General features: G+C 38.4%; 1 protein-coding gene across 7 annotated transcripts; it reads left to right on the forward strand.

Moving 5' to 3' along the window:
* The first annotated feature begins 27646 nt into the window (after window positions 1-27646).
* TOX3 (TOX high mobility group box family member 3) lies at window positions 27647-106765 on the forward strand. 7 transcript variants are annotated; one of them, XM_027879011.1, is made up of 8 exons: window positions 27647-27729; window positions 29700-29940; window positions 82015-82080; window positions 86014-86268; window positions 100500-100769; window positions 101893-102120; window positions 103452-103532; window positions 104891-106765. In XM_027879011.1, exons 2-8 carry the CDS (start codon window positions 29812-29814, stop codon window positions 105644-105646), a joined length of 1785 nt encoding a protein of 594 aa, XP_027734812.1. In that variant the 5' UTR covers window positions 27647-27729; window positions 29700-29811; the 3' UTR covers window positions 105647-106765. The 7 variants fall into 7 exon arrangements, with proteins under 7 accessions (XP_027734812.1, XP_027734813.1, XP_027734814.1 ...); XM_027879012.1 differs by lacking the exon at window positions 27647-27729 and having other exon boundaries at window positions 28922-29940; window positions 86017-86268; XM_027879013.1 differs by lacking the exons at window positions 27647-27729; window positions 29700-29940 and adding an exon at window positions 34075-34739.
* Window positions 106766-144179: the final 37414 nt, after the last annotated feature.

The raw sequence follows: 144179 nt of genomic DNA on the forward strand, positions 1-144179 counted from the left end.
TTCAAAACAAAATCTAATTAATCACAGAAGTGAGTAAAAGTGAATAATTAAATGGAGATGAAAGGTATAATTCACACAAATGCCTAATCGTTGTCAGATTATTACAATTTTTAAAATCTCTTATGTGTCTTAATTCACTTGTGAAAGTGGGAATACAGCTCCTCTATCACTTAAATAGTTTTGGAAATGTTATATACCAGTTCTTGTTGCTTCCACTGAATCTATTTTATGTGTTCATGTTGAATGGTTTATATGCAGCTGTCTGTAATAGAGCAGACTAGTCTGGTGCTGGCTAATTAAATGTTAGGCCAATGTTAAACTGGACCAACTGAAATGCTTGTCATTGCTTGAGAAGGGAGAAGAGAAGCTTTTACTGTGCTTTGCAGATGTATGCTTTATGATAAATGATATTCACATGATTTACATTAATTTATGAGAGACCAAATGTCTCTAGTGATGTCAGGATAATTACAGGGAAATATTTTATGGCTTGCCATGAGAAGAACTCTGTTTTCCTTTAGGATTGAGGCCTGGATACAAGAAGATAAATTACTCTGGTACCTGAATACATTTGATCAGATTCATTATATGTGGCTTTGCACTTCTTTGAATTCTGACGGAGTTTGCAAAATGGAAAGGGCAGCATTGTGTTTTGGGGTGCACTCAAATAAGCAAACCTTTTGAAATACAGAATTTTGTCTGCTTTGGGGGGTTATACGCTGACAGAACTAGAGCTGGCTAGTTTTGCTCAAAGGGGCATTTCTCCAATGGTGTGCTACCTTCATTTTCACTTCTGCCTTGGTGAAGGTTTTGAGACTCAAAATTGCATTATTGCTTGATTGCCCTGCAAGGAGATAATTCCAAGGAGGTTGGTACAAAGGGTAGACTAAAGAAGGCATATTCTCCTAGCAGATAGCAAAGCCCAGGCAGCTTTTACTCAGGGGATTGGAGGTTGGTGCCATATTAGATGGAAGAGGCCAAGGGATGGGGCAGAAACTGGAGTGGGATGTGCTCATGACCCAAATATTTCTGGGAAACCTTGCAGGGTTTCAAATGAGAGAGCAGATCCTGGAGCAAAGCAGGTCTTTGGAAAAGAGCAAGCACAAATTTTTGTCACCATTTCTACCTGCACTAGCGCTGCACAGGCCTTACCCCAAACTGCTCCGTGGTCAGATTTAGGCTGTATGCCAATGCCTTCTCAGTGACACCACACAAAGTGCTTTTGGGAAACTAATCTTGACAGAAGCTGCTTTTTGAAGTTCATGTAATAATTGGACCGTTTGCCAGCTTCCCTAAAGGTTTCTGTTTGCTGTTGCACTCAGGCACGCGGGGCTGGATGTACTATGGACAGTTTAATTTAGCATTAATTCTGCAGATGAGCAAAGAGGAATTGCAGCAATAAGGCAAAGAGACTAGCAGTTAGGCTAAATCAAAATAGAAATTCTGTGTATAGATTTTAAGAAGGGAAAACTATGGTCTTCAATGTGGAAATGGATGGAACGAAAGAATTAAGTGGCAAAATGAATCTCAGTGGGAAAGTCTGGCTCCATCTGATATCCGTATTGTTAATCCTAGATATTCTGAACTATCAATGGTAGTTTAAAAAGACAATATAACACCACCCTCACCCCCTTCTTAATGAAGTTATAAACATTGTTTTCCCTTTATTTCCTTTTAATTTATAAGTACAACTTAGGGAATGTTCCTATCACACTTTTCCATCTTTTTCCCCCCACAACAAATGAAGTTTAGAAGTACATTCTCTCTTTCGAAAGTAAGAAAACCAGTGTGTGCAGTGAGTAGAGTGCTCTTGTTTATGTTATATTTTTGAATCTTCCATGGCCCTGCAGGGGGATTTGGGTTAGTATTTTTCCTGCACCTACATGTTTTACAACGTATGTTTAAGAGCTGTGGGTGTGAGGTACCAGAGACCAATCGTGTCATAGGGTTATCCATATCCAGAAGGTTTTCTTCTGTGCCAAATTCCTGGTAGGTATATTTCCTGTTCTCTCATGTACACCAAGGAAACACAAGAAAAACTGGGTAGTTTTTACTCTCCTAATCCTTGGCATCGTTCCTCAAACAGTCTGTATATCTACTTGTATGATACATTGTTTCACATTTAACTGCTTTATATTGATATAATCGTTATCTTGGCTTTCAGTAGAAGTTTGTGTGAGTGCTCAACTTATTTGGAAACATTTTTCTTTATTTAATTTCGGTTCTAAAGTAATAAATTTGGCAAATGAAGTCCATGTTTTGTATTTCCTGATCAGTTCTTTTTGCTCTGCCCTGGAATATACACGTTCCCTCCCAATATATTTATGCTTTCCTTTCTGTAACCTGGGAAGAAATTTGGAACTATATCCATTTCTCCAAGTATTTTCTCTTAAGTTTTTTTTCTCAGAGTTGGTCTTTCTCTTAGTTTGCCTTAAATGCAACAATAAGCACTTCTCTTAAGAGAGTTTCAAAGAATACCAGCTATGATTCAGTAATATTAAATTTATTTTCCATTCCTCAGTCTTTTGAAACAGTAGAGAGTAATTTTTTCTGCTTCAACTTAAGTTTTTTTAGATTACAAGGGACATATTAAATATTTTGAGCCTGCTTCTTTAAATCACTGATATTACTGGGGAGGAGATGGCTTTGCTTCTAAAAAGCTTTTGTTTCACTCAAAGTGAAATTGCCTATAGCAATTTTAAATGTGAACTACAAACTAACAGAGTTTCTTCTTAGTAGCTGCTGTCTCTCCCAGTGTACAAGCTGTATTCTGAGATTTGAATATGTAAAATGACTAGGTCAGGCTGCCATGAGGATATAAAAATTATTGAAGTAAAATTTTGCCTGAAATTAAATTTGCAGAAAATCGAATATCTGTTGTTTAGTTCTAAGCAGATGTTGAAAAGGTTTTCCTGGAAGCCGTCCTTCTTGATAGTATGCCTTTTGATCTGAAGCCAAATAAGAAATCTGGATGTTAGTCTGGATCTGGAAATTTTCCTTAAATAAACATATTAGTTAAGTATGTAAATCTGCTTATCATCACTTAAGAAACGTTGCCAGAGTAAGAAACATCTGGAGCTCAATATCAGCTAACTTATTAATTCACAGTTTTAGTATGTTCCATCCAGAGTATTGTAGGATTCTGTTATCTCAATTGCTTAAGTCAGCTTTATCTAAAGGCAATTAGTTGTAAGTTCTGTTGTTTACATTGAGACTCCCATGAAACCCACAGAGTATGTTTTATAGGTCCAGTCACTTATTTTCCAGAGCTGTTCAGAAGCAGGCCAATACACATTGTGGTACAAGAAAATCAGAGCTAAAATAATCACAGCTTTGAAACACCAGTGCTTGCTTTCACAGGAGATTCTGGAAGTAATTGTTACTATTTAGCATTATGAACTACATGGTCTGGTTTCTTTATCTGAACTCATCACTGTCTAATTCCAAGAAATGGTTATTTGACCTGTTCCTGTTCCTGATAAGGACATAAGTACAGATATCAATACAGCTCTCTGCCATAAGCCTTCCTCAGTTTTATGACCAAATTTCTTCTTAAGCTCAACAAAGGTTTTCAACTTTTAAATCTATAGCAAATAATTTGTATTTTTTAGCATTTTCAAAACTGATGGATGCTGGATGTTTTTATAGTGTACTGCTGGCACAGATGATAGGTTTTCTTAACCCATGACATGTACCTTGCAGTTACTGAAGTAAGAATGGCTGAGCCTTTATATGTGAAAAGTTTAGTAAAATAAGGAAACACATTGTTGAAGAAATATCATTTATTTGTGATGAGAAATTAGTATAAATTTCTACATCACCTCCCTCCAACGTATTGAAACTATGAGTCAAAGCTGTAAAGCTGAACAAGCAAGCATGGAATTCACAATTTCACATAATTATTATGGAATCTGCCTAGTTTACATACTGTGTTTGGCCATGAAGTTAAGGTAACTCAAAAAAAGAGTGTACATAATTCTGAAAATCAGGTAGCAAGACTTATTTTAAGGTTGTAAATATCCCTTTGTTTCTTTTTTTTTTCTTTTTTCCAGTGCAATTTGATGATAATAGTATTATTGAAGTTAAATTTTGCAGACCTGCTGAAATTCAGAAAATAGACAAGCTCCAATTAATATCCTGAACAGATGCAGTCCATACTAGGAATTTGGTAACAGTCTAAGGTAGTTCAGGTTTGTGTACCTTAAAATTAAAGACTGTCTTAATTGCATGCTCCTGCAAGAGGATATTTATGTTTTGCCTTTAATCCATAGATGTCAGGCCCAAATCAAAGCATTCTGTGAATTAATTTTTCTCAAGTACAGTTCACTGCAGTCACAGTCCCTTAACTGTGGATCAAAAGTGTCGGTCTCGTGTCCTTGAGCAGATTATGTAACAGTTTATGATTGCATACTGCTTGATGTGGCATCTGCTGATGAATTTAAATGCAGCCTTGCACACAGACCATAATGATCAGCATTACTATTTTTAATAACTTGTTTGGATGTAATGACTTTGGAGGAAGGATTGCTTTTCTGCTGTTTATACTTGTTGTTGTGGAAGGAAATACTCATTCAGCTTGATTTCCTTGATGCTGCCATAAAATGAAAGCTACATAACAATATTAATAATAATTTGGAAATATAAGGCAGATGGGGCCTTTAATTTGTAAAGATTATTTTCTCTCTTGTTCTTGCTGCTACTCTGATTATAGAAAAGTATATTAGGGGGAAAAGAGTTAACCAGTTTTTGATAGATAAAAGGAAAAACTGAAATATCTTACTGTGAATCCATGAAAGTGTTTTGATACTACTGAGCAAAAAAGCTCACATGTATGAGCCTCTGTTACTGTTTAAATTATTATGTTTCAGTGTTTTAATAGGTGGAAGTTGCTTCACAATGTACCCACTGTGTGAGTTAAGCTGTTCCCAATACTTTTCCTAACTCAAATCAATTAAGAATATAGTGTACCATCAGTTCTTCCTCTAGAGAGTGTATTCATCAGAAGTGTCAATTTTTGGAAGGCAAAAAATTACTAGCACAGAGTTGAAAAAGTTGAAACATTGAAAGTATATTGATTTTTATTTTTATTATATCTGGTAATTATATGTGGTATACTCAGCATGTCATGTATCTACTTGTTTTGTGTCCTTACAATGAGTTGTATTTCTATATAATAGATTATAATTTTCTACTGGGAAAGATTAAAAAAGACAACATGGGCAATATAGTAATGTATATAAACAAAAATTAAAATAATGTTTCCACTCATTTATTTTTTAAAGGAATCTCAGTGTGGGAGTGAGAGAAACCTATCTCGTATTATTTTAAAATCTATTTCATGTACATTCACATACATTCACAGCATTGGAAAGAGCAGTGGAGTCAGAGTAATCCTCATACTGCCTTTCTTATATATAGGCCAAATATATTTAACAGGGAGCATTACTGCTATTTTCTGTTGTGATTTTATTTAATTAATGTTATTTCTCCTGTATACAGATGACAGGTTCTGGGCTGGGTTCATGATGCGTCTGTTGTGAATCCATCACCTGGGTGAGGTACAGCAGAACGCACAAGCTGAAACCTGTTTGTTGAACTGGATTACACCCATGTGTAGGCTCACTTGTGTCCCTGTTAGCTTGGACCCTCCCCTCTTTCTCTCGTGTTCCCTTTCTTTAGAAAAGTGAAGCAGCTCACCCAAATCGTAGGGGAAAGCTCCTAAGTATAATGTAAAGAAACATCTGAAAAGAAAGAAATATGGGATACAGTTAACAGGTTTTCATCTACTTTGAGTGAAAGACAAGAGCTGACGGGTGCTCTTCTTGCTTTTTTGTTCTTCTGGAAGAAGCACAACAAGAGAAGTGAGTCATTAGTGAGTTCCAGCAAAAATGCAGCTCAGTATTATGCTCTACTTGTGAAGCAGACTTACTGAAATGCGTACTCTTAGGAAAACTCCTTTTCATTGGCAGTGAAAGGTCTGAGAATACTTTTCCAGCCTCTAAATGATCGATTGTGTGTGTGTGTAAATGATCACCGATGTAGCTTTTAGGCTGAAAAGTTTTGACACAGGTGTGTTCAAATGGAGCACTCAAAAGACAAATAATCTTTAATGTCATTGGGTGTTACAGATTGTTATTTGCTGAATGAAAATAAAAACACTTTCTCTCATGAAGAACACAGAATTTCATCACATTCATATACCTCAAGCTGTTGAAAAGGAAGATATTTACTGGAATTCAGAAAGAATTTTCTTGAGTTCTTATGTGATAATAGGCCCTCTTACTCTGATGCATCACTCAGCAGGTGTCAGCCCTGAAAGTGTGGGCTGGAAATTTTCACATGGAGTTTACTCTGTTATATTATTATTTTCTAAGAACAATAAATAATGTTGTTTGTTGAATCCAAGGAAGAAATTTGTTATGACTGTAGAATATGATTCTGGAGAGGAACATTGTGTAGTAGAAAATAACCAGTGAATCATACTTTTCAAACGAAAAAACAGCATATAAAAAAGATCAAGGTTTATTATTCTGCACTTACTACCAGAGAAAAATGTAATGACAGATGCAATGTTAGCAAATTCATGGTTCACTTTTTCACAGCAGATGAATAACTGTCATTGATGGACTGGTCAGACAGACTAAAACAAAATAACATTTATCTTTTACAGATCAAGGATCCACCTGCTTTCTTTTTCAAGAAAAACATGAAAGCTGGAATCAAGTTTTATTGGAAGCAATGCACCCTCATTGTCAGTAACAGGAAAATGAGCAGTGGAGTGACAGAAGGTAAGCTCAATTTTCATATTTAATATTTTATTACTAAAAGGCATGGAATTTTTCTGAGTAATTCATACTTTTAAGAGCATGACTGAGCAAGACCCAGTGAGGAGGCCAAATGATTTTTCAAAATTTACTGTCTGGAACAAAATCATTTAGCTGCTCAGGATGTCTCAGAGTGTGTGCCACGGACTCAGCAACATGGAGAATAACCATGAGGTCCTCCTTCTGCCATCTTTTCTCTTTCTTGCTGGTTGGAATTTTTGTTATATCTAATGACCCCTTCTGTTTTTTTGAGGGGCATTCCTCAGTATGGTTGAAATATTCTTGAAAATCACAGGTTATCTTTGTACATTAGAGAACAGCCCATCAACATTGCTTGAAAAGGTCTTTTGTACATGTGCCTTCCCCTCCATCCCCTTAGCCCCACTAGGCTGGACCTTTTCAGTATAGTAAAATGTAGTAAAATGTTAGTGTAAGGATTTTTTATTTGTAGACTTCGGTTGTCTTTCCATCTCTCAATATTTTTGACATAAAAGGTACTGTGCCTACATAACATACTACTTTAATGCATTTGGAAACAAAGTAATTCCTAATAAATAGATCTGAGAGCTAGGTCTCTACTTTGGTTTCATTATAAAGGTTGAAAAAAAGATCTCTGAGTTTCTGCTGTGCAGACTAACACATCCTTATTCACATTGCTGTGTTTCTTTTATAATGCTAAATATAAATAGAGGATGGAGAACTGAATCCAGTGATAGCTCCAATGGGTACTCACTATATTTAACATAGGAAGAGGCAATAACTTAAAACTGTGTGATAAAGTTAGTGGGTTTATAAATACAATTTTATCAAAAAATTTCCAGTTCAAACAAGGACTTAGAGACCCCCACACACTTTATATAAATGTCTACTATTCTTCAAAAAAAAATTAGAGTGCTTCCAAAAATTACAGGGCAAGATTTTGCTTGATGCCACATTATCTAAAGTGCATGGCCTTTGAAATAAAGAAATCCTGTATATAAAATAATTTTCCAATGACAGCAGAATAAACAGTAAGCTAATTGTGTTAAATTTGCAACCTATTAAATTTGTGATAACATTATTTAAGCACTATGGTTCTCTACTGTACTTTTCTGATATAATTCTTTCTTTGTGGTAGGACCATGTCCTTTCAATGTATGATGTCCTATCCCTGAATAAACGGAGTTGAGTGATGACAAACACAGAAACATCTGGGAAATGAGAAGAGCAAAGCTGAGTGTCAGATAGCAATCAATGGATCACTTACAGCAATTATGCTTAGGAAATGAATTAGTTGGTATGATGTAATTTGCACATGATCAGGCTGGTGAAGGGACTCAACGCTGCTTCCCTTAGGCTGTTACGGAGATGTCTGTGCAGATTCTGTCCCAGAAATGCCACACATTCAGGAGAAGCTGTCAGCTCCCTGAGATGCCGCCCACTTCAGAGGAGACAGAGGAGGGCATATGCCCTGTGGCAGTGCCATCCATTAGGACAGTCTGTGTAAGCTACACTGTAAAGAAATGAGTGAACTGGAACAGAACGAAACATGAATTGTAAAGCAAAGAGAAGTTCTCCTGCCAGTCAGTTTAAGCTTCCTGGCTCAGTCCAGTCTCTACACCTCCCCACTGACACATAACTTACCCTGTTTTGCCAGGTCTGTCCTTTTCCATTTGTCCAACTTTACTTTTTTTGTCATTTGAACTTAGCCCCTTTTCTTTCTCTAAATTTTCTAATGTAATTAGTGGAGGGATTTTGCTCCTTTCCTTTTCACATCATATCAACTAATCCCTTGCCTATATTCCTCTTGCCTCAGTTGGGCTAAAGTTTCTCCTATGCAACAATTCAGCTTTATGCTCCCTCTTGTCTTAGCACTCCTCCCATTATTATTTATTAATGGATTGCACAACTCTCCACCAAGAGCCTTGACACATCTTAAAGACTTTCAATAATTAAGCCCCACAATGAGCCTATAAAGGAGGCAATTATATTATCTATTTACCAGATGGCTAACCAGGAACAGACAGAAGTTAGGTAAATTGCCCTGGGTTAAAAGTTGGGGAAAGGCAGCACTGGGAATAGAATCCAGTGTTAGTTGAGTTTCTTTGCCAAAAGCTTGTAGTACTACAAAGTGTGTATACCAGCTGTTGGAGAATCATTTTGCTGGCCCAGAATTGTCCTGCTCTATCTAAGAGCTTAAGATCTATTATTGAGTGCGTTTTCAAACTCAGTCCTTGCCCTTTTCTTTCTTAAGGGGACAACAGAAACATCTGAACTTGTAAACTTAAAATAAAAGTCTGCTGATGTTTTCATGTCTCCTCTGTAGCAGGTCTGTAACTTGGAGAGGTCTGTGCATAGCTGGATTTTTTTTAATATCACGGTAAGTGTATTAACAGCAAAACTCTTTCAAGAAGAGAAAATCACTGTCTGTCTGTCTGTCAATCTATCTGTCTTTCATAGTGTGAACCAGTCAGCCTGTCCAGAGCATCAAAAATCCATGCTAGATTTGTTATCTGTGTGACCAACCATCTGGACTACATACTGAATTCTGTGTCACCATTAAACAGATGAATCACACTTTGTAAATAGTGACTTTAAGGTCTTTTTGCTAGAGCTACTTGCTTGGTGAGGCTGGCAAATTCTTAAACAGTCCCTGTAAATTTAAGTCTTGAGGTCCATGTTCATCCTATTATTGTGTGTATGATCATCTTTGATAACTAGAATATTGAACAGAATAAACTTGTAGGCTATTCCAGATACAGGAAACATTGACATGGTGCTCTAACTATTTTCATGAAATATTTTAGGATCATTTTAAGTCTCTGGCTGGGCACAGTGTTACAGTGCAAACTCACATTCATTTCATGATCAACTGATACACTGATCTTGATATCTCATTTTAGAGTAGACATGCTTAATTTTCATGCTGGGAATTAATCTATGAAGGATAATTCTTATGACAGACAAAAGTACTAATTCGCTTCTGCAAAAGCTGCCTGCTGAAGTGTTATCACTTCTATAAGGTGGATCCCATCACCTGTGGAGGGAGAGCTGGTTTGCAAAATTTTGTCATTAAGTTGTAAACAGGAAGAAATGCCTTTTGGCCATTTTGCCTTGAACCGATGGATTTTATGCCATTTTACCTATGGATTCCTGGCAGCTTTCCAGTGTGAACTTTGAGGGCAGCAGTCTCCCAGCACATGGTATCCTCAGCACATTTCCAGATCTTCAGGAATGTGTGTATTCCAGAGTCCAAGGTGATGCCTTGCAGTAAGAGTAGTTGCACTCTCTTAGATAAACTCAGTGGAATTGCAGAAGATCTTTAGGGGCCATTTGAGATTTTGTCAAGAGGAAGATTAAATGCTGAAATCTAGATTGCCTTTCTACTTTGTGGAGGAAAAAAAGCCCATCCATATGAAATTGTGCTCATTACTGAGGAAAATAAATTCTTGTCTGTCAAGCAAATGGCCAGGTTTTAGAAGTGGTTAGACTTGCACATCAATTACAAGGGAAAAACAACACCTGTGTACACTAATTATTTTTTTAATGGAAAGTTTTCAGATATAGGGTCAAATTCTCCACTTGCATCAATGTATGCCACAGAAATGTCATTCTTGTCCGTGGAGTAACTACTGATTTACAGTGGTAGGTGTTAGAGTAAATCAGGTGAATGGTATATTATGGTGCACAACAGAATGTTGTCATGATAAATGACATATTTAACTTTTAAATATATACTTTATTTATTCTTAAATGATCGATGTTCCTTTAAATACTGTTTGAGTTAAATTGAGTGCAGTTTTGTTTCGTCTTTGTCTCATGTTTGTTGACTTTTACTCTCCTTATTACTGTCAAAAACATTTTGATGCTATAAATAAGAGCATGGATTAAATATATTCTTTGTGACAAGCAACGTGCAGTGTATTCACTTCTTTCTTCTAGAAGATAGATTATCCTTTTCATTATTTTGATTCTGCACTCTTCCATTATTCTGAAGATCAGTAGAAGTACACTGAGACCCAGTTATGGAAAAATGATGTGGTGTGTGTGTGTATATATATATATATATATATTCTCCTTGTGACAGATATATGCTTGCACCTGAAAATATCCATAGTTAAACTAAAATTTTAAGGAAGTTGCAGAATTTGTGCTTTTGTTTTTATTTACTAGAGGGGTTCTGTATGATGCTGTGATACAAGAGCTCGTGTTGTGAGATTGCATATGATTCATAGGTTAAATCAATTAGGCTGAAAGTATTTCCTCTGGCCAAAGAGTTAGAAGTACAAAGGGTCAAAACTGAGGTCATCAGGTCATGGTCTGTAGCTCCCTGCGCCCAGGTGCTTGAGTAGTGTCCTAATTCCCACCACTGCCAAGCATCCTGCAACGTGTCTGATGTTCCGGTAGGTATGTTTATGATGATGTAAATATGGTCAAATCTCTTACAGGGATAAGTTGAGAGAAGCTGTGTCTGTTTGTACTATAGGAAAATGTCACCAATGGTGTGCATCGTCCCCACTGCACAGGGAGACGGATGCTTTTTGCAAGTCTGACCTTGTCGCTCCCTGTGGTGTGCAGTTCAGTAGGAATTCACGTAAGTACAACCAAGATACACACAGGAGGAAACATCAAGGGCAGTTACATATACAGTTTAGGTGCAGACAGAAGACATTGTATGTACCAAATACCACATTAAGCCAGTGATCTGCAGGCAGGAGAAAGACATAAAGTGTTTTTCCCTGTGTAACTGTCCTAGGGCTCACAAAGCCCAGTGACTGTGAAGTCTAGTCTCATCTCAGGCAATTCTATTTTATATTTGTCTTCATTATTGAGCACGCTTCATATTCTCTTCCTCGGCTCACTGCAGTTTCATTGCTTCATTTTATGTATCAGGAAGCTGGACAAAGCTCAAGTGGCAGCAGAATTTAGACTTTTATTAAGTCAGATAGAAATCATCTCACTCAGTAATCTGGAAAGATGGTGAGAAGTCATGGGTTTGGCAGGATGGTCTTTTTTAATTACTGTGGATTTCTGATCTACATTTCCCTGTACTTTAGCATATTGTTGTGAACTTCCAATGTGAGTGTCAAACTCCCCTCTAGTGGTTGCTGTACACAGAGAATAAACATTGATTTAGCTTGATGACAAGTATTTAACTATGGGCTGAAAAAGATGACAATTCATGTGAGAATCTGATGGTTTGTACATAGCAAAATTTATTTATTTGTCTTTCTTCCTCTTTTAATGATTTAGTTACTTCACATGTTGAAATACTGTAATTAAAACATGACTCATTGTCAAAGCAAACAAACAAACACAAACAAAAAGAATTATGGCATTGCACTGTGCAAAATGCGAATGTGCCACCTATTGGTGACGGCTCTGCACTTCTTGAGCGCTCTCTAACAGGTCAGCAGCAATGTCACCACGAACAATGTCATTTGTCCCACACGACACAATAGAGCTCCACACAGCTCTGTGCTTCCTTGTATTAATGCAGTACTGGTGCTGCAATAATATAAAAGCAAGAATTGAGCAATAAGTGTGAAATAAAGAACTGAGTGTTAAAAATGTGCAAAGAATAGAGTGACTCATTAAGTGTCATTATGATTAAAGAGTTCCATTTCTTGCTAACAGAGTTCTCAGCAGCAGATTGTGAAACCAGAAATATACTCCACAAGGCAGAAGTTTTTTGCTATGTGTGAAGAGGAAAGATATGGTGAACTTGTATGTTTCTCAGCCATCTGAGCTGTAAATTTGCACCTCTACAATCCTTTCAGAGAATCTGTTAATAACTTTTTGGAAGCTATTTTGCTTGAATATTATAAGGCAGTAAGATTGGACCCTGCCTGCACAGGGTCCAAGCACGGAAAGGAAAAAGCCTCGGGACATCTGACACTGGAAACTCTGTTGTGAAAGTTTTGTTTCCCAGTTTTCAAAAGGAGCCTTCATTCATCCTTTATGCATATTCAGAATTATATTTCTGTTGATTATATGTTTTACAAAGGTAGCTCTGCTCTTCTGCAACTGCCAGTAATTACGCCTGCACCTGCAGAAGTGGCGATCATATTTTAAATCTTTAGTTCTTCTAGTTTAATTTTTCTTATAGTTTATATAGAAGTTACCAAGTTTCCTGCTCCCCAGGATAGTATTCATGGTACAGTACCACCTCTACTTCATTTAATTTAGTAAAAAAGAAAATTAATTTAATGCTACTTGTTTCCTCAGCCTAAAAAAAGCAAAAGGGTTATTAAATAAAAATTTTTGAAATGTGATTTTACTCATAATCTTGCTGCTCCCTCCTGGCTTAGCTTTGGTGCTGGTTTGGGGTGGTTTTTTTGTATGTTCATATTTTTTTTTTTTTTTTAAATTCTTTTTTTTGGTTGGTTGGTGGGTTTTGGGTTTCTTTTGTGAGTGGCTCAGCTTAGCGAAAGGACAGAGTCAACCCTGACTGGCTGCAATAAGCTAAGCACTGGTGTGTGACATTAAATGTACACACTAGAATGTAAGATGTCAATGAAAACAAAACCAGTTCTGGATAGATAAGGTAATAATGATAGCTAGCATACAGCAAGCACAATTAAAGTATACCACAGTATAATATTTGACTAATCAGCTAAAAATATTGGTTTTCCTTAAACTTGAGATTTTTCAGAATCACAAAACAACCCAACAGCCTAGATAAATCTTGGAATGAAGAATCAAAAAAGCACGTTTGAAAATACAAGGTATGTTGTTACACCCATAAAGATTGTAAAGCAATAGCTGTGTCGGGTCCTCTTAAAAATAATACGCTTTCATCTTATGTCTTAATGTAAGACCGTCTTTTACAGCAGATGTTCTGGGAGTGCTCCCTCCCTTACGCAATGGCACAAGCATACCAATGCTCCTAGAGAGGTTTACCTTTCAGAACTGACAAGTGTTAAAAGAAAAGGGGGGTGTGAACAGGTTTATAATCTACATCACAGATATGTGGGAAAGGGTTTTAAAATATACTGTGTCAGGAAGAGGAGAAAAATCAAACACATTAAATAAAATCTATATAAATAGTAACAGTGAAGTCATACAATGATCTTTAGCAAAATAAGCCCCACTAAAGCAGGCCACTAGCAGTGAGAGCCTGCTATTTCTTATGGGATGCAGTGATAAAGAAATTACATACTTATTTGAGAGGAACATAAATAAAGATTAATAGGTTAATGAGTTATTTTCCTTTCATTACTATACTATTGTACTTTATTATAATTGCTTTGCACTCATTTAATTAAATTTGAACTAGGGCCAACACAAGATAATTTGTTTTCCCTGTACTAAACAATGAGTATGCAGATTGGAAGTACTGAAGCAGTAATCAGCCCTCTGTTTGCAACACTTTTCTACTCTGAGTAGACATTATAATTGATAATTTGATTGTTGCAGCACTCCGTGCAATATATTTTAAAGCAACATTAACATAATGGAAATTATGTTGTGTGCCTAATCCGAGCTTTTCAGTGTGTAAGTATACGAATCCCATTCTGTTATGAATTAGGGCACTATCCACCAAACATGCATACAACCTTTACACGCCTCATTTTGGAATAGAGCTATCTGCTTCTAGTCTCAGTTCAATGTCTTCCCTTTCAAGTTATATATCTTAAGTTGTACACAAAATGAGCTAAAATAGCTAAGCTAAGCATTTCAGTGAAACCTGATTTGTTCTGACATAAACCTGTCATTAAATTGAAGAGGTTTTGTTTTGTTCCTTTACAACTTTTGCATTGTTTCAAAGGAAGGTGTTTATCCAGTCCATTAGAATTTATCTTTCCATTGTCTCTTTCGAGCTTCTGAGAACCCTAGTAGCAAAAACATGATGTGACTCAGATGTCAAGGTAGGACTTTTCAATGCCTGTAATGTAAATAGGAGTTACTTCAGGCTCTTTTTCAAAATTTCTATATATACTGGACTTATTTAAGAAACAGAGTATATTTTTTCCTCATGTTCTACTAGAATGAGAAGAAATGCTGAGTTTGTTTGATCTCTTCTGTGCCCCAATCCCATGCCCACTATGCAGGTTTAACATGTTGCTTCCTATTGCCCCCTGTCCCTGCTGAGGAACTGGCCTCTGCATGTCCTGACTGAAGGAAGCCCTGAAGATGGTGGGACAGTCCTGAGCAGTTGTGCACAACTTCAGCAGTTGCCAAGGTTACCTTGTCTTTCAAGTCTGGGCCATGAGAACGAAGCGGAAAACCAAAGTGAAGAGAGTGATAGCTTATAAAACTCTGCCAACTTTAACTTTATTTGTTTTCTGACAAAATAAGAGTGGCTTCGCTAGCGTAAATATTTGAGTCACCTCATTTAATATTTGCCTATTTACTTTATGGCCTGAAGTGTCCCTGTACTAGAAAGGTGAGTTGTGGGTTTGCAAAATAAGTTTAGCCTGTTTGCGAAAAGTGTTGTAGACGAGAGTGTTTCACTTACTGCTTTTTATAACTGAAATTGCAAAGTCCCCTAAGATCTTTTTTATGCAAGGAATCCTACTGAAGAATAATCATGATTTATTATTTTAGAGAAGTCATGATGAGGCGAAATGTGCCTGTTGGTCTGGTTGGAGAGTGTGGAGTGGAGTCTGCTAGTGAGAGTGGAGTGGTCCAGGTTGCCTGTACAGACTTCTTTTGTTCTGCACCAGGCTTCCAGAGGAAGCATTTGAAGGAGAAAGGGAGCCTGACTGACAGGCTTGACTTAATTTTTTTTTTGGTTCTGGTGTGTCATTCCTTTTTCTTTTGATGACAATTATTTAACATCATTATAAAACCTAATATGGTAGGAGAGATGCCACTCCTTAAGCTGGGAGAAAATCAGAAGCAGTACAGGAGAAATGAATGGTGTTACATGTATTTAAAAAGGTGTCAGAGAGTGCTCCCTGCATTGCCACCCAGCTCTAAAAATCCCTGATCCTCTGAGAGATTCCCTCTGTCCATCACCATAGTCTGAGACTACATGCTCCACTTTGATTCTTTTGGGATTTCTGCAGTTTTCCAGCCATGTAATAGGCACTTGTGGAATCCTGCCCCAGATAGTTTCCCTCTTTACATACTGAGTTTTCGCTAATTTTGGTCCTCAAGATGTATTTAAAGTCCAGAAATAACGAGGTGGACTTTGTGTCAGTAAAAGGAGATGGAGGTGTCTGGCAGTGGTGTGTTGGGAAAGAGCTGGGAAGCCAAACTTACAGAAACTTCTCTAAGGTGGAGGAGAGCTCCTCTCATCTTCACTCAAAGCCTGTAGGCAGGTTTCTTTCCCACAGATAGTAGCACAAAGCACAGGAGCTTTTTGTAACTTATCTACTGTGAGGCCTAACCAAAGTCTCCTGAGTCTTAATAAAGGTTGCAGTCATCCCCAGTGTGGTTCAGTTTTGCAATAAAGGTTGGTGCATTTCAATAACTTTTGAGTTTTCCAGGGACAGCCTTTGCCTGAGCAAGGAGATGTGGGATCCATGAAAGACAGAGCATCATTTAGTGTTCGTATCAAGGAGTGGTGGGATTTTTCCACACCACCTTAGAGTCTGTTATGGTGGATTACGCCTTCAGAAAAACTAATTTATAATGTCTCAAGTAGAAAGTGGATCATAAGAGCTCTCTCTTTTTGTACAAAGCCACTGCTGTCAGCCCACAAGGCAAATCCAGGGGGGTTTCTGTTTTCCATTTACCTTACTTTTCAATTGATTGGTCAGTGGTGTGTATCCTTTTTCAGTTTCTTTATTCCCTCTCTTTCAGACTTGGAATATCGTTGCCTGAAATCCTGAGGGTAACATTATAGATTTCTTTTTATTTCACACAGAGACCTTTAAACACACAACATACCTGAATTGCCCCTCCATCTGGCTTTAACTCAGTCTGGGTGTGTAAGCCAAATCACAGACTGAATGCCATAATATTGCTTTTTTGCACAATTTAAAAATGGGAACAATCCTTTTCATAAGTGTGCATAATAAATATAGCATGACTAGAGATGTAAGAATGGTAGAATATCTTGATATGAGGTGTTATAACCAAGCAAGGTTTATAATGAAATCAAAAAGTGCACGAAGAAAGAAAAGCTCTGAAAAGCATGAGGGGATCATGGAAAGGTACGGATGGAAAATATAATAGGAGATTTTCAAAGCAGAAATGTTGTAGCTAGAGAATTACACCTGCCATCCAGTGTGGATATTTATTTGGGATAAATAAAATAGCAGTTGAGACTGTTGAAATGCATATATCAGTCATCTCTAAGATAAAGCTGGTGGGGAAGATTGAAAGATTACAGAACAAAGGGGAAAGTGTAAGTAAAAGGAAAAAAATAAGTTTGTGCAAAGGCTAAGATAAATAAGATGTTTTTGGAATATACAAGAAATGAGGTCACCTGAGAATGCAGTAGACTTTGAGACATTGCAAAGGTAACCTACCTTTGGTTGAGAAAAATATATTTTTTAGATGCTAAATGTTTTGACTCAGTTTTCTCAATGAAGATAAGGATAATACAAAGAAGAGACACAGGAACAGAAAAAGAATAAGGAATTAATATAGGCTCTGAATACTGACAAAATCCAGGGCTTTAACAATCAACTCAGATTTATGTGAGAAGTTGAAACACTCAGGAGGAGACATGAAGATGCTGACCATAGTCCTAGACTGTTAGTTCTTGGCAGATTTTAAGTCCTGACAGATGTTTGGCATAGTCTGTGGTTACAGAATATTTTTGCACGTAGCAGTTTCCTTTATCCTTGTGTACTACGTGCTTTTTTTTTTCTAGTTTGCTTTAGAGAGAAGGGCACTGAAATGAGACCAAGCTGAGGATGATGTGGGGGAGCAGGGATGAGGCCACATCCTCATTCTATTTGAGTTAGGGTATTTAATGGTAAATTTAACAAGTAGAGCAGAAGAGGAGAAAGAATCTGCCAAAGCAACTTCTCATAGTGCTTTACTAGTGCTTGTGTCCATCATATCATACATAATCTAGCCCTATTATATATATAATATATATATATAATCCTCTATTATGCAGTAAGAAAAACTAGATATATGGAATTTCTGTACAGGCAATTTTGGGTTGTATATACTTAAGTGTATATATATATATATATATATATGTATTCTATTCTTCTATTCATCATCATCCCATATAGCTTCACATGTTAGGTATATGTAAATCCTCCCTAGAAGGATAAAAAAAAGATATACAATGACATCTTTTGATGGAAGAAGGGGTAATTATCAGAAGCTGACATAAAAATCTGAAAAAACACGATGAAACAGTATTTAGGATACTAGAGAAGGCCATGAGCTTACAGTCAAGTAAAGAATGTATAACATGCTTTAAATAAAAAAAGAAAAAATCAGAGCAAAGTATGAAATGGTGTGAAATGCAAATATAGAGGCTTCATGTAGTCTGATACTGGTAGGAGATGACACCATCATGGTAATGCTCAAAAGACTAGTCTCTGGTTTTAGTTACTTTTAAAAAAAGTTTTTGTACAATCAGAAAAGGTTCAAAACAGATGCTAGTATGGTACAAAAGCAGAGAGACCTTAGTTATTTGTTAAAGTTAGAGAAAGCAGGTTTGTAGAAGAGAAGAGATTAAGAGGTCATCTCATTGAATCAGAGATAATTCCGAAGGGAATAGGCAGGATAAATGCTACCAGGTTAGTTGAACTCTTTTGAGATGCAAGAACAAAGGGGCATGAACTAAGAGAAATCAATGGCAGCCATATTTATTTGGAATTTCTTACACAAATCGGGAGCAATTGCATATATAAAATATTTCACTAATGACAGCAAGAGGAAGAAATAATTGAAACAATAATTTAAAGGGTTAGTGTATCTAAGGTTTTAAAAGTGTAGACATTTAACATTAGCATTTACAGAGAACTGTTTTCTTTGCAAATAATTATACACAGCTCTATTGGAATAAAAGTAGGCAGAAAATCTTTGAAATAGAACTTTTTATGTAGAGGTGGTTATAACTCTGGTTATTGGGAATTTTCGTAGAGTTATTCTCCAGCAGCATAAGTAAGTTGTGTTGGGAAAGAGGGAGTAAAAATTACGTCACTAACTATATTTTTGTATCTACCATTTATCCTGTTTGAAAACATGTATGGCAGAAGCGATTGTGTCATCAGAGGAGTTATTTGATTTTTGGTTCAGGTTCTTTTAAATTAATTTAGGTTTACATATGTGTAGAGGAGCACAAAAATGCACATCACACATACACACACATAAATATATATATAAATGGTATCATAACCCATAAATTTGTCTGCTGTACACCTGAAGAAAAATTGTGAGAGCACTTCAGGGGTGGGTGCTTCCCAAGAGCCTCCCTGTTTAACCAGGAGCTTATGCCTCAGCCATGGTCCTCTTCTGTGACACAGCACTTAATGGAAAAGTGTTAACTGAAATGTGAGGTAGAAGGGACACGAGAATTTTTTTGCCAGCGACAAATAAACTCCTGTTCAAATGGCAAAAGGGAGAATTCTGTCTGTACACAGAATAACACATGCTGTGTTTCTTGTTATACTTAGGAGTCACTCAAAAGCTCAGATGGGGCTTGTAGAATCCTGCCTGGAAATGGGAACCTTTCTGCCAGGGTGATGATGGATATTCAGATCCCCTCTGTGAAAGAGAAAACTTAATCTCCAATAGCTGAAGCTCAGGTATGATGCAAGACCACTTCTGTTCATCCAAAGGTGACCGCCTCCATAGAAACTGTCAGCAGAGGTCCCTATGGTCTGCTGAAACCTGCATCTTCCACTTGATTGCAAGGATATGAAGACGGGCACAAATGTAAGTTAATAGTAAATGATGAAGCACACTGAAGAGTGGAGAGTGGTGTATGATTGTGGAGATGACTGAATATTGAATTGCTGTACATTGAAGCAGTTAGGAACATTGATTACTGTGGATTTTAAATATTAGTGGGGGAATATCCACTATCCAGGACATGTGCTTTAGGATGTGAGCTTGAGAAATTTAAATATATGTGCATAACCCTAAAAAACACCTATAGACTCAGAATCAATATCCCAAAACTTGCCTAGATTGTGTTTTGCTTCATTAACCTCATAGAAAAGATAGGATTTTCCCTTCCCTTTCTCAGGCAAAGTGGCTTCCAAATCAGTTTAAATCCTGGTAATCCAGCCCGAAGAGTGAAATATTCCTGAAAAGAGGGAGGTACGCTGTCTGAAGTACAGATCTATGCCAGGGCTGCCGCTCTTACAGGCACATCCAGGCTGGCTTTAAATGAGGTTGCTCAGCAGTGATGTAGCCGCAGCAGCAGAGCTGCACAGGGCACGCTGTTTACCCAGTTTTTCAGCCATGGAACAACATTCACATCAGTGAATGCAGTGGAGACATACCCAGAATAAGAATGTGATTTATTCTTTCCATGTGAGAAGCAGCTATATGTTCAACAAAGGCTTTCCTTAGACTAATGGCCAAAGTAGGCCCCAGTGCAGCTCCTCTATAGACCGAGAAGAAAGGATTGTTTGTTGAGGCTCAACTGTCCCCAAAAACCAGTCTGCTGAGTGGATTCCATCATGTATGAGTTCTCTGCTCACTTCATTGTCACGGGTGTTTCCGCAAGCCTGCCATGCACGGCATAACTGGGGAATTTACTACAGCAATTGCTGATGGAGCAAATAATTCCAAGTCATGTCACAGCTTGGAAAGAACAGATGACTACTATAAACCAGCTTAATATATCTAAGATATTGTTTAACGTGGAATACAGAATAACGTGATTTTTCTATAGACCCTCTCATTCTCAAGGAATGGTAAAGCATTTAGTGAAGGAATAAGTTAGAGTTGTGGTTGTTCAGTCCAGAGCAATGGCTGGTTTAGTCTTTCAATGCAAAATCATTATGTGCTCAGCAGTAGCTCACAGAGCCATCGCCAGTAAGAGCTGTCGTGCTGAGACAGGAACACTGGTCCTGACACTCTCTTTGTCCCCTCAAACTGTTTGTGGTATTGCTTGCTCTCTCCTCAGATGGATACCAGAGGAAGAAAGAAGGAAACTTGTTAATTCTAAGGCTTTCCCCAGTACCAGTGACAATAACTTTGACCATGTGGTGCCTCTAATTGTGAATTGCCAGGGCTGCAGTTGGTTGAGCCCTGGCTTGTGTGTAGGAACTCTGTTCTCCACAACTATTTTCTTGGTCAGTGTGTGCCTGTTGTATTCTTGGGAAACAAATAGGTGCTCTTGAGCTTCACTGTGAGTAGCTACCCTTCCTGAACAGTAGAAACAGCTAAGGAGGAAAAGTACACCATTTGCTTTCCAGGGAGACTTGATTGCAGTTGAATTTCAGAGCCAGTTATGCATGCACTTCATGTAAACTAATGCTCCTGAAAATTGCTGGTTTCAAACACGGTTTATAATATCACTCATATCAGGCCTTTTGAAATACGGTTTTAATTCGCATATCTCTAGCACTGAATCTTGAATGTAATGCTGCTGTGTTCTTTGCCTTTCTTAGTATTCAGTTTAGGCTGCCATTATGGAAAAGTAAGACCACTCTTCCAAGCAGTGAGGTTTGTGATGCAGAGCAAATGGTTATGCTTTCACAACCAGCTTTCATGTTTGAACTGCACTTTAGCATGGTTTTGGTGCTTGCACAATTTGCAGTAAACTTGACTTTAATTGTAAGGTGGAAGTCATTGCTCTAAAATAAAGGTGATCAGCTGAAGAAAGCAATGTAAGTCTGGGGAGCTTGCAGAAGAAGGGGAAAAATGCATGTATTTATTTGTCTTAGGTAAAGCTTGGTTTTAAATCACATGACAAAGCAGAGACCAGTGCAAAAGGGACTAAAACTGCTGAGCCAGAAGATCACATTGCTCATGGGACATCGATTATTTTTCTCTGTTCTGGTGCCCCTAAATAGCCCATGTCAGTTTTCCATTAGTGGTGGAAATTTAGAAATTAGTTGGACTAGCATTACTTGTCTTTTATTTGCAAATAATACCAAGGTGGTGTTGAAATAAGGCTTTTAACCTTTGAGAACCATATGGCCTGAAAACAAGGGAAATAGTTTTTGTCCTGTGCTGTTGTCATCAGGGACACTCAAATCGCTCTCCTTAGTCTGCAGCAGACAGTATAGTTTTTATAATACTCTGGGAACCTGAACCACAGTGTGGTTAAACAAAGCCTAGCAAAGCTTGCTGAGCAGATGCACAGCATTGGATGGTGCAGGCGGTGTGGCTTCTCTCTGCACTGCACATCCTGACTTTAGCTCTGTGGCAAATGAGGCAGAACTCCATGAGCAGTGTATCCCTGTTTGGGCACTTTGGCTTTATAGTAACAGCATGCTGCAGGTAGGGAAATGCTGGGTTTCTGATGGAGGTGGCTGGAGGCAGAGTTGGATTCCAGAATGCCCTGCAGTTTCTCTCAGTGTGCAGCTCTCAGCATGGACTGGTGCCTTGATGAGATTACGACTTGGGTTTTGTCACATGCTTGATACACCGTGCAGGCACTGCCAGTGTGCAACTGGCAGGACACAAAGGTGCCATGGCCTCGTGGGCAGAAACAGTTGGAATATGGTAGCAAAATGCAAAAAATCTGGGAAGATCTGAGGAAGATTCCTCAAGGGACAGGAAATGGTTTATGGAAGTCACTAGCTATCTACAGTAACTGCTTTGGAGCTGCTGGGGTCCCAGTCTCTTATTAATGAAGAGCACTGTGTGCTTTCTTTCAGTGTCAGTTTTCTGGTAATTATTTAAATGCAAATAATAAGGAAAAAAAAGTAAGATTGTCTATTCCAATTTTTCTAGTATTTCCACTCATTGATTCTTCAGGCAGCTCACAGGTGTCTCAGAGCTTTGTCTTGAATATGTAACAATAGAATATTTGCAATACTATTTTCCTCATTTAAGATATTATATACCGAGGTTGTAATAAAGCAAATGGGGGGGAGCAAGTAGACTTTTCCTGAGAGTCCTGAATTTGCTTTGCCTAGAAGGATAGGCTTTTTAAGCTGAATTATCACAAATCCTTCAATGAGTGAGTTTTAGGACAAATATTAAACTGCGAATTTTAAGTTATTTGTTGAAGAATATTCATCTAGATTTTATTCTGAATAGATAAAAATGAGATTTTGCAGAAGATGATCAATTATTTCCACTTATCCCTCACAAAGAAGATGAACGACACACACTGAAGTCAGTAAGGGCTGACAAAAGAAACCAGTGTAAGCATTTTACAGTAGATATTCACATAAATACTCACAAATTATAGAACAATATGGTTTCATACTCAGAGCATGGGACATGCCAATGGATCCTCAGCTTTGTTCTCCCTGTTGCAGCATGTTCATGCACAGCACAGGTCTACAGCCCCTCTCCAGCCTGGATATTTGGTGGTCCACACGTGGAGCCCCAGAGCAGGACAGATATTGTGACTTCATGCTCCACAAATGCAGAATTTCTTTTGGTTAGACTCAGCTCTCAGAACCTGTTTGTCATGCAGGTTTTCTCAGATGTGGCTTGTCATACAGGGCCTCACAGAGCAGTGTTTAGACATGTGAGTGCTCTGGTTTCAATCCGTGTGGACAAATGCAGATTGATTGAGAAGACAATACCCTGAAGGCCTCTGATTCAATCAAGCACTTCAGCATATCCCTACCTTCATCCATGTGGAGTATTTAGTTTTTAATGATGCACACATTTGGACAAAACCAAAAGCTGTTCATGAGACTTCATAAGCAGAAGGAGAGGCTGTGTTGGTCAGCTGGAAATTTTTAATTCAGGTCATCCTTTTACTGCAAAAGTATGGAAGCAGGAGCGAGTCACTGAGAACTTAAGTTGCTCCATTGCACACAGAATGTGGACGAAGGGTGAGAGGGCGGGGAGAAGAGCTGCTGCCCCCTCGTGCTCCTGATCCCCAATACGCTGCAGGGATGGATCCCAGACCTTCCATGTGGTGGGAATGGGGCTGCATTCGCTCCTCCAGCTGCTGCTCCAGCCCAGGTGCTCCCTCCTGTGTACACAGCCCCTCTCCGTGACTGCCACCCCTCCACTGCCCCAAGCAGTGGTGGCCCTTTGTGTCCCTGGGGCTGTGCCTGTTGCCCCGCGGGCACTGCAGGTAGAGCTGCCCCATCCCCTGTCCCCACTCAACGTGCTCTGGGCGGGAGAGAAACTTGCAGAGCTGAGGCTGTGATTGCTGTGAAGGAAGGGCGCTGCAGTCCCTCAGCAGCTGGATAAATGTTATTAAAAGTGAGAGAAGGGGAAAAAAAGCCCACAAAAACAAGTTTTGGAAAAATCCTTGTCAAACAATACCTGTTGTGGGAACTGCTTTCAGTAAGATGCAGATGCGTTACCCTTTAGTTTTTGCAACGGTTCTGAGCTGCTTCATTAATAACAGACTTGTTTGGGAGAGTGACAAGATGGGAACCAGCACTGTAATTACACACTACTCTTTTTGTGAGGACTGCCACAAAAACAAGTGTGTTCTCATTTCCTCCAAAGGCAAGCAGGGAAACAAATTTCTAACACCTTGACCTATGTTACAGGTGGATGCTGTTCCAGAATGACATGAATCAATTAAAAGTGAAAATGTAACCCATAGAAACATTATTCAGTAGGCTTCATACAAAAGAAGGCATTTCTACTTGCCTAATTAAAGGATAATGAAAAAAAAATTGTATATTTTTGGTAATACTTGTGGAAGTACATTGCTTTTTTCTCAGAAGTCAGATAATCATAGCACAAACAATTAACAAAAGAAAAATGTTTCCTTTTCCTGAAGTTGGCTAATTAAAAACTTTCTCCCTCATCAATTCACTGAACATCGAAGGAGACATTCCATGGCTTTTTAGTACCTGGAATGCCATATTTATTTTTCAGTTGAAAAACTGCATTGTAGTGAACTGCCACGAACACAGCTTACCTGGACTCTTTAAATAAAGCAGTGATAATCTTTATCATTGCTCTCTTGACTTTGTTTCAACATTCTTTTTAATGCAAATTTCCTAATCTAACTTGTAAAACATTTAGTATTTAGAATATACTCCTTTAAGATCCATCAAAAGAGGCAAAGCTGCATAACAATGCCTGGTGCTGGAGCATTGTGAGCCTGCTACAAAGGAATGAGGTGATTCTTTCTTTCAGGTCAGGAGGTCAGGCTTCACTGCATTAATTTTGCTGAGTCTCTTTGTTATTTATAACAAACAAGGTCATTTATTTTCATTTCCTTGTTTCTAATTGCATGCATCTCCTTTGGAGTATGAACTCGGTAAACAGGTGGCTGAAATGCTGGGGAAAATGCTTGAAGCTGTTCCAGAAAAAGGGCATGTCCCACACTGGTAAAGCAATTTGATGAGTTAGAGACTTAGTCAGAGCAGGATGTGCACCTGCTTGAAAGCAAACACACTTCTCTTTGGCACACACAGATACACACATATTAAAAGAGATTATTTCACTCTGAATGGTGGGTTGATATTTGATCAAATTTAACACTGTATATTTTGAATAAAGCCTCGGTGTATATTAGTGAAATACCATCTCTTTTCAGCTGCTTTTGATTTTTTTTTCAACTTCTCTTTGAGTATTACCAATGAATGATATTTCTTCACTAGCTGAGCCTACAAAAAGAGTATGTCTCTGGAGGAGAACTTTATCAGGGAATCTTTATGATGAAAACTACCTCTGTGCACTGAAAAAAAAAAAAAAAAAAAGGATAATGAAAAGCTAGGATGTTTGACTGACAAGGAATAAACCAGATCTTACATTTTTTATTCTGAAACGAATTCCCACAAATTAAAGGGCATTTACTGGAGTGATAGCAGTATGTCTTTTTAATCCTGTAAAACCCACGTTTCCAGGCAGCCCAAACAGAACTCCTAAATACATTCATGGGCAGCTTTTGCATAGGTAGTTATTGAATTTGCATTTGAAAATATAGGCCCTGTATGGCCAAATCTGTGGCTGTTTTGTCCTGAAAGATGAGATACACTATGGGCTACCTTGATTTCAGGGGTAGTTCAGAATATAGCAGGAAGCAGTAATAGTCTGGCATGACTGAGCTCCTCTTGTTTGAGAACCGGCCCAGGGCTGAATCCATAAGGGAAACAGAGGGAGCTTTTTTAGCAAGGTCTTCTACTTCTCCAGAGAATGGGAGGCACCACACCCTGTGTCCATAGGCTCTGCATGAGCTTTGGAGCTTAAGAAACTGTCTCTGAGCAAGAGGAAAATGTGGGAGGAAAGCTGGAGAGATGAACATGCCATTCCAGGGGACAATTGTTTTGTCTGTTTTCTAAGATTGGGCATCAAGGGGTTGTTTGGAGGAGGCTCTGTATCCTCCGCAAGTATCCTCCCGCTTAACTTGTTGTTTTCTGCAGATTATTTCCTAAGAGTGGGGCAGGAGAGGCAATTTGGTTGTAAGGATTACGCTACAGCTATCATTGTTTACGATGCACACTGTAGCCTTTCTATGAGACGAATACTGTCCTGGGCTTCTCTTTCCATGCATATGAAAATATACTTTGTAATTTCAGGGAGAAAATATCTTTAAATGGTATGTTGGAGGAAAGAAAATATTTTGTATTTCTAAAAATAATAAAAATCCAAACCCTTTCTTTAGCAAAATATTTGTTTCTTGAATGTAATTATAAATGTCATTGTACATTCTTTCTGACTTCAATGCTTATCTTGAGGAGTTCAGTGAAAATAAATTGTTTTCATGAAAGCAGAGAAGCCATTTGATAAACACACTGTCTCAGAAAATTGTTCCTGAAGCAGAGGTCGTTCTCTCACTTTAAAAGAAAGAGAATATGTTTTAGAAAACAAGCCAGGCAGCAGAAAAAAGCATTTTTTGTTTCAGACAATTCATTTTAAAAAGCAATGTGTAAATCACATGGAAAATTCTCCATTGATTATTTTGACTGCTGTAGAACCCTGGAATAAATGAAGTTGAAATAGACTTATATCAAAAACATTGCATTTAGTAGCAAGTCGGAGTGTTATTCTACTACTGATTTTTTTTTTTTAGATTTGGTTTTGTGATCAGATGTTTTATTAAATATTAGCCATTCATGGAAATGAGGACTGAGTCTTTAAGAACAGCTTGGCACATACTGTTCATGAGCTTGAAGAAATAAGTCTAGAGAACTGGAATCTGTCTTCAGCTTTTCAATGTCAAAAATACAGCCCATTGAGGCATTAGAATTAAAAAAAAAAAACTCATAACAACATAAGCCCTGAATGGAAGTATAGCAGTTTGTTTTGGAGAAGTTATTGCAATTCTAATTACGTTTTCAGAAATCTGTTAATTTTTACTCTAATGAGTTTATGTATGTGTCTATTACTAAGGCCCAAACTCTATTGTACAAGTCCTTTTAAAATAGTGCTTCCATTTTTTTTAATCCTCAGCTAGAATTATGCTGCTATTAATACCAGGGTTATTAATATGCTCTCAGAAGACTACATCATTAATTAGGAGACCTAAAGGATAACTAATGGGTCCTTTGGAAGACTATTCCCAGTTATTGCATGGATCTGATCTGTCCAAATAAAGCTGTACATCTACAGTCTTATCAAATTTTGTTTGTATCTTTGTATTCTCTGGAACTTATCATTAATTATTTTATGTTATCACAAGCGCCAGTAGAAGGTGTGACATTAATAACACAGTAGATCACTGTAACATTTGAAAGGGACACGATAGTGGCATTTTTTAATAATGACTTTTGTTTTTAAGGTATGACTGTAAAACTATACACAGCTTTTTACCTTATATCTTGGTAGTGTCTCATCAAGTCCTTCACTGGCTTCCAAAAGATGACCAAGAGCCCATCCCTTTCACAGCCACCAACAAAGGATGTGCACTGTGGTCCCTGAGAGTGCACACAACTCCCTTCCCAGCTCCCAGGGACAGCCAGGGAACTGCTCCCCTTCTCCCCAGGGTACCACAGAGCTCTCAAGGGTGAGTGTGTGCTTTATAGTGCAATGCGTGCACCTCGAACACATCAGAGGTCACAGAGCTGTATGGGTATAGTTCATTACCTATTCAAACAATGTATGAGTGAATCTGTTGCAGATAGAAGGGTTAAACATAACTTTTCTCGCCTGGAAAAACTCTTCACCATATCTCACTAAGACTTTTCAGAGATGTTTCATTAAAATAATTCTTTCAGTAATTAGACTTGACTCTACTGTAAAATCCAAGTTTCTGCTGGGGATACTCTTCTAAACACAGAAATTTAAAGAAGAATTTGGATTGCTCGTGGTGAGCATATTTTTCTTTCTGTAGACATTGTCCTTTTAAATTCCCTATAAAAGTAGGTGCAAGTAGCTTTTTTCCACCCCTTTTATAATAATTCCAGCAGTTTAAATGCAACAAATTTATGAATGTGGAGAGAGAGAAGAAGAAAACCAGAAACATACCACACATTCCTATATTAACAAATTTTATACATATATATATACACACACATACATACATACATACATACAGTGCCATTTCTAAACAAGTTTTCCTGTTTTGCTTTGAAATGGCATCCCTGGAAGAAAGGAATACACTGCTACAATTTCTTAGTTTCAGTTAATTTTATTCTTTAATGCTAATCTAGAAATGACATTGTTCCAGTCATTGTTCTCCCAAAGTCAATTCTTATATTACTGGACAGTTCCTTTTCTGTTTTCAGTACTGCAATCAGTTAGTTTTTCAACATGGTCTTTATCTCACAATAACTGTGTACTAGTATGTGAGGATACTATAACACTGCATTCAATAGCAACAGGATATTTACTCTGCCAAAAAGTAATCCTATATTGTCCATTACACACAGGTTATTTTGGAAGATTGTGGAATACTTTCTTTAAAGCAGCAGCAGCAACCTTTTTGCTGTAGCATTGTTCAACAGTATTAGTGGTTGTCTCTGCTCTCTAAACAACTCAAACACCCGTTTTTCTGCTAGAATATGGTTAGAAATATTTTATGGGATTTGAGGTGGGAGAATACTTCAGTTAAGGTAAGAGACTTCAGCAATCCACAGAAACACTGAGGCAGGCACATGTAAATGGCTGAAAAGTTTAATAATTTTACTTTTTCCCCAGTTTCACAAAGTAATGCATTTCCTGACTTGGGCCTGAAAGAAATAGAATTCAGGCAGTTGTGATTTTTTTTTTCCCTGCAACAATCCATACTTGTATTTTGAAACAGTGATTTGTATTTATAAGGAACGGCTATAAAAATAGTTTCAAAAAAATCCTTTGATTTGTAGTTCTTTAACTGTAGCAACTGAGACAAAGAGAAGGTAAATGATCATCTGGTAGACAAGCACTAAACTCCAGCTCCCCTGATTATTTGGCTTCTCCAATCTGCTGGCTGAAATTTCCTCCTTTACTGCAGGAAACGTAGTCAGTGACTAATAAGTGTTTATTGATCTCTGCTTGAGATACTTGCTGAGAAATGTAGATATCAATGAATATTTGGTCTGAATTAATGTTAAGAACAAAAGTTTTTTTCCTTATGGCCTCATTTATGCAGGGTATCCATGCCTGCCTCATCACTTATAAATGACAGCTGACTCTACAATCTGATGAGAAGTGGACTTCAGTGAGACAAACTCTAATGAATTAATACGCTACTAATTGTACTTTTTCTTAGCTAAAAGTTACCGGTGTAGTTGTTGCTTTGAAGGGTAAGTCAAAATATCATTGATTCTCAGCAGCTGTACTTGGTAAGTAGAATATAGGTCTAATTCAAAGCCCATTGCAATCAATTAAAGGGACTCTCTATTGATTCAAGGAGCCTTTAGATTCTTTTCTAAACCAGGCCCGGTTGGTGTTGTCTTTATTTTCTCCTTCTGTATTCCACCCCTTTTGTTTTGTGCCCTTCCATCCTGCACATGTGCTCTGGGGCGAAGGGGCTAAGACAGTCTTCCTTAACAGGTGACATCAGGGATACTGTTTTCCTCCCTCTCCTCTTGTTCCTCCCAGTTCTTGCAGAAGCCAACAGACACGGTGTAGGAGACTGGAAGAAAAGGTGGGCCCCACAGGAAACATGGAAGCACAGGCGCATCTGGGGACAGCCCCAGAGGACCAGAGCAGACCCAAGGACAGTGACAGGGATGCTGAGGATGAGCTCCTTGCCTGGGATTGGGAAGCTGCTGAGAGCACTCTGGATCCTAAGGTGATGACTTTCTACTTCTCTCTCTCCCCTTTTCTTTCTTTCTTCTCCCACCTTCCTCGCCAAATGTCTTGTAAAGCAGACCAAAGAATTCTACCAAGTGCCTTGTTGTGTCTGGAGAAGTTTGCTGAGTTAAGGTCTGCAAAGTGCCTTACTTTGTCTGAATGTTTTCAAATTTGTCAAGTACCTTGCTCTACTTGAATGTTCTGAAGATAGCAAGTAAAAGTTGTTATTGAATCTCCTGAATGAATTTCAGGTCTTCTAAATACTGGCTTTGCACTGTAAAACTGGAACAAAGAGTTTCAGTGCAGCCTTGGCTTGTTCCACCCCTTCTCCCTCATTTTCCTGCCCCCTTCCATGCTTGCTGCCTTTGCCAGTGGGAGGGAACTGTGAGGCCAGAGACAGGGGTGCTGAGGTGCAGGGCTGGTGGAGGACTTGGCAGGCCATCTCAGCATTTGGGTGTTAGGGACCTGGTGTGTTTGCTCTTATCTTTGAGGTTCCTTCCTGACCCTGTGATTTGTCGGAGTAAATCTTCCACTGCCTTTGGTTTCTGTATAATGACAACAACAAAAAAGTTACTGAGCCTCTGATAACTATTTCTACGTTACAGATTGGCAGACTGACACAAGGTTTGCAAAGTAGTTTGCAGAGGCTGTAAAGGGTACCAATTTGTCCTGGTACAAAAAAAAGACTCGCCAGGCTTGTGTGGGAATCAGCCAGGACTGGAACATTTCTATTTATCTGTGCAAGTTGAAAGGTTTCTGGGCAGTAGTGAGAATTTGTGCAGGCACACTTTCAAGTTTGTATATGACTGATTCACTCAATACAATTTCTGTTCTTACATCAGAAAAGCAGTTTGAGTGTTCTTAATGGCTTTTAAAATTGAATTGTGATGATGAGTCAGAAGAAAGTATAGCTGAAGATGGAACAGAGTCACCATTTGTGTGTTGCTGACTGAATCATAATTGCTGGCACCAGTAGGCATACATTCAAACCCTTATGGAACAAGGCTTTTCAAAAAGTTTCTTCGAAATGAAGGCTACCAGGACCAGGGAAATTACTGGAGTACTCCATTTATTGTAGATTTCCATTTGCTTTCATTAAACCAGCAGAAAAGAAGGGAATATTTACTCAAAACTGCAAATACTTCATACTTCCAACCACTCTGAAAAAAGAAAAAAAAAAGTAGAATTCCAAATCCAGAGTTTTACTGAAGGAACTTAGAGAATAGCTTGAGAGAAGAATTTGTTGGACTCCTTTCAAGCATCATGTACAGAAAGTTATAAATACTTTGGCTCATATTCCATCTCTAATGTACTCCTGAGATAAATATATTGTAACTAACAAACAGGTATGATGTCATGTATATGGATTAAAAGTCTAGCAGAGGTTACTCAAGTTTACTTATTTTATAAACTATACTAGAGACATGTTGAGAAAGGAAAATATACACTTGCCTAATTATTTAGTTTGTAAAATTCTGGTACCACATCACATAAAACCACATTTTATTTAAAAAGAAAAACAAATTAGCATATATATCCCAGTTTCTCTTCAGTTTTTCTTTAGATCATTTTAGATCACATATTAGTTCCACTGTGGTCTTACTTGTTCTGGAAAAGACTTACTTTGGGTACTAGGCAGAGGTAACAAAGCAAGATTATAGTCAAGGACTGGATTTTTGCTGTTGTTGGAAACATAAAATTTCTGTGGTTTAGTTTCAAAATTGTATAAACAGTATCTCAAGAGTTTTCATTAACTACTACTTTGGGGATAAGTGTTTTGCTGAACTTGAGCATAATTACTTTTTTCAACCCTCACTTTTTCCATTTCAATTTTACATTAACTTTCTGAGCCAGTGATGTCAAAATGGAATATTCTGAGGTATTAGTCTTATTTTCAGAAGCAACTGTGTTGGAAACCGTATATCCCATGAGAATACTTGAAATTATCATTATTTACCTCACTCCTGAACTTTACCCTCCTAACCCAGCAGCAGCAGCCGCCTGCCCATGGAGCACCTGGTGTGCCTCCTGCCGGCTGCCTCTGCTCCACAGGCTCATTTCTGGCCCTGGAGCAGAGGCCACTGCTCCAACAGTGGGACAGAAGAGATGACTTGGGCTGGTCAGCTGGGGCTGCCCTGCCAGGCAGGAGCTGTGCAGCAGCCAAAGCAGGCCATATGCTGCCCATGTATCACATAGGTCAGCAGCCTTTCAGTGGCTGCTCAGTGTGGCAACAGACCCAAATCCTAAACTTGGAATCATTTGCTGTTTGGTCCTTACTGAAGTAGTTTCCCTCTGAATTCAGTGGGAATGTGCTTTCGGTTTTTGTTGAAAGTGTAGAGACTCAGAGCTAGCCAGTCTGGAAATCGCTGTACTAATATAGCAGAGCACCCCAGAACTTGATGCCAATGATCTGTTTCTCTACTTGAGAATCTGCTTATTCCAACATGTATGCTTGGGTTTATGGAAATGTTTGTCACCCAAGGTACAAAACAAAGCAGGTATTACTCTATTAACCTCGGCTGAAATGTGTTTGCTGTGCCTGTATGCTACCACTTTTCTGTTGCTGCGTTGAAGAAATGCTCTAATGCAATGTTGCATTCTGAAACAGCTTCAGTGTCTTTTTCTGAACAATTTGCTTCTCTCAGGAGCATAAATAATTTTCGCCACAGGTATGGGGTGTGCTTGTGCGAACACTCTGCGCTGTACGTTCCTTAACCATTTTCTTTCTAGCAACGGAGTACATCTTGCAGGTGTTTTTTCCCCCTTGGTTAAAAATGGTTGACACAATAAATATGAAATTGGATTAGCTATTCAACAGAATATGCCTATTATCTTTGCTATTGAGGTATTTGCCCATTTTCTGCCCAGTTTTCTAGAGAGTTAAATTCTCAATATTCCATGTAAGTACAAATGTATCTGTGTTTAATTCTGCTCTCAGTACATACTAGAGATCTTCACTTCAAAGTGTGATACGTCAGAATCTATATGTGGCATAAAGGTGATCTGGTATGTCCTGTGCTACCAGGAACTACCTGTGCCACCATAAATATTGAACATAAAATTTCTAGGAATGGAGGTGGGAAGATGTTCCCTTTTTACATGTTGTAGCTATTGACTGTTTTATGGTTTGCTCCCTGGGTGTCTAGATCGTGTAGAATCATGCCTGGAGAGGGAGTGTGGGGCACTGAGCTTTTAAGACAGGCGTCAGTCAGAAGCGGGACTGAGCATCGGACCAGGTAGTCAGTCTGTCCTTGGCAGCCACGCAGAGATGCAGAGACCTTTTGAGAAGGTCTTTCTGCTGTTGTAGAGTTAAACCTTGTATATTTGTGTTGTCATTGCTATGTTGCAACCAAATGGAGTAAACTCAGTATGGGGTGCACTTTTAGTTGTATTATAACTGCCCAGGAATCTCTCCTAGACCCAAAAGGTGATGCTCTCCCCGTCACAAGAAGCCTTGAGTAAAGGCTTTTCATCCTTCTTCCTCGCATCTTGTCTGCAGGGCACAAGTAATGAGGTTAAGTGGTCTTTGTACTGCTTTAGTGTTTTCTCCAAAAGTTCTGGAGCAGGATTTCGGGTCAGAAAGGATCCATGCAAAGGAGCAAATAGTGCAGGGCAGTACCTATGACTGACTAAACAAATTTGGGTTATTAGCGGATTGCTTTGACTCACCAACCAGAGACTTTGCGAGTTCGGAGAGGTTTCTTTGAGGCAGGCTACTGTGATTTAAAGTCCTGCTCTTGACAGAACGCTAGAAAAATCTCCTTTCTTCTGCCACCAACCTGACGCAGCAAGGCAGCGGTGTCAATCGATAAAGTGCATTACCAAAAAAAAAAAAAAAGAGAGAGAAGGCAAAAAACTGGTGGAAGCGGTGAAAGTTACTCACCTGGAACCTTCGGGGAGCGAGGACAGCCATGGGAAGCGCAGCTGCCGCTCCCGGCCCCGCTCCGGCCCCGCACCGGGCGGGGGGGCTGCGGGCGGGCGGGCGGCGGGAGGGGCGCGGCGGGGCGGGGAGGGGCGCGGGCCCGGCCGCTCCTCCCGGGGAGCGCTGCCAGCGCGGCGCCGGTCGCTCGGCACTTCGCCCCGCAGCCCGGCCCGGCCAGCGCAGCCCCTGTTGCACCAACTCCGGGGTAGCCGCCCCCCTCCCCGGCAGCGCGGGGCGGCCCCGCCGTGTCCCGCTCCCCCGGCCCCGCGGCGGGGACGGTCCCCCCCGCCTTTGTCGGGCGGGCAGCGGCGGCCGGTCCGTCCGTCCGTCCGCGCCGGGCGCGTGGCTCCTTTGTGTACAGCAGCTGCTCCTGAATGCGGAGGCAAAGCCCGTGGCTTGGCACTGAGCTTTTAAAAAACAACAGCCCTCCCTCCCTCCCTCCTTCCCGCTCCCCTGCCCTCCCTCCTTCCCTCCCCTCCCCTCCTCCCTCCGAGGTGGACGGGCACCCACCTGGGGTCCGCCGCCCACCTCTCCTCTCATCCTCCTCTCTTCTCCTCCTTGTTTACCTGCACTTTTCCGCCGCCTCTTTCCCCCGCTGTCCCCGCCACCCCCCCGGCTCTCGCTCGTCCCCGCTCTCGGCGGGCTCGGCGCCCCGCGGCTCCGCTTCCTCGGCGGTTTGCCCGTGCCCCTGCCCCGGGGAAGGCACTTGAAGGTGGATCTATTAAACCTCCCGGTCGTCTCTCCAAGTGCACTTCTTGGACCAAATCTTCGGCATGGATGTAAGATTTTACCCGGCTGCGGCGGGCAGCGCGCTCCCCGGAGACCCCTCCAACCTGGACTTTGCCCAGTGTTTGGGTTACTACAACTACAACAAGGTGATTATTCCCGCGGGTGTTAACTCCTCGTGCTGCTGCCCGGGCCGATTCCCCTGGAGCCGGAGTTGGTGCTCCGTCGGGGCGGGGAGGCTCGGGGCTGGGGGATGCCCGGAGCCCGGGCAGGGTGCCGCTCTCCGCGGGGCCGGGGGACACCCGGACACGGCAAGTTGGGGTTGGCGGGGTCGGAGCTCGGGGCCGGGCGGCTCCTCCTGCCGCGGCCCCGGCGGGGCTCTCCCCCCGGGACCCGCCCTTGGGCCGGTGCTCGGGCGGTTCTGATGGGTGCGGAGCGCTGGCAGAGCCGGGAGGAGCGCGGGGAGCCGATCCTGCTCCCCCTGGCCCGGGAACAAAGGCGCGTCCCGAGCGCGCAGCGTTCGCGGTGGGGTTGGGACTTGCCGAACTTTCCCCGGCGCGTCGGGCACAGCCCGGTGGGGCTCGGGCGGCCCTGCGAGCAGGGAAAGGAGCCTTTCTCTGCTCTGCTCTCTCGGCTCATTCTGGCTCCGTTACGGCCAGTTTCTAACTAAAGGATTATACAAATGGGAGTATTATCTAAAAGTACATCAGCTGCTGGCACGGGAAGGTAACTAGCGCTCTGGTTTGGCGAGGGTTGTCAGAGAAGTTGCAGTACCCCTTCTGTGTAATCACAACTTCCCTGCGGCATGTGCAGCGTTTGGAATAAATGTTACAGTCAGAAGCAATAGTCATTTCCCAGTGCCTACCTTGGTTTACAGAAATATGCTTTAATAATACAGGGATGATTTGTTTCACAAATTGCTCAAATCTGTGAAAGGCAAAGTTAAGAATGACACTGTGACTCATGCTATTTTGAAAAAGACTTAGCTGTTTGCACTGTGATGTGTCAATAGCACATTGAGCTATTAGCACTGGGCCCTCACACATGCACATAAAGATCCCTTTCACACTGTGTTTTTCCTGGTGCTATGTTTGTCCAACCTCTGGGGCCTTTTGTGAGGCACTGCATGAGATGGTGGGGAAAAGAAGGGTGCTGCGCGAAGTCTAAGCTTACGTTAAACCCTGGGTTTTGTGGTTTTTTTGTTTTTTTTTTTTTTTTTAATCCTTTCCAAACGAATAAAGTTTGCCGAAATGCACAGATCACTTTCAGAGAGAGAAGTAATGTGGATTCAAATAGCAGCTGTAGAAAACTTTCTCCTAGAGGGATTGCTTGCGAGTAGATGTCGTGGGTGGACTCTTGTGCCGCCCGTGTCCATCCTGGCCGGTGGGTGCTGAAGTTTTGGCAGAGGTTCGGTGGCCGCCCCTTGTCCGTCCGTGCCGCGAGTGGCGATGCACGGCCCGGCCTCGCGCATGCGCCCTGCGCGGGGCTCCGGGAGCGCGGCTTTGTTAGTCCGGGGTGGAGGGAGAGCCGGGAGCGTGAATTGAAGATGAAATGTCAGCCCCTACTCCGAGCCCTGCTAAGGACTCCCAGAGATCTCAGATGCCTTGTAAATGCCCGCTGTTGTCCGACACGCCGGCTAATTTTGGAAACTTGCAGCACTTACCGGCAAGCAGCGTGTTTACTGTAAATTTCACTTGTTCAGAGACTTTTTGTTTTGCTTGGTTTTCTCAGGTACAGGTTACTGTATGGTGTCTTTTTAGTGTATTTTTTACCTCCATATTTTTTAATATCTTCTAAAAACCAGCAGTTTGTTGTGGCCTTTGACTTGCTGCAACTGCACAGTTGTGTAGAACCTTTTGACTGTATTTCCCTTCATCGCAGAGCATGCATTCAGGAAAAGTCAAGAGTAACTAACTTTTGACCTGCACACAAACACATTTCAGCTGCTGTACTCCTGAACATAATTTTGGCAAGTATCTTGCAGGCCAGGCTTCCAGTCTGCAGCAGAAAATATTTTAATTAACAGAGTGCAGCTCATGATGCTTGTGTCTTATAATAGATATCTTTGTATGCAAAAAGCCTGATCCAGAGCAGACTGACACGCGAAATTGTGTTGCTGTTGCTGCGAGCTCTTCATTGGCTCAGCTGGGAAAACAGCAACATGGTACACAGGTGTTCCAAGGACAGAGAAGGAATTTGTGAATGAGTTCCTAGAAAGGACGGTCTTAACTCTGTTAATCCAATCTCATTTTCTGCCTTGTTTATAATCTGTAACTAAAGGAATCGTCCTAAGTTTTGGGTTTTTTTAATTACTGTGATAAAAAAGTACGTTTATTTTGCCCCCCTGTCTTGCTTTCCTTGTATTCTGTCGTTTATCCTGTGTTCCTAAGGAAAATAAATGATTGCTCTGTTAGGCACTGAGATGACCAGAAGGCACAGAAAAAAAAGAGCTGAAATATTTACTCTGCTGAAGTAAATGGGAGAACTGTTATTGATTTCACTAGGGACAGTATTTCACCTCAAGTCTTTCTGAAACTCATTTGAGTATCCTGCCCACTCATCCGTGCCTGCTTCATTGTTAGAAGCTGTATCCATATTCTCCTTGTGACAGTGACATTGCCAGTGACAACTGCCGGGAAGCAGTGTGATGGCAAGAGTAAACACTGTGTGCTTGTGTATAGGTGCAGAAGCAGAATTATTTATGTGAAAATATTCTTAGGATCATTAAGACATAGAGTTGATGGCATATAGCCTATGTGTGGAAGATTGTATCTTGTATCACGGTGTCTAAAAATACCAAACATAAAGCCTTCTAGTGCAAATGGATTGTGAGACAATGCTGCCTTCCAGCTGCGTGCTTTAAACAGAATTTCCCAGGACTGTATGGTTTTTTTTTTTCTTCAGTGGGTACAGCAACAGCAGGAATGTGGCAAACTGACCTGTGAATCCCCAGGCAGGACTTGGGATCTCTGGGTGCCCAGTGAGCGAGGGTCAGCGGTGGGAGGTGAACTGCAGCCTGAGTCCTGGGCTTGGAACAGGCCCAGGAGCTGTCCTGGTCCCCACCTCCAAGTACCCTTCAGTTGGATTCCATCTCCACAGCTGCTTAAGAGCAATGTTGTGCTTTTGCAGTTGCCAATACTGGATAAGTAGGCCTTAGGGTAAGGGATCTCATCTTGTGGTTTTTTTTGGGAGGAGCATTACTTTTGAGTATATGACAGGCAGTTGAAAGCAGAGTGCCGTACATAAGTATCCCTGCCATCCTTTGTAGTACAGCAGTTTCTAGAAGATTCATTGGCGTTATTTTGGTTGAGATGGTTTGCAACATGGTGTACACGTGTAGAGTGCAAAAGAGGAAATAAAGACACAAGTACAGCGATTTGTCCAAGGTTACATGGTCGCTGACATAATCAGGGCCACAACCAAGGTATTCTGAGATTCAGTCCAGTGGTTTATGCTGAATCTCATTTACTCTAATAGGATTACTTACATGTTTAAAGTAAAGCATGTGCTTAAGTGCTTTGCTGGATCAGGGCCATATTTGATAAGTTTTCAGTCCTGGTGTGAGAGTACACAACTTCACCCTGCATGTGTCTGGCCGGTGGTGGTTCAGGATAATAGGGATCCACCTCTGCTTCATGGAATTGCACAAGTGAAATCATGGTCTGCCTGCTTCTAGAAGAATCCTGCTGCGGTATGCTAAAAAAAATTCACCAAAAAAGCAACTATAAAAATTACAGAAAGTTGAAAGAGACCAGCTGTTGTAAAACATTCTGCTTCTGTTTTGAGCCCTTTTATGGTTCTGCAGATGGAGAATGATTCTGGACATTCACTACAGTTGAGTAGCTTTTTCTAAACAAACTTTTTCACTTATTGAGTAAATTACATGTCTTGAACTAAAAATATTTAGGGAACTACTATTCATCCTAGCACATACATTTTTTTGATAAAGGAACTGTAATTCTTATATGCAATTCAAAAAAAGGGAAAAGAAAACTCCAAAACCTAAACACATACAGCTGAGTGCTCAAGTTAACATTATATTAAATTCCAGAATCCTTACTTCATTATTTAGCCGTCTACATTTTATAGTGTTTATCTCTCCTGCACAGATTGTCCTTGAAGGATACAAATTTCAAACATACATACCTTAATTTAGGCACTTGCATACATATGAGAATGTCAGAGCTTGATGTTTTTTGCAGAAATATTTTTCATTTTACAAAGGAAGCTTGGGAGGTTTATCTTGTTCTTCCAGAGGTAAAGCAAAGACAGCAGTAGTTTAGTAGTATGCTAAACTGGGGCTCTAAGTCATTCCTATTAGCCTGTGTTGTTAGGAAAAAATGGATTACAGTTATGCAAACGATTGAAAATCACTCTTTCAAATTTAGTGTGGCTATATATGCATAGGTTTTCCTTTCCTATAGCAGATGGTGAGAGACAATGGGTGCATGTATGCTGTTAAGAGAGAAAGCTCCATGCTCACTCATCATCTGCCCTGCAAATATGCTCATTTACATCTGGGCTCTGCTCTGGTGCAGATGGGGTGGTCTCTGGTGACTGGAGGCTGTTGTGTGCTGTGGTCATACATGTACCTACAGCCTGACCCTGACAAAGGTGGCCCCAGGTGATGGGAAAGTGCAGAAAATACCAAGGAGCTCCCCTAAAGTAGAGATGCATAGCAGAGACACAAGTATAGGTCTTGCTGGAGGCAGTTTAGGTGAAGGATTTGGAAATTTCTGTTGCAATAGCAACTTAGTAAATGGCATTTTATATTCATTATTTTCTGCTGATCTTCTGGTACATGTGGCAAGTGTGCTGAACTGCTTCTTTTCCAGAGCACCTGCCTGCTGCCTCAGATACCTCAAAACCTGAGGACCATGCAGGCAATTACTGCTAGAGAGCAAAGTAGTTCCCAAAATATTTGGCTGTCCAATCCAGAACTAAAAGTGTTGGATATATGATTCCTAGTCCTTGGAAGAGGAAGTGCAATGATCACATGAGTAGGGAGCCCCTGGTGGTCTAGTGGTTAAGGACATGGCGCTGTCACCGCCGAGGCCCGGGTTCGATTCCCGGTCGGGGCCACTCCCCGGGCAGATGGAGCTTGTTAGCCCTGTAAGGCAATCCATCTACATCCTGAGGACCTCGCTGCCACCGTCCAAGCTCACTTGGCCCCTGCAGATGAACCTCAGGATTAAAGGGTGGGCTCAGTTCCGCACACACTGTGTCTCACCTAAAAAATCCAATGCGCAGGCTGGAAGGTGGAAAGACCTTCCCCGGTTCTTCGTTCGCGAAGACTGGCCATTATTATATTAATATGTCCATCAGAATGCAAATTATAGTTTGTATCATCACCCCACCCTGCATTAGGCTGTTTTTCAGGGTCAGTCACCCCAGAGGTTTTATGATGTAGCTGAAGAGCAGGCTGTGAAAGGAAACCCCTGTATGCCAAAGGCAGCAACTGTGTAAGAACCTGTGCTGCTCAGAATGAGCACCTGTAATGATACTAATTGGATTGTGCAGTGTACAGTTTGTGCAGCTCCTATACAGAATGTACCATTTGTTATCAAGACATAGGGACTTGCTTGTATACGGAATATACTTAGTAGAAGTGGGTTTTTGTAAATATTTTTTAGATATTTTCTTTACAATAGGTTTTAGTAAGATGATTGTAGTAATGTAATATATGAAGAGTTTGAATTTGATGCATATAGATATTTGGAGTACTTAGAGTATGTGTGGAAATGACTAGTTGTGTTTCTTAAAATAATGATATTTTTTAACAATTACAACTGATGTGTGCATGCCATGGACATGGATACCCACTCACTGTCTGGCTCTGGAGTGAGGAAATATTGTCTAAATCCACTGGGTTGGCAAGAGCCTCATTTCCGTAGTATCACCTGCATCAAATGCTGTGTTTCATGCAGAGGTATTGAGTCCAACCGGACCTGATAATGAATTATCTTGATTTTCTAATAAAATCTAAAATAGAAACACAGGAAATAACAGCTTCTATTCTTTGGCAGATACTCGAGATGAGGGTTGCTTGCGTCGGCTGTCAGTTGTGTGACTCATTTGTTGCAGTTTTGTGCAGTGTCTGACAAAGCAAGGCCAGTCAATCTGTGACCTGTGGTTTGTGCTGCAGCTTTTATTAAATCTACAGTTAATTCATGCCTATATATTTGTTGAATTCTGACACTCCCTGAAAACCTAAGTAGTGCTGTTGAATGATGATAATCTAATTTAAGAGGAGAAGAATTTGTACAGCACTAATCCTGCCTTTTTTATCTGTAATCACATTTCCACCGCCGTAAAATTGAGTACTGTTATACAGACCTAATGGCAGGGTTGAATTTTCAAATGCTTCAAACTCTTATCTGATCGTCATCTTCTGTACTGGTACCTGTCTGTGATGTATTTATAGAGTGCCAGTCACCATAGTATCTTTGCGATGATTGCTACCAAAATTGAGAACTCTGAGGTGAAAATCTAATCAGGACTTTAGATAACAATGTCACACAAGAGCCTTCTGGTCTTTGCCTCTCTGCTCTGTTCAGATGAAGACTTTGATGAGATCATGCTTGCTGCCACGTTATTCATTATTTATTTTTGTAACAAGATTTCTATTTCATATCTTTTCCTCTGCATGTTAGCACATGTCAAAACAGTCCAAATTCTGTTTTGAATGTGTTCTCTCTGTTTATACCTGAAACAATATATTGAAAAACACAGGCATTACAGGGCTGCTTAACTAGCAAAACCGAAAAGAGAGACTATTACACAGCTGTTTCTGCTCAGGTACCTTGAATAGCTGAACAGATGTTTTCATGAACTTCTTCAGACACTTCATAGTAATGGGCAGATTAGCTGAAAATATCATCACATTAAAAATAACTGAGTCTTATGACTGGAGTGCTGGAAGTATGATTGACCAATGCTACAGACTGAACTCTGTTGGAAAAAGGTGTGCTACTAAAAATAGACGATATTAATTTATAATTGAAAATGAAAAAACTTTTAACAGTTCATCTAGTTTTCAGTTTGTGTAGTTCCTGTGCCAGCTCTTGGTGTCAGTGTTCACTGTTTACTCCTGCATGACCAGTTTGCCCAGCAGCCCACGTTTTGTTGAAAAGCAAGAGGGAAAAGAAAAGCATTCCATTCTCAAAAATTGCAAGTTGAGAGTATCCCTTAATATCCCTTTAAGCTTGATTTAGACAAAGAGTCACAGATACAAATCTACTATTTTTTATTAATATTTTTTTCCCCTGGCCCCTTGTATTTCAGCCTTGTTTATGCCCACAGGAAACTCATTCAGTGCAGGCATCTTTCATGTATTTACGTGGGCATTAGATCGGGCCTGCCCTTGGCATTTTATGGCAGAAATTGTTATCAATGCCATGTTTTATCTTTGCTGTCATAGCCCTTCTTACTGTTTGGGTCACTACAGCCATATATTATTATTTCTGGCCAAAGACTTGTGAGGGCTAAAACTAATGTGGAAGACAGTGGATTGTGACGTAGTGAAGTTGAAAACAAAGTGTGTGTTGGGATGAAATGCCAGGATTTGGGCTGACAACCTCTGAAATAAGGGACCAGAGGTCTTAGCTACTGGCTGAGGTGAGAGCTGCAGAGGCAACAGCATGGGTATCTCCTCACTTTCCTCATCTGCTTTACCAAGTATGTAATTGCTGGTTCTGTAAAATCATTATGTTGACGCAATATTTCTTGGACAGACACTTGGATTTTCTTTCTCTACGCTGAATAGTCTGAAGAGTTCTGATCAATTGGGCACCCTAACAAAAAGTTGCAAAGACATAAAATTACTTGTATGGTGGGTTTTGTGGAAAAGGAAGTCTGTATGCATATGGTTTCGGTCACTTGGGGCAAGGTGTCTTCATCTCTCCTTTTGGTTTCCTTATGAAATCTTTTCAGGAGAAACTCTGCTGTGTTTGGCACTTCAGGTGGATATAGTTTATTCTGTAATTCTGTAAGCAGTTAATATGAGAGAAATTAGATAGGAACCTAAAATCTAAATAGCTTTATACATCCCAAATTAAAAAGTAGGGCTTTTTTTGGTTTGTTTTGTGGTGTGGTTTTATTATTGTTAGTTGGTTGGTTTTTGTTTTGGTTTGTTTTTTGCAAGGAATCCATGTATGGAAACAACCTGAGCTTTATGAATCATCCTTTTTATTCCCAATGGGACAACTTCTGTATTCAAAGTCACTGAATTATATAAAGGTTTGTAGGTTCAGGACATATTCAAGCACCTCAATATTGATTAACTGTCTTATTTTGATATGAAAAATGGTGTTAAAACCACACAGGAATCAATTGCTGAATGTTGAAGTAGCTTATTTTCAGAGCAGATCATATTTATCTGCTGTTCTTTTTATGCTACCCTCTTTATAGTTGTATGGCTTATACAAATAGTTGACTTTTGAATGGTTTAGGATACTGTAGTTCAGTATTACTTTGTTATTAATAAAAATTCTTTTGTTAAACTGTACTTTTATCTGTTTACCTGATAGGGGATTAGCAATCCTCTATTTGCTTTCTTTAAATAAAGAAGAATTTTATTAGGCATGGAAAAATAATAATTTTGTTTGCTTTAGTAGGTTAATGCTGTTACTTTTGTGGGTTCTTGGTAAGCATGTGGATGAAATTATGATAATAATAGACAGTCATGTAAATATGGGGGTATCATGCTATTTATCTGTTGTAGGAAAAAACTTGGTAGTTGTCATTTCCTATCACAGCCCATCATGGTTCTTCTGTTGTTTTGCTTGATAGTTTGAAATACATTACCTTAGATTTAAAAAAAACCTACTCGATACACATGGCAAAATAAACAGAATTTTGCAACGCGTTCTGTGCTCTGTTTTCACAGCAGGACTGTAAGTAAAAACAAGACTGATTTCAAGACTGTACACCGGACATATCAGAGGTGTAAATGCATTGTCAGGTGCGAACGTAAGAGCTTAGAATAGATTTGCCCTACAAAGCAATCACTAGAGTAAATAATATGTTTATGCCTATGTGACTTTCTGTTTGTGTTCTATGAGGGTGTCCAGTAACTGTGTTTCTAATGATAAAATGAAGTAATTTGTATCAATTTATTTTGCTCTGCCAAATAATAAGCAAGTTCTATATTATTAAATGAAAGGATTTAACAGATGCTTCTGCTGTCCTGTCCTTCTGACACTTTTAAAACCTACTTAAAGCTATCTTTATGTTCCTGTGGTGGTGCAGCTGAGACCCAAGGAGTGCATCTGGAGTGGTAAATCAGATGTTATGTCACACAAGGCAGCCTGGCTTCCTAAACAGTGGCTTGCATCACTGCTTCCATGATGGAGATCTACCTGTTGTTTATGGCATAGCAGAAGTGCTGGTAAGGAAAGCCGCTTTTGTTTCATTCTCATACCTTCATCTAAGCCTTTTTTAACATAATAGGGCTGTGCTAGGTTCTTGGATGATGCTTGTAAGGTGTACTGGGTATTGTATGGCTTCTTGCAACTGTTGTTTCAAGGATTTGACAAGCCATCCGTGTGTGCGTTCTCAGTCTTACCTTGATCTTTTTCAAATGCTGTTTGAATCAGCCATCACTGTACATCAGTGGTTCAGTGCAGTGGTTCACTGCCCCATGCTCTCCCAGCTGTCATGCCTTAGGGAGATGAGGACTTGCTTCTGAGATTTTCCCTTTGTGGAATCAGCTTTGGGGGTGCCTTTACTATGAGAGGACCCTTGGACCGTGCTCTGCATCAGCATGTTCCTTGGGTGGCTTTCTCATCTCCCCTTGGCTCTGCTGCCTGCTCTGGCTTGGCCTTGCTGGCGGATAAAACATACCAAAACCCTGACATTCCTGGAGCCAACCACAACTGGAACAGAATTTCATTGTATATGCAGTTCTGACGGAATAAGGTGAAAGACAGGTAGTGTAATCTAGGGCCAAATGTGACTCAGAGCGATTAATCAAAGATCAAATGAAAGGAAAAGGTAGTTCTGTTCATTAAACACCTACTCAAGTAGGCAAACAAACAGCACTTCTGTGTTGTGCATGCATACATGTGTGGTATGTCCAATGTACAGCTTAGAGATCAATCTTGCTCTTCTACCTGTAATTCTTCTCAAAAAAATCCAGCTATAGAATGGTAGCGTGAGCTTCTGTGTTTATTTTGCCTCGATCTACAACTATAGGCTTAAGTAGCAAACTGTTTTTTCTAAATTTAGTTGGCAAACAACTTGTGATAGGATAGCAGCCTTTTTCTGTCTTCTGTGTTAGAATGTGTTTGAGTAGGGATGGAGAAGATTGGCTTTGACTTCTATCAGCACAAATATATTGCTGGCGATAACATATCATACGAGTGTGCTGCCTATCTCCCTGTATTCTTGTCTCTAGCAAATAGCAATTTTTCAAGAAACTTGCCCTTCTGTTAATAGTCTGGTGGAGAGTTTACATGCCAGAAAAGAATCCTGATTCTTCAGTTGATAGCATATTAAAAGAGGGTTTTTTGAGCTTTTTGTTGGTTTTTGTAAAGAAAATTGGCATCTATCACTTGTAATATGTGTAACTAATAAATGTGAAATCGAAAACGTGACTCTTGGACAGTCACACATTTTTAAAGCACAGACAATGTGTATTGGTCTGCATCAGTTCTAACAAGCTTCCACTGCTTAGAAAATGTGGGGAGAGTCACTTTGCTCCTGTGCAGAATACAAACAATAGGATACATACATCATCTCTGGGGTTCCTGGGGCTCCTTACCGTTGCTTGTCACTTTGGGATTGCTGATTAACTGAGTTCCACTACAGCACACTCTGCATCACATTCCATATTATTTGTGTGTTTATGCAGAATTATTTCTAAATAGAAGTTTTTCAGGTTACTTCATCACAAGGCATAAGTGACAGACAGTGATGATAAAGAGCTTGATTCATATTATGACTAACTGCAGGCGAACATTATGTTGTTATGCCTCATTCTCAATGTTTCTGTGACTCAAAAAGGACTCCATTAAAATTCCATGACATCAATACAGTATTTTAAATGCATATGCAAGGATAAAGTATAGAAGTCATAAGACTATAAATACTTATCCATATTATTTTAGACTAAAAACATTTAGATCTTTGGAGTTTCATTTATTCTCTGCATGGGTGAGACCTGAAATCAAGTATACATCTTACTTTCTGCCCCCCAGATGTAACATTTTTTCTTTTAAAATAAGAGTGAAAATTAAAAAAAGGAACAATTTCCTTGGAGGAAAATCATATTCATGAACTCAGATTGAAACTTTGCAGGTACAGTGAATACAAGCAATGCACTGCAAATCTGGCACAGAATGTTGACAGTGAAAAATCTTTAATCTCCTACTTCCTTTTTACTTGTTTACTTTCTTTTCCTTTTATTTTTTTTTTAACAGATTTTTTCCATTTCTTCTTATTTTGTTGAGTCTTAGAGTTTTACTTCATCATCCACACTCCTGTGGTAGGAAGCAGTCATTGCATTCTCTGTTGCCAAAGGAAATGGCCATTTCTTGATTTAAAAGAAGAATAGAGCAAGGGCTGTGTAACATCTTGAGGAGAAAGAGGGAATGGTGGCTGAGGAACACTGCTAAACATTTACAGTTTGAGGATCAAGTGTTTTCACTCTGTCCGAGTTCCTAAACTTCTTGTAGTTCTGGGTGGTATTTGTCTTTTTTTGTGTTTTGGGGTTTTTGTGACTGAGGCATGGGTGGGTCAGCAGGGGGAGAAGAGGGTGAAAGTACCTGTTATTCACATTTAAAAATTTTCTCTACATTTTGAAGAACTAATCTTTGATTCTCATTTGATCAAAAGAAAGAGGCAGGTTCGTCTTAGCTTCCTTATTCTGTTGGGTTGGACACCCAAACAAAGGAGCTCCTACCTACAGCCTTCTTTTTTCTGAAACTCTAGTTTTCAGGGATCTTTGAATAAGAAATAACAGGGGTTTAGATGATGAATCTCACTGTGTATGCTAGAGGAAGGCCAGTTGCTTATTGATCCCAACTACTGAAGTTTTCCCTGTGAAGCTGATTTATGTTTATCTTAAAAAAAAATAAGTCAATGAGAGAAACAAACTGAACTTCCTGTAAGAACTGATTTAAAACATACTCCAGCTTTTTCGTTCTCGTCCTTACTTTGTGAAAATCTTCTGTGGATTCAAAGGAAAGGGTGCAATCCTGCTCTTGCACATAGCCATATACTTTCTTTGAAGAAGAGAGTTCTGTCTGCTTTTGAATTGAGCTTCGTAAACTTGCTGAGAAAATTCAGCTCAGAGGATTTATTTTGGAACAGTAGTTTCTTGGGTGCTGAACCATTCATTTCCTAAAAGGATAAAGCCACCTGCTGACAAAACAAAAAGGAATTGATGCTACTGATGATGCTTTACCTGAGGCCAGGCTCTAATGTTGGTAAGTGTTAACTCTGTCTGCTGGAAAGCTCCACATCTGTTGGACCTCTTATCATTACCAGAAACAACGCATTTTCCTCACTGGAAATCATAAACATAGTCTACAATTGGTTTTGTCTGCACTTCTACTAAATAAATGAATGATTATTATGTTTTCTCCGGCTTAGATACCAAACAAAAATGAAGGAAAATACTATGTACAGCTGAGAAGGTGTAGATAATCTTCGTCTCTGAAGTGTGAAAGAACTGACACATAAAATTGCAGGTCTGTCAGCAAAGGATTGCTTTTTTGGTTGTGTGGGGTGTTTTATTGGTTTTTTTTACAAGTACCTTGGAGTTGGAGAATTTATTTTTCTTAAGAAAAGGAGAAATAAGAAACTTAAAATATTTATGCCCTAATGGCAATACTGGAAACCCAAGCTTGAGAAAGAAAACAGTGTTGTTCCAGATGTGTCTGTACAAACACTGGCCATGAGCTTAGAATGGGAATGAGGAGAAAGGCTCTCTCTTCCAGAGGACTGAGGTGCTGAGGCAACTTTCCTATAGTGGAGGGGACAAAGGAGCAGTAGTCATTTTTAAGGCTCAGAGTTGATACTAAATGTCATATACTGTGGCTGGGATGAAACAGGGGCCATGGGGTTGGTTGTACTTTTAATCTTGTTTAATGTTGTTCTTTTAGGCTTCATCTTTACATTCCTAAACATGTGATATTTAAGTTGTGTTATGTATTCTGTGAGTCTTACAGAGTGAGTCTCCGTGAGACTCTGGATAAGGCAGCCACAGATGTGATAGTTACTTACAGGCTCAATAACAATTTTGGAGTTTTGCATAACAGCTAGCAAAGAAAATGTACGTCTGAAGTCTAATTTTGTGGTGGAAAACTATTAGAAACAAGATATGTAGATGGTGGATAGTTATCTAGCATCTTGTAGTGAATGTGACGGGATTACTTAGTTTTTCCTTCACAAGTGGTCTGCTTTTCCGTGGTGAGAGTGAGAGTGAGAGTGGAGAGGGAGGGAAAGGCCTTTAAGTGTTTGAAAGAGGTGATGAAACAATCCACATGTGGAACTTTAACAGTCTCCAGAAGAGAAGTGGTAGATGGTTTGTCTTGATGTGGGTGGTTTTTGAGTGCACATCTGCTTCATCACCTCCGTGCTCTGCTAACTGGTAACTACCTCCATTCCTAAGTTTCTAAAAATATCTGGCCTTGCTGATCTGAATAAGAGCTTCGTTTTCAAGAAGTGCTTGGACTGTGGAGCTAAGCAACCCTTTAGAGAGATACATGAAATGTTTGCAAATGTTTGTAGTCCATCTTAGTACCTGTATGTGTTCTTCAGCAATGTAAGTCTGTTTCTCTTCTCTAAAGGTCATAAAAAATGGGAAATTATGATAGTGGATAATTACTTTGCCTTTAATCCATCGAGACAGAGTATGTAGTCCTGTGTGGGTAAGAAGTTCCATCTGCCAGCACTGTTGTAAATATTCCAGCAATCACTCAGTTGAACTGGTTTTGAGTTTCAGTCTCAAGAAACCTTTAGGGTAATCTCAGAAGGTTCAGAAAAAAAAAATTAAAAAATGGCAAATATCTGCTAGTTCTGAGGTTTTAAGAATTGGATGGTTGTTTCTGAACACTCATAACCTAATTTTAAAATATCTGATTGTTTGCATTTGCTACATGATTTTCTGGGAATTACTGAGCTCTGAAATGTACTGTGAAGATTTACTGCTTGGTTATAAGGCAGTTTAGGTGCAAAAATCTTATTGTCAAATTTCATTGCTGCTATTTCTTAATATCTCTTGGGACAGGTACTCTAATTTTGTGCCATTAAAGTGTGATTAAAAACCAATATGAAGTTATTTCAAGAAGATTCTAGCTTAGTCTTTTTTTGAAGTTGGCAGTTTAACTTTGAAACAGGTGACTAGAGCTGATGTGAAAGTTTTCTTCAAAGCCTCAGTTTTCCAAAGTAATGATTGTTCCTACTTCAACTGCTAAATACCAGCAATGAGATTTTATTTGTTTATGCTTGTGCATCAAAATGGGAGATAAAGTATTTTATCTGGATGAAAAAAAAAAGTGAAAAAACTCACTGTTTTTCATGTCAAGTGGACTTCAAAAAAGGGATTGGGAAATATGTGAAGCTTTTTTAGCATCACAGACCTGAAGCTTGATGACCATGCATTTATCCTTGGCCTAATGTATCAAATACTTTTTATGGCGTACTGGTTTGAGAGATAAAGGCTGGGGTCTAACAGGCAGGGAAGCACATCTGTTGGAAAGGACCAGCATATCCTGGTGGATGGAAACAAAATAAGGAGCAGCAAGGTGGTCACTACCTGACACGCTTGCCCTGTGATCAGGGGCTCGGGGAGCAGGACTTGGCCAGCCTGGAGAAGGGAAGACTTCAGGGGACTTGAGAGCAGCCCCAGTACCTGTGAGGAGATGGAGCCAGGCTGTTCACAAGGGTTTGTGGTGGGAGGATGAGAGGCACAAGCTGAAATGAGAGTTTCAAACTGGACGTAATGAGGAAAAACAAATGACTTTGAGGATAGTGGGGTAATGGTACAGGTTACCCCAAAGAGTTGCCTCTACCCTTGATGGCTTGTAAGGCCTGACTGAAGAAAGGCTCCGGGCAAGTAGTTCCTCAGTTTGGTGTGGCCTCTGCTTTGAGCAGAGGTTGGATTAGAGATCTCTTGGTGTCTCTTCCAACCTGAATGATGCTGTGGTTGCACAGCGTGAATAGGTAGCAAAGATTAATTTGGTCCTTCTTGCACTGTTTTAGAAAAACCTATTTCTGGAAGAGTGGCATTGCTTCAGCCTTTGCCTGGCAAGTCCCTGCAGTGGGAGAGTCAAGCCCTTGTTTCACATTCAAGATACTCATCCTGGCTGCTGGGGAAGAGTTTGCTTTCCAGTGTGAGTGAGCTGTAACTGTGACCTGTCTAGATCATATCGTTCTAATGCAGCCAGCTGGGTTCCTCTTCCTTTGTAGCTGCATATGAACTCCTGACATCCTGAAAGAAATGATTTTTGTTTAGTTCCATGTAACCTTATTGTAAGGGACTGCTAGACACGGCCCATCAGTTTGGTTTGGCAGTTATAAATGTATTGAAGATAAGTGTATAAAGACTGTTTCTTTCAAACTCCAATTTGGAATACATGTCATTGGTACCTGTTAGCTTTTCATATATGTGACTGGGCTGTTGCTTTTAAAATTAAGTTTTGAAGTTTCTTCTTTTCTTCTTCAGAATTATAGTCACATGATAGTTCAGTTTTTATTCTCTGTGCTACTTTTTAGAGAAGTTAATTCAGAGGAAGGTAATTCACACGTCATAATTTCCTAGAAACCCTGTTACTTTTGACACATAGAAGAAGAGATGACAGTAGCATAGAATAAATTTGGAGATGTAGTTTTCCCAGAAAATAAAAATTTATTGTGCACAGCATTCGAGGAAAAAAGTTTTTGAGGGGTACTTTCAACTTTAATAGACACTAATTGCTGCATTCTACATTTATTCTTCCTCTCTAGTTTGATGCCAGTTGCTGGTTGCATATAGGCTAAAGTGCCCGTGTGTGAGACAAATGGGCAATGTGGTGAACTTTCAAATCATAGACTGAATAATTTGATATTTCAAAATCCAAGTTCCAACCTAAATCTTTGTGGTTTGTAGTGGTACCCAAAATGTTTGTGTGTGGTAGGATGTTCTGGATTCTACATTTAAGACACTAGAAAAGTGTCTGATTTTTCAAAGGATGGATATCATAGTTAGGAAAATGAAGTCCTTTAAAATGTCTCATGCCCATGTCCAAACCCCTCCCTCAATCACCATCTATATTGGAATAAATTAAGCATTGACTGTTTACTGCAATCTGAGAATAGGAAAGTGTGAGAATCATCATGATAGTGGTTCAAATCATTACTACAAGAGAGCAGCCTAACCAAATTGCTTTGTTGGGCAGGAGAGGACAGGACTTAAACACTAAAATTGAAAAGGACCTGTGATTGTCTTCCAAAACCCAAGATTTCAATGTCATTGCAATCTGCTCCAAATATTGAAAGGAGTAGTAGGTTGAAAGTAAACTATCACCACCTTTATATCTTAGTACATTTCAAATAAACTTTTTTATTCTTATTAAAGTACTTTATAATCATATCAATTAATTAATGAGAATTAATTAACTTTTCCAGCTTTAGAGACATTAGTCACAGAAGTCACATATCCTTGAAATATGGACAAGGAGTTCTTATAAATGGCAAAAACATGGTGCTGCCTTTATGGAAATGGAACTTTCCCTGTGTTCTTTTGTATTAGTTAATAGAAACTCTCCTTGAAAGGAAAAGGATACTCATCAAAGAATGTTTTATGAAACAGAAAAACAGAACTCATAAACCCTGTTGGATTCCAAGAGTTATTACATTTTACATCATATACAGTTTATTTTTCCAGATGTCCCAGTTCAAAATAATGTATTTTTAATACTACTTGTAGGATTCTACAGATTCATAATAGCACGTGACGTGTTAATGTCCTCTGCGACATCCTACTGGTCATATCCAGCTGTGATAAACAGTTGTATATGCTATAAAAGCGACATCTATTATAAAAACAAAGATAATGCAAAAGGATACAAACAATCCCTTAAATTTGTAAAGACTGTTGCAAATCTTGAATGTTATTTTAAAGAAAAAAGTACATGTTAATATTAAGTTTATGCCTTCAGTTAATAGTCCTTTATTCCTTCAGGAAAAAAAATCAAGCAGCTATACTTTAAATGAATTTAATGAACTGCAAAGACTGACATTTTCACTATAAAAGTCACACTTCATTTAATGAAGTAGTTAAATATTGATGCTATATTAAAATACAGGCTGAATAAAAATGGCAATATGGTTTTCAAAATAAGAATTTAAGCTGTGGTTATTCTTGTTATATTGAAAATTTCATGAACTGAGAGAAGGGAAATACAACAGAATATCTCCATAATAAACACAAGGCTCTGTGTTGAAATAACATTAAAGTAGAAAGACACAAACCTGTAAAAGCAAGAAAATCAAGTCACTATTCTCTTAACTCAGTGTCTTTGTGCTTAAGCACTGAATCTTTAAATGGATGGATCCAAGATTTTCACTATTGAAGTACAGTATTTTCTTAAATTCTTGAAACAAAACAGATTGTAACCCTGTGCTACAGGTGGTACATAAAAGGCCTAGACATGTGTTTACCCAGGATGAATAGTTATACCATGATATTGTTTGATCTTAATTCAAAGTAATCGTGTTTTAAGGGCTCTGATTTTGATGGCAGTATTCTGGCAAAGCTGTGTTGCCTGTGTTGTGGTTTCCACGCATTTCTGTTGGTGTAGTTTGAATTTTCAACTTAATTTTTATATGTGTACTTTCACCACAACACTATAATATTGACAGTGGATAAAGGAATATTGCTGACAGACGTGGCCATGGTTGTTCCCGGCTCCAACACCTCCATGACGATAAAGGGAAAAGAAAACAAGAATGAACGTTACCACAGATGCGAGTGGGACCAATGATTGAGTGATGATATGATTGTCTTCACTTTGATGGATTGAATTATGTTGTACTGCACTCCATAAAGCTGTACCAATTCTGACATCAGGCTTCTGTGTGTAGTAAAACACTGAGGATGACATCTTTGGCTCATTGATGTCAATGGCAAAACTCACATTAATTTCAGCCGTCTGTAATTTCATTCTCAGTAGCTGACTTATAAAACAATGGCAAATTGATTTAGTACAATTTTTTCCCCTTGGGAAAGATCTCTGCTCCATGTAAAATGATTTGTCTTTTGACTTTCATGCTCTTACTTTGAAAATATGAATTTTAATCCAGGATAAATACAGTCTGATTTCTCCCCTGTACATGTGATCACGTAAGCATCAAAGATGGTGAAAGAAAGTGGAGCTGTTTTGAAAGTGGCAAGTTGCATTTATTGTTATATACACAACTGCTAATTGAAACTGATGATAAGGAAGGCAGCTTTCCTGTGGAAGACCAGTAAATTCTTTCTGTGACTAGCAGCTATCAGGTGTGGTCTCTACATGTGTTGGTGGAAATCTGGTTTAGGTGTTTGGGTTTTTTCCATTTATGTGCAAACATCTTTAAAACAATGACAAAGAAAACACTGGAATCTGAAGAAGTAATTATGTAAACATATTTATATTTGGAATACATGCAGTTTTTGTGTCTATGATAGTGATCTTCAAAATTCTTCGTAAGGTGCTTGATGAGCATCTAATTGTATAGTTATTTCTCCTGGTATTTTGCCACAGCAAGCACTGAAATGCGAGCTACTTAATAGAAGATAAAATTTTGTGGAGTACTACATAAAATCACTGAAATTTACCTAGAATTAATAGAGCATTGAGAATTTCTTCCTCTTTTAGACATCCTTCCAGAAAAAGGAAGGAAATGGATGTCAAATATATGTTTATTCTCTTCATTGTCCTAAACTAGTTCAGGTTCTGCCATATCGGTGGCTCTTGGAGGCTGATCTGCTTCCTGCTTGAGGCAGCAGTCCCAAGGAACGGAAAAGGATAAGTCACAACCCATGGTGACACGTTTAGGAATCTGATTCCTTATGTTGGTAAATCTTTAATGGAAGAATTGTGAAAGGTACTTGAGAGAAGGTATTTCTATACTGCAGATATTCAATAGTTACGTATTAGAATCATAATAGTAAAACTGTGGCAGTGCTGCTGTCTTTAACAGTAGTATGGGGAAAATGTTTTATTAAACACTAATTTCACTAGTTATTTAGGAAGTAGCTGGCTTTGCACACATTAATCTCTTTTTCTTTTTAATTCAAGGTTGATGGTCTAGGTCTTACACATTGTATTTATGAATAGGGCACTCAATAACTATGCAAAATATCTATTTCTCTCATGGGAATCTGTGCTTTGATATATTCTGATCCTTATTAAATTTAAACAGGATCAAATTTATACAGCTTTGGCAGAGATTTATTAAAATACACTGAGTGGACAGCTTGTGGGAGTGCAGTGTGCTGTAATAACATATGCCTCTTACCAGAGAATAGTAATTATTGAGAATCAAATAAATCTGTAGGAGGTTAAGTATATATGGAAAAGATATCAAGTGTAGTTTTCTACAACCAGACAGAAGTACTGTCTGAAGATTTGTTGCTGTATAAAGAAATGAGCCACCCTTATAAAACCCTAAATATTTAAAATGTCATTTACCAACAAAGCTAATGTTCATCCAATCTTCAAAAAATGTTAATGACATTTGCTCAGTAGCATTAAATTCATTATTTAATGCCCTTCATCTGCATAAGCAGCTATTCACATTTATACCAAGATTTATTAAATGTAATTGAAAACTGTTTGTTACAAAGCTCTGTGAATTTATTTTCTTAATCAGAATCATCATATCATTGGAAAGAAAAATCCAGAATAATGGTTGTAGATTAACAAAACAAAACAACCAACCAAACAAAAAAGTAAAGTTAAAAATCCGTCATGTCTGTCATTCGTCCAAAGTTCAGCACTGATCTGTTTCAGCTTAGATTTAAATTATTGTATGTGATAATTTCATTAGCCTGAGAACTGAAAAATTGATAGGTGGGTCAGGGAAAGCAGTAACTTCCCGCGTATCCTTGGTTTTGGTGAGGCTCCTGGTATTTTGTGATACAAGGCTTTGGAATTTCAAAGTTTGAGAACTGTAAAAATGGTGATTTTTTTTTTCACTGACTATGGAAAAAAGAGAAACCAATCATCAGTGGGTAGGTGTGAGGGCAGTATATATATACCCATGCCTTCACTGCTCCTAGAAAGATTCCTGGTTAGAGATTAAGAAGGGGGAATCTGGTAGAATGCATTCAGGTTTGTAAGTCATGGGAAGGTTGTCCAGTGCTCTTGAAAACGCAGCAGAGACAGGGGCTCAGAGTGTTCTGTGCTTTGGATCTTCTAAGCAAATTTTCTTGGGAAAGCCACAGAAGAGATTTGTTCAAATACCACCCAGGTTCCTTCAGTTACATATGGAGTTTGCTGCCTTGTTTTCCATCAGACTTCTCTACTGATGAATTCAATCTAAAATAGATTTAGTTTTGAAGCAGTAGTTGAAAATCTGTAGGTTTTGTGCTGGAGTAATTTGTAATAAGCCATGATCATGATTTTTAAAGTTTAGGGATGTTTGAAAATTAGCAGTGTCTGAATAGTTCTGTATGTGCATGGGTGTGATGCAGCACTAAAGCAACCTTCTGACTCTGGGCTTTGCTAGAGATGGTTTAATCAAGTAGAACTTCATTTGGACTATTCTACTTCCATTTCTCCCTGTGGCATGGAAGGAATGGAGTAATTTCAGCAGGAAATGTATTTCTCTGGGCTTATTGTGTTAAGACAGTGACTTTTCTAAAGAAAATGCATTTAGATAGAGATTATATTTGATTTAAAAATACTACTATCAGAATTCCTCTGAATTTTAATACAGACATCTAGTGAAAGCTGTCTAGTTTCTTCTTAAGAAATTTAGAAGACGTTAATTTTGGTAAAAGTTCTTGTAAGTCTTCATGCTTGAACAGTTGTATCCCCTGTTTAAAAAAAAATCACTGACTCACATTGATGTGCATGTGATACAACTCTAGTTCTCCTTATCAAACTCATGGCGGTTCTTTTATTAGTATCTTGTCCTGTTCTTCGTTCCTCCTATGGTTCCAAACATAGTTCTAGATTTTCCTAAATAAACTAATGAAACCTGATTACTTCAAGCAAGCAAGTGTATTTTCATATAATAACATATGTTCTCTTTCTATTCTTTATTATAAGAGAAGAAACGCTGTGTATTTGTTCAAATAAAAGTCAGGGCATTTGAGTTCCAATCGCATTTCCGTTATTACACGGCTGCGTGACCTTGGGCAAGCCGTTTGTTGTGCCTGTCCCTCGCTGACTTGTTCTGTGGAAGTGGAGATGATAATAAATAGGGACCTCTGGTAGTGCTCTGGAGCTCAGTTTGTGGCTGTTGTGTTGGGCGCTGGAGACCTGCCCAGGCACTGCTGCAGGCGTTCCTGCACTTTCATGCATATTAGGACTGTGGGTAGCATATGTTGTTATATATGAGATACATGTGGGTATATGTGGGTATATAATGTATATCAGCAGGTTTGACCACCATCCTGTAGAATTTTACTTCACAACGAGCCATTTGACACTACTGATGTTTTTGTTTCCACTTGTGACTATGTTAGAATAAAGGTGTAAAAAAGTAGGAGAAAATTCTGTATCTTAAATCCACAGGTGTTTTGACTCAGAATGTTTATTTCTGTCACTGTCAGGATTATTATTTTTTTTTTAAAAGTAGGTGTGCTGTAACAACATACACATGGATTTTAATTTATATGGGGTTAATAAAACTGATTATGCTATAAAAAGCAATTGAAAGTCAAATGTCTGGAATAGCAGCCTGCTTAGAACATTGTGCAGATAGCAATTCCGGGTGGTGAGAACCGCCCAATTGTCCTAAAATTTCCCATTTAAGTCAAGTGGAGTCAAGTAATTGTGGAACAAAGCTGGCAGTCAGATATGCTCCAACTCTAAGAAAATGTTCATCTTGTATGTTAAATATTTATAGGTCAAGCTTTTCATTTTTTAAGCCAGTTAAAGAAAACACGTTTTGCAACTTATTCCTGTTGTGTTTTCTTTGAAATATACATATAAATATATAATTTCCTTTGGTGCAGTATGGATGAAGGAGCCCTTTGCTTATAAACAGACCTGAGAATGTTTCTAGCTTAAGCACAGGAAATTTATTGTTATAACAGATAACTTTATTTGTTGATGGAGAGTAGCCACATTATGCTGGTTTGTATTTACTTTTATTTAATCTGATATATTATAAAAATTTAAATATTCCAGGTTTTTAAAACATTTTAGAAGGGCAGTCATCTTTTGAAATGATTTTCTCTTTTAATGTCTCAGATCAGACATATTGCAGTGAGCTATTAGGCTATGAATTTATTCATTCATCACAGTAAATCAGGTTGGCAGAGTGACATATAAAAGATCATCATCTGTATTAGTATCTTCAGGGTCAAACAATCGTATTGCTTCTTATTTTGAATTGTTGCTACTGGCTATAGCTTTACTACAGGCCCTGAGAGAGAGGAGGATTCTTGATTGTATTGAGGGGATTATTAAAGCTTTTAAAAAATGAACTTTTTTTTTTTGTATTTTTAACTAAAATTTCTCTTGACTGTGATAGTTGAATGTTTTGTATAATGCAACAATAAAATTTGTTTGCAGATGTAAAACAATTTATGTAATAATTACATTGTTTTGTGTATATTTCATGAAGACAGTGTAATCTAAAGGCAATAGCCTTGTACTGTTTGAAGACAGCTATATAATTGTTCTGAAATGCCAGTGGCTGTGACATTCTAAAAACACTGACTTTCTCTTGAATGACGTCTATTTCATCTCAGATTCACAATGATTAATTAATAATGCTGAGATAGGGAAAGTTTTAATTTGAAGATAACATACGAGGTACAAGATACTAATTGCTCCAAAGATAACATGCTAATTAGAAGGTTCATGCACAGTTGTCTAAGGTTAACTGTGCATTGAAATACTTGGAATAGAAACCTAATTATAATCTAGTATTTTGAATGCTGTGGTTTTTTGCAAAGGTAGCATTTGTGCTTTCTAATTTGCTTTTCCTGGGGAAGAATTATTTGTGCAATGTTCCTTTTGCAGTGAAGGTAGTTCAAAAATGAAACAGGCATTGTGAGCCAAGGATTTAGAGCAGTATAGATAGTTCTGTGTTGAGTATTAGTTCCAAATGCAGTTGTGAAGATTGTCTCCAAATAAAGTTGGTTTTGAAGAGAAACAAAACACAAACCTCTCACATCTTAAATCAAGGAAGTTGTTTTTATCTGTTAGATGCTTCATATTTAGATAGAGGAATGATGTGCAGTGTACAGAAGTACACAGTAATTGTTATCAAGTAGTTGATAAAAGTCTTAAATGTCAGTGCCTACAGTTCATGTGGTGATCTGGAGTCTGTCCCTGGGCCAGCCTCTGTCTTTTTCTCTTAGCAAAAAAAAAAAAAAAAAAGCAGACGGAGAAAAATGCAACTCCAGTGGCTGTCCTATGATTTATTCTGTTGCAGTGCAATTTTCCAGCACGGCAGTTCCTACCGTTCCTTCCTCTGTCCTCAGCAACCTCTCGGAAGTTTCAGAGTCACCTTATCCAGCTCACAGGAGTGAAGCTTCTGGCTCTGGAGAGCATTTGCTTTCATCTGCAGGGAGAGCTGCGTGTCAGCACTGGCTCCAGACACCATGAGATTGGTCTGCCACTTGTGCCACGAGTAGTGTAAATAGATGTTGTATGCAATGCAAGTGTCATGGCTTAAGATACAAAGATTATCTCACATTGAACGTGCATGACTTTGTATCGTTCTCCGTGCAGGGCTATGCAGTGGAAATAGACCTTTATGTTCTTCCTAGATTAAAACCAAACTAGCAACTTCACACCAAAATAAAACTAGATTAAGTGGTAGTGAAGTGGGTTCTGAATTCTTACCTGCATGAAAGAATGGCTGCTCTGGACATTGGCTGTGATCTCACACCCATGTTAGTGTTCATTCTTTGTTGGCTCGAAGGGAGCAGCCATTCTTAAGCTCTATAAACCACTTACTCACTAACTGAAAGTGCAGAGGTAGTATCACTTATATTTTAAATCATAATTGATTTGAATAATGGAAAAAGTCTGTGCGAGAGAATTAAGCAAATATTTAAAGAACATAAATCTTCAGTCTTGGCTTTCTCCAGTCCTACTGCAGGCAGCAGCATCAGTTGCTGCTCTGTGCAGATAAATGTACGGAAAGATACTGAGTTGCACACAAGTACTGCATGTGCAGCTAAAATAGCTTCATATCCCTAATATTCTGAATTGTACAGTCATGCTTGTAGTAAGGAAAAAAAAAAAGTCTTATTTGAGTCAGCCAGATCAGTGACCAAAATAAAATCCATCAGTAACTTCTTATGAGTGCTGATTCTGTAGTGCCAAGAACCAATTCACCGAATAATTTTTCTGCCATTTAGAAACCTGAATGGTTTAGAAGTTTATATCCTACTATGTCAGACTGAGGTCTAGAGAGGAAGCATCTAAAGCCCAAAAGTATGGGCTTTAAAATTCTTTGCTTCAGTGTTCTTTTCCCCAAAGTCTGTAGGAACCTGTAATCTTTCCAAAAGTCTTTATATCTAGAAAAATGTCATGTGTTTCTGAAGTTAGCCAGCATTGCCACCATTTTGCAGAAGGGCTGGTAAAGAGGAGACCACAGCTGAGACGATGTAGATCAAAGGCAAGAATCAAAGGAGGTGTTTTGCAGCTCTAGCCCTAAGGCAGCAGAAGGGGACTTCATGCTTTAAATGTGGCACCGGTACACTTAAGAAGCAAACAAATGCCAGTGTATCTCCAAAGAAAGGCACATCTGAACTCAGCCTGTAAGCATGTGTCTTTCTGTTGTTGTTTCTGGATGTCTAACAAACCTTACAGAATAGAAGTCAAAGAAAATATGAAGAATTATTTTATAACCAGCAATTTGCTGTAAATAGAGGCTGCAGGGATATTACCACTTCTTTTTTTTCTGCCTTAATTTGATACCCAGTTGGGTAACTGGGTAACATACAACCTGGTAGTTAAATATTGGAGCCCGATTTACCCTTATCCCTGTAGATTTCAGCACTTTTGGCTTATTTGCTTGGCCTTTGGAACAACAGTCCTTCAAGTTTTCCTACTTAGATTTTAGTGTTACCTCAAATCTATACCCTGCTATGTTAGAAATGTTACTGTTTTTATTAGACACTCCAGGCCAGGAGTTACAGAGAACGTCAGGAACCTGATCAAGGTCAAGCTGACTCAGGTGGCAGAACTAAGAACTGTACATATCTTTCCTTAACTGTAATTCCACCCTTCTTTTCCTAGTGGGTGTTTTTTAGCCAGATGTAGAAACCTATAGGTAACTCCACTGAGACAGTAAAAAATGTATCAGTGGCTTTCAGGGAAGAAATTAAAAAGCTGCCTTGGACTGTAATCAGTAAAAGTCCCCAGCTGGTTACAGTTCCCTGGGCTTGGGAGACTGCACTGTAGAATTAAAACTATTTCCCCTGCCCCTTGGCACATGTTGGGTTTTGCTGGGTTACCCCGTTTGTGTCGCTGAGGCCTCTCTAACTCTTCAGGGAATCATGTTCAAGAAATAAATAAAAGAAATTTGTCTTCCAAGAGTAGTGATTCCAAATCAGTCCTGACAGATGTGAGAATACTTCTTGTGCCAGAAAAATTAAAAATGCACAGGAATATGTTCTTGTTGGTTATTGCTGAGGGATGGAGAAGCTGTCATATATGATTTTAACTTAAATGACATGTACCATTTTTTAAGAAAAAGCTCAAAATGAGCATACGTAGACCTACAGATTCAAGTTAGTGAAGTTATGTAGGGTTTTTCGTAGGGTATTTGTACTTTTAGTGAAGTGCATTTACTTGGAGTGGACACTTTTTTAAGTGCTCTTAGTTTTCTTTTTCTCTTCTGCTTTCCAGAACCTTAGCATCCTATAAGGTGCAAATTAATTTCCTCCAAAATAAAGATAGATGAACAACCAGCTATTTGCTGAAGCAGTAAAAGACATATTATCCTATGAAGATCAAATTTCTGCCTATGTTTTTTTCTTACATAGACTTCAAAATTCACTAAGCCCTATAAAAAAGGTAATGTTTGTGAATGTTTTCCTGAAAAAATACTGAAAAATTCTGCTTCATATTGCATAATTCTCTTAGCATTCAAAATACTGCTTTTTGCAAAGGAGCTTATTTGTAGCATCTGAATTTTTTTAACTAAAGAATCCATGTTTCATAGTCAATGACATCTTGGTCCTTTTCAACCTGGGCATGTCTGGATAACAAAAGCTTGGTGTGGTTGGTTCTTTCGATCACCAAATGCCAGAATTCTCCATTATTCGTGGTTGATTTTTTTTAAACAGTGTGGTTCCATGTAAGGAAGGTGCTTTTCTGTAGGCAGTACTTACTGTCTTCTCTACAGAGATGAATTTAATGATTTGTGGAATAGAATGCTGAAAGAGCTTATTTGAGTGGAATGGGCTGAATTGTTCTGTCCCATCGAGCAAATGATGGTTAACACATTGCCCGGTGGTGTAACAAATTTCAGGCTTTGAAAATGGAGCCCTTAGGGCAGTTTACTTAACTGTGGTAACAGCAGAATTTAGGGCACTTATCTAAAAGCTCAATCTTTCAGTATTTCACAGAAGTTAGTGTTTTGCAGTCATTATCCCAGAGATCCTTATTTCATTGTAGCAGAGGTTCACATCAGAAGATGTGGAAGATGATGCTTCAAGGAGTTACTTTCTTGGCAAGTCGTAAACAGATGTTTTGGTTCAAAGCTGGCGAGTGTTCTGCATGAAGTCAAATTCCATGTTAACAGAATATTCAAGGGACAAAGGACGTTTTCTAGCAGTTTTTGATCAGCTCCCTCTAAAGGCAAGTGCTGTTACGAGTTGTCAGTGGCACTGTCCTGGAAATGATCATCAGCAGCTTGTAGCACAGTGTGTTGTGTCAGAAGTGTTACAGCCAGTGTAGAAGGTGTTTAGTAGAAAGAAATCTGTTTGAGAGCAGTTTAAACAAGCGATAACAAGAGCTAAGGCAGATTAAGCTACTACAATAAATGAGGAAGAGATGCTCAATGAAATTGTATCCTGAGGACAACATGTGTCAGATGCAAATCTATTACTGCCTCTAAAGGGAAGCAGTGTGGGTTTTTTTAATTTTAGTTTAATAAACAGTTGGTGTAACTAACTGGTTTGGCAATTCAGGGTTTATTATTGGGGAGATAAAAAAAAGGAACTTAAGTATCATAGTTAGAACTCAGTTGTGTAGACCACAGAAGGTGAGTATGTGGGATATATCATCACTGCTATTCTCAGGGAGTGCAGCAATGCCTACCTGCAAGTAGTTGAAGTAGTGGACAAACAATTGGCCAAATCTGGGCTTCTCTAAGCCATACCTGTGAATGAGGCTGATGCAGAACATTTGAACTCACTCTTTCTCATAGCCCAGGTTGTTCCAAGCATACCAAACATAACTTGGAAAGAATTCTTTCCTTTGCAGGAAGTGGAAACATGCTAGGTATAGCTCTCATGAAAGTCAATGACTTTCTAGGCATGATGCTACGAAGTGCTTAAATTCTGAATGTATCCATTGAAGTCTTTCCTTTTTTTATTGATGCACATTCCATAACTGAATGGGTTTAGTATCACAATGCAGTATCACTGTATTTGTTAAAAGAATCAATGTGTAAAAGTCCCATTTTAAAGAAGGGAAGGCTGTAGCTGTGCATACATAATGATTTGAAAGTCCAAGACTACATCGTATGTGCAGTTTGTTCTGACAGTAGAAGTTAGTATTCACTAGGTGATTAGTTGGCCTTCTACCTTGAATATGCTACTTATTTTTTTAATGTTATAGTTACTATTAATGCTTTCCTAATGAGTATTTCTGATGCCCTGCTAGCATAGCAAGCAGCTATAGTCCACTTCAGATATAAATGAGTTTTCTGTGGTTTTTCTCCTTGATGTCAGCTCATGTATTCTAATGATAAAGAGGAAGAGAAAAGCCATGACTGCTTAAGTTTTTTACTGCTTCGTACTGAACAGTGCTTTAAACATTTTACAGAAGGGACAAGAGAACTTATTCCTTTATTTCTACTTTTTTTTTTTTTTCTACCCCAATAGCTGTGTTGGGAGGGGACTTCCGGGGCCTTCATTTTAATGTCTTCTTCAACAGTAAGAATTTATCTCTTTGAATTTTGTGGACTATTGTAACTTCACTCCATGTATAAAAAATTTCAGATTTTTGTCGTTGTTATAACCTCTTCTAATGAAAATGTCCATTAAAGTGTCACAAATATTTTAAATGTATTTTCATGCTGTGCTTGAAATCCTGCTCATCATTTTCTTAACTATGCCATTAGCATTGATATATACTGTTACTTTTCAAATCTTCACTTCAGCAATTTGTACATGTCAAATTTAACCACTGCACAATACCTAGGAATAATAAAACCATCTGAGTGTAGAGCTGTCTGCACACACAGCTCTCAGTATCTCTTCTGATGCTTGATAACAATCATGCTGCTAGATATGTTTTTCACTGTATAATGCAGAACACAGGTCACCCATTCTAATCATGGCTTCTCAGAACACAAATCCATTAACCTGTAGTGATAACCCTGCTGCAAAGACTCAACACAAACAATGCTGCACTATGAATGATAGAGTTCGTGACTGAACTGCATTTGAAAGGGCATTCTGAATAAACTTAAGAAAGTAGCATAGAAAAAAGTTAATGAAATTTAAGATGAGTTGCCCGCGGTCAAGGCACGACTGCTTCCTGAAGTTTCTTCTCAGAGAAAGACTAATTCCAACTAGGATATTGCGATAATGTGTGCACAGCCTGACTCAATATAGAATACTTTTACTTTTTTCTGAAGATGTTTAGCAAATACTTTTACACATTGGTTCAGTGTCACTCAGTCTTGAAGAATTGAAGAGCCACTTCATCACCAAGAGCCAGGGAATAATTCTACCATGACAGATGATGGTGTTGGTAAAGCTGACATTATCATAACACATCGTCATCGGTTTTGATGAAACATTCCCTAGCACACATCAGCTAGCTGAGGTGCAAATCTGCTTCACTTCTTATATCTGTTGTTTGCCTGGGGTTTTTTCCCTTCCAACTCCAACATATGAGGGTTCTCCTGAAATATGTGTGTGGCCTCTTGGAAGCAGATTAATTGATTGCTTTTTTCCCTTTATCAGGTCTTCAGAGACCCAAGGATAGTTTCTTGGACACACCTTTTTGTGCTTTGATGTAACATTGTATCTCTTGCTGTATGTGGGATCATCTTTGGAGCTTTGTTGAGATCTCACTTTTGTTTTTATCAAAAAGTTCTTTGAAAACTGCTTCAGACCTCTCTTTTTCATTGTTTAGTGTTTTGATTTTTCTAGCTTCCCAGCTTTGCAAAGTGATTGTTTTGATTTTGTGAGCATTAGGCTTCATTCAGGAACTGATTACAGTAAAATATTGAAGAGTCATTGCCATCTGTAAACAGAGACTCCATCTAGAGCAGTTTGTTTCATTATTAACTTGATACTAATCTTTTGGACGAAGTCACCTCAGACAAAGAGAATTGGCAGATAAAGGACTGGTGAATGACTTTGAGAACCATTGGATCTACAAGCTCATATTTCCAAGTTGTTTTATGTTGAGAATCAACCCTGTGCAGCAGTCACAGACTGTCCCACATGTGAAAACCCCTTGTGAAGATCTCTCTCATCACAAAACATTCTTTAATTCTTGAGAATAATCTTATCATTCAAAGTGGCTGAGGCCACTTAAGGAAACATGACAAACTTTAAGCTTGGAATGAGTGCAGAGTCTCTGAAATCTTAAGCATCTCAGACCAGCAAATAAGACAGAATCCATTCCATTTTTTTCCTTCTAAGGAGAAGCTCAGTGTATATTGATAAAGGCTTTTTCACCCACAGATGATAATGCAGATAATACCAACACATCAGGTGAAACCTAATGCCACCAAAGGCTTTCTTTTGGATTGTCTGGTCTCTTGTAAAAACCTGGTGAAAAAGTTGCCAGGGATTATTGTGCAATTTCTTTAATGCTGATGTAAGAACATGTAATGATGATAAAAAAGAAGCTCAGATCAGCATTCCAGCTTACAGACAAGCATTCCTTGTGTTGTGCTGGGAAGCACACCACCTTATCAGCAATTACTTAGTTACTACCTGTAATGCATTTTGTGGTCAAGAAATTAAATGTACCTACCACAAATAGACCTATGTGAAGTCTTTTTTTTTTTTAAATTGCACATCTGTTCATAATTTTTCTTGTCCACGCTTTTGGGAATGGTTTCAGATTTTCAGCATAGTTTCTGGTACTTGCAAAACCCTCTAAAATTATAACAGAGAATAAGATGTTCTATGTTTTTTGCTTGAAGTCAGATATACTTTGAATGTTTTTTTTAAAAAAAGTTTGAGTGCTGTAAATCCAACTTAGTGTGACTGAAGTACTTGACCATGAAAGGACTCTATCTAATTTGCGTAAAAGTCATCTCTGTTCATTTGTTTGCGATTGCAGTGAAATCCATCTTACCTCTGTATTGTGAGTACCTATTTTCTGTTTGATTCTGCAGTCTTTACTTCCATTCAGCAGTGTTTTCCTGGAAGAGTAAGTCCCTGGTGTGCTTAGCAGGTGCGTGGAACCACTCATGTAAGACCTGATCAACATGAAAAAGGGTTGAGGAACATACTGCCTAAAAGAAATCTATGTGGGTGTATTTTAATTGCTACATTACCATGACAGTCTACAATATTTATAATTCTAAAGACTTCTTTGAAAAAGGGAAGCGGCTTGTGTGCAATAGAAAAAGAGTCAATACATCAGATACTTGTCAGATAAACATTGTAGAGCTACCCTGACAAAGGTATTGCAATGGTATGAATGCGTGAGACAGTTTTAATGTCAAAATCTTAATACTTTTTGGTGCTTTTACCCTTTCCGATTTCCTCAAGTGATCGTAAAGTTATGAAGTCTTTCTAGGAAGTCTCTTAGAATCCTGTTAGGAGCTTTTTATTACAGTGGCAAATTCATATTGAATTGGTATTCATATTCACCATTACAGAGTAATCAAATCAGTGCTGTCATTATTATACTGTTGAAAAAGAAAATAATGGGGATGTTATGTAACACTGCTAATGTGGTGAAGTTCTCCTGTTACGCTGGGTTAGGAGTGCTGTGGCTGCTGGTTCCAGCCTCAAACAGCGACTGGGGGAGGAAACGGAGGGCACTTGTGGCAGGAGGTTACGTATGTCCTCATTTGAATGTGTAATTGTCTTCTGGTGGCCAAAAAGGTGATTGCTTTGCCCACCTGTGCTCTCTGCCAGGCTGTGCTGTGGGTTCTGGGCTGTGTGGACACCACTGTTCCTACCGTCACACATCTGGTGCTGCGATCTCCTGTTCTAATCGTGACGAGCATCTGGCGGTTCTCTCTCCAGAACTCCTGTGTTCTTTTGTGATCATCTGAGGTTTTTTCCAAAAAGGGAATGAAGCTTTTAGAGTACGTTGTTAGAAAGTACCAGCAGCCCCCTAAAGGTTCAAATTTGACAGGGATGTTGGGAGGCAGGTCAAGTGACTGCCTAATGAAGATGAATGGAGAAAATTGCTGGTACAAGAATCACGTGGTGGGCGCTTAGCCCAGGTTGCTGAAAGTGTGATGGAATCTCACGGCTTCATTTATCAGTGTCATATTTGGGCTAAAAGTGAGCAGTATTGTTCTCATTTCTTCCAGATGGATAGGTCAACTTTAATATTTATTGCTCTTGTAGAACATTTGTTTGATGTATTTCCATTAGCTAGGCAATAATAGAAAAGCAGTGGAGAGAAACATAAAACAGCTCCCTTCCTTTTCAGCTGAAATATGGCATACTCTAATAATGTGTAAATATTTCTAAGACTGTCACTGATTTTTAAAATTTTTTATTTATTTGATGACATGATCATATATATCCAGGAGTTTTATCCAAAATAATAGAAAAACACATTGAAGAAATATAAAATGTTTTACTTTTGGTGTGTGATTTTTAATCTTTTAATTTTTCATGAGCTTATAATGCCTTTCAAGAGTGGCTTTTGCTTAAGAATGTCAACTTTGTGTATGTAGAGAGAGAGAGAAGACACAGTAACAATGTATTTGAAGGACTGTTACAACTCTGGAGGTATTCTAGCAAAATCTACTTAAAATATTGGATTTCTGAAATGGAATATAAAAACGTTTATTTCTGTCACCTTCTTGTACTTAATTTCTGTTCTCAGTAAATATTTTCTCTATGATGGGCAAAGACCACTTAATCTGGGTTAGTGTAAAATTTAAAATAAAGAAGGGGTTTAACCATTACAAAATGGTGGCTTGTAGCTAGTAGTGGTACCCCCTGGTTACTGTTTGTTAAGTGATTTTTTTCCCCATTAATAGGAATCAGGTTCAAGGTGTTTGATGTATATTATTTTATACTGTGGAAGGAAACTTAGTTGTTTGTGAAGCAGGTGTTGTGTTAAGTGCAGTGCAAACATCCTAGCCATATGTTTCTATAATTTAAATTAATTTGGTACAGTCATACTGTTAATCTTTAGTGACTTGTTGATTGGCATTTTGCAGACATATTTCTGGAAGGCACCCAATACCATTTTCTGTAGCCTTTCTGGCAGTAGCAGAGAGTAACATTTCCACAAATTGGAATCTTGTACAGCTCTGGGAAGAGAGCCAAGATTTAAATTAGACAATAACCTCTGCTCTGTATATAGCTTCTATTCTTCAGCTGTAGGGAAAGTGATTTGTTTAATACAGTCAGCTCTGTAGCATATAATAGACTGATATATGAGTCACTCCTTGGCAATGTGTGTTTCTTAAATTTATATAGATTGAACAACTAGTTGGTAATGTACTTAGTTACAGTTGTGCAAACAATAACTATTAGCAGAGCTGAACAGACCTAGAAAAATTGTGTTTGGTCGGTGTTTGCTGAGGATTCTGCAGGACTGTTGGATTTTAGAGCAATCCTTCTCTTCATGTGCAGAGGATACAATTTCATAATCATGAGAATTCTTTGAGCTTTGGAAAATCAATAATAAAGCTAATAATAAATCTTTTATGTCACAGTTTAATGCTTTTTATGTCTTGTATATGGACATGTGTACACAATATTCCTTAAAAATTAAACTTAGCATCAGTCTGTGTTGTAGCTACATAATTAGGTTGCAGCTCTTTTTGGTTTGCCCTTGTATATTTTTTTCTCTCTCCATGTTAAAATCTGTTGCTCTCAATTGATACCAGTGAATGCAAAGGATTCTTTTCTCTCCAAACAGCAAGAATCTTTTCTTGAAAGGAGAGCTCTTTACACCATTCGGTTCATGTTTATTTAAAAGCTTAAAATCTTTAGAGCAAATCTCACTTTTTGTCCAACAGAAAATTGATTTTGCTAACAAAAATGGTGTGGGTCTGAAAGAGAATATTCAGAAATATGCAAATAAGTAGAGATAGAAATCTGTTTGAGCAGCTGAACAAAGCAATCAAATTTTCCTCATTGAAAGTTTATTTAGCTTCACTGTGAACATTTTCGAACAAAATTATAAACTACTGCTAGTGAAATACTTCTTTTTATAGGGAAAGGGGACATTCTTTTTAAGCAGAACTATTTTTAATACTCTACATTTTTCTGCCAGGTCTTATATTTACAAAATAAAGCACATTGTAAATATTGAACAATACACAGATATATTTCTTAACAGTTTATAGTACGCTGCATGTTCTGGGTGGGTTCCAAGCAGTAGTTAGTATAAATGGTGTGCCAATCAAAATTATTTTTGCAACTGTAACCTGTTATAATGCAGTCTCTTATCTGAAGCATCAACTTGATATAAGCCAGATCTCTTTTCATAAGCTTCAACTCTTACATGTATAATTTCCCTTGTCCTGAACTAATCCTGCTTCTGTCCTGTAAGCTTCCTGGTGGTGCCCAACAGCAAAGCATCATTTATCAAGAGGGTTGCTAAAGCTTAATAATCAGTGCTTCCATTAGGTCGTGTGCATTTTCTGTCATTAGTCAAAGGTGAATTGTGTACAGAATCTATGACATACTTCAGTGAGTAAAGAAGTTTTGTACATGTACAGTATGTCTTCTTCGGGCTTCGTTTCTAATAATTTAGCTTCTGTGTAAAAGCTGACTCTTTTGAAAAAGTCCCCTGTAGGCAGCGAGATGAATACTGAAAGTTTGACCACTTCTGTTGGTAAATAAAGTGTGATTTCACAGTGTGCCAGGTTTGTCTCTGTTGCTTGCTTAAGGAGTTCCTTCATCTACTGCTATCCCTGAGGCCAGGTGAAAAAGAAACTTTAATTGCATTTACCTCCCCAAATTCTGTTTCATTTTTTGTAGTGGGACTTCAAAAGAGTTGTATCAGTATAAGCAAAAGGATACTGAGTTATAGAGCAAGTAATTTAATAAGCAAGTGAGAGGAGGTTTGAAGCATGATGCACACTGAGGTCTTCTCTGGAACTTGAGGTCACTTAGTGTCATATCTGCAGATGGCAGTGCTGACATCATGACTTTGAGTCAATGGAATTGCCTTAAGTTTGGTCCCACTGTTGCTAATATAACCGTTTTATGGGTTACATGGCATATAACCTTTTCGTGGAAGCAGCAGATGCTGTAAATCTCATTTGTGGTTGTTGATCATTCTAATTGTTGATGACTCTGTTTAGATGAACCAGTAACTTACGGTGTGAGGGTAGTGTGTGAAGTTGCCACTTTAAGATGCTGATAATAAAGAAATCCATTAATGAGGTTGAAGTGCTGTGATATTCACAAACTGAACACCATTCCATATCTTTGAAGCAAACAGAGGTTACTGAAGCATGGGTTGTGCTTCTGAGGGGATGAAGAGACTGGAAAGAGGCCTGACTTTCCCCAAACTTAGATTTATGAAGGAAAACATAGAAGGAGTGAGTCCTGTAGGAAGAGAACTTACAATTTACAATGATGAAGCAACCAACCTTTTGAGTTTCCTGTGGTTTTGTTCTTGCTGTGAACAGACAAAGCAATTTTTATGCTTTTGCATCATTTCACTTGCTCACTAGAAGTGGACGCAGGTTTTGTAGTTGTGAACTTTTGCCCAAATTTGATACCACAAAAATGTAATATGTGTGTGTCATAAAACTTGACTAACATTATTATGTGATCTGAAATATAATATAGTCATGGAACAGCTTTAGCTCTGGGTATTTAGGAAGCAAAACCCTTACCTTAATATATATGATTTTGTACTGACTCCAGGTCCTACTTCTACTGCCCAAAGATTTCTGATCTCTGGGAAATTTTCCATTCTAAAAGTGTGATGGAATGTTAAGGTTCAAGATACAAAAAATGAGAGAACTCCCTGTAGTTTGCAGCTGGTTGTAGCAGGCATCTGCCTGCCAGAAACATATGGTTATGGTACAAAGTATTATTTGGTTCCATCAGAGTGGTTTCTGACATGCAAAGAAATGTTTCTGTAGAGCTCAGGTCATTATTATGCCATCAGCTGATAAGGAAAACTCCCATTTGTCCTTTGGTTATGAACCTGGCTTGTAATTAACAGGTATTCCCAGGAATGTCGTGCATAGTTTCTCAACTTTCAGACAAAGAAAGTTCATGAAGAGATTACAGCTTTTATACATCTACTGATTATGATTACAGTTCATACCTCCACTTTGAATTCAAACTAAAGCCACATCTGATTATTTTAAATTCAACTAAGTATTCAACTTCTTGCACATCTTTGGTATGAATAGCATGAGACTGAGTTATCTCAGTCCACTAAAGTAGGAGAATATATTCAGAGTGTGAGTTGTGAGCTGTGGAACAGCTTGGCAGCAGAAATGCCACTAGGATCTGCTGTCTCTCATACTTCAAGAAAAGAAACTCAAGAATTTGCATGTATCAAAGCTCGTGCTTGCTTACATCAAGACATGAAGAGTAGCACTTGACTGTTCAAGTGAGCTTCTTTTTACCATTTTTAGTCATATTTAAAAAAACATTGTTTTTTTCTTTGCCACCTGAAAATTACGGGAAGAAATTACTTGTGTGCTTTTTAATATACACTTAATTCTAACACTAATTAGTCATTAGTATTTTGAAACATCAATGCTCACAGTCACCTGAAGACTTTTGAGAGGTCTGGCTTTATGATGGTGCCAGGCATTTCCAGCCCTGGGATGTGTGAGATAACTCATATGGGATCTCCATATTTTAACATTAGGATTTTTCTAATACCAAGGTTTGAGGGAAACTTTATTAATTTCATTCATTGTAAATGGAATTTGCCGTGTACCCTTTGTGTGTCCTCAACTCTCGTCAGAACCTCAGGGGCTGCAATCAATATCAGAAGTAATTTCTGTGCCCACTTACAAGAAGAAATACAGTGACCCAATTAAGTGAAGAAAATGCTAGACTGTAGTAACAGATGAAAATGCAATTAAAGTAGGTTACTCACTTACAAAATAAAGTTTCTGCTGCCCAAAACGTTGCCTTTAGGTTGAAATAAAACAGTGGGAAGCTAAAGATAGATAAATTAAGCCTGATTAGTCTCTGTGGCATAAATTAGGAATACAAGCTATCATGAGGGATTATTCTGCTCTTAAATTTAATTCTCCTGTACTGTTATTGCAAAGCATGGCATCCAATTCCATCTTGCATGTTTAAATAAAGTCAGTTGTTGCTGATGACTCTCCAGAGGTTTCCCTGCTGTGGGATTTGTAATCCAGCCCCAACTAAAAATAGTGGAGAAATCCTCCAGGTTTCAGGTTGATGTAAGATAAAGAAAGAGGAGGAAGTGATGTGTTAAGTGCCTGTTCATAATGCATCTGTGATATATATTATATTGCTTTGGTCAAGGGTAACCATCACTGACTACTGCTGGGGTCAGGCTATTTCTGGGTGGCTTCTCTCATTTTCTTGTTTGAGTATGTGTGTAATAAGGGAGGTTATATCCCACAGAGTGTTTTTGCAGTAGATGGCTTGCTTTGCACTGCGTTGCATAAAATGAAGTAGAGCTAATGGAAACTTTAAAAAAATCCTATTTATCTACTGGATTATGATTAGTTCTTCTGAAGTGCAAAGTGTTTAATTTCGTAAAAAGTCACAGGAACCCATGGTATCAACATGACTGTGAGTTCAGATATTTAAGATTTTATGCATGTACTGATTTTAGCCTGGAAGTATCCTGACTGATCCTCCATTATGATTATTATAAAATGTCTACATCTGCTTCACCCTTTCTCTATCAATTTTATATTTAAAACTTGATATAATTTGCTAGTGTAGTAGAGCTGAATCACAGTCCAGAATGGAATTTACAATTTTAGCTGAAGTGAGTGAAATTTGATATAAGATTGTAGGAAAAGCTACTTACAGCCCAATTGCAGTATAATCACATCACTTTAAATTCGTGTGTGAAAATGTTACAGTAATCTAGAATATAGTGATATAAAACTATTTCTTGGGATTCTAAGTATAAAATGCTGTCATTATGTTAAGAAATGCTTAGATCCAATGCTTAGACAGTTTATATAAAATAAATGAGGGGGGTAGACATGATTAACAGCTTGATTGTAAGAATTTAATGCCTTGAAGAGGAAAGTGAAGAACAAGTGTTCTTGTATTTACACTTCTGTATTTACACGTTCCAACCCCCTCTCTCCACCCAAACAGCCATATAAAAATATCCCTTGTAGCAGTTAAACTGTTGGGGGTAAAGGGATACTCAGAGGTGTATAAAGGGAGATGAAAAAGGGTTTTTAATGCTGACCCTGCTGTGTTGGGGCAGGAGTGGATGTGGAGCCCAGAATAAGACCCACAGATTTGGTTTGGATCTTCCTTGCAAATTATTTTGCAGTACCACATGTGCACGTTGAGGCCATTCTGAGAGGCTGTTGATCTTCTGTTTCATAAATGTGGAGAATTTCCATCTTCTCACAGTGCCTAGGAAAGGGAGCAATTGTGCTTTACCCTTGCTTCCATTCTTTAGAGCTGTTGTGGAAAAAAAGCATAAATTAATCACCGTCTCTCCTCAGATGTCATCAGAAATGAAATCTTATGTATAATTTCAGCTGTTGAGTGAAATGTAACTCATAAAATACATACATCAAATGGGTGAGGTTAAACTGCATGTTTGAGAAGACCTTTCTCATGTGGAATCCAGATTGCTACAAAGTTGTAAAAAATACAAGAGACCTAGCCATATCAGTAAGTTCTTTTTGCATTTCCTTCCATGGCAATTATGTTTGATCTGGTTTATTGTAGCAACAAGTATGTGCTTATGAGAGTGATCGTGAAAATAACTTCATAGTTCATTGCAAACTCCTCTAGGTTAGAAAGCAAAGAAAGAAAACGTGTTCTTTAAATATTCATATATTTTCAAACAAATACTTAAACTACAGTGGCCTCTTCTTGGCTTTGTTACTGAATATCTTAACATTTGGTCTCTTCCCATATTTTAAGCTTCAGGCAACAACAGGGTGTGATGATAGGGAATGTACTTCAGAACTCTGTGAAGTAACATCTGTAGATCTTGTAGAGTCTTTTTCATATCAGACTCAGTGCGTTGGTCTAAGTTTGATATTTGTATTAATATTGCACAGAGGAAAAGCAGTCTTAGTATATGTAGGAGGATGCAGAGATTATATATACACAGAGAATCTGTGTTTGAGTGTCCACTTTACTACCTTTGAAGGCACAGCTCCACAGACTGTGGACAGACATTTGTCTGCAAAGAGTCAGAATGGTAAACTGAAACTCTTTGAACATCTGACAGCAAAATTGTTGGCATGTTTGTCTTGGAGAGCGCTTTCAAGATTCAGACTAATTTTATAGCACCTTAATCTTGTGTAAATATTAGGACCAGGACTGCCCTTTGGACCACCTTTTAATATTTATGCATTCAAATAAGGAATAAGTAACATGAAAAATCTGGCATATATAGAATTGCCTTGACTGTCAGTCAACAGAATAATAATACTGTGCATATTCATACAAAGTTATTTCTTGCATATAAAAACATTTATAAAATGTGTCCTTCTTAAGAGATCTGAAAATGTCTTACATGAGACCATTGAATTTTCCTTTCATTACTGTTCCTAAGATTTGCTCAATATCATACTTTGCAAAATATCATTCAGTTACAGCTTTTGGCTGTGGAATTCACTGAAGGAGTTCATATTAAAGAGTTTGGCTGGAATCACAGAGATTAAGTCAGTGCTTTTTATTGTTATTGTCAAAGTTTTTATTTGCTGGCTGAAAGCTTTTAAAGGAACTTCAAATGTTTTCATTCTAATTGCTTTCCTAAAACTTTTAAATCTGTACTATCTGCAAACAGTGTGTCTGATGCATATTTGAGGCTATATGAATAAAATATTTCTATTTTTCTTTAGGAACTTGCTCAACTATTTTATCCCACTGAGAATTTTTTTGGCTCTAAGCAAAGAGCTACAGAATGTGTGTGTATATATATATACATGCATAGCCACACTTATATAAGGATATATGTAACAATTAGTGTGGCAGATGTTTGAGACTCAAAAATGGGAATCTAAATGGTCCCCCGAATTAAAGGCTTTAAGATTTTAAATATCAAAAGACTGTCATATGTATGATTGTACAGATACTTATGTACAGATTCAATAATTAATGAACCACTAATGAGATTATTCATTTGCCTAAAATTCAGCATTGAGGATGTGACTGCAAAGCTGGGTGCTCTATATGTTAGTGCTTTGTGCTCTTGTCTGTTGGCTCGTTGCTCATCAGTGAAGTGGTCGTAAGCAAATTCAGCTTTCTGGCATGAAATTCCCTATAGGAACTTCTTTTGTTTTCAGTAGGGCCTACATTTCCTCCAGGTTATTGCAGGATCCTGTTGTGGTGTGACAGAGAATCCTGACGGGGAAGAAACAGAAGTAACTGTCGCACAGTAAGTTCTGGTGGCCGAAGTTGCCAAGGTGGACACTTTTCGGGTAGGTTTTTACAGGTCCATGAAGATCTGTCCTAGAAAATGTACAGAATTTAGCAGGAAATGAACCCACTTCCAGAAAGTATGAACTACTGAAAATAAGAAAACGCTGTGATCTGTCTCAGAGAGCTGATTGCTATTGTACTATTTTATAATAATCACTAATCATAATTTTTTTCCTAAGAATATGAACGGAAAGGGACAAATATAAACTTGGCACAGGTTACCTAGCAGTTCAGTACTTCATGAAATTCTTCCAAAACGTTATCTTTTGCTGACAAAAGCATTGTCTCTGTGCATGTGTCTGTACTCTTGTGCACACACACGTTGCAGTTCGCTCTCAGATGTAACTGGGATACATTGTCAGCCTACTGACATGTGGTCAGAGCTGACCCAAATGGACAGGCAGCCTTTTGCCTGCATCTGGTCCGACTCTCCATTTCCTTTATGCTCAGTGATTCAATCTGAAACCTCCTGTAGCTGCCTGTTATTTGTGGTCAATAATACTTCTTGTGTTGGGCAACACATACTATTTCTTCTAAAACATTAGCATTCTGCCAGAGGAGTTTTGAAATATCTGCACATCGTGATGCAGTGTCAAAATCGAGGCTACCATTTTGCATTCATTCCGAGATGAAATTCTTCATTTACATTTAAAAAAATGCTTCATTCACTTACAATGACATAAATCCCTATCAACTTTAATGATATTGCATCTGTGTACCAGCTACTAAAATCTGCCTTGTTGTTTCTAGTAGCAAAATGAAAATAGAACACCTGTGCATTTTTTTAAAATAATATAGATACTGCCTACTGCTTCTGAAGTATTGAAACTGCCATGAAGGACTTGCTCTTCCAGAAAAGAATGCTCTGCTCCTGCTATGAACACATCATGCTTACAGGGAAAGGCTCTACACGGATTAGCTGGATATCCATCTAGAACAGGAATGATTGCAGATTTTTTGACTGTTTTTTTTTTATGTTCATTGAGAAAATAAATTGTGTTTCCTGATGAGAAAACCCCAGTATTTAATTTAATGCATCTAGTGAGGGCACTGCTGCTCATAGATGCTGATAGTTAATACTACTTAAAAAAAAACCCCAAAAAACTCCCCTGTCCCAGCCCTCCTCCCACTCCATCTACTTCTGTTGCCAGAATAATTTTAGTGTATATTGTTTTGTTTGGAATAATCAGGCTGAAGTAGCATTAGTCCAGCTTCTCATCTTTTAATTACAGACAGTTTATTGTCTATGCTGTCCCACTTTCTGCATGGTTCCCCACCAGCCAGCTAGACTTAGCAATCTCCATTAATTTAATTTGGCATTTCATTCAATCAGACAGGCTGTGAACATGATGAATTTTTTTTTTTTAAATAACACAATGCTCATTCTTAATTGATGTCCTTATCAGACATTGTATTTGCCAGAGCTGTAATTATTGGTCAGGCAGCAAAATCAAATCTGCCCAAATGCAGTGAAGATGTTCTCCGGTGAAATTATTGAGATATAGTACTTAGACCTGCAAAGTAATTTAGTTTTGGTCTGTAATTACATCTTTTAGGATTGTTATCTTTGTTTTTACTCATAAGGGTAGTGTAACCTCAGAGGAATTAATTTGCCAAATATGAAGATAGCACTGAGATCTTTGCCATAATATATGTTTGTGCAAGTAGATATTAGTCTATATAAAAACCATGAGGGTGATCACACCATAAAATAATGATTTTATAAATGGCCATACTTAAAAAAATATGGCTTCTAATTTTGCTGCGGAAATATGGGAATTGTCATCTGTTGAGGGTGCCATTTTCCATAAGCAGTAAATAGGCATCAGAAATGTTAGAATTTGGATGTGTAACTGTCTAAAATACGTACACAATGGATATGTAGTGCTGTGACAGACTAGAGCTTGTTCTGCAAGCAGTGAGAATTTTGAGTGGAAATACTATCCTGAGAAACTTTAAATGCATATTTTGACTAAATATTAACTAATAATTAAAAAAAAAAAAGTCAGTGTCATGATAATTAAACCAGAAGTCTGTTTTTCAACAAGGGTTGGGGTAAGGTTTTCCTCAATTAAAAGAAAACAGGGGAGGAAGTGGATGCTGTAATAACCATATATTATATAGTGCAATAATTCTCAGATACATAATATGTACTCTTTGAGTATAGAATTGCAGTAATTCCTTTTAAGCAAAATTTAAGTTGATGTATTAGTTATGAGCAGATGATAAAATGTGTTTCATTCCTGTTTTGGATATATTTTTTTTGAGTTTCTCATTTGTGTCATTTATTCACATTCCATGGTTTTGCTGGTATTCTGTTCTGGAACAATAACCCTTCCAATGGGTTCTTCTTCCTTGAGATTGCACTATGAAACAGCAATATTATAAAATGAATTATTTAGAATATCTAATGAATTTGCCTGCTGAATTAAATTTTCTTTTTGAGCATAAAAATACTAGTATTTCAAACATTCATTTTTGCTCTATTGAGATGCTCAGATAAAAGTCAGGGCTTCTTCATGTCTGGTTTTAAGTTACTTATGTATTTCTCTATTTGGCCTCTTGAGGACATAAATAGTCGTGCTTGAATTCTAATGTTTTTCAGATTAGAGCTGTACCACAATTGAGTTGATTTAAAAACAGAAATGCAGAAAGTTGGTAAAAAATACTGATGTAAGTAAAATCATTAGTCCAATAAAATCAGTAGTAAAACTCCCATTAACTTTTATACATTCAAAATGTTAATCTTTGTCCATAAGACCTTCAAATTTAGTTATTTGCTTTACTTTTGAAGATTTCTCTTTTTTTACTATTGTGGTTTTCTTTTGGCGTAAACTTCTCTTTTGATTGTTTTGTTTCTTGCTGTGAAGAGTCGAACACAGTTGCCAAAGAAGAGCCACTGGAGTGTCCACAATTTAACATTTGAGATTTTCTGAAGATCTTTTTAGTAGGAATTCAGGCTCAGTGGACATTTAATCACTGATTCTTATGCCAAACTGCCAAGGTTTTCTGTGACGTTCATCATATCAGACTTCTGCCTTAAAACAACTGCTCATTAGTCTCAGCTTTTATAACCAACCAATTTTTAAGCTCTTGTGAGTACAAAGGGGAGTTTGAAAACCCAAGCAGTGTTGTGCTGTGCAGATTCCAAGTTGCTTATCCCTTGATTTAGAAACAGATATCCTAACATCTAGCCCCAGAGGTTTGGTCTGTGAAAACATGCAGTTTTGTAGCAGTGATACAGTTTTTATATCCCCAGTGCTGGGTAGGAGTTGATTTGGTCTTCGTTAGAGCATATGCTGAGGAAGGAATAGAGGGCATGAATTTTCCCCTAGCATTGCAAAGATACACCTTTCCTAGAAAAGCTGGATAAGGCTGGATGTTGGGCTTCAGGTTTGGTGGCCAAAGCTGAGAGGAGAGCTTCAACCAGCTGTTTTAGAAAGAATCAGATTTCTCGAAATGCTTTATACAAGGTGTTACAAAGCAGCATCCAGTTGCTCTCATTACAGTCCTCGTGTCTGTTCATACAGATTCCAGCAGGGCCCGGATCCAAGTGCCCTTGCAACATGCAAGAGTGAAGTCCTGAACTGCCAAAGTTTTAATGCAGTGATTTGCCTGAGGAATGGAAGCTGTGATTCACAGCAAGTTCAGGACAGGTTTTGTTTGTTTGTTTTTGTTTCACGAAACAGGCATATGCCTGTGGTTTCCTTTGGTTTGCGGTGGCAGCCAGTTGGGGGACTCATTGTGTTCATCAGCACTGAAGGTGGAGTTTGAACTGAAATCAAAGGAAACGAATCATAGTTTGTAATACAATGGTGTGTTTTGCCAAAGCAAGCTGAAAACATCTTATTCTTTCATAGTTACAGAGCAAGGGTGCTCTGATATCTTTAGATGAAAAAGTTTATGCAAAACCCAATTACTCTAAGTAACAAAGCATCCCAACACCAGCACAAAAAAAAAAAAAAAAAAAAAAAAAAAAAAAAAAAAAAAAAAAAAAAAAAAAAAAAAAAAAAAAAAAAAAAAAAAAAAAAAAAAAAAAAAAAAAAAAAAAAAAAAAAAAAAAAAAAAAAAAAAAAAAAAAAAAAAAAAAAGATAGCTGGACCAAGTGTTGTATCTTACTTTTCTTCTATCCCAGGGAAACCCAAGAGGTGGGAGCCTTCACAAATCTACCTGGGCAGACCAAATTGCTTTGATTTGAATCCCTGCTGACAATTATAGCAATGCTCTGAGATGTTTATAAGGGGTCTGAGCAGGGGATCCTTTTGAAAGTAAATGGAAAAAAATGTTGACTGCAACAAGAGTCATTTCACAAAAAATTATTTTACTAAAATAGACAAGAACCCCTTGTTCTATTTAGAATGATTTATAACTGTTCCCAACTGATCACAAAGTGTTTCTAAATTAAAAGCCATTAATTATAGCCTTATATAGATACAAAGATATGCAAGAAGTGCTTTGTAATTCCAGCTCTGCACTTCAGGTGAGAGCTTTTTAAATTACTTGGACCATTGGAGCCACCTGCTTGACTAAATGCTGAGGGCCCTGTGTTTCAGTACTCATCAGTGCATTGCAGTGTTAACATTGTTACTGATTTTTCTCATTTCTCCAGGGCAAATACTAATTAATGGATACAATTCACAGCTGATTAGCTGTAGTTTCTTCAGTAATTACATTCGCAGACTAACTGTTCAGAAGAGGATTTCTAACCCAGTTCTTATTTCACTCTAAGCTTAATTTGTTTTTTTGAATTGTTTAGGTCCTTAAGATAATAACCATTTTATTTTCTTTTGTTGTTATAGGTACCATTAGATAATAAGGAAGTTTAATCTTAGAAATACTCACTGATAATTGTTGTGTGCCTTCAATGGATTTCCAATTCAGAGACAAAAAATAAATGTAAAGAATATTAGTTTTGATCCATATGAACAAAAGCTGAAATATTCCAGTTTCTGTCATCAGTGCCTGGGTCATACACAATATAGTCATAAATATTATAGCCCAAGAGCAGAATGACTTGAAGGGTGTACCTGTAACTTTTAGCTTTGACATTCCTTGTTACATAATTTGCTTCCAGTCTTAATAAAACAGAAAATTAAGTTGTCACTCTCCCCTTTGTTTTACTTTAATAAAACAAAAAGGAATAAAACCACATGGCAATCAGAACAGCAGTAGCTGTGGTGTGAGCAACACATGTAGGATGGGGGTTTTCCCCACTTATTTATGTTCTAGTTGTACTTGCCTATCGCACCTTTGCACTTAGGTGTCCTCTGAAAAGTTGATTTTTTTGTTGTTGTTTTTTGTTCCTGTAGAGAGAACAGCTCTATTTGAGCCATTTGAGGTTTTTTATGTAAATCCTTCTTAGTTTGCCACTAACTGACATGAAAAATTCTCTCCTGTCGATCGCACTGTTGAGCTGAAGTGCTGTGTCTTTGTGCAACAAATCCACACACACACATCTCTATGTGCCAAAACAGTCATTTGAATGTGCAGTTTTACTTGAATTTTTTAATCTCTGAACATGGGTGACATCTGGGCTTTTAAAAGTGGATGACATTACTTGAGTATCTGCATAGCTGGGGATAACAGAGTTTTAATAGCTATGAGGCAGCCTACATATTGTGTTAAGGCCTCTGTTGCTGAACATGTGTTATAGGTTGAAAGATTCAGTATGATAAGTACACAAATGAAACTTGTTACTTGAGAATGAGGGATCCCATCTTGTATTCCTTCCCCATGCCCATGATTGTCTTCTAATTTTGTTGATGTCATGTGTTGTCAATATGACAATTCAGCAGGTACACAAGGATCCAATTCTTTGTGTGTATCTTCCTTTTTGTAAGGAGCTGGAGAGTCAGGATCTGAAACATTTCCCAACTAAAAACCATCAGAACCAAGTGCAGCTGTAGCAAATTGAGCTGAAGCAAAGTGGTTTTCCTTTCAGGAGAGATTTGGCTACTCTGAAAGCAAAGTAGATTTTCTTGCTTGGAAAGAACAATCTGTGCAAGTGCATGGTTACCCATCCTCATGCACTGGTTGCAGAGCTTATTCTGCTGTTAGGTGTGTTTGCTGTTGTGGGGTTGAGGAGGGGGCAGGTCCACCAAGATTGGCAAGATAAAACAAAGCCTTCCTGAAAAAAAAATGCTTTATAAAACTCAAAAATGGGAGTTAAGTGAGGAATGCTTAGTGTGGCTTTAGCAGCAATGATGTGGTAGGGACAGCACGGGAGCTTTTCCCTCAGCCCTCTTACCTTGCAGTGTGCTCTGTGCCTGGTAAAAACAATGTGCACACGTGAAAGTCTCTTTTACTGGTAGCTGCAATGCAGACCTGGTGTCTGTTCCTTGAAGCAAAGACTCTGGATATCTGCCTGCTCCGGGAACACAGGCAGAACTAGTTACCAGCCTACATGCCTTTGGAAGTGCTGCTGAAGGGCATAAGGTGCAGTATTATGCTGATAATCTCTCTCTTTTCTGTGCTTAGTCTGAAAAAGTCTTTTCTTCTGTGCTTAGAAGAAAAAGTACTTGAACAAATGTTCATGCTTGAGAATATGGAAGAAATGACTCCATGGCATCCGCTAAAATCCCTGCCGATCCCTGGCACGTGAGCAGATTTGCACTTCAGTGAGAGCAAGTGGGCACTGGGCCACTCCACCCTGGGCAGATCTCAGGGTCTCAGTGTCAGACACTTTCTCGGATTTCCAAAATCTTCAGGTGTTAATGTTCACTGGGGGCATGTGAGCTCAACTGGAATGAAGGATAAACAAAGGGGGATTGTTTGGCTTTTTAATTTCGTGGAAAGAATGGGATTTTAGGAACAACATCATGGATTCTCATTCTTCCCCTTATTGGCCTTCAGCTCTTTAAAACCAGGTCTACTTGGAATAGTAATATGCCAGCCACTTCTGACTGCAGCAGTCCTCCAGATCAGGATCATCGACAGCAATATTGTAATGTGTGTCACGAAAGGTATAGCAGAGTAGAAGTGACTTTCCTGGAGAATAGTCTTTTTCTAACAGAGTCGTAATTTCCAAAGTCACCTCTAGGCCTGTGGGGTGGCTTTGATGCATGGACAAAAAAAGTTGAAGAGATACGTGACTATTTTCCATGTACAGAATGGGAGATGCAGAGTATGTAATAATAATAGTAAAAAGAATAAAGCTGAATCCAATCTAGTTCTGACTTCAAAGAACATCTGCAAAATTACATCTTATCTGTTTGCTGTTTTGTTTTGTTGTGTTTTTTTCCCCCAACTCTTTATGTGCCAGTGATGGGGTAAAGAAAAGTTTATCATGGCATACATTTAAATCCAAATATTTATTTTTCTTTCAGTTTGGGAACAATAACAACTACATGAACATGGCTGAGGCAAATAATGCATTTCTTGCTGCAAATGAGGTAGATGTTTTTATTTTTTATCTATGCTCATATTCTGCTGTTTGCTGTGATAATTTAACAGACTTTGAATGGATGAAGAGTGAAGTGCCGAATTTCTGCGTGTTTTATGGAGCACAAAATAAAGACTTTAATGAGAAAGAAAATAACCTGACAGCTCTCCATTACTAGTCAATTTAGCTGTCCATAAGGCTGTTACTTACATAGCATGTCAATAGAAACAAATCTGCTTTATGTATGGAAAAAAATTATGAACAGAAGGAAACAAATAAAAAGCACAGTAGGTGTACACTTGGAAAGCAAGCTTAGTAATAGTCATTACTAGCTAATGTTCTAATTTTTGTTATAGATACAAATGTTTTAATTTGGGTTCTTAATACTCATAGAAGTTAGAAAACCAGAGCCAGCTTTGTTGCCTGAAGTGTATGTGCTACACGGAGGAAACTTCTGACCAGGATCCAGAACAAACCTGGAGGCTGGGCTGGTGGAGGCTGGCTGGGTTGTGTAGGGTTGTATTTGATCACTGCCTTTGAGAAAGGAAGCAGGAGAAAGGTATGGCAGCCACAGGCTCCGTGTATTTGTTAGGGTGGGGCCACCTTACAGCCAGTTAATAGACCATCAACACGCCAATACTGATCCCAGCTCCAGGCCAAAACAGCTTTTGCTCATGGCCAAAACCCAGCAACTCTTACTCCCAGGGGAAGGATGGAAAGTGCAAGATGCACTGTGTGCTACGTGCATAGCAATATGGAGAACAAGAACTATTGATGTGGGGTGCACACCATAAATGATCCTCCCAGCACAAGGAAAGGTCGGAAAACTGGGCAGCCCTGATTTTACATGTTGTAAGTGGGGATTCAGTCACAGGTATTCCTGTGCACCTCTAAAACAGTGATCTCAGAGAAAATAAGCAGAAAGGTGTAACAAAAAATACAAAGGTTAGAATTAAGAGTAGGATTTTATGAATCATTTATACAATGGTCACCATCTCTTTTTACCCAGCAAGACTGCTTAGATAAGGGAATATTGTTTGGCACTAGCTCCAGTGTTATTTGTGATAATGAACACAAACCCCATCTGTAATGACAACATGATGTTTCTTTCTGTAGAATTTCTTTCCTACATTTGAATCAAACATTGATGAAAGCTCTGCTGCCAGCAGCTGTTCAGAGACAATTTAATTCCAGCTGTGATAATTCACCGTGTCAGACATTGGCTGTTATATGTTGATACAACAGTTCTCCAGATTTGCATTTTTATCAAAAGGAACAAATGTTTTGAACATTTCAGTACAGATGGCATTTAACCATGCACACAGTTTTGTGTTTTGTTTTTTTTTTTTTAAATATGTAAGATATAAATATTTGAAAAGTTAATAACTTCAGAAAATGTGATTGGTGAGATAAATCTCATAAATGTTATACCATCTTTTGGTCATAACAGCACCTTTCTGCAGTCCCAAATTGCACACTATTCAGGCTCCTTTTACAGACTGAATAGCCCAGTGATTTGGATTTAAGACTATTTTGCTAAGAGGCTTGCTTTCTTCTTAGATTACAGCTATTTTATCCTCACTCTTAGGTCCATTATATGTTTTAAAAAAAAGATATATACATATTTGGACAAGTTATATAGCTAAAATTAAATTCACATTTAAAAATGTTAAGGTTTTCATCAATTTACTCTCCCATTTGTAATAAGCTATAAGTATTAAGATGAATGCTACTTTTCTGAGTAAAATATTGTAATATTATCTAGCTGTGTTCTATATTTATACAGCTGTCCTAGAGTTATTATGTTAGATGGGGAAAAAAGATCCAGTCCTTATAATTACTAATATCTCATAGATATGTTGAGTAAGGAGAAGTTCAAATGTACTGTAATAATACTGATTTCACTGAACCCTTTTGCTTGAACAAGGAATAAAAATATGATTAAGTGTTACTGTTCACATTAAAGCGTCAACCTAACTTTGCAATTACCACATTACAATGTATTTAATTATAGTGGTTTTACATTACATGAATGTAGCTTTCTCGATATTATTTTGGGCCTGAGCACTGCTGAGTTAGAAGCCCATTTTATTCCTGTAAATAATGCCTTAAGAGTGTAATCCTAGAGCACATTCAGGCTTAGAAGCCACTCATTTACTTTGTGTTTTCTGTCTCTATGTCATGATTACGACGACTCATTTTAAAGCACCTTAAATATTTATTGAAATAATATTTCAAGTGTTAATTACAGTGGTAATGAAAACAGCCAAATGCCACATATCAAGAATGAGTGTTTATCCGTATTGTTAATGTGATATGTTAGATTTCATTAAGCAGTAATGGGGTAGCAAATGAGTCACAAATTACAGTTGCATCTGTTACTAGACCACATTAGTGCCAAAATAACTGCAAATGCAGCCATAGGGTTATGTTCATTAGCCAACCACTTCTCCTGGCCAATCCGTCCTTTGTGTTTGTGAGCTACAGGGTCCATGGGAAGAAAAATTCACACCTTTTGTAATACAGCAGCGGGGAAGTCAAATGTCTCCCTAATCCAGGCCCAGCCTTCACATCCAGAATTAAGTTACAGCCTTGCAGTTGGAGCGAGATGGGCAGAGTCTCAGCAGACTCTGACGGTGCTGCAGACTGCAGCAATCTGGGACCTCATCATTTCTGGTGTGAGACCAATAATGACAGCTGACAGGTTCTATATGCAAGCAAAGGTTTTTCTTGTGTTTCAGTTTCCATCTTCTCTCAAGCGGTTATTAATTTATATCATCATTAACAGTTTGAAGGATGACAATTTGCAGCAGTTAATGAGATCTTTCACTGAACTTATCATTTTTAAATTAACTGGCATTAAGTCACTCTTTCAAACAATGTAATTAATACATAAAACAATTCTTCCCCCCCAACTTGAATCCTGAACTAATGCAAACAAACAAATCCCAGAGCAGCCTTGCATGTCCAGAACAAGACAAGAGTGCCTATTTTAGGATTGCCAACTGCCCAATTTGATCAAGACAGTCCTGATTTCGGTACATTTAAAATGGCCTAATTTCAAGCACTTGAATTTCTATTATTAAGTAGCAGTGGACCTGAAATAATATATGAAAGTTCATTTAACTCTCAAAAAATTTGAATAAGCGTAGCTCACTTGTTTCCCAAATAAAAGTCAGCAATGTTGAAGCCAGATACAGACTCTACTTGAATAAAGATTATCTTTGACAGACACATGCACACGTACAAACATGCACAAACCCTGAAGATAACTGGCAGTAAATGTTTTGCTCGAGGCATCTTAACAGGTGTTTAGTTCATAACAAATCTACTGTTCAAACAAAGCTGGCTTGCTTCAGAAAGCACTGGAAGCTGCTGTAATCACCCTCACGCTTTTATACGTTTCTCCTCCAAATTACAACCCATGTTTAAAAGGGTTCATTGTATTTTGGGAATGGAAAAGAAATGAAGGCCAGGATGATAATATTTCATGTTTGTTACTGGGTAAAAAGAGACAAAAGATGTGAAATGGTCAGTGCTGAATTCACGTTCTATGTGTGCTACAAAATTGTCAGTGTTTTATGAAGCATGAGAGTAATGTAAGCTGTTTGTGCTATTTTCCTAACATATCAATAAAGTGGCAGTTTGTTATACAGCCAAATCCAGTGTAGCTGATATTCGGACTAACAACAGACAGATGTTGCTAATTAAATACACATTAAAAAACTGTTAATACTGATACTGCATTAAAACCATATGATAATGAGACTTAAATCTTTAGTTGGAATGATCCACAAACCCCTTCAGCATATGAAACTTAAAAAGTTTTGTTGCTTATAGAGTTTGCATTTGAGAACGAACCAAGGTTTGGACTGTGGGTGTGGAGGTGATTGCTGAGCACAGCGTGCCCTAACACAGTTTGCCTTGTCCTGTCCTTTTCTAGCAGACGTTCCACACGCCGAGCCTTGGGGACGAGGAGTTTGAAATCCCACCCATTACCCCCCCGCCCGAGTCCGACCCTGCACTGGGGATGGCAGATATACTGCTGCCCTTTCAGGGCCTTGGTGACCAGCTGCCTGCGCAAGGAAATGAGTTTACACCTCAGTTCCCCCCCCAGAGCTTGGATCTTCCCTCTATTACAATATCCCGAAATCTCGTGGAGCAAGACGGTGTCATCCACAGCAATGGATTGCATATGGTAGGTGCGGTTCTTTGTGTGTTCCTGTTGCCTAATATTGTCTGTCACATGTAGATTTGTGCCATCTCTCAGTTTTCCTTGGCCTCTCAGAAGATGTGTGTGATTTCTGGGGAGCCTGACCAAGCCTTTGCCAGTGTTCTGCATCGTGTGCAGGCGTGTTGTGTGTGAATGATGGCACGTGTTGTCAGTGTTACACAGCAAACAATGATATGCTATTACTCAGTTCCCTAAGGCAGTTGGCAAATGGTTAAGGGTTTAATATTGGTGGATTCAGCAAGATAAACGTGGTTGTTAATGTATAGTGCAGTGCTATACTCTGAGTGAACGGATCTCCTGTGAAGAAGCAGTCAGGCTTTATAAACACAGAGTTTTCGTTTTGGGAATGGATTTGAAAGTCTGTATCCATTGGCATTGTGTGCATCCTAAGTGCTCCGAAAATTCAAAAATGTGCCATACAGTTGACACTGGCATCGAGAATTGAAAGGCCACTGAGTTGGCCAGTGTGAACTACAGCATTTAGAATGAGTTTCTTGCCTATGTTTGAAGTGTAGGACCCACATCTGAGAGCCAGTAGTAAATTTTGAAAATGCAGTATTGAGAGTAGCTCGGAAGGAGATCAGGACACAGATTCAGCCAGCAGGAAAAAACCATGTATTTCCCTATGTTCTGTATATTCTATTCACTAAATCTTTATAAATGAAAATTGATTTTTTTTTTTTAAACTCATAACAAAAGTGATAGGAATGTATTGCCGTGATCATACTCAGAAATACAGGACCATAAAAAGACTGTTCTGTCCAGTTCTCTTGTTGGCCACAGAGGCTGGGGCAGGATGATATTCTATTCCTGGGCTGCTTTTGAGCCTTCCAGAATGGGACTGTTAGCTTTTTGTAATTTTAATTAGAGCAATCAAAACCAGGGATGTATGAAGTTTCCTCCAGAACCTGAACATACTGTAGGGCTGTGATCTCCATGGGAGGGTACACGGGGCAGTTTCCACTTTCTCCCTGTGTTTCCCTTTCAGCTTTGGGGGATCCCCATCGTGGGTTTCTGAGAGCTTTGTGCAGTAATATTCATACTCCCAGTGATGAGACACAGCTGTGAGCCAGTTTGTCCTACTCAGCATTCTAGACTCAGTGGTTACAATTAGAATTAGTGGCTGTATTGCATCTTGAAGAGTGAGTGAATGTTTAGCTTGAACAGATATTTTACATCAACCATATTTTTTTCTGATTAGCTATTTTATATAAGACCTTTTGCTAAACTTGGTGTAGTGAAAACACATTATTTACTGCTGGACTATAATAAAGGTCGTGTTGTTCTGTTGTGATTTCATGTAAATCTTCTTTTTTATTATTCTGGCAAGTGAAAATTAGTTAAAGATTTACAAACCAACACACAGCAAATATTTCCCTGTAATTGTACAGGCTGATGACTTTATTGCAAATTTTAATATTTCTCTGGAGGTCATGCAGGGTAGCTAGCGCTAATGCAGAGTGAACCTCAAACTGCCCACTCCTGAGGAGGTACAGAATTCCGTCATTCTGTGGATCCAAAACAGGGTCCCCCTATATCAGGCCTTGAAGGATGTAGTATTTGTTTTAGATCCCATTTGCATGGGATTCTGTGTGCGCTGGACTTGTAGGGTGACTTCTAAGGAAAGATCAGATTAACAAAACCTGAGAGTCAGGAATGTTGTGCCTGAAAACAAAAGTAGTGGAGCTTGTGAAACCTGAAGACAATGAAACATGCTCAGAAATACATAATAAATATTGTAGGCTGGATCGGTGTTGTGTTACGTGTACGAGTATCCTGTCAGTGTTACCAAGTGGTTTGTAACCTGACCCAGTTTTGCCGTGTTAATTTTGCATCCTCTCCCTGAATGTGATTCTTCCATGAGTAAATGCTGTCACCTTGACAGTGCCAACCCGAAAAGGCCTTCTGGTGAGATATCTCCTTGCTCACCTCTTCTTGCACCGAATGGGAGGCTTTACATCTTTGCCTCTTTGCTCAGCTGTGCATTGTAGAAATTAATGGCGCAGTTTACACTGACACCGTTGGTAAGGATTTGTTCCCATATAGGTTAAGGAGCTCTTGCTTTCTTACCCCAGTAGTCCAGTGGTATATTTTAGGGTGATTGCCAGTTCAAAGCTGTGGATTGGGAACTTGTGTGCAGTTTTTCTGCAGAGAATTGATGAGGAATTGTGTGATTTGATGTGGAGGAGCGACATAGGGAGGTTTGTGTGTCAGACACTTCCCCACGACTGCTTGATTTGTTTCATACTGTCAGATGGAGTGGCCCCTGCCATTGTGTTCTAGTTAGTAGTCGTTTCCTAGTCTGCTCATAAATGCTGGGTAGTTTCATGAAGTTTAAAAACATTAACAGAGGGTTCTTGCCTAGGTTTCCCCTGAACTCACGTAGCTCTCTTTAGTACTCAAATTTTCCAGCAATTACTCTGTATTTAAAAAATATAAAACGAAAACATAAAATCGTATTTTATGTGAAAAATATGCACTTTATTAAAATACTAAATATTTATTAATAGTATTAGAATTCATCTTTAAATTAGACATTTCATGAATTACTTTGCCTTGGAGCTATAAAAACTTTATTGCAGCAATAAAAAAATGTAAAGGAGGCATTTTGACTATGAAATTTCATTTCATGGTCAATTGAATTTACTATATCTCAAAGAACTAAAAATGGGGTTGTAAAATAATTATGATGTTCGTATACACTTACAGAACAATGTTCTTATCCAGCGATACCAGGATAGTCTTATTTAAACGCTGTATTAATAGTGTATTGCTAATCACTAAAGCTTCTTGAGCTGCATACAAACTTAAATTATTTTAGTAGTAACTGCGTTGAGTTTATTGCTTATCTTGTGAAGCATTAGAGAGCTTTACTGTAAGCAATATTTAATTCAGGTAAATATAGTCTTACCCTGTTGCAAAGCCTGGTAGAAGAATTTCACCTTGAAGAAATGTCATGAGATTTTAAATCAGAAATGTTGAAAAAATAAAATGGGCTCGGACAGAATTATGATTAATACTGTGTGTCTTTGGCTTTTTTCTATGTACTACCTGACATGTTCACCTATAAACTTGAATGCAGAATCGCCAGAGGCATGGTTAAAAATAGGTTATGTCAAGGTTTTCTTATGTCTCCCTTAGGGTATGGAGTTGGCTAGCTACCTCATAATGCCTCTGCAAGTATCTCACATATTTCCCCCAGGAAGACCAAAAAAAAGGAAAAGAAAAGAAGAAAAAAAAGATCATTCTCTTTTTAACATATTCTTTGTGTATTATTATATTGAAAATATCATTCATGGGGCAAGAAAGATATTTATTCTCAGCATAAATGTGACCTAGCAATTACTGAAGATTTTATTGGTGAGTTAACCATTGTTTTTACTATTAAGGTACACATATTATGAAAAGAGTGACAATTTGTCACAGTGCTGATTAACTTCATTATTATTGGCAACAAACATAATACATTTATCTTTACAGCATTTTTTAACATTTAAAAACAGGCAACAGCAACAAAAAGAGGAGATAAAACGGAGGCATTTAGATTAATTTTAATATTTTAATAATATGCAAATAAAATTCTGATGTTCAAAAAGGAGTTACTGAAAAATGGAGTATTGATGTACATTTGACTTCAAAGAATGCATGGATTTACATGATGCAAATATTATCCCTATAAATACTTGAATATAAATAAGTAGAAGTCAACAGCTATATCCTCATTAAAAATCAACCCCCAATATTTTATATTAATGCTCTGTTTTCTGTTGAGCTGCCCATAGAAAAATTATTTTAATCTGGAAACTGTGGCAATTCTATAAAACTACAAGTTGTGCTCCTGAGGGTTCCTTTTTTTAACACCTCTCTCTAATCTGCCCAGCCTGCTGAGTAGCATTGACATCAGTAGTACATCAATTTCAGAAAGTGGATTATTTTTACTAGACAGCTATTGTGACATATTGGGTCAGTCATAAATGAAAGATATTCATGCAAGCATGCAATACTTGTAATGAAGTCTCACTCTGACCTTCTGTATGATTGATTCTGTAATTTAGTTTTCTCAGGCAGTGCCTGAAATGAAATGAAATCATGTTGAACAAGTTTTGAATACCCACAGTGCACCAGGAGAAGAAAAATCTGCAGCCCCAGAGGCTTGAGGGAGAGCAGCTGAACGATTTATCTCCATGCTATTATAGCCTTTGCCAGCATTCAACATTTCTTTTTTTTTTTTTTTTTCTTATTTGGCTTAAGTACTTAATTCTGCAGGTAGCTGTAAATGGGAAAATAAAATGCTGTTCAGATTTAAAATGACAGGACAGGAGTATGTGCAGGGGACTGATAAAATATCTTGAATAGAACTGACCTTTCATGTAGCTGAAAGTTACTGGGGGATTCATCCTCATAATTACCATATAGATTATTTTTATTTCTTTCCTGCAATGAAACATTTCAGAGAGCAGTAGTGCTGATTGAATGAAAATTGAACTTGTTAACATTCTTTTCAGCTTAGCCTGTTGTACATAACAGAAGGTTAGCTTTGATGAATTTCAAAATTCTCTTTCTGATATCTAAGAAACAGACAGTAAAATAATTGTCTCTTTTCAGTCTGATTTTTTTCTTTTATTCAAAAACGTACAGATGTTACAAAACCAGACCGATAGTTTTATATATATTGCTTCCTACATTACTTATGCTGCTAGAGAAAATGTCTTTCCTACTTGATGAAGATTTGAGCCTGTTTATATTTTATAATTGTTGCAGTGCTGCCAATTGCAGTCAGGATTCAGCACAGATAAGGCTAATTCATAGTGGAATATGCTCATCTTTAATTATATTACTCCTGAGGAGTGGCACTGAGCTCAAATCAAAGACATGATGGTGACTATTGCTTTTATATAAAGAAGAGACTTTTTAAATAAACATCTCAACAATAGGGTTTTAAAGAGATGAGTTGTAAATTTGAGCTTATTAAAGGCTGCATACAATAGAAATACTATTGTTTCAGAAAAGTGGTATCTTTTACTTACAGGTCTAAATATTTTTAGTAGTTTATATTCCCAGTTTACTAATTAACTTTAATAGATTAACAGGAGATTGCAAGACCAAAAGCTAAAAAGGTTGCTTTAAAATTGGCAGAACGTACTTACCTGAGTGCCTCTCATTTATGTTTAATTTTCCTTTACAAGAAACTTATTTCTACATCTCTCTTTTAGTACCCATTCAGTAATCTCCTATCTAGAGAGAATGAAGTAGGTTTCAATTAATAAAATGTTATAGCAACATTGTTTAATGTGTTGTAGATGAACCAGTTATTTCATGGGTCATTAATGTGTTTAACGCCTGGAATGGTCTATTAAAACAAGCCCTTGTTATTGTTATGAAGTGTTTATTGTCATCTTTGATAAAAAATATACAACAAATTTCAGAAGCTTATAGTTGTTATAGGAGGAGCAAGTAGTCTTTCTAGAAAAAGAGGTTCTCTTAGAGTCTTCTTACTTCTGTTTTTTCTTTGATTGCTCTGGTGGATTCCTAAGCTCAGGCCTTAAATGAGCGGTGTTAGTCTGGTATGTATTGGCCTTTCCCAGCACAAATGGCAGTTGTTATCACCACTAGTTTTAATAATTTGTGGTACCAGGAAAAATGAATCTCAAGAAACACTCAATTAAAAGATGCTCTGGTGGCCCAGGTCAGTGACATTTGGCCCTACAGAGAACGAGCTGGACACTCTAAAATGAGATCTTTAGGACTCAACTGGCAGCTCCAACTGAGCTGAGCTGTGGCATAGGTTGGAGCTTTGCTTTTGAACTTCCAAGTCTTTACAGATTTGTTTTGTGGTTTTGTTTTTTTTTTTTTTTTTGTTTGGTTTCGTGTGTAATAAACTATTTTATTTTACACCTGATGATGTAATTGTGCATATTGTAGTTACCTTCCAGAGCACTTGTGTGCATGGCTGAAGGGGCCCTGGGGGCAGGCGGACGATGGCCGAGAGCCCTGGAGGCAGCAGTGGCTTTGGCACAGGAGCTCCATGCTCTGACTTTGACCTCATATGAAGATGGTGATGTACTAAATTATAGTGTGAATATTTTCATACTGTCAGTGACATTGTAATACTCAGTGTGGATAATAGATTTACTTTTTGGAAAGATGTGTCCTTCCCTCCTTACTTATTGGTACAGACACGATGGGCTATCCATTAATGAGCTGCTGTGGTTAGAAGGGGAAATGTATTCTGCTGTTCTTAAAAATAGGCAACTCATAGTAACTGCTAGAAAGGACCTTTCCGTAGCAAACAAAAGTGGCAGCAGTTACCAAAGACACCTGTCTGAATAGCAGGCACTGCTGCAACTAAAAATATAATAATAAAAAAATGAAGCAAGTAGGTTATTGCATTTTGAGATATAAGAGAGACTTCTACATGAAAGAAGAAAAGCACTGGCAGAACAGTCTGGGAAAAAAGCCTTTGACTATTTTATATTAAGAAGTACCTAAATCAAGACCCATCAGCTCCAGAAAATATTTTGAGGTGCCAAATGAATATGGGGAAAATGGGAAAAGCTGAGTTGGAGCAGAAGCTGAGTCTCTGATAATCCTTCGAACTGAGCTCAGAAGGAACTTGGATGTCTATGACTGTGGACACCAGCTGTGCATTAAGCCAGGGCCATGGCTTTAAGCTATTCCACCTCCTGAGTTTAAACTCTCAATCAGGTGCTGCTTTCTTAAGCCAGAGGAATGAGGCAGATGCTGCAGCTGGTCTGGATATTTTGTACCTGGCCAAAGGCTTTGTTGGGTCCAGCCACCCCTGCTCTTGTGTAATTTGAAAACTTCCTTTGAAATTCCTGCCATTCTCTGCTGTTACCACCCATGTTTCCCTTTGGACAGCTTATCCAATAATCAGCTTCCACTTCTCAAGTGATGAAGAAATGCTAAGTCTCTTTAGAGTTTTAAATTATTCTTTGTTGTCAGGTAGCTGGAAGAAAAACATACCTGGATCTGGTAATACAAAACATAATGAGACCTACTTTTCTGATTTGCTTTAGAAACCGAACAACAAGCAAACAAAGAAACTGCATAGAAAAGAAAAATCCCCCCAAAACACAAAGAAAATGTACCCCTGAACATAACTACCAACACTTGCAGCAATTTTTAAACATAAAAATGCCGTGTAGCCCCCGAGTCTGTCCCCCTGCAATTCCTTGCACAATTCTTGTTACCTTTGATAATATTTGTTAGTTGTCGTGCTCCCTTGCAGTCTCTCCCCACGTTACTGCATAACAAGGAGCTTTGAAGTCTGCCTTTGATTTGAGAGCTGAAGCACCTGAAGTTGCAGAGGTTGTAACAAAACTGCTAACAGCGTTTATCTGACATAATTTATCTGACTTAATTTCAACTATCCAGGATTTGTTTGCAATGTGTCTTCACTGTTTGCATACAGCAGACCTAAGCTTGTACTGCTAATTTGGAGAGAAGCTCCTCATGCCAAGAGACTCATCAGATCAGAGCCCAGATCTGTGATCTGAGTCACACATGTATTGTGATCATGCTGTTGGGTACGTTGTCCAAAAGGAGTGTGATTCAATATGCTTTAAAGTATGGTAGATACTCGGGAAGAAAAGAGTGGAGAATCTGTTCTTAAATGCCTCTACAAAATGGTGCAAAGATTAAACTATAAAGAAGTTATCAGTTAGGTCGGTAGCAGCCTCTGTGGATGGTGGAGGGCTATCACCAGCCTGCTCTGTAGCCTCATGTTGTAGAGGTCCTCTGAGGTCACAAATAGGATGCTTGATTTTGGGGGTACTTGTCTTGCACAACCCACAGAACAGACCCCAGCAACCATCAAATTAATACCTGAGCATGCACGATGGCAAAAGCACATCTACTCTCCCTTTCTGTGCTAATGAGGGAGTGAAAGTCAGTCCCACCTTTGCTTTCCATGCAAATAAGGGACTGTAAAAAGTGACTCAGGGAGTGAACAGAGTGGGACCCACCACCACAGAGCCCTGGGCAATGAAGGACTAATTGGACAGTGGTAACTATTTCCACTTGCGCTGTCTCTCTCACTTCCCCTGTACAATTGATTTTGCAAAATAAAGTTGGCATCTGGCCTAATTTGCACCTTAATTTGGGCAGAGGACTTTATTTAATATCTATGGAATCTGAGCAGGTGTCAGCTGTTTGCTGGGAAGGGAGGACTGTGCTGCGCTGGGGAGGAACAGCAGCCATTCAAGGGGGCCCTGCAAGCCTGGTTTCAGACCACACCACAAAGAAAAGGAAGAGGCAGTAAATCAGAAAGATTCCAACAAAACATGTTAAATTATCCTGGAGATTGCAGCTGTATGAGGGCATTCTGTCACGTAGAAGGAAGTTAGTATCTAGAGACACCTGAGGGTGCCAGAACGAAAGACATTGCTCAGTTTTGAGGAACCAGTCAATGGCTCCTCATGTTTGTTGGGTTTGGTTTTTTTTTTTTTTTTTTTTTTTTTTTTTTTTTTTTTTTTTTTTTTTTTTTTTTTTTTTTTTTTTTTTTTTTTTTGGTTTGTTTTTTTTTTTTTTCGTGTCCCTTCTGAGGCTTATGTGTGAACAGAAGAGAGTAGTACAACTGGATGAGCCTAAGGACCAAGAAATTGCATATTCTTCATGTTCTTTAGGTAGCAGAATGTGTGTGAGCCTTCTGTCACCAACCCATCCCTTAGATCTGCAGACATTTTTATTTTTTTTATTAGGAACTGACATGTATTGTTTGTTGTAGATTGTATTTGGGCATCAAATTAGGTAAGGTTTACTTTTCTGCAGAGACATGAAGTAGAACATTGGAGTTTTCTCATTGCCAGTGAAAAGAAGCTGCTGCTTGAAGGATCTTCTGATAACCACATTTTGACAGATCTATTAGTGATGGCGGTATCTGTGGAGGGGAGAGGAAGGACAGTTCTTCAGTGGTGGCAGTATCAAGTGCAACTGTTTTTTTATTAAGTAAGGATTTAATCTCTGACAGAGAAAAGCATCCTGTTAGTTTGATTTGTTTTGATTGGCAGTGAATTCCAATCCTGTAAAAATTTAGATTAATGGATTCTTTTATCTATACTTTGCTTGTGGAGAGAAAGAGTATTTAGGATTTCTTCTAGAGATATGCTGACTTGCCTAAAAGTAAAGGGAGTAATTTATAGTCAGGGACAACAGAGGATTTCACTCTTTACATCACAGTGCATTCACTTCAACTTAAATATATCCTTTAAAATATTACATCAGCTTATGTTACATTGACAGTAATGAATTCCTCAAGCAATAGAATATATAATGGCTTAAGTCAACTTCTGAAACCAGGGCATAGTGAGCAAAACCATAAATGTTGGGGTTTGCTTAGTTATTGCTTAGTTATTTTGGTTGGCAGATTCTCACTTCCCTTAAACTGGCTCATGCAGTGTAGGGTCAGATCCCAGCCCTACATCCTCCTGTAGGAATATCCATGGGCTCAGTCCTGATGTAGCTAGAATCTTGCTGGAGGTGTTGCCTGTCTAAATGATGGAAGGCTGTAAACATTGATTTTAGTGAAGGCTTCAATATTGCTCACAATGTTCTAAAACGTAATTTCCTAGTTATATTTTTAATTATCTTGTTGAATGTTCCCAGAGATTAAAATTATATCAGGGTAGAAGTTCAGGATAAAACTACAGTATGTGAATGATTCTTAAAATACAGGGTAGTTAAGTGGAAATTAGGGCATCTCTCAATGTAATGGCTGGATGCATTTATCTGTCAAAATAAATACTAACTGTTTACAAGGTTTGCTAAGTACTGGATGCTTAATGAGTTGCTAACAGAAGAATGAACTTATCTTTTATTACCATAATTTTTTCCTTTAGTACTCAATAGTATGTTGAAACACACCTTTGATAATACTGTACAAAGTATGGGAGTTTTACACATTCCTTTTTTTAAAATCTCTTTGCTCTGTTTTTTGCTTTACAATGTCTGTTGATGAATGGATATTTTATCAATTTTCGAGAAGTTATTCTTTTCCAAATCAAAGTAAAATAAGCTATTTATTTGTTATATGCCAGAGACAGGTGTCCTCTCGAATAAATGTGACTTCTCTGGCATGATGGTCTAAATAAATTAGAACAGTTGAAAGTAGGATAGTTTGGTGTACAGATATCCTTATGGTTCCTTTGATGAGGCCTTCTATGCTCCAAGTGCTGAATGTCTTTATAAAGTGGGCCAGAGTGGTGAGAGCTGTGCAAGAGAGTGTGCCTAGATACAGTTACCATAATGTTGTTTTGAGAAGGGGAAAATATTTTGGACCATATTTTGCCTTTTTTTTTTTTTTTTTTTTTTTAAACCATGTATATAATTAGAATCATAGAATTGTAAAATGGTTTGAGTTGGAAGGCACCTTAAGGCTCATCTAGTTCCAATCCTCCCTGCCATGGGCAGGAAACCTTTCCCTAGACCAGTCCCTATCCAGACTGGTCTTGAGCTTTTCCGGGCAACCTGTTCCAGAGCCTCACAATGCTCACAATAAATAACTTCTTCCTAATATCTAATCCAACTCTACTCACTTTCAGTTTGGAGTCATTACCCCTTGCCCTGTAGCTGAAGAGACCAGAGGAGTAGAGGCTGGTTCTGAAGTTCCCCTCAATAAAATGTCTCTATACCTTATTTTTTTTGGTAGCACTCATAAGATGACAACAGAAAGATCTGAGTCAAAGTCATTCCAGTCTGCAGGGGAATTATTTCTCTTTGGTTTTTGGTTTCACACGTTATGTCCTTGTTTGATTGTCATGCTGAGTAAACCAGTGGTTGAGCTTTTGCCTGACTTGTGTTAAGATCATCAGGTTTTGCGTAACTTCAATCTAAGACTGTAAAGCAGATCAGGCTTAATCAAAACTTGATACTGTCTACTTGAGAAATTCATGAATTTTTGTCAGAACTAATCTGTCTTTTTTGCTTAATGTTACAAAAAATCCTGAATGCTCTTAATACTCGTGTATCACTTTTACTTCTGGTTAAGTTTATGTAAAAGAGATTGTGATAGTCTCTAAAATTCTCCCAGGATTCTCAGTGGATTAATTTTGTAGACATGAGTTTTAAAATTTCATATAGTAATATAATTAAGATGTCATGTGGATGCTTCAGTGCACTTGCATTTCCATGCATACTTCTGACATGGGATGATTTTTGTTGTTAAACATTTCTTTGATAAACATTTTTGCTCATAATTAAATGCCACTGATCCTTTTGGTTTGTTAGTGGTTTTTGGTAGTATCAGGGAAAAAATAGGATTTAAGATAATTGATGGAAATTTTGTTTTCTTGATAATAGGTCCCTCCTTAGAAGATTTTTGTTTGCTCAGGAGCTATATAAAAATATGTGTTGCTATCCACTGTCTTCTTGCTGCCTTCTTGCTATTTGCCAAACCACTGTACAAACAGAAGAAACGGTTTATACTTCCTTGTCTGAAAGCTCTTCCATGGGTATCATAGGTTGTTGAGGCCCACAACACTGTACCCCAAAGATGAAATTCTCATTCCTTTCTTTTTTTGTTGTTATTGTTTTTGGGTTTTTTTTAAGTGCAGAAAATACATTGTTGTTTTCATATGCCCATATAATGTAATTTATAAGGGATTGGAAATTATAAGAAACATTTTCTTTTATATAATATGTCTTATCAGTTTGATGCTAAATAGAGTTAAAAAAATTTTGTTGCCTCTTCTAGCTTTTACTGAAGTTTTTAAGATTAAAAAATGGCTGAAGAAATTAGGAAAAAAGAGAGAAAAGAAACACTGAAATTAAGTGGATGTAAAAAACCCACAGAAGCATCAAATAGTGTCAGAAAAAGGGACAGTTAAGAATTCATGGGCTTGTGTATAAAATTAGATTCTGGGTCAGTGCAAGTCAAGAGAATTTAGACTCAGTAAAATCATAGATGCAACCAAAATGACAAGACTTGGAGTAAATGGTTTGTAACCCATGTCATCACATTTTGCTGCCTCGATGTAGAGGCCAGAAAGGCCTGTATTGTGTAGCAATAGAAGGAGAACAAAAGCCAGCCTTGTAGGGTAGAACACCTCCAGGGAAGTACTGTCTGCACAATAGTGAAGAAAGTTAATTTTTACGAGAGGAGGTTATTCTGATGATCTTCAGCTTTGCTGAAAAAACAGCAGAATTACTGCAATAAACTCATGTCTGTAAAATAAAATTATCGGAATAATGGGCAGAGAGTGATATCATTTTACAAAAGACCTTGAATAACTTCCAGATGCCACTGCCAATACAAGTCACAATCAAAATGACCTGTAGTTAACGGTAGTAAATTTTCACAGAAAGGTGCCCTGAAGCAAATGTGTATTTCAGCCAATAAGTCTGATGTTTTGATCTATCTATATCAAGTACTCCACTTTTGGCACACACACTCATCTCCAAGGAACTACAGTCCTTCACTGAAAATATTAAAAGAATTCAAGAAGTAGGAAAAGCAGTGTGGTGTGGTATGGCATGGACTATGAGCCAAGCTGGCAATGGCTTGGAAAGCATGGGGAAAATGAGCATGAGTCCTAGTGCCTAGGATTAGGATCATGAGTTTGTGAGGTTAACTTTATCTGTACTGGATCCAGGTGCAACACTACGTGTACTTTTATGCTACGGAAGGGGTTTTTTTTCTGCATAGGCTTCAGCGGAAAGACACGTGAATGTCAAATTCAGAATTAATACGATTTATTACTGTAGGGGGGCAGTGTGCTGCAGCACTAGGATGTAAAGATGGATGAGGCAGGGTGTGCACCTTCTCTAACTCATGTATGGCCTTACATTGCCATGCTTGTTCCAGGCAAGGAAAGGCTTCCAGGAGCACAGAACCACTGCCTCTGTTGAGGGCAGAATTGTAAAAGGAGGAAAGTCACTGGAGTTAAACTTACCTCCATGCTGACACAGATTTTTCAAAACTGGTTTGGGCTTATCCATACTTAATAAGAGAGCACCAGGAAGGTCAGACTCTGTTGTGGAAGTCCGGTGGGCTGTACACCAGGCTCCCACAATTGCTGTTTTGTTCTGTGTCATTTCATTAAGAAGCATTGCACCTGCTACTAATTGCAGTGTAGGTTATTAATAATGAAAGAGTTTTCAAAATCTAATTTATTTCTCATGTTTCTGGCTGTTCAAACAATGACTATGGATTAATCAGGTTGCTGAATCAATTTGTGAGCTATTTATTCTCTTATTAACTTATAAAAAAAACAACTTCTTTTCTGTTTAAATGTTCCTTCATTGTGTGTTGATCTGTGTATGGTTAAAAAAAAAAAAAAAAGGAGTTTGTCATAGGAAGATTCCAGCTGACTTTACCTTCAGGGTCTTGCTTCCTTTTCTTTACAAACGTGGTAAATGCTGCACAGATGTAGGAGACGCAGTTTGTGCCCCCAAGAAACAGTAGAAACCAAACCATGCAAGCACTTGTGTTTCTGAGACATGAAGTACAAGAAAAATAAAGGAGGTGATTTGTACATTGCTTGCTGCTTCCTCACATGTTTGATTGTTGGATTAAAGATAAAACTGTGTGGTTCCATGTGGTGCTTGCAAACAAGAATCTTCAGGAGTGTTTAGGATTACTGGGCCGGTTCTCCAGTGTGCTGCAGTGTCTGCACTCCAGACCTGGCAGGGCAGTGTTCTGTGTTCAAAACAGCTTTAAAATCCCAGTCAGACAGGATTGTTTTATACCTGCTACTACTGTTACTTGTAAGAGCTACGAATAATTGAATGTCAGTAAAGAAAGATGCTTTTCTCTCTATATGTATCCCCTCACCCCGCCCTGGTTTTGTTTGTTTCTGCATTTGACAGCAGTTTGTGTCTCCTCAGTTGCAATGTTTTCCCTGAATCGTCAGTCAGTCTGTTTCCCTATTGATACCTTATGAGGGTATTTCTTACTGCATCAAGAGAAGAAATGTTTTAAAAATAGGGAGATTCTTCTTCCACAAACAAACAAAAACCATAAAAACCCCAACACCACAATTGGGGGGAAAGGGAATTTTGGGGCAGTTGTGGTAACTGTTGTTGCATTTAATTTATTCAAAATGCATTTAATTCATTAAAAATAAAGGAAGCAAACTGCACTTTGACCGTGTTGGTTCTGTAAGGCTGTGAAAATAACTTTACTCAATACTGCTGTATAGTAACTGCTAATGACTTAATAACATTTCAATCTCTTTTAGGATCAGAGTCACACACAAGTTTCCCAGTACCGCCAGGATCACTCTCTGATTATGAGATCTATTGTCCATATGACTGATGCTGCTCATTCCGGGATTATGCCTCCGTCTCAGCTCACCACCATTAACCAGTCTCAGCTAAGTGCACAGCTGGGGCTAAATTTAGGAGGCACTAATTTGCCACACACTTCTCCCTCCCCTCCTGCAAGTAAATCAGCCACTCCTTCCCCATCCAGCTCTATCAATGAAGAAGATGCAGATGAATCAAATAGAGTAAGTTATTCCATGTGCTGTAGTGAGCAAGTTTCACACTTCTGTGTGCTGTATTTTCATGGATGTGGTGGTATCAGCTCAGCTGCAATGCACTCATAAAGTACAAATGTCACAGTATAGTGAAATATGATTAACTTGCTGGTCAGCTTCTTTACTTAGTAAGTTTTCATACTACCTCCATAATAATAAACCTAAGAATAGACTTATACACACTCACACACACGTATGTATATATATATTTGATCTAATTCGCTTCAGGTTTTCAGATCTGGTGAATTTCTTCACTTGTCAACTTTGGACAGTTTTGTCATTTTGGTATTCTCTCGAGTCATGTAAAACATAGATGCTTTTAGACAGAAATAAAAAAAGCTTTCTTCTAACTGAAAGTTTAGTTAAGTTACACTTTGCTTTAAATAAATTTGTTATAAAAGGAAAATTTTATCAACAAATGAAGTACAAATGTTGTTATAGCAGTTGCTGTAACCCTGAATGTGCTGCTGGTGAGCTCCTTGTCCCAGAGGGGAAAGGGGGCTGTTGGTGCTGGGCCAGTGCCTGGCCATAGCACGGGGCCTCCAGCACCAGGGTATGGCGGGGACACAGCCAGTGCTCACTGCAGGGGCATAAACACTGCCAAGTTGCTTCTGCATTTTGCCTGAAAGGTAGGGGTTTTTTTAATCCCTGACCCATGCCTAAGTTGATAGTCTAAGTCTTGGAACTGGGAGATGCCTCCAAGCTCTTGTTTTTGGAGTCTCTGCTGCTGCAATTACATTTTAATGGAAAAACGTAGATGGCCTATTCAAAATTTACTATAATTTAAGCAGTATTTTTAAAATACAAATTAGCATTGGGGTGTACTTTTTCAGGCCAAGTTCATAGGATTTGAGTCTCTGAGCCATACTTAAAATGAGTAGTAAATATTCATGCATTTAGTTCTAGTAGATCCAGTGAGATTAGGCTGGGACTAAGAACTATTTGGTAAGAGAGTGGCTTGCACAACAGGACTCTTGCAAGTTGCATACATAGTAGCTTTCTCTGTATATTATTAAGGCTGACTGTCAGTAATTTTTTGTAATAATCTGGCTTAATGCATATATTGACTGTTATTGTTCTTACTGATTCTTAGGCTACTGGAGAAAAAAGAGCTGCCCCGGATTCTGGCAAAAAGCCCAAGACTCCAAAGAAGAAGAAAAAGAAAGACCCCAATGAGCCACAAAAGCCAGTGTCAGCATATGCCCTTTTCTTCAGGGATACACAAGCTGCAATTAAAGGGCAGAACCCGAATGCTACATTTGGAGATGTTTCCAAAATAGTGGCATCTATGTGGGACAGTTTAGGAGAAGAACAAAAACAGGTAAGAAATTGATTCAGGGTTGTCTCACAGGAAGGAATATTGCAATCCTTGTAAAAAATCCTCTTACCTCTACTCTGAGTAAACTGTGCTGCTTTCCCCTCTGTAGAGCTACACTGATTTTTGAACTTCCTGAAGACCTGGCATCTAGAAATTATTTTTTGTAAGAGTCAATAGGTAGTGTTAAGTGACTTTATTTGTCTTTAAATTTTAGAGAGCAGTTTGTATAAGAGCTTAGGTGATAGTGTCCTAGACTCCTCTTAAAACCATCTTTTGATGATTCCTATTTCAAAGCTCCTGTTTTCTATTAACAAGTTAGAAAAGAAGGTACAGCATATTTACCATTTTCCTTTGATCTGCCTTATGAATTTGTTACAAAGCGTGTTGATTTCCAACCTTTGAAGCCAATCCTCTGTGTCTCATTACAATGTTGTGTGTGAAATGCTATCTCCAACTCAAACTTGGTACAGAATGATGAGTTCTGTACTTCCTTGAGAGTTATTCTTCTTCTTATACACGTGTAACTTCTGCACACAGATTGAAGGAGTTTAAAAAAAGATAATCTTTGTTGGCCTGTTGATATTCCATTCAGCTCCCAGTAACAGTTAATAAAAGCTTCAGTGGAAGAGTAGCTTCCCAAATAGGATACCTTTTGGCAAGAGATGAATGGTACTTGTTTCTGAAATACATTTGGAAACTTGTGGTATGATCTAGCAGATGTCCTTAAACATCATTTAAAGGTGGACTTTAAAGTTATTGGTGATTGAAAATACAGATTTATTCATTTTTGCCTAACTGTTCTTGTTTAACTCAGTATGATTCTCTCATGCTGGGCATGGGGCAAGTCCAAGCTCATTGAACACCTTTTTATAAAGCTATACAGATTTTTTTATGTGTAGGTCAGATATTTGTTTGGGAAAAAAATGCATAGACATTGTATACTACTGCTGATGCATTTTGTCATCTGAAATACTCAGTGTACTAATATCCCTTTTACTTAGTGTCATTAAAATACCATTTTCTAGGGAGGTAAAGTGTGCATAGCTAGTCTTGTAAAACAGTTGACTGCTCAGACTGATATCAAACATCAGCCTTTTGTTATTCATGATAATTGACATAAATTGTAGTGCAGGTCCAGCAAGTAGAGCTGAAATCTTTTTGCCATCTGCAAGAATATTTAGAATTTTCAAGGAAGAAAAAGCACATCTAACAGTAGAATGTTTTCAGGGGTTTTGGTCTGTGTGTTTTTGTTTCTTTGCAAGTGATTTTGAGAGCATTCTGGCAAAAACATCTTATTAGATGAAGTTGATAATATTGTGGTCTGTTTTTAATAGGTATATAAAAGAAAAACTGAAGCTGCCAAAAAAGAATACCTAAAGGCACTTGCTGCCTATAGAGCAAGCCTTGTTTCTAAGGTAAGCCTAATAATGCCCTCAGTGTAATGCAAGTGAGATTTTGGCAATGCTGTTTAAATATCTGGGGGGGGGAGATGATATGCAAAATGAAAGTAGCATCCTAGGGTTCCTGTAATACAGCTCTACAAAATGTACTGCTGCTGCTTGAACCCTGCTTAGTCTCTGCAAAAATAATTTCATCTCTCTGCTTGCATAATAACAGTTACCAAAAAAATACCTTTGTAAATGCACATCTTCCTTGAGCTATGGAGGCAAAGTAATGCACTTCACTACAAAAGTAAAATTCAGTCATGAAAAATATACTGACCTTTTTACATTAACGTTTGCAAGCTATTTGCAGAGGTTTGTTTTTCCTCAAGTGCTGCTTCTCAAAAGACAGGCTTGCTTTGCGTGGAGCTGGAGGTCAGTTGTTGTGTGACAAATTAAGCATTTCTTGCAGGTGAGGGGTAAAAAATGCGTGGTGGCTCTGAATTTGGAGGGTACTTACAAACAGACTGGCACTGAGCCACATGGAGTATTTTAGTGGATCCTGAGTTAAAATAAAACTTGTGAAGAAAACAAAGCTCTGCTGTCTTATTTGAGAATTTACCTTTCTAGCTGGCAGCACTATGTGGGCTGTAGATCTGTTGTATCTGAATATTGTAAATGGAAATATTCTAAAATACAGGTAAAGCATTACCAAAGTGGTTATTTCTCTAATAATATTTCATGAAGATTAATTTCAAAAATATATTCAATGAGAAGAAAGCAACAGAGGGTGATGATGTCTAACTCCTGAGAATATTTATTTGAATGTGCAACTGCAGAACATTAGTAAATCATACAGAAAGTTGCTGTGTATTTTAATTAATGATTGAACGTACAACAGCAGAAATTACATATGTGTGTTTTTGGAAGCTGAAAGATTTCTTCTCCTTGTGTTAAGAAGCTGTGTTTTTCTGTTCCCTCTGGGACTTAGATAATATTCTAAAAGCATTTCGTATTACAATGCTGAGTACATTGGCAGTAGGAATTCTAAATATCCTTGAGGGATTTTATTTTCCCAGTCCTAAGTTGTGCCATTTCTAACTCAGCAACAAAATGTATGAAGCATCTGTGACTTTCTGGTGTTGAAAGGGCACAAGTTTGTTTTTTTGTCCAAGTAAGAACTGGAGGTACCATATAGAAAAACAGATAAAGAGGTGAGGTAATGGATTGGTGGATCAGTGATTGTTTTCAGGCTGTATATTGATCTTTTCTGACAGAAAACAAAACATGATGAAGTTTCCCAGAGAAGCTGTTACTTTTATTTGCATATAAACAGTAACAATGGGGTTTTTTTCTGTTGAAAAGACAATTATTTTCTTTTCCAAACACAGGCTGCTGCAGAATCTGCTGAGGCCCAGACAATTCGTTCTGTTCAGCAAACGCTGGCATCCACAAATTTGTCTTCCTCTCTTATTCTGAATACTTCTCTTTCTCAACACGCAACGGTATCTGTATCTCCTCAAACTCTTCAACAGCCCCTTCCCAGAGCGATTGCTCCAAAACCCTTGACCATGAGACTGCCAATGAACCAGATTGTAGCTTCTGTTACGGTTGCACCAAACATGCCAACAAACATTGCAGCTCCACTGATGAGCTCTATGGGAACAAATATGGTGGCAACGCCGTCTTCGTCTCAAGTCAGTCCCTCGATGCAAAGCCAGCAGCAGCATTTACAGCAGCTCCAGCAGCAACAGATGCAGCACATGCAGCAGCAGCAACTACATCAGCATCAAATGCATCAGCAAATACAACAGCAAATGCAGCAGCAGCATTTTCAGCACCACATGCAGCAACATTTGCAGCAGCAGCAGCAGCATCTTCAGCAGCAGATCAATCAACAGCAAATGCAACAGCAGCTGCAGCACATACAGCTTCAGCAAATGCAGCAGCAGCAAATGCAGCAGCAGCAAATGCAGCATATGCAACACCAGTCGCAGCCTTCTCCTCAGCAGCATTCTCCCGGAGCCTCGCAGATCACGTCTCCCATCCCGGCCATTGGGAGCCCTCAGCCAGCACCTCAGCAGCACCAGTCGCAAATACAATCTCAGACACAGACTCAAGTATTATCGCAGGTCAGTATTTTCTGAAGATAAGTGGTCTTGCAACATGGCTTTGTGTTGATGGAGGGGGTAGGGGTAAACCATATTTGGCTGAAAACTGTAAATTGTTGATGGTAGTTATGCAGGGATGCATAACAGATCAAATGATCCTCTAAACTGTCTATTAGATAGGCAATAAAGAACTACAATGTAGCTGTGTATCATCTTTTAGCTGACTATAAATCATTTTGTTTAAAAAAGAAAAGCTGTTTTTCATGTGATGCCTTTTTAATTTATTTAAGCTTTACCTACAATATGTGAATCAACTGGCCTAATAAATACCTGGACCTTATGACTGCAAAATGGCCTTTCAGAGTTATATGCTATAACCCTTGTTTCTCTAAAAGTGAATAATGCACTTCAAGGCAGTATGAACTCATGAAGCCCTTAAAGCACAGTTGTAACTACCTGTAAAATGATGATTGGATTTCATACAATCGTACTTGTATGACATGAGTTAGTTGATGGCATTTTTTGTCATGAAAAAATAGAGTAAATCACAGATTTTTGCCAAAGCTCTTACTTTTTTTTCTCTCCTAAATGTCTTCAGAAAAACAGATGCAAGTAAGTGGACTTAAATGTTTGACCCAACCTTTCACTTCATTTCTCCAAATAAACCTGCCATAGTTTGTAAGAAAATATATATTGACATTTACCCTCTTACGTTAATTGAATTACAGAACAAATGTGAATATTATATTCTGTGTCGAAGTGATGAGTTTCAGATTTAATACACTGTATTTTTAAAAGGGAAATGCACTTAAATAGAACTGTTATTACAGAAAGCTAAGACAAGAAATGCAAGAGTTATTAATACGCTGTAAAACCAGTAGAATATTTAAAAGAAACTCCACAACCGAATAATCAATGTAAATATTTTCTTTAAAAGTTGTAAGTTTTCATATCATGTGTTGTAAAGTTTTCATAAATGAGGCTTTAATGTAAACACTGGTAACATGATTTATTAATTGCTACATTGCTTATTGTGTTTTTATGCTGTTTTATACTTTTTTATGAGTTATGATAGCAGCAATTAAGTTGTTTGTATTTTGCTTATCTAAAATAAATGCTTTTATCTTGCTATAGAATAAACACATTTCAGTAAAACTGATGAGCCGTAAGTCTTTGATGGAAAAACCAGAAATATTTCCTTCTGCAATCGTTTTCTTGGACATGTTTTTAACTGCTTTGGGTTTTTATCAGGCATACTGAGTAAACAGGTACTGATCGGAGCAGAGCGAGCAATCGGCTCTTGTATCCACCAGGATGCACCGCTGGAGTCCCAGGCACCTTCTCTGGAGTATCTTCAACTTCAGAAGGAGAAAGCAGGTGGTGGAGTCACAAAGCAGTCATGGTGCCTTCCTGAGGTTGATCTGCAGGAGCAGGGTAGTGGACCTGTCTCTCAGCAATAGTTCAGAGGTGCACAAATTGTGGTTTTCTCTGGGAGTTTCAGATGTGAACGCAGCTACTGCTGTGGGCTTCCCTCTGTAAACCTCCAGCTCTTTGAAACTCGGGCTGCTCCTGAACTCTCTGACTTTTATTTTCTCATAGAACAAGAACATGATGGAGGCAGGGTTGGAGAGAGCAGGTGTTTTGTATGAAGGGTTTGGAGACATTCACATCTAGTGTGTTATTAGTGCTGTTCATATATTTTTGCTCTGAACAGAAGAGTTTCTTTGTTTTCTTCTTTCTCTTCTTTGCCTGCAGTATCTGTGCTGTGAGTGCAGTCTGACCACTATCCCCAGTTGTCTGGCATGATTAATTACAGCATCTGTCCTGTCAGAAGCTATAATGAAGAGGTCTTGATAAAAATTGCAAATTACCATTGGCAACAATCTTAAACTGCTTATGATAAAATGAAAATTAAAAACAGCAAGTGTCAAACCTGAGCAGAATCCTAAACCTGTTTGAGGTATGGCTACCATGCTCAGACCACAACCCAAAAATTATGGAATACAGATCCCCAAAAAGTTGCAGCCAGACTTGAGGGAAGAGGTACTATAATCATGTGAGTTTATTCATAAAGAATTGAGCTTTCAATATTTCATCATCCTCAGGTACTCTGTTTATTATGTACAAATATTGAACAGCAAGAGATTCTAATTATAAATTTATAGATTTCTTGGAGCAGAAAAAAATCATGTATAAATTGAAGCTTTTCATAATAGGTGTTAGTTGACAGCTACCCATGCTCCTAATAGCCTTAGCATGATATCTAATAATGTCTGGGATGGAGGGTGTTTATTCCAAGAGCAAGGAAGCCTGTCTGCACAACAGAGGCTGGTTGGGAGATATTTTGTGTGTGTCAGTTTTAACCAATGTTACATAACAAAGGGAACCATTTTATAGTCGTTTTTGAAACCTTTAGACAAATGTCTTCAGAAATAATTGCTGAACTGCATGTGACAGTAATTGTGTATTAGTTCTATAATTGTCATTTTGAAGACCTATGAAGTATCGTTGGAAAAATGTCACTAGTGATAAGAGTTAATTACAACTGAAGTCTGTTTTCAACTATTTGCAGCGAGAAGCAGGTGTTATTACACTCATTAAATGGTTTCATAAATCCTGGGTTTTATCACATTTGATTAAGAGCTGCTGAACTACTGATGTTCAATTCCAGGAAAAATAGTTTTAATTACTGCAGCTAAAAAAAAAAAAAAATTAATCATCAAACAGGTCTGTATGTTTTAAATATCAAAATTCGAATCTTGAAAAACTGGAGCATCCCCCTGCTTGCTACAAAATTATATTTTACATTACCCACAATAGCATATTGCAGAACATCTTGTGTTTCAAACTGTTCAAGTTTGTGTTCATGTTCCCTAAGTCTGAGTGAATAACTGTGCTATCATAGGTCATAAATAAAACTGTTAGTTTAAATCTCTTGATATGCAATTTATACAGGAAAACTGCAATAATCCGTATGATTTCAGTGTCGTGCATGGTTTAAAGAATGTTTTCCTTCATAGCATTTACAAGCACTTAACTGTTCCCTTCTTTTCCCAAGGTTTCAGATGCTTTATCACCCCGGTTAACCACATTCTACTTTCACATTAACCCAGGTTGACACATGATGAAAGAACATAAGGAGGTTTAATTTTTAGCTGACACAGGGTCATTAGTTTCTAACTTGGAGAAAAAAGCCTTTAAATACCTCTGTGCAACATAATCTCAATTTTATATTATCACCTGACCATTGTGGTTTGCAGGACAGATGGATTAAATATCTCAAGTTTAACCACGAGTCTTGCACGACTCTTTTCAATGGGGATTCCTATTTGAATGGCTCCTTTTCCATTTCTCACTTCATGGAGTATTTTGCAGCACTGGACTGCATTCTAACCTTTCCCTCCCCCCTTTGTTTGGCTTTTGTTTTGCAACAGCTGTTATTATCGTTTTTGGTCAGCTGTGATTGCTGGAGGCAAAATAGGACCAGATGGTGTTTTGCTATGCATGAATGGCGAGTTAGAGGAGTTTAGATTGAATAGGCCAAGTTTGAATGGTGTCTATGCACCACCTGCCCTCTTCAGCAGCAGCACACACATCATAGGAGCATGATCTGTCTCAGACCTACTAGAATTGGATGGGAATGGAGAGCGCCTCGTTGGATTTTCTCCATATTTATTGATCTTCCATGCACTAACAGCATAATGCAGTACACAGTCAATTTGAGTTAATTGGATATGACACAGCATGTACATGTAATCTATCACCGGAGTCTCCTGGTACACTTTAGGTTTTGCTGCCACAAGAACATGCAGTATTAGCCTGCATTAATAGGCTAAGTGGATGGAAGTAAAACAGGATCATTGTAGGGTTTGATTTAACAAAATATACTGTAGGTTTAAAATTATACCCTTGAAACTGCCAGAGATGCAGTTAACTATGAACATTTCCGATTTGATAGACTGGACTGAGTATTTTGGCACAGAACAAAATATGTGTCATTCCCATACATTTCTGCAAGGTTTGCCAGTGAAATTGAAATGAACATGGGGAGCACCATGAATAGGGATGGGCTGGTACTGTTCAGAAGAGTAGCAAAGAGCTGCTTTGGTATCCTAAAACTGGTCAAAAAGGCAGAATTTAAATGTTACATAAATGTGAGATCTGTTGTGTGCTGCATTAAGGTTGATTGAAAGACATGCGCTGTAGAAGAGTTGTGCCTGGACATTACAGAATAAAATACATATGAATAAAATATATATCAATAATATACAATACATAAATTACTTGAATTGTCACAGCAATTGGATATTTCAAAGCCTACTTAATATGTAACTGAGGGTTGCACTCATGCTCTAAGTTGGCAGGAGCTGCTCACTCAGCGTCTTTGTCTGTGGTGTCAGGTAGCCGAGTGAGCTACTTTATTATGAAAATTGCATCCAACTGAAAAAATGCTAAATATTTTCAAGTGCCTGTGGGAAAAGCTAGGTTTGTATTAACGGATTTGGTTCTTAAAGTCACCAAGAAGTTAATGCTTCTCAGGTGCATTGGAGGGAGAGAATTTTCGATTATAATACTAAAATCTTTCAGAAGTGAATGTATTGCTTTGAACAAGCTGTTCTGACACTTCAATAGGCTATGTTGGAGATTTATAATGCATTCTGTTTACCTCAGTTAAAAACCAGAAGTGGTATTTTAAATAGTGGTATTTTAAATAGTGGGATTTGTCCAAGTTTTTGGAGCATTAAAATCTTCGGTCCACATATAGACCAAACTAGTGGAGAGTTTTCTTGAAAGGTTTGAAATTAAATTTATTTGAATCTTCTAGGTAAAAAAAAATTGAACAGATTGTTATACTTGATGTGGTGTAGTTATATGTACACTTCCTACAGATAGTTTTTATTCCCTTTCCTCTCTGGGAATATCTTTATGATGCAGTTCCTTTGGTCTGTTATTTTCTCCAAACTGGAGTTACTGTCATTTTAACTCTGCTGCTCTAATTGTAACAGAAAGGCTTTGATCCAGCAAATCACTTAAAATGAGTGGATAATTCATGTATATAAGTAGTAATTTCATTAAAGTGACTACTCATATGCTCCATTATACAGTTGCTCAAGTACTTTCATAGATAAGGGGTCTAATTACAAAATATTGTATTTGTTTTCCAAACAGTTCCAAGTATTGATAATAAGAATAATCAGAACCTAAAAGTAACACAGCCTATCTTACATTTTCAGCATTTTATTAAATTCTATTCTAAACAAGTCACAGGTTTCATTTTCAAGTACAAGTATCTAACCTTAGTACTGGTTCAATGACTGCGAATCATCGTAAATGTGTAAAGAATAAACCTGATGGTGAACTGTATCTGCAGTCATTTAAATGGGCTGCTTCTGTGTACAGGTCTGAAAACCTCTACCTGGATCAGCAGTCACAGCTCTTGACTGAGCAGATGCCTTAACCAAATATTTGTATTTACAAAAGAGAAGTAAATGCAGGCAGACAAAGCACCAGGATACCTGCTGGCAATATTTGTGAAGCCTAAAGGGTGTAGTTTACTGCAGGCTGGTTTATTTTAATGCTGTATCCCATAGTGTACTGATAACAAATATATCCCTTGCATTAGTATGAAGTACATAAACAATAAATCCCTTGTGTCATGATTTTTGCTCACTGGTGGTTACAGACGGTTAATTTTGGAATTGGTTTTGGGGTTCCACGAATCATGAGAATTGGCCATTATATTTAAAAAATACTCAGTAGCTCTACCATTTCTTACTTTCTTTTTTATTTTGGAAATGCAGAACATTGTGTCTGCCCCAGTGTGCGTGTATTAGTATAAACTGATAGTAGTGAGCAGTCCACGTGTGCATTCCAGCCTCATCTGAAGGTGCCCTGCCCTCTGTGCCCATAGCACAGGGTACTGAGTGTTTTGCTGCTGACTTTGTGGCACGGGACCAAACAGCTGTGTAGCTGCACTGTGCTATCAACCAAATCATATTCCCTGTTCCTCCCAACTTCTTCTCACTTTTCCTGTTCTCCCTTTCCACGTTTCTCTCTGCTTTGCTAAGCACAGGAGCAGCCAGGGCTTACTTGCTCCATGCCAACTCTTACACCCTGCTCCTACCCTTCCACTTGTGGGAAGCTCGTCCTGAAGAACTTCTCCTCTTTCAGACCCCCTTTATGTTCCTGCTGTTCCTGTGGATCACAAGGAATTTAATAGAACGTGCACGAACACAACACATGTATGTTTTAATACAGAGATGTCCAGATGTGTGCACTTAATTGTGTGTGGCAAATGTCTAAAATATACTTAAGTCTGAGGCATGCATTGGAGGACTTTTGAGTTAACATGCCTAGATGCTTTGCTGTGTGGAGTGCCAAAGGATTTGGTTACTGCTCAGCATGCCTTGGCACTGACAGAATATAGATGGAGCTAGTAATAATTATCATCCTTGTGTAAATAGACTTTCTCCCATATAGCATTGTGGCAGAAAAATCTGTAAGGGTTTTGGTCATTTACAGCAGATAACGTATTGTAGCAGATCTTGAGCTCGTGGTGAAATACATGTAATTCCAAGTGTCAGTTTAGATGCTTGTGTCTCTATAAGGGCTGAGCAGTCTTTCTTTTTTCCTTCCTTTTTTCCTTTAACCCAGTGCAGATGAAATCCTTATCCTTCACTTCAGAAAATGGCCAGAGCTCGCTAGCAGGCTTGGACAAATTAAACATCTTTGAACCGAAATTATAATAAAAATGTAATATTCTCACAGTCACTTTTGATGTTTGCTGAAGCTGTACTTGGCTTTAAACTGAAGGCGGAGTTCTGATTATTTCTTTCCATTTTCAAAGCTGCTGATCAGCAAAAAAAGGAGGTGATGCATGATTCTGCATCTCTGCCCGTTCAGCTGCGCAGCAGGCAGCTCCCCACTGGGAACTGGTGCCAGTCCCAGCACTGCAGGGCACAGCAGGACATGGATGTGCGACTGCAGAACAGGTTCCATGTTTATGTCATTTCACCTCACTTAAGTGTTAAAAGTCACGGCAAGATATAACTGATCATTCCAAGGGGAGCAGGCCATCCAGCCCACTGTGGATCACTGCATCTTCTGGCCAGGGGTTGTGTAACTGCAGCCACTTTACAGGGCAGGAGGTCACCTCTATGCCAGGAGGCCAAATTCTATGCACAGACAACACCACTGGACCTATTATAAATTAAAACCAACTTTTCAGTGTGCTCAGGACTAAATAAGAAGCCATGAAGCCAGTAGAAATAATCCTAGTGATTTCAGGAGACTTTGGCCAGGGCTTAGATGAAAATGGACACAAAAAATGCAGCCATTATGAGCAAGGTCATAATTATTTTCCAATGATGTAGGAATATTTCTTGCAGAAAGAGATGTCAAAGGATAGGGAGGAACAGCAGTTTCCCTTCTGAATTGAGAAAATGAAAACTGCCGGGTGTGTGTTGCTATCACAGCAAAATGTTTCTATCCAGGTTCAATGTTTCAGCATGTAAACAGCTTCCACTGAAATCTGCAAAGTGCCTGTGCAGAACATCTGGGAAAATATTTGTGATTTAAATGCATTAAGCAAAATGATAATGTTATTTGACTTTGGTTAATCAATAACAGAGGAGAAATATAATGCTTTAGCTTGATTAACCTTCTGCCATACAACATAAAGTCAATGAAATCAGAAATACTTTGTTTTTTCTTTTAAATGTGCATAAATCATAGTAGGGTTTCATTTCGGGGAATGTGGGGATTTTTCCTTATCATTATGTTTTATCTGCAGTTTCTTGCTTTAGAACAATGTATTTGTCCACTGTAGACAAAATATGCACTTTGTTTAATTCCTTACTTGAGGTCAAATTCTCTTGAGGAGAACAAGTGTGGGTTGTGTAGCTGTCAAAAGAGGGTTTAGTGCTTGACCCTAAGAAGGATTCAAAGCCCAGATCTCTCTTTTTTTATTGCTTTTCATTTTCATTGTTTGTACTTCATACTTAAGATGGGGCCTCTGCAGAGGGGAAAGCCCCTGCTTTGGTATTCACAACTAGCAGCCTTCTACTGAAACACCTCAAAAGCTTTTCACAGCAAGAATTTGGAAACCACTGCTCTGTGTCAACTGTTGGTGCATAATCACACCCGCACAGGGAGGGGCTGGGGCAGGATGTGGTGATACACATGCTGGATGGAGCCCAGGGAGGATGGGATGGAGGTGGAGCCAGGGATTTGGGGCATATGCATAAATGTTCTGGCAAGAAACAGAAAGTACAGGAGATCTGTAAGCTTGGATGCAATAAAGCAAGAGTCTGAATTCAAAAGGGTAAGTTGCTGAGTTAATGTCGTTTACAGGGAGGTACAGACAATAGCTGTTTGACTGGATGCTCACTGAAAAGTTGATTATACACTTTTATATATCTGTGCTCCAACAGCAGTTGTCTTACATTCTTTACAGATGGTGTTTATATAGTGTACACAAACTCAGAGTTAGAAATAGCCATAAAAAAGGCCGGAGATTTTGTGTAATTATTCACAATTAGAATCGTGTAATTGGAAAGTGTAAGTATTGTATTGCATTTTATTTTATAGAATACAATGCCATTATACTTGGAAAAGCTGCTACCAGAATGAGGTGTCTTATTTGTAAAAAATGCAAAATACTTGCAGTGTTCCTAACTGAGCAGGAGTTTTGGTTAACATACAAATGTGGTAAAGGTGATTTCAGATCCTTTCTGTCTGGGTTGGCAAGACTGTTGGCCTTATCTTTTTTATCTCAGGTAGTAACTCACAGTTCTCCAGGGCCATTCCAAGGGAACCAGGAGCATAAGAGGACCAAACAAACAGGTGGACTGAGATACCAGAAACCCAAGCAGCAGAAGAAGGTCACCTCTTTGGAAAGTTACACAATCCTTGTGGGAGCCTGTCTGTGGCAGGGCCATGGCTCCCACGTAGGGTCATTTCAGGTGCTGCCAGGGGGGAGGTGGGCACTGCACAAGCCCCCACCCCTGCTGCTAAAGGCGTGAAACAGAACTAAGAAAGGGAGATGACTAAATAACTGGTCAGACTACATATACTGTGTATTCTAGGATAATTTGCACCCTTAAGAAACCCTAACAAGGAGCTGCTCAACTCAGAACAGAGACTCCAAACAGGCATCCATATGGGGAAGCATGGTTTTGATTAGACAGATCTCCAGTCAACATCTGGAAGCCAAGGAAATGCAAGGGTATACGAGCAGTTTGTATCAGAATCATCTGGTTCAGCAAACCAAAAGCATTTCACAGGATACTGTCTCAATACTGAACACAGGAAAATCAAAATTGAGTAAGTCAGGCCACACAATGAAGAAATAAATTAACTTCCAGGTTATTTGAGAGTACTGGGGGAAAAAACCAAAACCCAATGAATCAAAAAGTCCCAACCCCCAAAAAACACAGCCAAAGAACACTCTCAAAATTATGACTGTATGAGCTTTCATGCACAGCAAAAATTCCTCCAGAATTGTATTTGTTGCTCATAATATTCAACTGGGAATAACATGACAGGCTTGCAGTGTCCCTGCAGGGCACAGGCCATGTGCAGGCACTATCCAAGCCTTGTTCTTGAGGGCAGAAGTTACTTCCAGTTTGTTACCACTGGTTCAGTACTCTCATTTTTATGCAGACTCGAGGACACATCATTAGTCTCTGATGTTTGTTCTCAGCAGCCAGCCAGTGCCAGCCAGGCAATGTTGATGGTAAAGTGACTTTCAGGATCATCGTAGAAAACCCCTGAGACGTGAGGAACCTTCACTTTCAAATGGGGCTCTGGGCTCGTGAGGCCCTGCTGTGGGTCAAGGGCTTTTTGAGGGTTGGCTGCATCAGATATGAGGAGATCAGAATTATAGATTCCCCATCCCTGGATTTCAAGGCCAGGTTGGACGGGGCCTTCACCAATGTGGCCTAGTGGAAGATGTCCCTGCCCATGGCAGGAGGGTTGGAACCAGATGAGATGATCCTTTAGGGTCCTTTCCCACCCCAAACCATTCTATCATTCTATGATTCTTTTGCCATCAGACACCTTCACTAGAGGATCCAGAGCTACAACCAATACTAATTTATGGAAATAATTATTTTAATGCACATGCAGAAAATGTGTCCCCTGCAAGATTAAAAGCCTGGGGAGACCTTACTGTGCTCTGCAAAAGCGTGTCTTCAGGCCTGTTGACATCCAGATGATTCCAATTCAGCACATGTTTAAATTTCATAGATTTTAATTACAGAAAAATTATAAACACCAATAAAAGTCCAGGTCAAAACAAACCCTTCTAAGTCTTCCATAGGTATCAGTGGCCTCTGTCAACCCTTGAACCTGGAGATAAGCTGGTGGTACCTGTGGCCTGCCGAGAGACCATTTCTGATTACCAGAATCCTTTACCTTGTTCTCCTTGGATTCAATGGCTCTTAAGCACATGCTCAAAGTTAAGCTCCTTATGAGGTATGTTCCTGAGTATGAAGATGTAATTAGGGTTTAAGAACAGTAGAAGAGCCTGTAACTACTCATTATCTATCTCTTCTTTCTCCGAACTTTGAAATAGAAATAATGAGAATTCCCAAAGGATTGATGTTTTATTTTAGCTTTTGGTTCTGTTAAGGATTTCACTCTATAAAAGTGAAGTGAGAAGAAAAGTTTGTTACAGAGGTTTTTGTTAAAACTGAAGCAGCAAATTTAATAGGTGACTTCATGAAAAGCTGAACCAGGTCACTATTTTTCTTGGAGATTAAATAACGTCTGGGTTATTTAAATGCTGATAACTGCACCTGTTTCTTTAAAACATCCTCCTAGAATGCATAGGGTGAGCGGCTAATCATCTGCAACTCAAGGCAAATGTTGCTGCTACTGAGATTTGCTGGTCAGGTACTGTAACAAACTGAGTCCTTGGAACAGAGTAGACAGATTATTCCTCTTTGAACTAAACAGCACTTGAATAAAGATTCATTAACCCATTACAGTATCATATATATATAGAATTTCCAGCCTATACTTTTACTGTAGTGCCACTGGGATTTTAGCCGTCACCTCTTGATATCCATTGTAAAGCTCACAGTAGCTTTGGTGCTACTGGACAAAATCTTCAAAAATCTTCAAAAAAATTATTATAACTCAGAGCTGTGCTTATATGTCTGCTGGCAGAGAGGTAAAGGCCATTTGACTCAGAGCCCAACAGAGTCCTATTTAGCTTTGCAACCCCATGTGACTGATTGTGAGCAATGCTGAGGTTGGGAAAAATTTGGAGATGTAGTTGGTGTTGAAAGAGTTGATACTGTTTTCCCTTATAGTATGATTTGAGTCACGTATTTGTGAGTGCAGTGTCTTGCTTTCCTCATGTAGGCAATTAAGCAGGCAGTAATTACAAAAAAAAAGTGCTACCTCCACTATCCCAATATTTGGTGGCAAAGCAGAATCAATATTGCTGGGTTTTCTGTCTTTACATAGGAGTGGAATTAGATTCTCTTCCCTATTCCTGTCCCACTTTTGGTGTATATACAGCTTTTTCAAGCAATACAGATTTGCTTTAAAAAAAAAACAACCCAGCAGCATAAACCAAAACCAACTGTGTTCACTGAAGCGTTTTGTACATCATAGCTGCGATTTACCATTCTTATTCATCTGGCGTTTACAGAGAAAGCCTGTCTTGATATCTTGAAGGCACTTTTAATGAGTACACATCATGAATTTTCCAACTGCTTTCAGATTGAAAATGATTTCCTTTCTATTTGTCACAGAATCATGTTATTTTACATTTTAAAAGGTTCTTGCACACCTCCCCAGCACCTGGATTGTAAGTGATTATTGGCTATTGTAGTTTGAAAATGAAAGTTTGTAGAATTCAGTTCAGTCCTGTTCAACTAAAAAAAAAGTTAACTTCTGCTTAAAAAAAAAACTCCAACCCAAACCTGCCACATGGCTACTGTACTCACAGTTAATTACTTGCTTTGACATATTCATGCAAAAGGCCAAATCCTGCACTCCTTTTCTGTACAGCACCTGTACCAGCCATCCCATTGCTCTTGCAAAATAGATATTCAACCTGCTGGACTCCTCCTGACTGGATGCTAAAAGTTTATGAGGGTTCAAAGGTCCAAGTCATCAAGGCAGATCCATTCAGGTTTCTTCAACACAAAGACGCAATTTCTGGTTTGGTAAAATCTGTGGGAGACTGGAAGGCAATCTAGGAAAACAGCTTGTTGTGGATGTCTTGTGCTTACCTTCATACCAGAGCAGCTGGCGTTGGACACTGGAGGATGGGCTGGGTAAACCTTTGCCACCTCTATTTTTAAGTCTTGTGTGAAAAGGACTAATTTTAAGACCATTGCAGACGTCACTCTGGTTTTGGGAAGCTTCAGAAAGGGGAAGGGAAAGCTGAGTTTCATGATCAAACTCTATAGGCAAAATCCATGACAATGGGAGATTAAGTGGGAAAATTTACTACATTGTTAGTCTCTTCCAAGCCTTAATTGCCAAGCACTGAGCAGTAACTAATTTTCTTTCTTTATCAAACTGTAGGTACATTAACAGTATTTCCTTATTTTATTGTTCAGATTCTACTAAAGTTGAGTACCCTCAGCATTGACCTGTCCCTGCTCTGCCAAACTGGCCAAGTAACTCAGTCACAATGGGAACAGATGGAGGCTTCTACCTGTAAGACCATGGTTCCTATTTGATCACCATTAATTGGGTGACTTTACTGACTTCACAGTTTGGTATGAGAAAATAGTGCATATTTTAGTCATAACCTTGTAAAACTTCATTTAAAAATATTGGAGTGAAGAGAAATAATGAACTGTCTCTAGCCACATTAAATAGATAATTGAGAATATGAATATTAAGAAGCCCAATCTAAAGAGTTGCTGATTGATTTGCTGCAAGTTACTGTGAATTAGGTCTGCAAGGAAGAAAACAGGATTACAATTTAAAGATTGTAATTCAATCTTAGAAATTTGTACCATTTCCCATTCTCATTACATTTGCAGGAATTAAGCACTTCTGTCACACAATTTAGCATTTACTAGGATAAGAGAGATTTATTGTCTATGTTGTTACTTACTTTGATGATCATACAGTCAATGCCAGAGAGCAGCCAGAACCATTGTTATTTTTAATGCAGGTCGGTGACATGCTTTACTGTCTGGGCAAACATGGCACAGAGTGGAAAGGGCCGTGTCCCATGGATGGCCTGAAATGAAAATCTTGCCTTCATGGTTTAACAAACTGCAGCCATAAATCTGCTGGCAAGCAGCGTGCTTCCCACCATGACCCCTGGAGAGAGAACATCCTTCCAGCATTGCAGGGGCAACAATGTTAAAGGGTGCTGTTTCTCTGTGGGGCGGTTGCCTATGCTTTGAGCACTTTTCAAGTGTTCCCACTCGGAATCCAGTGGGTCTGGTTTGTGGTCAGGCTATTAATAGTGGCCTTTGAGCGGATTCCTTGAAATGGGAGGCTCGGCAGACTCCTGGCAATTCTCCGGGCTTAAGCAATTTAATGCTGGTGCCTGATGCGTAGGATCTGGCATACAGTCTGCTCAGTGTTCATATTTAAGGACAAATTTGCAGACAGGGAGCAGAAAAATTACTTGATTTTTAGGTAGCTATCACATACGGCTCTTCAGTTTTTGTGTGAGGTCTTTACAGAGAGATCTACGTCTTGTTTTCCAAAACTCACCAGCAGAGAATATGATGGCAGTTCTCATTAGGAAACAAACACAGCTCTATTTATGCAGAAAAGTATTCCCTTTGTTAATGATCTTATGTAGGTAATAGCTAGCAGTAGTAATGGTAATTCATTTCTTGGAACACATTTACCCAAAATACTTGTATTTATTTTTAGAGGACATATATTGACTTGTTCAATACAGATATAAAGAAATATCTGTTGTGTTTTACAGAACAACTGTCTCTATTCTCTCTTTTCCTTTGTCCCTTGAGCTTTAGAGTATGACTATTTAATTAAAAAGATTGAATGAGAGACCAAGTTTAATTTTTTTCTAAACAATAAACTCCAACATATTCAACAATGTCTCATGCCTTCCTGGCACTTTGACGTATGCCTGCAGCAGAGTCTATTGAATTTGGTATGTGACTAAAATCTAACAAAGAACACTGTCTACTGAACTTTAAATCTGCTTGGTTAAATCATTCAATGTGCTGTACAAGTTGTACAGCTGAAACTGAAAATAAGCAGAGCCCTTACAAAACACAGCCAAGAAGCAGCTTAGCTAAAATTCTCAAGATATGACTTAGGAGCTTTGGGGTGTTTTTTTTACAGTAAAAAAAACCACTGAAAAGGTTACTTCATATGAATTCATCTTATTTTTTTCTCTTTTTACTTACTACTACTCCATTAGTACTTAAATTAAAACTACGAGAAATGTGTTCAGTGGGATCCTTGCAACCAATTGCCACAATGACTGTTATTTGTGTAAATACATTACTGCAGTAAGAACCCTGTCCAACTGGGCTGCAGAATTGGCTCAGCATTGACATCCATACAGTTAGACAATAAATCCTTCTTCTGCAGGATGTAAGAAAAAGCCCTCTGAAAAATAGGAGTGCTCTTTTGCATCTCCAGTACATCTGTTTGTCAGACAGTACTCTGTGGGGGAGACACTTCCATCTATTGGCACACTGTAAATAATACATAAAAATAACAATAAGGCAGTACATTATCACATTTAACTAACAAATAAACAAAATAGAAGGCAACACTCACTGACCATTGAGAGATCTATAAAGACTACATTTGCTAGATAGATCCTAGAGGAATGAGCAAAAGAAGATGAGAATACTCTCAAAAATCTGGTGAAATGCTGTTTGTTATAAATCCTGGGCTAAGGATTCAGCTTTGGTCAGATTCTGTTGAAAGCAGTGATTGGAAATAAAAAGTGGGGATATTTATGAGCTGTTTAATACAATAATCTGAAGCCATGTTAAATTTAAATGACCTGTTCCACATGGAGGTTGCACCCTGAATTATGTCAGGGCAGTTATAATGACAATAGCAGGTGTCCTGTTGCTTTTTGGTCAATTACCATAGTTAATGAATGAAGCATTTTTTTTTATTACAATTTAATTACCCAAGATTGTTCAGCTCAGTTGCAACATCTGTTTTTTTGCAAGGGTCTACATTTTAAACCATTTTTTTTTTTAAAGTGGGTCATCTAGAGCACAAAGAGCTTGATCCAGCCCTGTGCATATGAACTTCTGTACCCAGAAGGATGGAAGATGAGCCCCAGTGTCAGGGACTGCATCCTCTTGCATTTCAGACTGGAGCTGTTGCCCCCACCTCGAGGCAGAGGTCTTCACACCTTCTCACTTTTTGCTGGAGCTGTGTGTCTCAGCACCATGTTTCTCAGCACCAATAACCATGACCATCCACAGCAGAACAGTGGGAATAATACAAATACAGTCTCTGGCTTCAGGCTGTGACCTGCACACATTTGAAGTCAGTTGCCTTTACCACTGAAGAAAGAGCTCCTCTCATCCACTTTCCCTGGATGCCTGTCCTGACTGCTCCTTCTGTTGCTGTACCCCAGCCAAAATGCTCAAGTGGTACTATTAGCCTGGACACTCCCAGCCTGGTGGGATCTAGCCCAAACAGAAGGGACCCAGCTCTTACAAATCACAAGAGCGCTTCACTGCACTGTGTAGCCTTGGCATATCCATTGCTAAATATCCTTATGGCTCACTGGGCAGTAAATACCTGTGGTACTGAGGTGCACTCCTGCCACTAGAAGACATCAACTCAATAAATGAATTATTGAGTAAAACTCTATGGTCAGACTAAGTAATCACAGTGAATCCCTTCTGGCCTTAAAATCTATTATCTAAATTCTCATTTACCCTAAGGCCATTTTACCCCCCTCTAGCAATATAAATGGACCTTAAGGACTGAATATTTATATCCCCGTTGAGATATCTTTATGTTGCCAGAAATGCCTCAGTAACCTTTGTGTGAATGAGAATGAGGAGCTCTGAGTCCCTCAATTGCCATGTTGGAGGTTGGCTCAGGGGATGGGGTTTTGCTCATTTCTGTGGTTTTCCTTGTCAGATCAATACATGTAGACTGTTTGGGAGTCCTTGACTTAATATTTTATTAACATTGATTCATGTAACTTTGTTTATGCCTTTTGTGCTGGGGATTGACTAAATAATGACATAACCAATTGACCCACCTGCCTTTGGCATGGTGCTCATATCAAGGTGTGTATGTTTCCCAGATGTGCTGTGAAATCACACCAACCTGTGGAGAAGTGAAAAGAAACCAAAGAGTAAATCTAAAATGGTCTGGGCTATAAGCTTTGAAACAAGTCCTAACAGCCTCAGCTTTCTCTGGAGTGTTGGTGAATCCCAGCTGGCCAGAATCTGATGGGCACCAGGAGCCCACTGTGAAAGTAGAACTGCTTGATCTGAGATCTACCTATTAGTTTTATTGTGGTTGTACCTCCAAATTTGGGGTTTCTGCATTAAAACCTGGAGTAGAATGGCCCTGATGTGCAACAAGTGTGCACACTTTAGAAGCAGCTTCATCTTCTTTTTGTCTTAAACATAATCTAATAATAAACAAAAATTCATGGTGGGTGCTTGGATGAGATTAACATCCGCTCACTAATCTGTTTCTAAACTGCATAGTGGCCCTTCCCCATCAGCTTTTCACTTTGATGAAAAGATAGCAAAAAATTAAGAGGACAAAAGAAAAGTCTAAAGAGAAATTCAGATGCTTCAGATTCCTGCTGGATAAATGCTGGCATTTGGTGGTTCCTGGAGCACGGCACACTGTACAGAGCCCTTCACACATCTAACACTGGCCCAACTGCCTGCTACAGAGAGGGCTCTTTTTGTTTCACTGGGCATTGAATGCAGCAATACAAGCCATGACACATGGTAGGAGAAAAGCAGACACCCCAGGACAGATTCCTCTGTTGCATAATTCCACAGCTGAGAAATGTGCCAGGGAATGCAGAATTATGACCAAGACTTTTCCAGTTTTCCTTCTTTTTGTCTTATGGCCCAGTTGAAAATTGTGACAGCTGGAAATGAGGAAAAAAATGGAGCTTTATTGCTTTCCAGAGGAGTCAGATGGCCTTCAGCAATTACTGTAAGAAGTGAGAAGTGGTCCTCTTTAATGGATCTGCTGCAAATCTGTAGACTTGGTCTGTATATCTATTGCGATTGTTTTTCTAGTCCCAAAGTGCTCCTGGGCATCTCCCAATGGTAAATACCTCCAAGATCTTCCCTCTTGCAAATTCACAAGTGCAACTGCTTCTGTAAGTGTCCAAACCATTGCTATACCTCCTCTGGGCAAGGAATAGGAAAGTGAGACAAGCTAAGCTTAAAACTGAAAAAATGTGTCCTTCATTTTCAACCCCAAAGTGCAAGCTGTTCAAAGTAGCCAGCAGGGAATAATTCCTGCTGCTGTTGGTTTGGGTTTCTTTTATATGTTTTTTTTTTTTTTAACTTTTTTTTTAAATATGGGAACTGGCAGCAGATCTGTCCTAGGGTATATCCCCCTGTACTCCCACTGCCCACAGCTGCTGGGGGCAGGTGGTTGAAGTGTGGTCTGCCCACCCCAGTTTGGAGAGAGATGTGGGGTCAAAGTAGGGTGCAGGGCTCAGCAGACCAAGAATATTGATCCTGGCAGCACCCAGCCCTGTTGCACAAGTGCTTTAATGAGGCAACAGTATCCCTAGAGTTTATTGCTTTGGATTACACCATGTCACCTTCTGTTACACTGCGTGAAGTCCTAAGCCAGACCGACATGGTGTAACTCAGGGGACTTGATGTGGAATGACATTACATGATGCAGTGTGTGAGAAAATCAAGGTTTTCCTCATCAGGTACTCGTCCCTTATTTCTGCAGTGGCTGTGCAGTCCAGCTTTCAGCAGGTGGTCAGCAGGGTAGGTGTTTGGAAGAACTGGGATATTTTCATTAAGCAATTTCAAATCTCATTAGCAAATTTTCATAAAGTGATAATGCAGTGGCAATATTAGCCTTATTAATCTAATATGAAAGTCACTCTCATGATAGGGAAAAGTGATAATAAAAGCCTTTCATTTTATACAGTCTACCAGCATGTGCATCAATGTGCTCTTAATGAAACGATGCAGAATTTTAATCTCCCTGAATCATTTCAAAGCTTTGGAATACAGAGAATTAATACCAATGGAAAGTTTCAAAGTTCATTTTACCTTCATAACAACTTCCATCTCTTACTAAAAATAAGACTTTTTTGGCTTAAAAAATGTCATGAGACTAAAAAAAACCCCAAAAACTTTTCATTTGAGCCTGACAGGCAGAAGGGATTTGTGTTGTTGTACAATACCAGATAAAAGCATCATCTAAACTGTGTTTCAGTTGCCAGGACAACTAACCACTGCCACACACTCAGCCCTGCAGACTGCAAGGGAAATCAAATGGCATGTGATGGATCAGCTCAACCACCAGCCTCAGTGACAGAATAAAATAGCAGGGCCATGGTGATTTCTGGATGATGCTCATAGTTGGCCAATACCTGATCTGAAGCAAAAAAAATAAGGGCACTGCCTATTTCTAATTTAATCTTCAGATGTTAAAGCTTTTTGTGAGGAGCTGAATTACAAGAACTGTCCAACCATTTTTTCATTTTGCAAGCCACTGGCTTTCCTCTTGCTCTGTCTTTTTATTCATGTTATGGAATCTGTTTTGTAGATTAAACCATATAAAGCCCATCTGAAATCATAAACCACGTCTCGCTGTGTGACTGATTGCAGGGGCAGAGGGAATGGGTGCAGGGAGGCACTTGCCCTTCTCCTGTCTCCCAGCTGGTCCCATCCTGGTGGGTCACAGAGAGTTGCACCATCCCTATCAGCAAATGGGTGAACCCTCTGCCACAGTGTACTCGTCCCCAGTAGATGTCAGGCCATAAACCCAGGCTCCAATACAGGCAGACCCTTTGGGGACGATATAGAAACTGTCTTTAATTCCAGGCCCAGTCCTGTGTCCTCTCCATGCAGGGAGGATCAGCTGGTGTCAAGGCACAGTGCTGGGTCCGAGGTGGGGTCAGTAATTAATTCCAGCAGTGGATGCTGCTACAGACGAGGGCTAGTTTATGCACAACGAATTTAATTAGCTTCTGGTTTCTATTTACTATTTCATCAATTAGTATGAGCACATAGTGGTTTGTAAAACGATCAATAGGGCGGGGTTTTAATTACTTAGAGAACATTATTTACATTATTTATCCCATGGTCAGTCAGGTGGCTTGTGTTTATAAAAGGGACTTGGAAGCTGCAGGGCTGCTGCAGCTCTGGTGAGGCTGGTTAACCACTCATTCTGTAAGGAATGCTGCTCACGTGAGTAAGTCCTCTGCAGTTTTGTCAAGAGATGTAGATAAGTGCTGTCTAGAAGTAATCAGTTTCTTTAGTCTCATACTCCATAAAGACTTTCTAACTTTAAAGACTCTTTTCATGAATGGGAAAATATGAAATCAATTCCATATATCTGAATGAATCTTTCAGCAAGCTCAGAGTTTAGTGTGGGGGCACTGCAGGCAAAATGTAACAAATGCAGCAGCATAAAAATGATTAAAGCATGATGAGCAAGGTTATAGAGATAAAAATGAGTGAAAGAGTTGGAAAAGTGAAAACAAGAAATCTGTGAGATACTAAAGGGTTTGCCTATTTTTCATGTTTACTTCTTCAGCGTTCATAATTTTTTGGTCCATCATCAATCACTGTCAATTTGAAAAAGTGCTATACTTAGGGTCATTTATTCAGGGCTATTGGAGGCTAAAATTATGCAGTTTCAGTCAAATATACATGAATAAAGACTGTCATTTCTGATTAATGACATGTGACTTCAGTGTCTTACAGAATCATCTTGCCATCCAAGCTTTACAAAAAGGTTATTATGTAAGGCCTCTTCTATAATATATCTACTTTTCCTCTAAGAACACTGCAGAAGCCATTTTGCTCGCATTAAAATCAGCACTGATATCCCTTATGCCAGTGGTAACTGCTCCAAGATTTGGAGTTTGCCAGAGTAAGTAAATTTTGCGTTACTGAGGATGATTACTGAGCTTGTGGTTTTTGCTTTTTATCATTTTAACTAAGAGAAAGCCTGGTCTTTTATTGGAAAAAAATATCTGTAGAAAACAATCTTATACAATGGTTCAAAAAACCACCACATATGGCATTTCAGCACTAATTACTGTTTTTCATGATTCACCATTTCCCTTATCTCCCAGTGCATAATGCAGCCCTTGTGTGCAGTTGCTCTGAGGAAGGAGAAGGGGTGAGAGTTTAGAAACTTCAGGGAAATGCCAAAAAAATGAGAGAAAGGGGGAAAGGATGGGAGAGGCACCTATGCCAGGGGCTGCAAGAACTTCCCCACAGCCAGTCTGTGCCTGTTAGTGCTCCCAGGGAAAATCTCACTGCTGTCTCTGAGGCAGCACAGGGAAGCACAGACCGCGTTTTGCCATATGTTCTGTTACAGCCTCTCAGCTACTTCTCACTCCTGTAAGTGGACTCCTATAGCAACCATCACACGGACTGGCTCCTCTCAGAGCTGTTTTTTCACTCCAGGACAAATCATTCCTTTCACAGTAAAGCTCTGCTTTGAGGGAAAAGAGAGGGAGTTTTTCTGCTGCTTTGCCTCCCATTGCTTGTAGCAGCGGTAGAGTTTAAGGTCATGCTGGAGGCCTTGGAGTCTCCAGGTACCCAGAGAAGAGGATGCAGGGAAACCCATGTGCTGCCGTGTTGCTGTGAGGGCCCCTCTCTTCTGCTCTCTGTGGTACCAACAAAAACACTGATGGCTGTAGCTCTCCAAATTCCCATTTCTACAGCAGGTGTGATAGTAATAGGGCTGCAGCTGTATTTATTCGCCATCATAACCTTTTTTCCTGGCACTTTGGCTGGTAAAAAGTGCTTCCCCATCAAAATATCTAGGGTTTTCTCTGAAGTCTGGTTCTCACATAGAAACCTGGAATTTTTTTTAGCTCTCTCCTGAGTGCCATTAGGAAGGCACACTTCTTCACTTGGGTAGCCATAATACAGAGGGAAGTGTGACAAGGACAGGAGTACCAGAGGAACTGGGGCTCCTGCTGAGAGCCCAGTTGCCCATAGGCCTGAGCTGGCAGTAATGTAGCTCACAGCCTTTAAAATCAACTTTTACTTTTCCTGGTTAGAAAACAAAAAACCTAACAAAAAACCAACCAAACAAAACCAAACAAACAAAACCACACAAAAAAACCCAACAAAAACCAACCAACCAAACAAAAGAAACCACAACCAAAAAAAAAACCTGTAGTGGGCAAATATACCTGCCAAAATCCTTTCCTGGCCATTCTTTTCCCTATTTCCCTACATGTATGACTTGATGCCAACACATTAGATGATCTCAGGTGCTATGTATTTGGGCTTGCATTTTGTAGGAGGAAAATTTTCTGGTCTTGTCTCAAGCCTTTGTAGCAAAGCTCAGCTTTGCTGGGGGGAGGCAGGTTGTGCAGGAGGCTCCCAGGTCTGTTGCTGCCACAGGCTTTGAACTCCACAGTGCTACTACTGTTTGCTAACTGGTGAGCCCTGTGGTACCACTCCATGTGTCTCTGCACACAGTAATAAAAACTGACTTGGGATAATCCAGTAGAAAGACGCCTAACAGCCAGGTGAATCGATATTTATCATATCATGTCAGAACAGAGCTATTGGTCCAGACTCTCCCCTTGAAACCTCCTAGTTTTACTGCTTATTGCTTTTTACTATGGCTTGTAAAACTAGAATCTGTAATTCGTATGAATTCTACACAATGAGTGAGAGGAATGACAATATTAGGTATAAAAACTCTGAGGACAATTATTTTTAAAACAAGTTAATTATTTCTCTAATGTGTAATTTTTTTCATATTTCTCAAAAATTAAGGAAGAATTTTGTGTTGCTGAATAGGTGCACAACACATTTTACACTTCTACCTTTCTATTTTCTTTGTTCCAGTTACTTTAGCTTTGTTTGGAATGTCCATTGACCTAAATGGAAACACATTTTTCAGAATTATCATTGAGACAGACAGAATACTCCCTGGGAACTGTATTTCCAGCCCCATGATGTGCCAGTGTTGGTGAATCTGCAGTGAGCTTCTCCCCTGGGAAGTGAGAGATTCCTGGTCCATGACAAGACAGCTTTCGGGTGGGATGAGTCCAGGAGGCTCTGGTAGCAAATCTCTTTATTCTTCTTTTGTTTCTAGATGCTTATTTTATAAAAGTCTTCTTGTGTTTTGCTTTCTGCAATGTCTGAGTAGTTGCTGAGGTGACATTCTTCAATTCCTTCTCCCAACCAATTGAAGATTCAAGTGTTGTCCCTGCATGCTGCAAATTTTGATTGTTTCCCAAAGGGTCAGGCTAGATTCAAAGGAAACTTGCTTAAAATGAACTATTATGTGTCTGAAAGAAAAAATGTTATTTTGTTCCATTTCTTTTGTATTTATTGTTCACGGTATTGTCAGTGGAGAAAGACCCATGAGTTTGGGTAGTAGTGTTACATACTGTTTAGTGGTTAAGAGCTACAGACATATTAAATGAGCTAATTCAATGACCTCTCACCTTCTGCTGAGTAAGTGATGTGTTATGGCAATGTGACTACACAGGTCCTGAGTGGCTGCAGAACATCACAAAGTGTTTTTCTGCCAGGACATAGTAGTGGCTCCAGGGGTGGGCATGCATTTTGAGGTAGTTACTACACAGTGTACCTCTGAAGACTTTGGATGCTGTCACCACTTAAATTTGACTGTTTCTTGTGAATTAGCTGACATGATGTATGTAGAATCAAAATTTGTTAATATATGTGTATGTGTGTTAATGTCAGTGAAATATGTGTACACACACACACTTGTAACATCTGTTATACGCGTTAGTGTTAAATTAACAAAAGAATTAATAGATAAATTTACCTGCTGCAAAGAAAGGTAGTGCTCCAAATGTGAAGGTCTTGCTAGGAAAATAAGGTACATTAAGGCAGATAAGATCAAGAAATAAAAACAAGATCACAAGCGAAAGGAAGAAGATTTTGAATGATCAATAGGGAACAACAGTAAGAGTAGTAAGAGGAATGTGCAAAACTATGTATTTCCATTGCACAGTGTAACATTTTCCTATTTTATGCTGTTTTGACTCTGCAAATCAAATGGTATCCAGAACTGTGGCATGATATAGCTGATTCAACTCTCATCCATTTTGTTTAAAGGCTACAGCACAGGGCATCTGTAACATAGGACTGTACATATTTCTTGTGTTTCTGATACTATTAAAGCTACTTAAGTGTCATGACGTGTTTATTTATGAGATCATCAAAGCCACTTAATAACTTTCTCCTGGTTACTTGTTTACATCTGTGTAATACAGAGCCAGATTGTGCAGCCCACAGCCATGTCGGTGAGCACTTACTCATGCAAGTTGTGCCACTGACATAAGGGTTTCACAATCTGGCCCACAATGTATCAAAGTACACGAGGCCAAGATCTTATCACTTGCAATCATGTAAATCTGGCTTTAATCCATTTAAGCTCCAAGTTAGGTACCTAGATATAAATCAGTGAATTTTCGTTGGCTTCAGTGTTTGACTCAGTGGAGCTGCTCTGATTTACGCTGAGAAGATCAGGCCCATTAGATTTGCAATTTAGAAATGCATTTGCTCCACTGCATGTATAAACGTTACCATAGCTGAAATTAACATCACCACAAAGAAAGATTATTTTCAACACTGGCTATTTAAAATATCTCTTTGCACAATATAAGCAAAGAGAATTATGTCGGAGTTAGAAGCAAGAAGGTTTCAGAGTCGCATATGTCTTAACCTTTACACTGGCTATGAGTACATCAGTTCCTACAAGATGAACTGCATTATAAAGTAAATAGATCTGCTTTAAAGAAAGGTCAGGACACATGTTCTGCTAAAATCTAATTTCAGTCTATTGCCCTATAACCTACTGCTCTCTGGAATACAACAGATATAATAGTAAAGAGCCTGCATTTAATTATCTGTGATATAAAGCCTCCTTATCCTCCTGAGAATATTCACAGGGATAATAGAAGGTATTCTCAAAATTCTGTATTTACTTCTGTATAGTGAGTGCGTTCTGTTTTAACTGTCTATCTTGCTTTCTGGAAATGTTATTTTAGCACCTCTTATACCCTTAATCCAATGTTATATTACTTTTATGTCCTGAAAGACTAGATTGTTTTACAGACCCAAGCAAACCATATTGCAGTGCCGTTAGCTAGTGATAGGTTCCTGTGAGTGCAATGAGAGCAAGCTTTGCTCATCATCCTTATGCACTGACTGTTTGCAGCTGCCTGTTTTAAAGATGAATTACATTAGGATTCAACAGCTTAATAATAACATTAACTTTGCTTGGTAAAAGCCAGAAGAACTTTAAAGTGAAAGGTACTTGCCACAGCCTCAGTGTTAGCCTGGCAGAGAAACACCTACAAGATAATGTGTAGACTTAAATAAAAGAATAATTAAGGTGGGGTGGTCTTAGTCATGTTATAACTGATGTGCCATGCAGTCCTAAATCAACATGTCATTTGGAAAGGAAATAGATGTTAAGTTGGCTTTTATTGGCCATATGGTATTTTATATCATTCAAGCATCACCCTGAAATACTTAAACAAATTTCATGAAACAAAGGAGAAAAACACCTCTAGGGTTCAGATCTAAATGAGGACACTTTTGCCTCATAATTTGTTTTTTTGTCTCATTGTTTATCTTGTTGCAAAGAGGCATGTAAAAACTATATTCTGAACCAGTATCAACTGCCTAATTACTGAATAAATTAGAGTAATTCCACCAAGATCCAAAAGCTGAGAATCAGGCCTTGAACTGGCCAGAGCAATCCTTCTCACCCAGGTCCCAGGAAGAAGTGTCCTGGACAATGCTTTGAAAGTAAATAATCCCTAACTATTACCATTTAGGAGGGTTTAAGAGGCTACCAGTTTGATTTTTGAAGATAGGTAAGGATCTGTAGTTTGATTCCAGAAAGCAACTGAGCTGACCATGCTTCTACCTTTGTTCCTCTATCCATCATCAGCTCCACTGTCTTAAGTTTGTTGTTTAATATTATGTGAATTGAAACTTAATATATTTATAAACACACTTTCCTCAAGTGTTTTCTGTGCAAGACAGTGATAATCATTTAAGGTAATATTCTGTCATCATTTGGAACTCATCATTCCCAGTGTAGATCAGGATTTCAGCAAAAAGGAAGAAAATTATGGCAAAGGAAAGATAAAAAGGAAAAGGAAGGAGAAGAAACAGGATGGTTGCTAAAGATGTTTCAGGAAAATGAATAACCTGAATCCCTACATCTCTGAGTATCTTGGGAATTGGATTGAAATGCCTTTGAAATCATTACACAGAAAGATGTGACATTCGCATTTCTTGTGAAATGTCTTACTGTGTTATTGTCTTGTTGGAACATGCTGCCTTGGTAGAGTTTATGGCAAAAGCTCCTTGAAAAAAGCACATCACATTTGATATCATTGCACAGTGGATGTTACACCCATGAGAGTCCTCCTGGCTGCCAGTCCCCCAGTAGCTGCAGCACATGGAAGGTCTTGCAAGCACCAGATGATTCAATGTTTTGCAAACAGTTCTGACAGACACTCCATGGTGATGAGCTTGTACCACTCTTTGAATCTTTCAAGGCAATTAGAAAAAATATAATTAAAAGAAAAAATCACAAAATAAATACTACTTATATAAGTCAATACCTATATCAACTAGTTGTGAATAGTATTTGGTCTTGCTGCTTATCAGCTTCCTGACCACATATCTCCAAAAGGCCTTCAGAGCTGGTGAAAAGCCACAGCACAAAAAGAGTTACTGGGCCACTGGTATCTGCAGATTTATTTTTTTATTTTTCCTGCTCTGTCTCTTTCAGGGATCCCCGTGGGTGCTGCTTTCAGCCTGGGATTGCTCTGGCACGACCACTTTGTGGAGGAAAAGGGCTGCAGTGACCTACCCAGGGTGGAGGCAGAAGAGGGGCTCTGAGTGACCTCCTGTGTGGACAAGGGGTTGTTGTGTTTGGTGAGTTCACAGAAGTGTTGCAATCTGATGCTCTTTGCAAGTGTAAAAGATGTGAAGGCATGTGACTGTGCTGGTGAAGCTGGTTTAATCGTACCCAAAGGAGAACAATAAATTCCACCTAGAAGCAAGAAAAATGCCTCTAATTCTCCTTTAGGGAGCATCTATATAACTAACTTTCCTATTCCAGTGCAATGAGACCCAGCAGTCTCTGCAGAGACTCCTGGTTTTACTGTTTCAAATTTTCTTAGAAACCTTAATACTTCCACACAGGAGAGTTCCTTCTGGGGCATTAAAATACAGATCCCTAGGATCTCTCTTCCATTTCCTGCAAAATTAATGGTAATTACCAAGAATGATTAGCAGGTTCATTGCTTATTAGTCTTACTTTTAAAAAATCTGAAACAAATGTTTTTTCTTTCACTGTAACGGATCATTTTAATTTCCCTTCTTTGTCTGTAATAAAAATTGACGTTAAAGGATGCCTGAGGCAGTGTAATGAGAAAATGAAATTAGTTTTTCAGTTGGCTGGTCAAAAGCATTTTATACATGATAATAAACAGTTTATTTTACTCTTTTGCTTATGACATAATAAATGATAAAAACATTTCTTGAAATAGAGATTTCCTACTTTGATACAGAGAGCTCAAGATGGGATTTTTTCCATTCATGGGATCATATAACAACCCCAGGGAGTGTCTGCCTTTTTGATCTGCTTTTCTTAACTTTTTTTTTGGGGGGGGGGGTTGTACACAACAGTGCATCCCTGAGCAAGGCCAAAACCTTAGGTCTTCAAGAAGGAAGAAAAAAGCCTTTTCTCAGAGGTGCAGGGTCAGTTACACTGTGTAACCCAAGAGTAAATCGATGTCGAGGCATTTCTGAGGAGTCACTCAGAATTTTGTGTAGTATTCTTAAAGCCATGCCATACCCTGTGTTTAAACCAAATCATGCCTTTGCATTTGCAAACAGTTGAGCACAGAGGAAGCCTGAGCAAGAGCAGCTGGGTAGTCCCTCTGCCCTTACCTTTCTTCTCTTTCTTTAAACTTGGGGAGAGTGGGAAATCAAAGTGTTAATGGTTTGTATAAATTCTTCATTGCCAAACTATCCACTGTTTTCTCAGGCCATATTAAGAATTTTTGCAGATGCAGGGGAGAAAGAGGCTCAGTTGTTGTTCAGGGTTCAGTGGAAGCCTGTGACCACTTTGAGAGTTGTCCCATTTCAGCTGTCTACCCTTGCATTCATCTTGTGCATGAATTGTAAAAGCCTTTTCTTCACAGAAGCTTTTTCTGAAGTGAACAGATGAGGCTCCTTGGACTGTTTAGATTGGTTTAGATTGATTATAGTGGCTTCTACAAAGCAAGAAATCAAAATAGGTGAGTGGTGAGATGAACACATAACATATTGATAAATGTGGTTACATATATGAAATGGGCAAGAAAAAGAGAGAAAAGCTGAGTTTCTCGCATATGATTCTTACAGTTCTTGACAGCTCGAACTCCCACATGCTTGAATAGTTCAATACTGGATTAGTGTGATGTCTGCTTGGCGGATCCTGTGGGGCATAGGCTCAGCAAGAAACACATCACTCAGGATTTTGGGGACATCTTGTAAACTGTCCAACTCTACTGGCAATCCCACTCCAGTCAAAGCCAAACTTGAAGATGGAACAAGAGGCAAGGGGAAAAAGAGATGCTTCTTTATTTATGCTTCTGTAATTTATGTTCAAAATAGTGATTAGTCCATTTTTGTAGAATAGTGCCAAAGAAGGATTTTTTGGTAAAAGAATATGAACTTTTTCTAGTAAGTTAGACCATGCCTTATTAGCAGGAAGGAAAAGCAGAATGGACATGTAAGCACTAAACTGAAAGCCTGATTGTTTGGTTTGTTTGTTTGTTTGTTTTACTGAAGCCTATGGCAAGACTGCCATTATATTTAATAAAGCCAGGAGGCTATCTATTAACATGAGGGCTTTCTCTTTTTCTCTATGCTAAGGGAAAAGGAAATTTGCCACTAAAGTACATGCACAACTTGTTTGTAAGTGGCAAGTGATTGTATTGAAAGGCATCCTTTTGGCGGAAAAAAAATATTTATTGTTAAAAACATAATTAAAACCTTTGGAATCTTAACAGCTGCACCAGTAATATTAATATTCCAGTTGAAATGTTAGTAGCACAACTTTTATTATGTGCCAAGCTAGTTTTCACTGGAGTAATACAAATTTTACAACAAAGAAGCTGTTTGCATATTCCTCCTTATTTACCTTATGCTTTTGACACTACTAGGGTTGAACCTAGTAATATTGGACCCAGCCCTATACTAGATTGGATTTTGCTAAAACTAAGCTAGGTTAAGACATGCTGCATCTGTATGATGAGTGAAAATTCTAAAATAAAACATGGTATGGGCACGTATCAGAAACAGAGCTGACACTATGGTGCTCGTGAATCCAGCACAAACTCAAGTTCTAATGCAATAGGTAGAAAATGAATATCAAGATTTAAAATAAAGAATAGTTCAAGTTCACGTTGGAAAAACTCAAGTGGTAAGCTGTTCCAGTTCCCAGTGGGAAGCCCTGTTAGGCCTACAGTGGAGGTTTTTTTACTGATATTTTGAATTTGTCCTCATAACCTCAGTGGGGTCTTGCTAAAATAATAGCTGCCTCTGCTTAGCATTTGATATCAAAGTTTCATTTTATATATTATTCCACAAATAGTTTAATTAATTAAAGTGTTTGTCATAAGTTTGATGACAAATTGAGTTAAGAATTTCACCTGGCTGCCCCTTCATGTGGTGCACAGAAGAGGCCATGGTACATTCCACACATCTCTGACTTTCAATAATTTTCCACAAAGTCCAGACATGAGCAGACTCACCTCCATTTTATTTTAGAATTCAATCACAGAAAATAGAGATGTAGGAGGAAAAAAAATCAAACCTGTCTTGGAGAGGAAACAACCTCTTTTTTGGCACTGAATGTTCCTTTTCCCTTTCCGGCTCAGCCCACGCTCAAGTACGGTGCCCATATGGATGAGGTTTATGGGAATATAGGCTCTTCTAACATATCAAAATATTTACCTTGTGCGTCTCAGTACAACATCATTAATTTTACTAAGCTCCCATTCTCAGTAAGTGCCAGCTGTCTTTGGGTTTCCAAGGCACTGAGCTCTGATAAGTGAGCTCTTGTGTTAGCACTGTCACGGTCAAAGGTCCGTGTCAGGTCAGGACCTCTGCTCTGTGGGAGAGATAAACTGATTTAAAACTACCAGAGGAAACAAGTAAAAGGGAAAAATGGAATATATAAAGCTTATGAAATGTCATGAGATGTGTTGCAGCCTTTTGGACAACGCTGAATGCAGTTAACCTGGAGGAAAAAGGGGGAGATAAAGGATCACCTGCTACTAGAAAAAGATCTGGTGCTAAGCATGAGCAGGACATAATGACATCTTTTTAGCTGTATCAGCAATGATGCTTCGATTTCTAGTAAGAAACTAGAAAGGGTATAATTAGGAACAATTTTTTTCTTCTCTATAGATTCAGCTTGTGAGCTTTATTTAGTACAATTTAAAATCCAGAGAAATAAACCCATCATATTTAATTTGAGTTCACAGTATAACATTTGTTATTATTTGTCTTTTTTTTTTTTTTGGTTAAGCAGGTAAACCGCATAGCTATTAAATATGCAAGATATAAATCACAGTCAATTAAATGATAGCTAAGGTACTGTGGCAGACCTGATTAAATTGGTGTGTTAGTAAGATTATATACACAACATCTGTGGAACAACATCTCAGATATGTGCTGTGAAATTGAAAAAGAAGTCTTCTGGAGCCTCAGCCACACAAATGTGTTGGATACAACCCCCAAACCTTCAGACAGTCTGGTTTGAGCAAATCCTGCAAGTCATCCCACCTACCTACAAAGGCCATTGACATCTTCTTGTATTTATTTGTATCAGCTGCCACCACAGGAAAACAGCAGGAGATCTGTGTAGAAGGCACTTAGGTGCAGTTATTCCTCCCTTTCCTCTTCAGAAGGTTGTGCCCCTGGGGAGCACTGGAGTCAGGGAAAAGGCAACAGCCTTTGAAATCGGTGCTTGATGCATTTCAGAGCAGGATTTAGCCCTGGGTATCCGAGGGTTCAGAAGCACGAGCACTGCTTTATCTCTTCTCTGTTTTCACAAATATGAAGCGCTTACCATTGAAGTTCAAGTATAACTTTTAAAATCTTTTAAAATCAAATTCTGTGGTTAAGAGTCAATGGAAAAATTCATGCTGGAAACAGGATTTTTTCCAACTGTCATATCTGGCGTAATATTAAATGTGTCACAGCAGAATTAGTATTATCTCTTCTCAAATGCTTTTCCTAAGGTTTCCTGATGTGATCAAGTGAAGGTCTTAGGGAAAGGCGAACTAGTTAAGAAAAGGCAACTGAATTGGTGATCAGCTTAGTTTCAAATCAGAAATAAATTTATTGTATACATCTCAGTAATAAATGTCTATTGCTTTTTTCAATTTTGTGTTTTAAGACAGCGGGAAGTGTTATAATGCTGTGTAGTAAATAATTTCTTGCACAGTTTCCATCCACCCAAAAAAGAAGAATCAAAATAAGACTTTTTTTTTTGTCTTGTCTTCTCCTAATAACATTTTGCATATTTGATTAGTAGGAGACTGATTCTGCAAAGTCTAAACTAAATAAAATCTAAAGAATGCTCATATGTTTGAAATTGGAACTAGACTCAGCAAAATCAATAGTTAATCAATCTTCAAACATTTTCTGAGGTATTTTAAGATGGTATCATAAACTTGGCAGAATTTGTTTTTGAATGAACACAAAAGATTTTGATTTGGTCTTTTTCTCTTCTGTAAGTGATTTGCCCAGGAATAGAACTGCTGGGAAATGCAGCCAGAGAATTGCATAACTCACCATTCCTTACGCAGATACAAGAGTCTCACAGTTGCAGCCTCTCCCCAGGTACACCACGCATGGATGGCTCTCGTTTCTGCTCTGCCAGCCTTTCCAGCATATACAAAGTAAAACTGCATTATCTTGGCACTTCCTATTTTAATTTCTGCATGGCTAGATTGCTTTTCTCCTCCATTTTTGTTAAGAAGGGCTGGAATGGTGTAGAGTTTTGTCTAAGCTTTGCCAGGAGATGTTTCTTGCCTATCAAGAAAATTGGGCAAAAGCCGGATCAGACAAGTGTGCACATTTGCCATCTTGCTCTGCTCTTGCAGTGCCGACTCCTTTGTCAGGGATAATAACATCAGGGAGATGACCTTGTGAGGTAAACCACACATTTATTCAGTCTCCAAGCTCTGCTAACATGTTGGTTGAAGTATGATCTCTGTCAAGCCCAGAGATGTAATTACCCTGAGAGTTAATGCTAATTGGTTTATTGAGTTTAATTGGATATCATTAAAAATACTGTCGTCCTATGCAGGAATTAAGACAATATTCATCTAAAGGACGAATAATGATTCTTCATCGTTCATATATAACCTTGATTTTACACCATTATTTCACAACAAGTTTTGGATGAGCAAGGTCCACCACTAAGAACATTTTATTTTTAGTTCTGCCCACTGCTCTTAACCTTCTCCAAACTTTTGGATGAAGAACTTGATAAAATGTTTGATGATATCTCTAAGGTTAATTACAATTTCATCTATGTCCAGAGACATGCTGTAAATGATTTAAAGAATAATAAAACTATAGAGGTCAAAAGAGCTGATAAAAGAGGTTTCAGTCATCATAATGAATAATGAATTGGAATAATTAGACAGCTTTAGTGATGATTATCAGAAATTAATATGTGATCTCACTAAAGAGTTTCAACTGCTCTTAGACTGGATTAGTGATAAGCTTTTGGAAAAGGGGCGGTTTATAATTAATAAGGTTATTTTTTGTCATTGCTAGGACTGCAACTCAGTATGGTATACATTTTTTAAAGACAGAAGTTTAGATGGTCTTGGATAAAGACTGAATCAGAGTTTTGGTTTTGGGGGCAGAAAGTAGAAAAATGACATTTGGGCCCATTTATTTGTAATTAAGACACCAGTTAAAACAGCATAATCCCCCTTTTTCTGGGGTCACAGTAAAAAAAAAAATTATTTTCATGAAACAACAGGAGAATCTTGGCCATATGGTCAGTTAGGTATATTATGGCTGGGAATTGAAAATTTGGGAAACTATCAACGAAGTCCAATTCTTTTTTGCCCCATAGAAATATTTCAGTACACCCCTCCTGCCCCTTCTTTGGTTCTGATGCTCCAATATTAACAGGGATGGAGTGATCTGGACTTCCTTCTATTTGTTTCATTTCAGATGTGATAGCTCTTGACTGGAGTCCCGAAAACCCCTGTTCTGCCACTAATGTGCATCTGGTTGTGATGGGGAGGACAACTGCAGCTCCTCTTTGAATGCTGGCTGAATCCCAACACAGCTAATGCTGATTCAAGTCATCTTCAACACTTTTGCAGGTAAAATTTTGCAGAATTGGGTCCAAATGGGGTAACTTAAAAAATGGGGCATGTTGAGCTTTCCAGTTACTCAGAATATATGGTGCTGCACCACAGTAAAGATAAGGATCACAGAATGCAAAGCCTTTATAAAACTTAATTTAAGCTCTCTATTTAATATTAAAAATGTGTTAGTATTTCATTCCACTCTAAGGCCTGTTTAGCTGGTTCCCTTTAGTGTCTCTGGCTCATGGTTACTAAGGCAACTCCGTCTTTGGAGGCAGGAATACAATAAAAATATTGTGTTATTTACTTTAATTTAAAGATATGTCTTATTCAAAGATTTATTTTTATTTTAAAGATAGCTAATTAATTTTCCTGACAAAAATTACATTATAAAACTTTAATTATATCAAATATGATAAATTTTGAGGATTTAAAAAAAAAAAATATTCAAACTAGATTCAGCATTAAACAAATTTTCTCCCAGATAATGTGGGACAAAGAGAACCCATATAAGCATAAGCCAGTGTTTAATAGCAGATTTCAACATGAAATTTAAAAGTATTTATATGGGAATGTCTTCATCTCTTAGCCACTTCGCCAGTCACACATAAACCTCCATCTTAAGGCAAATGTTGGTATAATGGCCTGTTACCAGGAAACTGGGATCAGAGCTGGACAGAGCCCACACTGACCACCCCTCACCCCTGTTGAGCTTTTGCAGGTGGGCTCCCTAGAGTTGCTGTTGAAGTCCTGTTTTGACTTTAGCTGAGTTTGGCTGCCTGGAGGTTTAAAAGATATTTATTGTAAAGCAGCAGTAAGAATTTCAGTGCTAAGCTTGTTTTCCTATTTTCTATCTGGAAGTTGGAAGGATTTGAAACTCATCCAGGGATTTGAAACTTCAGCAGTTTCTCTTCCTCTGAAATACTTCAACCAGGCAAAGAAAATTTTCAGGCTGCATTATGACCTTAATTCCTCCATATAACCCATTATCTGCTCATTATTGAGCTATAATAAACATGGAGCCTTTCAAGGACTTTTTTTTTTTTTTTTCCCTCCCCAAATCACTTTAAGAATGAATACCAGCAATGTTGAATCAAGGGCGTAATGTCAAATGGAATAGTTTCAGTGTAAGCAGAGTTTTCTTTGCATTATGGTTGGCATCCTGGTTAGATGGCTGCAATTAAAAAAAAAAAAAAAAAAACAAGGCTGGAGTTTATATCTAAAAGTGAGCTTAAAGGGTGTTACCCATCAGTCATTAACTCTGGTTATTTTCTATGTATCTTACAGCAAAACTAACCATAACAGCATTGTATGATTTCCTGGATAATATGTAGTATGATAAATTAGATTACACAAGTTAAGTGGCAATTTATGACCAGCAACAGCAAAGAAGTTGTATAAATAAACCAAAGTTAATTAAAATATTAGAAAATATAAATAATTCAAGGTTAGTGAACATTGTTTCAGTTTAATAAATATGCAAAGGTAATGTTTATAATTAAAGCTATAATTTATCTTCATGCTCTGCCTGTTTAATAACAATGGTAACATAATGTTACATGCAGAAATGTAGTAATAGATTTGTTTAGCACTGACATTATAAACAAATGTCTCAGTCTATTTATTCTAAGTTATGATACAGATTCTTTTCACATGCATCTGATGGCCTTTAAACCATTTAAAATGAACTACATTAATGTAATCTAATCTTGATACTGAACATAACATTTCAGTTTGAATTATCCAGAATCCATGATCCATTTTATTACTCACAAAGCACTTTATACACTTATGATAATGGCAAACCTTGCTCTGTTATTTAAATCCCATTTCAGATGGGATTTTTTTATTATTATTTTATTTTTTTAAATATTTTTGGTAGTAAAATACAAATAAAGAAAAGTCAATGCTCAGTAAGCCCTTTAACAAAGCAAACAATTCAGCTTTTTATGACATTAGCAAATAACAAAGAAAAGATCTGACATTTACACTTGATGAAATTTTATGCTATAACAGAGATGAAGAAAATGGAATGGAAATCACACATGATAAAACCTGTCTATGAAATTCAGATGGGTCTTAAAAATAACCACTGCTAAATATTTTGGGAAATCTCTTATTTCACTGAGGTCCATATTATTTTACTGCAAAAATCTCTCCTTAAAAGACACTTCAACACATGCAAATACTCTACTTAGTTGGAGTTATTCTGGTAAAATAATAATGAGGGACTTCAGGGGTTTTTATTCACGCAAGGAAGAAGGCAAGATAAAATGGTATAGAAACAGTCAAATAGAGGTTTGTAGGAATAAGAATTGATTTGATATAGTAGTCACAAGAACTGGATTTTCCTGAGAACTTCTGGTAAATATTCTTGGAATTTGCATTTAATCTACTTAATTTTGAATTCAAAGTATCTTATATTTATAGTTGGTATAGATTTTCAACTTATGGTTGTATTTCTGCATATTAACTTATTACAGTGAAATTTATTTGTAGTTATTTGCCCTTTTCCACAGACAAGATCTCTTTCTGCATTTAAGTAGCACACCCAAGACCTAAACATGACATGAGCAGCTACTATCATCTCCCTTTAAGTAGTAAACTAAATTGATTAAATACTAGGTTTATTTTATTAGGCCCTGAAAGCAGAGTTCAGGCTGACTTTCTTCTTCTACTTTGTGAGCATCATGATGACACAGAGCTGCAGAGTCAGAAATCCAGTCCATACTCAAAGTAGTGCCCTTTGGATTAAAGGAAAATGACTGCAATAGCCCAATATCATGAATCCACTTACCTGATAAACTCACCAGTCCAAAATAAAAATAGTAAAAAAAAAAAAAAAAAAAAAAAAAAAAAAAAAAAAAAAAAAAAAAAAAAAAAAAAAAAAAAAAAAAAAAAAAAAAAAAAAAAAAAGACAGTAAAACATATTCAGCTTCTGAATACTAAAGAATAAAGGGAAAGAACATTCTGGATTTTATGTGCTTGCTTTACTTCTGATGCACCACAAAAATAAGCTCCACGGCAACTGTGTTTAAAAAAGGCCATTATTAATAAATTGTCATTTTATGAAAGTATTTTTAGAATTATGTCATTCAATCCTGTGGGAAAGTCTATCTTCTGAAAACTTCACCTTCAATGTCATATCCTGCAGAAGTTAATCCTTAACAGAAGTGATGCCAGAATATTTCTTTTCTCTTTGTATCTGCATGCCAGCAAGGGATTTCAATAGAGACATAAAAGACTGAAATACAGCTGATGTTATAGGAGAAAAAAAGAAACTCCTCATCACAGAGCTAAATTTACTCTGAAAATGTTTCCCTATGGTACAAAAGTAACAAATGAGCAAAAAATGCAGTGAGGCAAGGAATGTATAGAATTTATGCATGTAATGAATAAACAAATAGGTTATAAACAGGTAAATGTGATGGTGGTTTAAAAAATTACGTACAAGAAAGTAATGGAGGCAAACATGTCAGAAATTGTGTGATGTCCACTGTGGCTCTGAGCTGTGTGGACAACTTGTTTATCTGATGACTATTTAAAAAAATCTTTAAAATAAGGCATTTAATTTGTGTAAGTTTTAATTGTCATGATTGGGACAGAGCAGGAGTATATTTAGACCACTATTTTTTAGATGTTTCATTGTGACAAGAGGAAGACCTCATAAAAGGTTACTTTAAATACTGTATTTAAGGACAAAAAAGAAGAGAACATTTTTACAAGGAGTTAAACAGCAGGTTTCATCTGTATCATTCACTTTAAATGATCCTTTGTAATAGGAGACAAAACAAGAAAGGTACCCTCAGAAGTGGTGCCACAGTATTTTCATGTTGATTGCAATAAGTGCTGAGAGTAGAGTACATTGTCGGTAAAATCAATGTCTGTGATGGGGGGAAAAATAAAAAAGCAAAAAAAGCATCACAAAGGCTTCAGGTTTTTTCCTCTAAGTGCCTCTCCAGGAACAAAGCTGTGCCCAGCAAGGGCAGGAGCAGTGGCCAGGAGGAAGGAGGTGGACAATAGAAGGGCTATCGTGGGGTGAAGGGGGTATCACAACAGGAAGAGCATCAGGAGGGGACATCTTCATTAATTCTATCGTGTGTTTGCAGTCTTAAATCTTCCTGTGTGTTCAGTCACCCTCGATCCTGTTCTGTGATGTTGTTGCAAATTCATAGTAAATATCTCTTTTCAGGGCAGTGAAGAAAGAGAGAAGCCTGAACTGTAAAACAAATACAATAAAATTAAAAAACAAACACCCCCCCTGCCCCCCCCCAAAAAAAAAAAAAGAAAAAGGGGAAGAAAAACCACACCACAGAAAACAAACAAGCAAACAAAAGAATCCCAAAACAAAGAGAGAAAAGGAAAGTTTGGTTCAATAGCACCTGAAATTGGGAGTCACAAACCCAGGTACAATATCATCAAATTACTCTGATGCTCTTTCACTAGAGAAATCGCTTTCCCTTTCTTCTTCAGCAAAACCTTTCCTCAGAATAATTATTAAGGCAGGCCTAGGGAACTGTGTTCATTTCAGAGCTTTCATTTTTAGAAAGACTGTTTAATATTTATATAAAGCTCATGTTAAGTTTATGCACCTGTCAAAATACTAAATTATATGATAGTGATTGCAAAATGAGCTATTTATCAGACAGATGTCTCTACCAAACCTGGCACACACAGATCCGGAGGGGTAGGTCCCCCCCTGCCACGGGGAACTGGTGCTTAATTTATGTCAGGGAGGGCCACGTTTAACCCTGCTGGTTCTGAGAGCTGCCAGGGCTGAAGGAGTTCTGCCCAAGAATGCCCTGTCCACCACAGGAGACTAATAACTTTCTCTTAAGTGAAGTCTTGTGAAGCACGAGGAACAATTCTGATGTACAGCCTACCTTCGTGTTTCCTACAGTGTTCTTCGAAAGTTGCCTTGTTTTGATACCGGGTGGCTGCTTTCTCCAGCTGTGGCCTTAGGAGTGACGAAATAGTGTGGGGATACATTTTAAGTGGAAGAGAGATGTTCTCATGAAATAACTCTATAACCAACAGGGTTGTAGAATAATGCTTAGAGGTGTTAAAGCTTCTCCTCGTCCAGCTGTAAATTGGGGCTGAAATGTGCTGTTTTCTCTGCCGGGAACAGGTCAGAGTGTCAGGAGTCTGAGTGAAAGGTCATAGCAGGAGAGGCTGGAGATGTGACAAGCTGAGTAACACAGGGCACTAGTAACACCATAACCCATAGGAAGTTTAAGCAGCTTGTTATAACTTTCTCCAGATGTCCCTGAACTTGTGCCTTGCATTTGGTGGAGTTTTGCAGGAAATTCTTTTGCCTTGGGACCACCTCAGCTGCACCACTGAGAAGTGTACAAAGCAATGGCTTATTTTCATCTTTAACTAACGGTTTCTGTGCATCAGAGAGCCTGGCATGTACAAACCTGGATATATGTAAAAAAGCAAGTATGGTGGTCCTGGACTTTAGAGGCTTGGATCTGGCATCAAGGAAACATAGCACGTTCCCTCCTGCAAGGCTGATCTCACAGTATCCAAAAAAAAAAAGAAAAAAAAAAAAAAATTATTACAATATCTCTATGTCCAATATGGTCTTGTGCTGCTTTTTAAAAAAAGGGTATTTATTTATGAAGAATAAGCTACATAGGCTTCAGTCTGCTTTGGAGAGAAATTCTTTGTAAATATGACTAAGTCTCTCTAATCCTTGTTATAATAAACTCCACTGATCTGAGCAGGTGTATATCACAGTTGCTGCTTTTTAGTGGCACAGCACTTCTTGCATGATCCACGAAGCAAAATTTCTCACACTGTGAGAAGAACAAGAAAAAGGAGAAGGTAAAATAACTGAATCCCTCCCTCAAATGCAAATCCATACCAGTTTATTACTAATCTTCCTTAAATAGCTGTGTGCTCAGAAACCAAGAGGAAACCAGCAGCCACTATCTGACTGAAAATCACCCCTGTATTATCCAAAAAGGTTGGCAAATACCTGGTCAATATATGCTTGGAATCATTCTGTTGTTT

This window comes from Empidonax traillii, unplaced genomic scaffold, assembly GCF_003031625.1.
Source record: "Empidonax traillii isolate 1590-97213 ecotype Southwest subspecies unplaced genomic scaffold, ASM303162v1 scaffold49:size1601597, whole genome shotgun sequence".
In the NCBI taxonomy this organism is placed as follows: domain Eukaryota; kingdom Metazoa; phylum Chordata; class Aves; order Passeriformes; family Tyrannidae; genus Empidonax; species Empidonax traillii.

Bases quoted from the DNA above. Each gene is read 5' to 3' on its own strand.
- TOX3 (XM_027879011.1), top strand. From the start codon at position 29,812: ATGGAAGCACAGGCGCATCTGGGGACAGCCCCAGAGGACCAGAGCAGA. The intron at 29,941-82,014 runs GTGATGACTTTC...TTTTTCTTTCAG, and splicing joins AGAGCACTCTGGATCCTAAG to TTTGGGAACAATAACAACTA. The intron at 102,121-103,451 runs GTAAGAAATTGA...TGTTTTTAATAG, and splicing joins TAGGAGAAGAACAAAAACAG to GTATATAAAAGAAAAACTGA.